Source organism: Amblyraja radiata, chromosome 22 (genome assembly GCF_010909765.2).
Source record: "Amblyraja radiata isolate CabotCenter1 chromosome 22, sAmbRad1.1.pri, whole genome shotgun sequence".
Classification (NCBI taxonomy): Eukaryota; Metazoa; Chordata; class Chondrichthyes; order Rajiformes; family Rajidae; genus Amblyraja; species Amblyraja radiata.
The window spans coordinates 38,758,290-38,872,374 of record NC_045977.1 but is presented as its reverse complement, the minus strand read 5'-3'; the positions used below and the strand labels follow the sequence as shown (position 1 = coordinate 38,872,374).

At 41.8% G+C, this 114,085-nt stretch overlaps 5 protein-coding genes across 6 annotated transcripts in view; 1 reads left to right on the top strand and 4 right to left on the bottom strand.

The window, feature by feature from the left end:
- Positions 1-7,544: 7,544 nt before the first annotated feature.
- Positions 7,545-8,537, bottom strand: LOC116985448 (UDP-glucuronosyltransferase 1-1-like). Its single transcript, XM_033040238.1, has one exon. It carries the CDS (start codon positions 8,535-8,537, stop codon positions 7,545-7,547), a length of 993 nt encoding a protein of 330 aa, XP_032896129.1.
- Positions 8,538-8,595: 58 nt separating this feature from the next.
- Positions 8,596-9,174, bottom strand: LOC116985447 (UDP-glucuronosyltransferase 2B13-like). The gene has a single exon (XM_033040237.1). The coding sequence runs from the start codon at positions 9,172-9,174 to the stop codon at positions 8,596-8,598; it is 579 nt and encodes a 192-aa protein (XP_032896128.1).
- A 7,513-nt stretch (positions 9,175-16,687) lies between these two features.
- LOC116985446 (urotensin-2 receptor-like) lies at positions 16,688-17,731 on the top strand. The gene has a single exon (XM_033040236.1). It carries the CDS (start codon positions 16,688-16,690, stop codon positions 17,729-17,731), a length of 1,044 nt encoding a protein of 347 aa, XP_032896127.1.
- Positions 17,732-24,734: 7,003 nt separating this feature from the next.
- smurf1 (SMAD specific E3 ubiquitin protein ligase 1) lies at positions 24,735-95,759 on the bottom strand. Of its 2 annotated transcripts, none has more exons than XM_033041108.1 (18): positions 95,491-95,759; positions 55,257-55,295; positions 53,405-53,513; positions 51,643-51,776; positions 48,233-48,298; positions 47,644-47,728; positions 46,622-46,860; positions 43,801-43,885; positions 43,562-43,708; positions 40,566-40,770; positions 40,330-40,433; positions 39,096-39,210; positions 36,858-37,036; positions 36,329-36,466; positions 34,713-34,833; positions 33,426-33,627; positions 32,438-32,522; positions 24,735-31,750 (listed from the first exon to the last, which is right to left on the bottom strand). In XM_033041108.1, the coding sequence occupies exons 1-18, from the start codon at positions 95,657-95,659 to the stop codon at positions 31,651-31,653; spliced, it is 2,322 nt and encodes a 773-aa protein (XP_032896999.1). In that variant the 5' UTR covers positions 95,660-95,759; the 3' UTR covers positions 24,735-31,650. The 2 variants fall into 2 exon arrangements, with proteins under 2 accessions (XP_032896999.1, XP_032897000.1); XM_033041109.1 differs by having other exon boundaries at positions 32,438-32,513.
- Positions 95,760-104,223: 8,464 nt separating this feature from the next.
- The window catches only part of LOC116985965 (importin subunit alpha-5-like), a 16,272-nt gene continuing 6,410 nt past the window's right edge, over positions 104,224-114,085 (bottom strand). Inside the window, exons 4-10 of the mRNA XM_033041107.1 lie at positions 113,314-113,582; positions 113,138-113,220; positions 111,002-111,265; positions 108,596-108,829; positions 107,829-108,011; positions 105,862-106,011; positions 104,224-104,376 (exon numbers count right to left, since the gene is read on the bottom strand). Of these exons, the coding sequence (XP_032896998.1) occupies positions 104,284-104,376; positions 105,862-106,011; positions 107,829-108,011; positions 108,596-108,829; positions 111,002-111,265; positions 113,138-113,220; positions 113,314-113,582 (1,276 nt within the window). The 3' untranslated portion in view covers positions 104,224-104,283. The remainder of the gene's footprint in view (positions 104,377-105,861; positions 106,012-107,828; positions 108,012-108,595; positions 108,830-111,001; positions 111,266-113,137; positions 113,221-113,313; positions 113,583-114,085) is intronic.

Genomic DNA, 114,085 nt, shown 5'->3' with positions numbered 1-114,085 from the left:
TCCGATTGGACATATGTGAACATTGGGCATTGTGACATCACACAATGGAACGTTCACCATTGGCTGGGGCTCCTGCAAAGGCATAGTAGGGCTCCGCAAAGGCATGTAAATGCATCCATTCTGATTGGACATCTGTGAGCATTGGGCATTGTGACATCACACGATGGAACGTTCATCAGGGGCTGGTGCTGGTGCTGCTTCTATGGGTGAGAAGCCAGTTTAGTTTTGAAATATTTGGGGGGGGGGGGGATTTGATTAAAAACGTGTACTTTAACACGACGAAATGTAATGAGGAGCGGATACTTAGAAAGAAAAGTGAAATCTCTACCGAAATGGAAAAGATGTCGGCGATTCTGTGTCTGGTTTCGGAGTTGCAGGGAATCAAAGGAAGAAATGCAGTCGACAGCCGTCCATGTAAATGGATCCATTCCGATTGGACATCTGCGAGTATTGGGCATTGTGACATCACACGATGGAACGAATCAAAAGGCAGAAAGGCAGCCGGACGGCAGCCGGACGGATGGCACGAGAGTTTTATATATTAACTAGACCAAGTTGGGTCTGTTTCCCCAACGGCGTTTGCGGTGGGGGGGGGGGGGGGGGGGCTGCGGCGGCATCACACTCACATTAACCACCCCCCAAACACACAGGTGGGGGAGGGGGTTGGGAAGAGGGGAGAGGAGGAGGAGGAAACGGGACAGATTTGGAAGGGAAAGGAGAGCGGGGTAGGGGGTGAGAGAGGGGGATGGGGAGAGAGATGTGGGGGAGGGGGGGATGGGGAGGTAGGGGAGGAGGGAGCGAGGGGGACAGAGTTGGGGGGAGAGAGGGGTAAAGAGTGGGGAGGGAGAGTGGAGGGGGAAGGGGGAGAGAAGTGGAAGAGTGGCGAGGGGGGAGGAGAGGGGTAGGGGGAGTGATGGAAGAGGGACAGAGGGGTAGGGGGAAAGGGTGGGGGGGGGAGAGGGGATGGAGGGGGAGAGTGAGGGGTGGGGCAGGGAGATGGAGATGGGTGGGGTAAGGGGGAGTGGTGGAAGAGGTACAGAGGGATAGGGGAAGGGGCGGGGGAAGAGAGGTAAGGGGGTGGGGTAGAGAGGGAAAGGGGGGGGGAGAGAGGGAAGGGTGGTGAGAGAGGGAATGGGGGTAGGGGAAGAACGGGATGGGGGTGGGGGAGGAGGGGAGGAGAGGGTTGAGGAGGAGGGAGAGCAGAGAGGGGTGGCGGAGGGGGAGGAGAGAGGGATGGGGTGGGGAGAGAGAGGTGTGGGGGAGGGGCAGAGGGAAGGGAGGAGAGAGATGGGGTAGAGGGGTGGGGGAGAGGGAAGGTGAGTGGGAGAGGGATGGGAGGGGGAGGAGAGGGAGAGGGGTGAAGAGAGGGAGAGGGAGGAGAGAGGGATGGGGAGGGGAGAGATGTGGGGGGGAGGGAGAGGAGGAGGGTAGGGGGTAGGGAGGAGGAAGAGTGTGGAGGAGGTGGAAGAGTGTGGAGGGAGGGGGAGAGGGTGGGGGGAGAGGGGGGAAAGAATGGGGAGGGATAGTGGGAGGGGGGGTGAGGTGGAAGAGTGGGTAGGGTCAGAGGGGTAGGGGGAAGGGGTGGGGGTGAGAGGGGAGGGAGGGGGAAGGGAGGGGGAGAGAGAGGGTGGGGGAGGGAGAGGGGTAGGTTGAGGGAGAGAAGTGGAAGAGTGGGGAGGGAGGGTAGGGGGAGTGGTGGAAGAGGGACAGAGGGGTAGGGGGAAGGGGGCGGGGGGAGAGGGAAGGGGTTGGGGTAGAGAATGAAGAGGGATGGGTGGGAGAGGGAGAGGGGTGAAGAGAGGGAAACATAGAAATTAAGTGCAGGAGTAGGCCATTCGGCCCTACGAGCCTGCACCACCATTCAATATGATCATGGCTGATCATCCAACTCAGTATCCTGTACCTGCCTTCTCTCCATACCCCCTGATCCCTTTAGCCACAAGGGCCACATCTAACTCCCTCTTAAATATAGCCAATGAACTGGCCTCAACTACCTTCTGTGCCAGTGAATTCCAGAGATTCACCACTCTCTGTGTGAAAAATGTTTTTCTCATCTCGGTCCTAAAAGATTTACCCCTTATCCTTAAACTGTGACCCCTTGTTCTGGACTTCCCCAACATCTGGAACAATCTTCCTGCATCTAGCCTGTCCAACCCCTTAAGAATTTTGTAAGTCTATAAGCTACCCCTCAATCTTCTAAATCTAGCGAGTACAAGCCGAGTCTATCCAGTCTTTCTTCATATGAAAGTCCTGACATCCAGGAATCAGTCTGGTGAACCTTCTCTGAACGTTCACCAGGGGCTGGGGCTGGGGCTGATTCTATGGGTGAGAAGCCAGTATTTTTTGAAATAATGGGGGGGGGGGGGGGGGGGGGGGGGGCTGCGCCGGCAACTAGACCAAGTGCAGACCCATTGGGTCTGTTTCCCCAACGGCGTTTGCGGGGGGGGGGGGGGGGGCTGCGGCGGCATCACACTCACATTAACCACCCCCCAAACACACAGGTGGGGGAGGGGGTGAGAAGAGGGGAGGGAGGGGAGAGGAGGAGGAGGAAACGGGACAGATTTGGGAGAGAAAGGAGAGCGGGGTAGGGGGTGAGAGAGGGGGATGGGGAGAGAGATGTGGGGGAGGGGGGATGGGGAGGGAGGGGAAGAGGGAGGGAGGGGGAGAGGGGTGGGGGGAGAGAAGGGAAAGAGTGTGGAGGGAGAGTGGAGGGGGTGGGGGGAGAGAAGTGGTAGAGTGGGGAGGGAGGAGGAGAGGGGTAGGGGGAGTGATGGAAGACGGACAGAGGGATAGGGCGAAGGGGGCGGGGGGAGAGAGGGAAGGGGGTGGGGGAGAGAGGGATGGGAGAGGGGTGAGGAGAGGGAGGGGGGAGGAGAGAAGGGGGAGAGAAGTGGAAGAGGAGGGAGGGAGGGAGGGAGGGAGGGAGGGAGGGAGGGAGGGAGGGAGGGAGGGAGGGAGGGAGGGAGGGAGGGAGGGAGGGGTAGAGGGGGAGCGGGAGTGGTGGAAGAGGGACGGGGGAGTGGTGGAAGAGGAACAGAGGGGTAAGAGGAAGGGGTGGGGGAGAGAGGGAAAGGGAGGGGAAGAGAGAGGGGTGGGGGAGGGAGAGGGGTGGGGTAAGGGAAGAGAAGTGGAAGAGTGGGGAGGGAGGGGTAGGGGGGGTGGTGGAAGAGGGACAGAGGGGTAGGGGAAGGGGCGGGGGGAGAGAGGGAAGGGGGTGGGGTAGAGAGGGAAGGGGGGTGGGGGACAGAGGGATGGGTGGGAGAGGGAGAGGGGTGAGAGAGGGAAACATAGCAACATAGAAATTAAGTGCAGGAGTAGGCCATTCGGCCCTTTGAGCCTGCACCACCATTCAATATGATCATGGCTGATCATCCAACTCAGTATCCTGTACCTGCCTTCTCTCCATACCCCCTGATCCCTTTAGCCACAAGGGCCACATCTAACTCCCTCTTAAGTTCCGATTGGACATATGTGAACATTGGGCATTGTGACATCACACAATGGAACGTTCACCATGGGCTGGGGCTCCTGCAAAGGCATATGTAAATGAATCCAGGGGCTGGGGCTGGTGCTGCTTCTATGGGTGAGAAGCCAGTTTATTTTTGAAACATTGGGGGGGGGGGGGGGGGGGGTGTGGATTTGATTAGAAACGTGTACTTAAACACGACGAAATGTAATAAGGAGCGGATACTTAGAAAGAAAAGTGAAATCTCCACCGAAATGGAAAAGATGTCGGCGATTCTGCGTCTGGTTTCGGATCTGCAGTGAATCAAAGGAAGTAATGCAGCCGGCAGCCGTCCATGTAAATGGATCCATTCCGATTGGGCATCTGCGAACATTGGGCATTGTGATTGGACATCTGCGAGCATTGGGCATTGTGACATCACACGATGGAAACGAATCAAAAGGCAGAAAGGCAGCCGGACGGACGGCAGGCGACAGGCACAGACTTTTATATAATATAGATAGATAGATAGACAGACAGACAGACAGACAGACAGACAGACAGACAGACAGACAGACAGACAGACAGACAGACAGACAGACAGACAGACAGACAGACAGACAGACAGACAGACAGAGAGGGAGAGAGGGAGGGAGGGAGGGAGGGAGGGAGGGAGGGGGGAGGGAGGGAGGGAGGGAGGGAGGGATGGATGGATGGATGGATGGATGGATGGATGGATGGATGGATGGATGGATGGATGGATGGATGGATGGATGGATGGATGGATAGATAGATAGATAGATAGATAGATAGATAGATAGATAGATAGATAGATAGATAGAGATAGATAGATAGATAGGTAGGTAGATAGATAGATAGATAGATAGATAGATAGATAGATAGATAGATAGATAGATAGATAGATAGATAGATAGATAGATAGATAGATAGATAGATAGATAGATAGATGTACCTTCGATATTCCAGCATCTGCAGTTCCCTTTTGAACACCCGCTGAGTTCCTCCAGCAATTTTGTGTACGATAGATAGATAGATAGATAGATAGATAGATAGATAGATAGATAGATAGATAGATAGATAGATAGATAGATAGATAGATAGATAGATAGATAGATAGATAGATAGATGTACCTTCGATATTCCAGCATCTGCAGTTCCCTTTTGAACACCCGCTGAGTTCCTCCAGCAATTTTGTGTAAGATAGATAGATAGATAGATAGATAGATAGATAGATAGATAGATAGATAGATAGATAGATAGATAGATAGATAGATAGATAGATAGATAGATAGATAGATAGATAGATAGATAGATAGATAGATAGATAGATAGATAGATAGATAGATAGATAGATAGATAGATGTCCCATATAGGACAATGACATTCTTACTTGCTGCAGCCCCACAGAATATGTAAACATAGTACATAGCGGGAGGGAAAAAAAAGTTGAGTGTGTGTATATACACTGAACTTGGTTACACTGGCGGGTGTTCATGGGAGCAACGTGAACCAGCCGAGTGACACAAGGTCCGTTGCGCCCCCCAGTGGCCCTCTGCTGTCACCGGTACATCAGTGGAGCACAGACTTGACCCTGTGTCAGTGGGCTGGGCTCACGGTGCGTTCCTGCACACGCGACCTCCTCCTTGCAAAATAGCCCGAACGTCTGCAAATGTCAAATGTCAGTGTGTAGAAAGGAACTGCAGGTGCCGGTTTAAACCGGAGATGAACACAACGTGGTGGGGAGTTACTCAGCGGGTCAGACAGCATCTATGGAGAAACAGCATGGGTGACGTTTCGAGACAGGTGCCGTCTTCAGATTGAAAGTAGAGGGGAGGGAACTGGAGGTAAGAAAAGGCAGGAACAAAGCAGGGCCGGGCGGCAACAGATGACCAAGGAAGGATGGAGCCCACAACGGCCGATTGTTGGCTGGGGAAGAGATGACTAAGGAAGGGTGGAGCCCACAACGGCTGATTGTTGGCTGGGGAAGAGATGACTAAGGAAGGGTGGAGCCCACAACGGCTGATTGTTGGCTGGGGAAGAGATGACCAAGGAAGGGTGGAGCCCTCTGCGTGAAGGACCAACAAGGGACCATTGTGACCACACGTTATTTGTAGTTTCGATATCAGAATATTTCAATCTTCCCTTGAACGTTAATTGCTTTATCCCGGTCATTACTAATTATAAACACGATCCCGAATTATATTTGTGCATAGTTTCTCTTTACAGTGTGGGAGGAAACAATGGGCCGGAAATCCGGCGTTTCCACATCTGATTGCCAGCATTTCCCCGTGCAGCTGTGGGAAAGGCCAGGGTTCCCTCACAAGGATGAGCTCACACGGAATTCCCAACTCGCTGACAGACCCTTGCCGCTGTCATTGCAACGTCGGGTTCCCCCCGGCGAGGAGCCAGCCTCCTCCTGCAGCTTTGCACCAATCTTGATGCAACATCTGCCGGCTGGGCTTATGACGGGGAAATATTTAAGGTGCTTTTAGGTGACGCTGGAAAGGTTTAATATGAATCTGAGGGTTACTTTTTCACACAAAGGTTGGTGGATGTATGGAACAAGCTGCCAGAGGAAGTAGTTGAGGCAGGGACTATTGTAACGTTTAAGCTACAATTAGACAGGATAGGAAATAATTTGAGGGAAGGTACACAAAATTGCTGGAGAAACTCAGCGGGTGCAGCAGCATCTATGGAGCGAAGGAAATAGGCGACGTTTCGGGCCGAAACCCTTCTTCAGACTGTTGCTCCATAGATGCTGCTGCACCCGCTGAGTTTCTCCAGCAATTTTGTGTACCTTCGATCTTGCAGCATCTGCAGTTCCTTCTTGAAGAATTTGAGGGATATGGGCCCAACGCAGGCAAGTGAGACAAGTGTAGATGGGACATGTTGGTTGGTGTGGGCATGTTGGGCCGAAGGGCCTGTTTCCACGCTGTATGACTCTATGACTCCATCACTATCACTCTAAGATTCTATGACTGACTAACCCTATGATTCTATCACTCGATGACTATCACTCTAGGACTATGATCCCATGACTCCATCACTCAACCACTCTGTGACTCTATGACCATGACTCTGACTCGACCACTCAATCATCTATCACTCTTAAGACTGCATCTGATAACACGAGGCACAGGTTCAGCAAGTCATCTCAGTAGCGCAAAGAGGGGCAGGTGTAAGGGAGAGAGGTCAAAAAACAATAGTTCCTTCAAATCTTTTCAATGTATTGAATTTTTTATTTTTTTGTTTTTATGGCATTTCTGCATTCATTTTTAATTTATTTTTAGTAAATCTTCATGATGCATTTGACCACCAATTCAGCCCGTGGTCCGGCTTCACCGGCAAACGAAGAACACTGGAGCAAAATAGAAAGTGCTGGAGTAACTCAGCGGCTCAGGCGGCGTCTGTGGAGGGAGGGGGCGGGCGACGTTTCCAGGCGGGACGCGTCCCGATGCTGCAGGAGCAGGTCTGGGTCAGAACACGGTGAGACAACAGCAGAACAACGGGGATCATGGAGGGGGGGGGGGGGGGGGGTGAGTGAGAGAGGGTCTCACAGAACTCTCACCGGAATTAGGAAGAAAACCGCACAAGGAACCGCAGATGCAGGTTTACAAATAAAAAAACACAAAGTGCTGGAGTAACTCAGCGGGACAGGCAGCATCTGTGTAGACTATGGGTAGGTAACGTTATGGATCGAGACCTTTCTTCCGCCCCTTCTTCAAAGTAGGCATACCTTGAGGATATTCGGCAATGGGGCATAAAACGAAGCCCCAAAGAACTGCAGAAGCTGAAATCTTGTAAGCTGAAGTTACTCAGCGGGTCAAGCAGCATCTATGATGAACGAGGATAGGTGAAGTTTCGTTTCGGGGGCCCTTCTTCAGACTACAGACACAAAGAACTGCAGATAAAAAAGACACAACGTGCTAGAACAGGCATTTAGAACATGGATGGGTAACGTTACGGGGCGGGACCTTTCTTCAGGCCGCTTCTTCTAAACAGAGGATGATGGTCAAGAGATGGGTGTGAGGAGGTGCGAGAGTGTCCGAATGATCAATAGACCGACTGTCACGGACAATCAATCTACTTTCTTCAATTTAGCCCTTGTCCTTCTTCCAACTGAATGCATTTTGACAAGTAAAAATATCAGCAATTTACACGCCAGATAAAGGGCAAGCGTCGACACAGCAACGAGGATGGCGATGACATCCAGCAGGTAGTACTGATAGAAGGGCAGCTCATTGCCCGCGGCTCCCAAATGAGCGGCGCCTCGGTGCCTAATGGTGTATTCAATCCAGAAGACCGCCAGCGCTTTGGGTTCCAGAGGGACATCCCGGTGCAAGGCGGATATTCGCTTCATGTTCTCCCCGTAGGAAGGGGTCTCGATGACAGTCTTCACCGCCTGGAAGATCACATCGCTTGTTAAATGAGCCAAGTCCAACATGACCGCCGCCCCTCGCGTTTTGAGGCGCAGAAGGTTGTCGTACTGATCGCCCAAAACTGGGATGCCGACCAGAGGGACGCCGTGATACATGGCCTCATAGAGCCCGTTCTCCCCACCGTGGGTGATGAAGGCTCTGGTCTTCGGGTGACTCAGCAGATCGTTTTGAGGAAGCCAACTCATCACCTTGGTGTTATTCCCTAAGGTGGATGGCGCGTCTCCAACCAAGCGCCAGACCACTCTCTGGGGCAGGCGGGCCAGTCCCGCCGCCAATTCAGTCGCCAGTTCTGGTGGGTAGATGCTCACCACACTTCCCAATGAGAAGATCACGACCCCTTGGTCGCCAGAACCGTCCATGAACCGCTGCAGTTCAGCAGAGAGCGGGCGGCCCGCGCTACACTGAACACCCCCGATGTAAACCAGGTTTGGCATGGTGGGCCGGGGATAATCAAAGACAAAGTCAACCTTCATCAGGACCATGTCAGCCTTGGCATAAAGTTCTTCCACCGTGATGTCGCTGTCCAGGTAACGCCGACACAGCTCGTTATAGGCGGGGTAAATGTAGAAGTAACTTGTGAATCTGGACATCCCATAAATTAACACGTTCTTCATCCTCTCCCACACCGACATCCTGTCCGACAAGCGGGAATTTACCACGGGCACGAAGGAAAGTGGCGACGGAGCCAAGTTAAAGTGGAGATCCCCGGGCAATCATCCACCTGCCAAAGAACACCAGCGGCGTGCCCAGTACCTGTGCCAACATGGCCCCGGCCGCATGGTAAGGGTCGGCTAAAGTCAGGTCAAACCCTGCTCCCTTCAGTCGCTGCAACAGTGCGCGGTCGTCAAACAACGCGCGGATGGCCGGGATGGTCACCTCATTGTTAAAGAGGAGTGAGGCATACATGCTGCGGGCGGCAGCAAGGCTGGAGAGGAAGCCGTCTTCCACGTAGAGCGAGTTGAAGACAATGTCACGGATTTCGCTCGCGTTCCGCGCTCTGTGCGGCTCAGCTGCCGGCACCAGGATAGTTTCCAGCGTGAAATCCTCGGATGTTGTTTCCAACCCCCGCGAGTCGTTGCTCCTCAGCACCGTCACCTGGTGCCCGCTCGCCACCAGTTCCAGGAGCAGGGTCTTCATGATGATCCAGTGGCTCCAGTCGGCGGGCACGGCCAGGATCTTGGCCGCTTCTGAGCCGCGATTCCCCGCAGAGGAGAAGAGCGCGGCGCCCAGCAGGAGCGCCAGCAACGCAGCCCTGCATCTCACTGACATTCTTCCACCCTGTGGGACTGTCCACCGTGGCGCCGTGAGAGCTCGCTTTGATGCTGAGATTTGTCTTGCACAATCCCCACTTCAGATGGACACAGAGTGCTGGAGTAACTCAGCGAGTCAGGCAGCATCTCTGGAGAACAAGGGTGGGCGACCTTTCGGGTCGAGACCCTTCTTCAGACTGGTTGTAGCAGCGAGAAGGAAAGTGGACAAGGTTTGAGGCAGAACCAAGCGTGGGGGTCATGTCGACATCGGTGATTGGCGGTTTTGACAGGCAGATTATTGGAACCAAGCCCAGAGATAAGAACTGGAGATGTGGTAGGGTTGGAGTGTAAACCTAGAGGGCGGAAAGTAGCATATGGGGGGGGGGGGGGGGGGGGGGGGGGTGGTGGTGGGGAGAAATATGTGGCAGTTCAGTTGGAGCACGGGGGAATGAAGCGGAGGGGAGGGAGCGTTTTGTGTGTATGAGTGGGGGAGCGGGGGGTATTCTGTAGAGTTGACCTAAAATTGGAATATTCAATGTTCCTACCATTGGGTTGTGCTAGATGCTGAGTTCTTCCAACACTTTGTGGCCTTTTATATAAAGCAGTGTCAGCAGTTCCTCGTTTCTCTCCATGATCCTGACTACGGGTGCTGTCTGTACGGAGTTTGTACGTTCTCCCCGTGACCTGCGTGGACTTTCTCCGGATGCTCCCGTTTCCTTCCACAGTCCAAAGACGTGCAGGTTTACAGGTAACTTGGGTCGTTGTAAATTGGGATTTTTTTTCTCCACTACCCAAGCATGTAGATGGTATATGGATAGCGAGCTTTATTGGTGTCAAGGATTACAAAGTGTCGAGGGTTATTATATAAAGAGTAGACGTTGTTTCCTCTTCAATGCAGATATGCGGGGCAAGTATTTCACACGAGCATAGTGTGGGCCTGGAATGCCTTGCCTTGGTGGTGATGGAGGCAGATACAACAGTGATATTTAAGTGGCTTTTAGATAGGCACATGAACATGCGGGGGGAATAGATCCTGTACAGGCAGACGAGTTCAGTTTAGCTTGGCATCATGTTCGGCACAAACATTGTGGGCCGAAGGGCCCGTTCCTGTGTTGCGCTGTTCTGTATAGAAAGAAAGAACAGCAGATGCTGCTTTATACCAAAGATAGACACAGGTGCTAGAGTATCTCGGCAGGCCAGGCAGCATCTCTGGAGAAAAAGGGTAGGTGAGACAGTCTGAAGAAGGGTCCGGACCCAAAACGTCACCCATCCTTACTCTCCAGAGATGCTACCTGATCCTCTGAGTTACTCCAGCACTTTGTGTCTATCCACTGTATTGTTCTATGTTCCTATACCTTGTAGATGCCGGAGATGCCATGGAATGCCAGGGGGTGACTCAGGTGCCAAAGGGTACCATCCCCTAACCTGTTCTTTGGCACCATTCTGTGTGGCTGTTTGAGTTCCTGGTCAAGGGCGACCACTTGCCAATGCTACAAGCCACTTATCTAACGACCTCTGATATAGCCACGAATGTCTTCACTCTCTGAGAAGCTGCAAATATGCTGAGCATTCTGTAATTAGAGTATGTCCAGGCTTCTACCTTAAAATGGAATTAAGATTACTGATGAAACAGCTGGAATAATCGGATCTAGAACTCTGAACACTGTGAGGAACATGGGGGGGGGCAATGTTCACAGCGTTCAGGCGATTGGCCATCTATCAAAACTTATTTTTCTCCAAGTTGACTTTAATCACGTTTTCCTTTTTCCCGCCTGTTTCCCGGTGATTGTTACCTTTCTTATACTCCTTTGGTCACACCTGGCCAAATGTGTTCTTGGTTCCAACAGTTGTCACATTTGCCTCTCTCCTGGAATTTGACTGCTGTGTCCATCTTGGCTCAAATGAGGTCAAATTGTCTTAGCGCCCCCAGTCTGAGCATTGGCGAGAAGGTTTGTTTCAAATGAGCAAATGGTCCTGGATAGCATGGTAAACAGCACCTTGCGTCCATCAGCTGATGACTGAAGTATACCGCTGAGCTTTTACCTTCTAAGTTGTGACAGTAACTGTGTTTGTAACTAGATACATCACGTTGTTAGGACCACAGCCAGACATGTTCAGGGTGCATAGTCTTTGCTGTAACCAATACACTCTGCCATTTCATGATATCATGTGAATAGAATGGGCTGATTTACCTGCCAGTTACCTGCTGTTGACGATTATGCACCTCAATTGACCAAGCCCTGGAAATCACTCCCTGAAACAACTCACCCTTCTCACCCTGGCCACAAACTCTTTGAATCACTTCCCTCTGGAAGGCGACTCCGGATTGTCAAAGCTGCCACAGCCAGACATAAAAACAGTTTTTTTCCACGAGTCAATAACCAAAAATCTGTAGCCTTCTTTTGCTCTGGTATTTTATTTAATTCATATGTTTAATCAATAATGTTTTATTATTAATGTTTAATGTTTTATGTGTCATTCCTAACTGTCACGTGTGTCGTTGTCACTTGCGGGCGGAGCACCAAGGCAAATTTCTTGTATGTGAATACTTGGCCAATAAATTTATTCATTCATTTGTTCACCTCCCTCTTCTTCAGACAGTCTAACATTTTTGAATTCTCCCATTTTAAGGAACACCTCCCTCCCCCGTCTCACTTCCACTTGTCCTCCTCGGTACCCCCCACCCCAGTTGTGGAACTCATTGCCACAGTAGGCTGCGGAGGCCAAGTCAGTGATATTTCTAAAGTGGAGATTGATAGATTCTTGATTAGGAACGCTGTAAAGGGTTATGGAGATAAGGCAGGAGAATGAGGTTGAGAGGGAAAGGTAGACCAGCCATTGGTGAATGGCGGAGTAGACTTGGTGGGGTAATGGCCGAATTCTGCTCCTATAACATGAACTTATGAGCAAGAATATCTCCAGCAGAGAGTGATCTAGAAAGCTTTAAGGTAAGGAAGTGTAAAGGAAACATGTGGGGCAAGTTTATTTTGAAAAGGAGAGTGGGGGTGCCTAGAACGCGCTGCTAGGGGGATAGATTAGTTTAGTTTAGTTTAGTTTGGTTTGGTGCAGTGTGCTGGAAGCATACAATAGTGGCATGGATATGCAGGGTATGGAGGGACATGGATCACAAGCAGGCAGAAGAGATTAGTTGAGCTTGACATTATGTTCGGCACAGACATTGCGTTCCTGTGCTATACTACTCTATGTTCTACGTTCTAACCAATAATACTCGTCACCACTTACATAGTTTCTCTTTCTTCATCCACGGAGAAATACTTTCCACTTCGTTGTCAATGTTAATTACGACAAAATATAGTTTTCCGTTTAAAAAAACAATGATCTTTTCCCTCCAGTTGTCCAAGCCACAGCCCTGTTCAAAGTGCTAATGATGAAGCAATATCCAGCACAGATCCATTGTACTGCACAGAAACATGTTCAGCATCCAAACCCTGGATCTCTGCATCAATCAGTCTCTTCTCCAGTTGTCCAAGTGTCCTATCCTGCAGACCCATTTTCTACATGGTGTCCCCTTGTAATTAACACAAGGGAACTTTCCTTATGCAACAGGTTCTTGCTCACAGCGTGCTTTTCCAAGATCAGACTTTTGAGAGACATTAAAGTTGCAAGTTAAGCACCCACATGTGGCGACTCTCTGACTGCTGTTCCAGAAGAGTAATATATTGTACTCATAGATTGACACAAAATGCTGGAGTAACTCAGAGGCAGCATTTCTGGAGAGAAGGCATGGGTGACGCTTCGGGTCGAGACCCTTCTTCAGACGTCTCGACCCGAAACCTCACCCATTCCTTTTCTCCATAGATGCTGCCTGCCCCCCTGTTGCTCCAGCTTTTTGTGTCTGGATTTGACCGGATAGCATGCAGGCCAAGCTTTTCACTATACCTCGATATACATAACAATAAATAAATTAAACTAAATAGTCCAGTTGCTGAATTAGGGAACTAAACCACTTAAGATATACTTTGCAGGTTGACAAGCAGAAAACAAGCTGTCTTGTGAGAACAGTTTCCATGTACCCCCCTGCAGTTATCAGCTAACATTGTCTCTTAAGAACAGTTTGTCAGTTTCACCGCTGGCCTCCATTGACCTGTGATCACCTCTATTGACACTTGTGCATTGATACTCCATTAGAGAATGTACCACGCAGCCTTTTGTATATTTAACTTTCAGTAACAAAAAAAACATAACTGCTAAAATGACCTTTATTTTTTTATAAACTCATGCAGGAAAAATAATTTTGTTGCTGCAAGTCTGAAACTCTCTAGCACCCAACCAACTTTTGCTCGTTTTTGACACTTGTTTTTTTATGATGCGATTTTCTATAACGCAAGGTTTCTTGGAATGAAACCATAGAGTTATATCAAAACTACTTGTACTTCACCAGCCGATGTAGCAATGCGCGAGGGCAGAGGATCCAAGTTACAAAGAAGAGGTCCGCGTGCATCACACATATAATGTCTCCCAGCAGAGGGGGAATTCCTATTGCAATATCACTGCATCGTTAACCATTCTTCTGCCTTTTGCGCAGGAACTCTGAATTTGTGATCTACTTGGTGATCTTTTTTAATTTCTTACGTTCATAACTGATAGGGGCAGAATTAGACCATTCGACCCATCAAGTTTACTCCGCCATTCAATCGTGGCTAATCTATCTTTCATTTCTTACCCCATTTCTCCTGACTTCTCCCCACAACCCCTGGCACCCGTATTAATCAAGAATCCGTCTATCTCTGCCTTAAAAGTATCCATTTGGCCTCCACAGCCGTCTGCAGCTAAGAATTCCACAGATTCACCACCTGACTTTATTGACCTGTTGCATCTTCTTCTCAAAACCAAAAATATGTTGATGTTAATATTGATGTCGGGCTTATTGTTTTAATATCTATTTATTGCGTGTAACGAAAGAATGTAAGTCAATAGACAATAGACAATAGATGCAGGAGTAGGCCATTCGGCCCTTTGAGCCAGCACCGCCATTCAATGTGATCATGGCTGATCATCCCCAATCAGTACCCCGTTCCTGCCTTCTCCCCATATCCCCTGACTCCGCTATTTTTAAGAGCCTTATCTAGCTCTCGCTTGAAACTATCCAGACAACCGGCCTCCACCGCCCTCTGAGGCAGAGAGTTCCACAGACTCACAACTCTCTGTGAGAAAAAGTGTTTCCTTGTCTCCGTTCTAAATGGCTTACACCTTATTCTTAAACTGTGGCCCCTGGTTCTGGACTCCTCCAACACCGGGAACATGTTTCTTGCCTCTAGCGTATCCAAACCCTTAACAATCTTATATGTTTCAATAAGATTCCCTCTCATCCTTCTAAACTCCAGAGTGTACAAGTCATATGTTTAATGGAGTATTGTTGTGTATATAACAATAGAAGTGATCGTTTGCCAATTTGTCACTGGGAAGGCGAACTTTACCTTCCTACTTTACCTTAATTTATCTTTAAAAATCTTAATTTATAACAACATAGGAGGTGGCCATTCAAAATTCATCTTGTCAATTGACCTTTCCACCAGAATCAAAAAATTAAAAAATTTAAAATAACACACACAATATTCACCAGCAGGAAGGTCTGGTGATTTTGATTAAACCATGTCGGTGGGTATGTGAGAAGATTCGGCACTTCCATGTAAAACCATACCGACAACTGCAGTGTAGAGGAAGGAACTGCAGATGCAGGTTAACACCGAAGATAAACACAACATGCTGGAGTAACTCAGCGGGTCCGGCGGCATCTGGACCTGGAGAAAAGGTGACGTTTCGGATAGAGACCCTTCATCAGATCCAGTTTTCCCCCTCCCAGTAACAGCACCAGTAGCAGCGCCGTTACTGCCAAAGGCGGCGACCCCGCACCTCTAATATTTCACATCCTGCTTCGCTCACGGATCAAGTAAGTAAACAAATTGGGGCTTTTATTTGTTTACACTTAGAGTTCAATTATTGTTTCACAAGCAAAAATGTTACCAACTGCCCCGAGCGCCACATCTCAGCGCTCCCCTACCAGACTCGCACATTGCCCGGGCTGCTACCTCCACGCCCACAATACCCTTCCATTGCCGCGGGAACCACAGGGGAGAGCACAGTGGAGAGCGCGGGTGTGCAGCGAGCCCCCGTTAAAGGAAAGACTTGCCCCCCTCCCCCACCCATAGAGGTTTCAAGTTAGATGCTAAACTTCAGATGAAGGGTCTACCGTCTATGTACCTTCACGAGGTGTTCACGGTGTGAGTGCCGGACGGTGGGAGCTGTGGAACACTGGACTGACTGCCAGTGCCAAGACTGTGAGCGGAGGCGGGGGACACATAAATCTCCCATACACTTTCCCACGGCTGCTGCCTCCAGCGACATCGAATCTGAAACACGTGTCCCGTCTACTACTGTTATTGGGTAACATCTGGGCAAAGGCACTGAGCCAAACTACCCAACTGCACCCAGCGGAAAGATCATTATCATTTTTCCTTTAAAAAAAAAGGGGGCGGCACAGTGGTGCAGTTGTAGAGTTGCTGCCTCTAGGATCGAACAGCGCCAGAGACCCGGGTTCGATCCTAACTCCGGGTGCTGTCTCTGCACGGAGATTGTGCGTTCTCCCCGTCACCTGCGTGGGTTTTCTCCGGGTGCTCCGGTTTCCTCCCACACCCCAAAGACGTGCAGGGTTGTCGGTTAATTTGGCTTTCATAAAATTATAAATTGTCCCTAGTGTGTTGGATAATGTGAGTGCGCCGTTAGTGTGTGATCGTTGGTCGGAGCGGCCTCGGTGGGTCAAATGGCCTGTTTCCAGGACAGTGTCTAAGAACAGGGATCTGATTCAACAGGCTTCTCGTCTAGTTTGCCTCTAACCTCGTCGTCCTTTCCGCACTCAAAGACCACTGAGGAATTGACACCAAGTTGCGGGCGACAGTCGCTCTTGAAACGATACATCGCTGCATCGGAGAGTTCACTTCAAAACTTTAAGTTATTCAACGTCCGCACTTTGTCGAATTCGAGAGGGGAGCCATTTCAGTGTTATAACTCATCCGTGGACGGAAGAAACCACTGTCGAAATATCTTCAACAGTCCAAATCATTTGTTGGAACAAGTATATTTATTCGTTCGAATCCACCTCTTCTTTGGTTGGGAATTTTTTTTTTTAAGAGAGATCTCAACTCTAAACGTTGTCTGTCCATTCCCTCCACAGATGCTGCCTGACCCGCTGAGTTACTCCGGCACTTAGCGCTTTGCTCAAGATTCCAGCATCTGCGGCTTTGGGTGTCTCCTCTTATTTGATTAACGACGCATTGAGCAGAAGACATAATGCGGACATTATGTTAATATGGAGCAAACTGCAAGTAAGAATGACATTGTTCTGTTTGGGACCTATGACAATAAAAAAAACTCTCTTGACTCACTCTTGATTAATATATATCACCTGGGTAGTATTATTGATCTGATTTGCCTGCGTAGAAATAATCTTTGTTAACAATATTGTAGGTGAATTGATGCAAAAGCGTTTGGTTTAGAAGGAACGGCATTTGGATATGGAGGTGGCAGGTGTTGGCACTCAGAGTAACTTGTCCACCATTGGAAACTTTTCCTCTTCAGCCCCAGGGCCAGTGAATGAGAAACTGATGACAATGTTGCTGGGGACCATTCTGAGCGCCATGTGTTTGATGGGAGTTATAGGCAATATCTACGTCCTGGTGGTGATGAATTTGTCCATGAGGTTCACTGGCTCCATGTACACCTACATAGTAAACTTGGCTTTGGCCGACCTCCTCTACCTCACCACCATCCCATTTGTGGTGTGCACCTACTTTGCGAAGGACTGGTACTTTGGAGAACTTGGCTGTAGATTCCTGCTCAGCTTGGACTTCCTGACTATGCACGCCAGCATCTTCATATTGACTGTCATGAGCATTGAGAGATACTTAGCAGTGGTGAAACCCCTGACGACGTATAGGAAAAACAACGGCTACAGGAGGGTCATCATTAGTGTGGTATGGCTGGTTTCCATTCTCCTTGCCCTTCCTACGATGATAATGACCGATCTCAGAGAATTTGCCAAGAACGGGACAATAAAACGCATGTGCGGCTCCACATGGCCAAAACATACTTACAGAATCTATCTGACTGTGCTTTTTAATACTTGTATACTGACTCCAGGGATATTAATTGGATTCTTATACATAAAGTTAGCTCGTACTTACTGGACATCCCAAAGCAGGAAGGAAGTGACAAAGGCACCGAAGCTGAAAATCCTCTATATGATTTTTGGGATTGTCCTAATATATGGCATCTGTTACTTGCCTTTTTGGGTATGGCAATTGTTTCATCTCTACTTCATTGAATCTGCAACTATTTCTCCCACCACAGTCGCCATCGTTAATTTGTTTGTGACTTGCCTGGCATACTGCAACAGCTGCATCAATCCTTTCCTCTACACCTTACTGACAAAAAATTACAAAGAGTATCTGAGGAACCGAAAGGCAAAGTTCTCCAAAAGGAAATGCCACAGGGTTTTGTCCCAAAGATCAACGTCTTCTGGACATCATCCGTGCACAGAGAGTCTATCGTACAGTTAAAACCAGCTACAGTTAAGTACGTGAGTATAACAGATATGGAATTTATCTATAAATTTATTTTCCTTTACCCATGGACCACAGTCATCAATAATTCTGTTCCTCCTATTTGCTAAACACAAAGTGCATGGGTCAGGCAGCATCTCTGGAGGGAATCGACTGACAATGTTTCAGGCCGGGACACATCTTCAGAGTGAAGATTCCAGCATCTATAGCTCCTTGTGTTTCCATGCCCATTTGCAACCCTTTCAGAGACGACATCTTGTGTCATGACTTGACCCATTTAGATCAGTTAAAAAAGATCGTTTTGATCATCTTCCTTTTCTCCAAAAATGCCGCCCGACCCGCTGCATTTGTGTCCAGCATTTTGTGCCTATCTTCGATCATCTTGGCATGTTGGCCAGTCATTCATATTAGTTTTTCAGCTTCCTTCCCTTAATGTAAAATGATTAAAATAATTTGTTTCCTAATAAGGTTCAATTTAAAGAGAACAGGAATCTAGGAAGAGAGTCATTCATTTAAAATACAAAAAAACAATTTTTACAAATGTTTGGACTGGTTTAAAAATCTGCTTTGACTTAAAAGCTCTAAAGTACCTTTCATTTATTGAAAATAAACAAATCTTTTGAAATGTATTCAAAAATATTGCTTATTTTGATGAGACATCTCACTGCTTAATAGTTTTTTTAAAATAGTAACAAAACCACCTCTGCATTATTTACACAAATTGAAATGAAAGCATCAGAAACCAAAACACGTATTATTTTATTGAATAGCTAAAAGCACGAGAATGGTGTTTAATATAGAGCAGAAACATAATCAGTGACTCTCCAGGAGAGACCTTTCATCCGACCAGGAGGAGAGTAGAAGGATTATGAGGTGAGGATGGTTTAAAGGAAGAAAATGCCATTAAGGAAATTCTCTTGAAAATTGTTGAGAGAGAAAGATAGGTCAGATTCGATGGGCCAAACGGCTTAATTCTACTGCTATGACTCATGAGCTTCTTTGTGAGATAATTTGGTCTTTCTAAAGTAGAGAAGACCATGCATGAACAGTTGACAGAATTACAAGCAGTCTTCAGTTTCACATGAGCTGTGTGTTTGGGCTCTGCAGAGGGGAGAGAGGAAAGGACAGGCATTGTACCTCCTACACTCACACACACAGGCAGGTATCACTGGAAGAGCAGCGTTGTTGGGAATGATTGGATCACAGGTTTGTGGAGGGAAGTAGGTCCATGGGAATCTGGAGAGGAGGGAAATGTGTTTAGTCATGATGATGGTGGCAAAGTGGCAGGCTTGAGATATTGAATAAGGCTTGTGAAATGGAAATTGGATGAGAGGTATGCTCATAAAGGTGCTGAATGGGAGGATGAGAGGTGTTCATGTGTCAATAAATGATGGCCTTGCCAGTGATGCATCATCTGATGATTATTTTTTAGTTGAATGCATTCCTTTGTGCATTAGTTGCATTGATTATAGCATCAATTGAATGTCTAACATTATAAGATGTGGGATGATGTGCGGGGCAAGATTCTTTTAAACACAGAGTGGTGGGTGTCCAGAACGCCCTCCCATGGTGACGTTGGAGGCAGCATAGTGGTATTTAAGGATACCATAGTGGTATTTAAGAGGCTATTAGATACAGTAGATGTGTGGATATGCAGTGAATGGAGGGATATGGATCATTTGCAGGCAGAGATTATTTTAACACGGCATCATGTTCAGCTCAGACATGGTGTTCCTGAGCTGCACTGTTCTGTGTTCGATGTACAGCGTGAATATGGAAACACAACTCCTTTGGCAGATGAGTTGGCAAACAGCTTTTGAGATACAATAAGCAAAATAAAATCTTCAAGGAAATATGGGGTTTTGGTATGATGCATATTGTTGTAATCTGGCATATGCGGTTTAAAAAGGAAGCAGTTCAAGTAATAATTTTTAACAGGAAACTGGATGTTTACTTGATAGAAGATATTTGGCAGGGTTATGGGAAAAGAGCAAGAGGATCATGACTAATTGCACAGCGCTTTGTGGGATGGGCACAAACGTGATGGATCAGTGACCTCCTAATGATGTAGGAATCTATAGTTACCCTTTTCTCAAATACAAAATCTGTGGGCCCAGTGACATTTTGGTTCTCATAGAAATATTGGCATGAGTTTCCCATGACTTGCCATCCTGGATATTAAATGGGCCATAACATCAGTTTCTTTCTGCAGTTGTACAGAGCCCTAGTGAGACCACATCTGGAGTATTGTGTGTAGTTTTGGTCCCCTAACTTGTGGAAGGACATTCTTGCTATTGAGGGAGTGCAGCGTAGGTTTACAAGGTTAATTCCCGGGATGGCGGGACTGTCATATGCTGAGAGAATGAAGCAGCTGGGCTTGTACACTCTGGAGTTTAGAAGGATGAGAGGATATCTTATTGAAACATATAAGATTGTTAAGGGTTTCGACACGCTGGAGGCAGGAAACAGGTTCCCGATGTTGGGGGAGTCCAGAACCAGGGGCCACAGTTTAAGAATAAGGGATAAGCCATTTAGAACAGAGACGAGGAAACACTTTTTCTCACAGAGAGTTGTGAGTCTGTGGAATTCTCTGCCTCAGAGTGCGGTGGAGGCAGGTTCTCTAGATGCTTTCAAGAGAGAGCTGGATAGGGTTCTTAAAGATAGCGGAGTCAGGGGATATGGGGAAAAGGCAGGAAGGGGGTACTGATTGGGGATGATCAGCCATGAGCACATTGAATGGCAGTGCTGGCTCGAAGGGCGAATGGCCTACTCCTGCACCTATTGTCTATTAATGGCTATTGATTTAACTGTCAATGGGAATGTGGGATTAATTATAAAACACGTCTTGAATAAAACATGTCAAGGTTTTTCCACTCAAAGTCCAGGCCCATTGCTGTCAGGTGTCCAGGGGATATAGTAGGGATGCTGCTGGTGCCTGCCTTCTCTATCCGAATTATCCCAATTCCAGAATTATTAAGGTGGAAATTGCAGAGAAAATTTACAAAGACATTGGCAGGACTTGAGGGTCTGAGCTACAGGGAGAGGTTGGGCAGGTTAGGACTTTATTTCTTGGAGTGCAGGAGGCTGAGGGGTGATCTTAGAGAGGTGTGTAAGAGGGAAATAGATTGTGTAGATGCATAATGTATTTCACCTGGGTAAAGGAATCAAGAACTAGGGCGACAGGTTTAAGCTGAGAGGGGATTTAATACGAACTTGTGAGGTGACTTTTTCCACAGTAAGAATGATGGTTATATGGTATGAGCTGCCAGAGGAGGTTGTCATGGCAGGTACAATAACAATATTTCAAAGACATTTGGTCAGGAACATAGATAGGAAGGGTTTTGTGGGATATGGGCCTCATGCAGGCAGGCAAGATTAGTGTAGAAGGGGCATCTTGGTTGGCATGGGTGAGTTGAGCCGAAGGTACTGCTTCTGTTTCATATGACTAATTTGGTATGAAACTGATGCCACTGAAAATAATAATGAGCTCCTGGTTTTATCTTAGTTAGATCAAATATATTAAACTATATACAATACTCCATTGTTACAAAGGAAGAGAGGCTTCTCAGGATATGATTGAGTGGAAAAATAGTTGTTTTTGGTGACGTCCAAGACTAATTCATAACATGATTGAGGTTTTCATTTAATTATTTGAGACCTTGGGGATAGGACACAAAATCCCCCAGTATTAATGGATACCGCAGGAGAATGAGACCTTACTGTGCACCACAATTGGGAAAATCACTAGGCACTGGGAAATGAAGTAAACAACATTAGTATTCCTGGCACTAGATCATCTCAAATTTATAACATGAGATTTCTGGTCCCAAGAAATCCAACAAGAAAAAGGTCAGGGAAGAAGGGTCTCAACCCGAAACGTCACCCATTTCTTCTCTCCAGAGATGCTGCCTGACCCGCTGAGTTACTCCAGCATTTTGTGTCTAAGGTCAGCGAAGCTTCAGTGCTAGACTCCCGAAAATCCAATTTTACTTCTGCAAACCCTAATCAAAGTTGACCTTCTACTGTACTTGTTTGGGCCGATATATAGTTGGGAGTATGAGTATTTACATTTTATTTACAAAACCTTAACAATGAAAACTTGAAATAGCACTAATCTTAGATGATCTCAGGTTGATACGTGCTCGGTATATTTTCTAACTAAAGAAAAAAAAAAAGTTTAACAAGGGACAATTCTGGCATGATTTGGAATGATTTATAAAAGTGAAGGATCACTCACTGTGTCATTATGTTCGGATTAATCTCACCAGCCATTGTGATCTTTGCTTCTGCATGGTCAGAGTTTGCGGGCACTGGAGTCTACAATAACATGACATCTGAACTTCTGGACTCAAATCCCTGACTGATGAAGATCAGCATGCCAAACACCTCCTTCACCATCCTGTCAAGTCAATTTTTATTCCATGGATGAGGGGCTTTAGTTGCCTGGATAGACTGGAGAAGTTGGAATCATTCTCTTTAGAACTGAAAAGGTCAATAGGGGATCTGAAAAAAACCTTAAAATTACAAAGAGCAGCTGAACGGATGGAGTAGGCTCCTATTGACCAAAGGGTGAGGAGTGAAAGTGATTGGCAAAACAACTCATTGTGATATGAGATGATATTTCTACTTTATTGTGCCCCTGGGGTATGGGCAGGGTCTGCAAATGTTTGCTGAGGGTTGTAGTAGAGGCAGATTCAGTTGTTTCATTCAAGAAGGAACTGACTAAATAGTAGAAACGATAAATAAAACACCATGCAAAGAGGGATACTGGAATTTGCAAGAAGCTTGCAACAGTCACTGATTGTACATGTTTTAGCTTGAACCAGTGTAATCTGATTTGCTCACAAATTGAGCTGATCAAGAATCAAATGTACTGACAATGGAACAATTAAATTCTTACTTGCAGCAGCATATCAGGACTGTAAACACGATACTCAGACATATAATAAACAAGAATTCAATAAATCAGACATATTGGTGCAGACACATTGGACTGAGTAGCCTCTTTCCATACTATAACCTTCCTGTTATGTTGATAATTGTGATAATTCTTATTGCAATTGCACCATTTAACACTGTGGACCCTCATAAAGTCCCAGGAACCATCAGCAGTACGTGCCCAGCCTATGAAACACCACAGCGACTTACATCCCATGTTCACATATAGCATACATTCCCATGATTTTCAGATATCTTATTTCCTGGAACCAAGATAGCTTTGAATTAAAACCACATGTAATGCTACTCACTGTGAGAATTACATCTTGCACGTCAATATGCCATTGGAATTATAAACTATTCTAAAAGAAAAAAAAGATGAGAAAATAAATTATCTGCCTAATTCAGTTAACTTTGCCTATTATTAAAAAATAAAGTAGCCTATTGGTGATACTCTGAACAATTAGTATTGATACCGTGATCATTTTTATCTTATTAATGGATATTCAAATTACAAATATTCCTTTATTAACAATGTTATCAATTTAGGTAATTATTCACCTAACTTCTATCTTGAAGTATTTTGGAGAGATCTTTTATGCTGTTGGAAAATGAATTAAAGGGCTTCATAAGCGTTGAATCAATCTCTCTGATGGGCTTATTTTAACTACAGAAGTCTTGTCTTCCAGTATTCTTGAATTATTGGGACCTTGGTGGACTGACACATTCACTGGATTATTCATAACCCAATCCACTTAAAAAAAATAAATGTTACATCGTAGTATAATACAATTTCCAGTGAACCCTGCAAGTTTGATGAAAGCATGGATCCACCGAGTTTAGAAAAAGTGGGACAATGGTGAACTGGTCCAGTTTATAGGGAGCTAAGGAAACATCCCAGTTTTCAAAATGCCGAAACAGTATCAAATGATCGGTAGTGAAGGAGCCCATGCAATGAATGGTCAGCAATTCTGTGAGTTGTGGCATCGAGTCAGAATTGGGAAAGAAGAGAGTGAAACCCAATGATTCTCCATCGATCAAATACATTATTATTTTTTAGCTTCAGAGATTAAGGCGATACAAGAGATTCTAATGATTTCAGGATTAATACTCAAACAATATCAAACAATGTCTATAGACACAAAAAGCTGGAATTACTCAGCAGGACAGGCAGCACCTCTAGAGAGAAGGATTGGGTAACGTTTCGGGTCGAGGCCCTTCTTCACTGTCGCTGGGATTGTTACAGTTACAGATTCATGACATCTTTCAGCCCTCTTGCTTTCCCATGGAAAGCATAAAAGGAAATTTCTTTAAGAAACAGGTAGGTATATTTTAAGACACATAAAGAAAAAGTGCCAAAAGTAACACTGCAATTATTGGTGGGAATGCATCCAATGATGCAGTTTAAGGTACTTTACTGAAATGTGAAGTTGTTAATCACACTATTCTTCGTTTTACTGCACTCATCAGGATTAACAGACAAAAACAAATCAATTGCTGGAATGTACTATAATGATATTGTGTTAAACAGTTTCCATACACTAAAGTTGTAATGTAAAAAGCTCTAAATATTTGCACATAAATGCTTTTTTTTTGTTTTTCATCTTTAAATGATTTTCACTCTCCCATTATGACCTGGAGAATCAAGCAGGAAACCTTCTTGACAAAAAAATAATTTTAGGATTTCCTAATGCAGTTTAGTCAAAAACCGCACTTTAAAATTACACTTTAAAAATGTAATTGCAATAACATTAATAAACAAGTCAATTTACACCCCAACCTTTTACAAAGTATAATCTTAAATCATATAATGTAGTCTGATATGGTTGAATGAGAATTCTATATTCGACAGTATATTAGATATGATCCTAGGTAGCACAAAGAAAGAGGGCTCTTGAAGTACATGTCCATGTTTAGCAAGAGGTTTGTTGTAGTGAATAATATATTTAAACTTAAAACTTGATTTTGTATTTTTTACTTCATTCTAAGACATGCTTTATTGTGTTCTGTTGATGTTCAAAAGTATTAAGATCGAACCAAGAAATTCAAATCAGCACAGATATTTAAAGTTCAAATTTTATTGCATGTAACAAAAATGAATGTGGCCTTGAGTCCAACATCTACTCAACTACCAGCCATCAAATTCAGTCCATACCTCATTCAATACCATCAATAATAAAAAATACCTCGATTCACAGTTAAAACAAAGATTTTATACACTGTTCACGACAAAACTGGTGCTAAAAGACTTTAGCAGCAACAATGAAAAAGTTAATACAGCAATAAATTTTCCTCAGATTAGTTACTAGTTAATAAATATGTGTCAAAACAATTTAATTTGCAAAAGTAAGTTTATTACAGAAAATAAAAAGGACAGATCTCTTACATAAAAGACTTGGTGTGTTTCAAGAAAGGAGCAAAGCAGCTTTGAACCTTTTGACTATTACAGAGCTTTCACCTTCAGGAGTGCTATCTTTAAAAAAATTATTCCAGAAAAGCCCACAAAAGTCAGTGTAGAACCTCTAACTCTCATGGGTAACTTCTCTTTATCAGACGATCTTGGTGTAGATATTAACAAACGGCAAGAAAGCTACACAACTGCAAGTTATATTGGAAATGGCACTTTTTTGTTCAATATTACAAGGGAAAAGTGAAATAAGGGTTGGCTAAAATTGCATCATCCAATATTTATTAAGCTATGATTATTGCAGTTATATTTCTGTCATTATATAAATTTAGGAGACACGTTAGAAAACTCTAGGGTTATTATATATTATACAGTAGTTTTCCTTAATCTGGAATTATATAGGCAAAAATTACTAGATTAATACAGTGAGATGCTGTTGTTATTTGCAATGCTACTGCATTGCATTGGCCAACCAAAGAATTAAAAATAGCTTCAAAATAGATGTTAGCATCAATGGACTTTCACCATTGCTTACTTGCATCACACCACTACCTGTCAGGTCCAGTGGCAAACAATTAATCTACCAATATATGTGTGAGTGATTTACTTGGTCATTGACTGAGCCCACGGACATAGGGTTCTTGCAGAACATAAATCACTCAAAGAAAGGAATTGAAAAGATATTAGGAATCCACAGGTGTAAATGAATGTCCCATCTCCTCAGTTTAGTGATCTTTTACTTGAAATCTGAATTTGGTCCTCTCCCCTCATTTCCTCTTTTAGCTCCACATATACCATCATTTCACAGAAATAATCATCTAAATAGTCAGGCCGCTACTATTTCGAGAGGTCAAAAAGCAAGCGGTTATTTCAAATGGTGTTACACGCATTCAAGTCTTACCCCATTCTTCCCTGCCTATCGTTTGCATGTCCTCATAATTTACACTAATCAATGCACTGCAGGAAATTTACGTCATTAAAGAAAAAACAAGCCCAAATTTAATCAACGGCAGCACTGTTAAATGCTAATTTGGTGGGGTCAGTAGATCTTCCCCAAAATAATTTCTTCGCAGAAATGCAAGAATGGCAGAGAGGGGAGTATATCCCAAGTATTTCTACAGCACTTCAATAATTTTAAGGGCAGACACACCATCAGCTGAGGTAAATTAATTATGTTTTACTTCCAGTACTCCATCAATAAAGCCGACCCTTTAAACTATCACTGGGACAAAAGTGTGGACATGCAATAAGTGCCCCAAAATACTGCAATACGCATGAAGCTGGCAACATTCACTGATCGTACATATTTTAGCTTCAACCAGTGCAGTCCGATTCAATTCTCAATTAAGATTTGCACGGCAATCATATCTGTCTTCCTTAATGAAGCAACAAATTTAGAGCATCAGAGAACGAAGAAAGAGCTATGGCTATTCATTTATAGACAGACTTTACCACATCTTGCTGAGTGATTTTTTTACTCCCTTCAGTTCCAGTGAGTACATATCACAGATAGGAGCAGAAGAAAACAAAACATACTTGATTCTCCTATTCCTCTCCCACCCTAACCTGGAGAATGATTTCACTATTTGAAAACACAATAACCTCTGTAATGCGTTATACAAAGACTAAACATTAGATATGGTTCTGCAATGATTGAGAAAATATGCTCTGTAAATTTTTCCAAACAATCCCCAGATTTTGAAAATCAGCAACTAATAATCTCAATTTTTATATTAATTTGTCAGCACTGATACTGGCAACAGCAGCATTACAGTCACACCAGAATTGAAGAACTTCATCCAAAACAGCAACAAATCGGAGTTCAACGAGCAAGATATTTCTATTGCAACAGAGGAATAGTTAGCATCTATGAACCTCCTCTCCTCGTTCTATTTACCATCTATGTCCCAATTCATCCAATGCATCCATTTGTGCAAAATTTTGGCCTGGTAAAAAGTCTGTAAATGTCTTCTAACCATTTAAGCATTTCTTTCCATTCTAAGTGACTGACAAAATGAGAACTGCATCAGCATAAATTCAGTTTATAAGATTTAAGTTCATTCCTCTGGGCTAAGCCAGAAGAGTGAATTTTAAAATAGAAATATTCCACACCAAATCTTTCCTATCAAACAATAGCATCAGGTTTCCAATATACTCATTTAACACACATAAATTTACTGCTTGGAAAAACTGACCTTATGTATGTTCTGATAATCTCAGACTTCTCCTTAGATGCTGCCTGAACTGCTGTGTGCTTCCATTTTTGCTATTATACTGGTGGGACAAACTAGCTGTTGTACTTCCTACAATTGTGGCAAGACCTCAAATATACTGAATTGGCTGCATTTGGGGCACACGCGATTGTGAAATGTGCTATCGAAATGGAAGTTCGACCTGAACACTTTGTTGATTTACATCCAAGGTTTATAAATTTCAATTTAGATAGGCTGGTGTTCTTTTGCCATAGGATTAGATGGAAACAAATCCAGGGGGGAAAAAAAACCCTGAACATACTTCTTTGTAAATATGGTCTTCAATTATCCTCCCATTTTCTAACAGAGATGGTTCTGAAAGGTGCATAGATTTCATAACCTACCCAAACTACTTTGTTCTACAATGCAATTAATCCATTAAAAAAATTAAGTGGAAACACATTGTATCTTATATGTAAAATCAATATATTAAAATGTTTTCTGCCTTTATGATCTTGTTGCATTTATATTTGTCATTCAGTTAAGAATTTGTGTACTGGTGATGTCTTTACTATTTATTTCATTCCGCTTACATGTTTTTACTCTATTTGCTAAATTTTGTAAGGTGTCCTTGAGACTCTTGAAAGGCACCCATAAAATAAATTTATTATTATTATTAGTTAGTTAGAAATCAATGATTAAAAACATTTCCCCCCCTTCTCAATGCCCAACTTTACCACCAAATGTTTCTCTGTAGCCAATTGCTATTTAGTTGTAGAATTCCAAACTAATTTCCCCTTCTCTGCCAGTTATGTACATAATAGTAACCTGCATTTTAATAACTGTTAATTTGAAGTACTGCAATTATATCTTACTTTTGGAACATTGGACAATTAGTGTTTAACGTTAAAGTGCTATAAGATTAAATGTTCAACTCTTTCCTCATCACTGTGGCTTCTGAGAGTAACTTGCCTGACCAGCTAATATTGACCGAACAAAGTATCACCATCCTGGATTCATCTTATGCTGCAGAATTATAATTTTACTTTACAATGTAAAGGCTGTTTTGAATATTTGTATTATGTTTCACAAAATATTTCAGAATTATAATCCTTGAATTCTGTTCTCTTTTGAAACTGCTGATTTTTCTTCTAAAACTTGCAACAAATAAGTTCCTGCAGTCACTTTGTTTTTTTCTGTTGTCCTTGGCTTAGTCCTTTATGGGATTGGGAAAGAAAAGTCATTGTGGCGTCTGTGTTCCAAATTTAGAACATCAGAGAAAGAAAGAGCTGAAAGTTTTTTTCAGAACTTTCTTTCTATCTTACTGCATAACGTCCAGAACGCCTGTGCGCGCAAGTTTTAAAACTGTAACGTCCGTGCATTTGCAAGATACAATATCCTAAAACTGCAAGGAAATGCATGGTTTTGCATTTTTACACAACAAAATTGACATTACAATTGAAACTGCGCAGAAATCTCAGCTGCTGGAATGCGGTGACATAAAAGTAGCATTTAGTCTGTTTAATCCCATAGAATTAAAACGTTTTCCAAAGTTAGTGGTAAAAGCAACAATATTCTTTGCAGCACAACTTTGAAACCAGTAAATGCCAATTTCACATTATCCAAATATTTCTTAAGTAATCAAGTGACCAAGTTAAAAAAAAACCCTAACATTCAGTATCAATTTCAAAATTCAATTTGAAAACCACGATTTGAATTTGAGCTCTGATTTGAAACGCTTCCTTTATCGTCAAACGCACGTCTTTTGCTTTGGGATTTTGTACGGAAGGGAATCTTACTGGCAACATGCAACTTAACACGCCCAATTTGGAAAATTAATTTTAGTGATCAGTGATCATCTGTACATCAAACAATCAGGTACCTACTGAGTTAAAGGGTTATATAAAGAAAATTAATCAATTTGCAAAGAACACAGTAACCACTCATGACATTATTTCATGGTGCTGCTAATTCAAGCAAAAAGGCAGAGAATTGTTCTAGATATCTCTCTAGGATTTACTAGAGTTAGCAGTAAAAAATTCATAACGTGTACTTTATAAATTTAGTGTCAGGTTACGTCAATGTAATAGTTACAAAAAATAATAATCAAGGAATAATATTTGGAAAGGACTTTAAATTATATCATGGACCCATAAATTAGGGAGAACTTTAGATATAAAAACTGCTTAAATACAGTGCATTAATAAATGTAGAAGTAAATCTCTCTGATGTCCAATAGCACGAGACAACATATTGTTGACAAGCACTCAACTTTTACATGCAATCAGCACTGAAATATTATGAAATTGTAATTCTTTTGTCATATCAGTGAAATTGAAATCCCCTTTCTAGGCTATAAAATATAACTCTCCCCAAACCTTCTCCACACACTTTGCCAAACTGTAGTATCCGAGACTGAGATTTCAGTTCTGCTTCAATAATATTGAAAATAAAATCCAATGTTTTAGACAAAGAAATTGATTTCTATGCTACATTGATTAAAGATTTGAATTGGTTGGTCACTGTGTAAAATCAATGAGTGCAATATGCTTTTAATTTTTTCTTGAATTTATGCAACATTTATTAGGTTCAGTGAGACTGCAATGAGTTGAAAGCTGTGATTTTTGTAGAACACAGGGATTTTGTTTAATCCCAGATTATAAAATAAAAATTGTTTCTTCAAAATGAATCTTTTGAGCAGGTGTCTAAACTTTTCAGTAGTGATCAACAGCGACATAGAAAAAGCACTAATAAGTAGACTTGATTTTGCTCAAATCCTTAACATGGACTTAAAACAGACATGATATTGGTCACAATTCCTTTAGTTACCCGACGTAAAAATGAATTCATTTCTACGAGTGTTTACACCATTGTTGTTATCAAACTATTTTGATTTATAGCCACACAATATTAGCTTGAAAACTACACAATTTAAGATCATCAAATACAAGAAAAGGAATAAATGTCTCATTTGAAAAGGGGCGGAAGAACATGGAATTCAATGTATGGTTTAACAATGTATGGTTCATACACGGCTCCCGTTTAAAGTTCCAGAGTCTTCCTTAATGTTGACGGCACTAACACAGTTTAAATATTTCCTTTTTTGCTTATTCATGTCTTCAGAAGCCTTCATGATCTTAATTAAAAATAACCTCAATTCAGCATCCCGAAACAAAAAGGCAAAAACTTTTCAGCAAATTGTTAAAATATGGATGTAAATAGCATGATAATAAAATTTCATAACTTAATATGCTTAGTCTCTTGGAATGGTCTTGCCCATAAATTGTCATGTAAACCAGTTTCACACTTGGCACATTTCTCTAGTTTTCTTGAGATTGGGTGCTTCACGGATGTCTGCTATTATAGGTTCCCAGCTAAGGGAAAGGTGGCAAGGGAACAAGGAGATTCAGAGACAAACCCGATTTACAGCAAAGTAAGACTGAGGAGGAAGAAAAAAAAATCACCTCAGCAGCAATGTCTGTCAATTGTCCTCCATTAACTCTTTCAACGCTGGACTCCGAATGGATCAGTCTTTGAGTACTGAAAGACACTTTCATGTTTCTATACATTCAGCTCATATTTTTAAATTAATTCTGTAAAAATTGATGTTTGTTTTATGTGCATTGTGAAGTGGAATTCAAGGAATAAATAGAGAATACCTTACCTCAAGCTGTTCGTAAAACGAACATTTGAGCATGATTACAATGTTAATTTTAGAGCCAAAACATGACTGCAGTATTAAAGGATTCATCACAATAGAACAAGTTTTTTTGTAAATATTCCTAAAAAGTTACCTATCATATTGTTGAGGAATACAATTCTTTTAACAAAATATAGATAAAAATAATCTGATTTGATCAAAACGCACCAAGTATAGTTACTGTCTGCGCTGAAAGAGTTGATAAAAAAGGAATACTCAAGCTAGAAAATTACCTATTTCTAGTTTAGCATCCAGTATTTTTAAACGTCAGTTTCAGCTTTTGGAAGAATGAAACGTTTCCGTTGGACCATTTTTATGAGGGTGAATGGTTAAAAGAATATAAGGAAGTGAAATGTGCAAGGATCTGTCATCGTTCACTGTGCAAAGTTTTTGAAATAAAGTTTCAAGCACACAACTTAAAAATGTATGATACAACTGAAACAGGTCCATTTTTCTGTCTGTCAGTATCTTCTTTACTTGAGCTCCCCGGTTTCCTCTTTTCGAAATCCTGCTGCCTTTCAGTTTCTGAGCGATCAGCGTCTTTACATCATTCGTAAGTTATAGCACCCGTGTGAGTGAATTGTTAGTTCTCTCAGTTACACAGTGCGCCACTCATTCTGATGCTTGCAGAAATTCCTTTCCGTAGTGTTCCTAACAGCTTCAAAAGGACTGGCGTACTTCACTCCACTGCAAAGCCACATGTCTCTTCCACTGCTGTCAACAATTTCTCATAAAGCTTTTCGTAAGACTCATAAGGAGGGATGTCTATACGATTAAAACTGAGCAGAGAGAGAACAAGTAAACACAGATGTTAATGAAAAAGGAACTGCAGATGTTGGTTTATACCAAAATGGTAGAGTAACTCATCTGGTCAGGGAGCATCTCTGGAGGAAATGGACAGGTAATGTTTAGGGCTGGGACCCTTCTTCATTCTGACCTGAAACATCTCCTATCTATTCTCTCCAGAGATGCTGCGTGACCCACTGAGATAGACACACAATGCTGAACTATGTTAAACACAGTATTGGTCACAGTTGATTTAATTTATCTTCAATTCATTATGTATTTCTGGAAGGCAATTGGGACTGAAAACAGGCACTGAAAACAAAATCCACTGAATTATCATTCTGTAGTAATTTGACTGAAATAATGTTACAAAATAAATTGATAAAACAAGGTTTATGGGCAGCATGCCAAGTCAAAAATTTGCAAGTCAAGCAATTCATTATGGCCTCCCAATTAATATTTTCCACTTCATACAACCCTAAAGGAATCTTCGAAGAGATTACAAATAGATTTCCAAAGCATTCTATTAATAACATATTGAGCATGTTAGATAAACAGGCAATGCACTTTATACAATTAATTAACTGGCAGAATGCCAGAATTTGTAAACTGCGGTCTTGAGGGTTTCCATATTTGACAATAGAGTGAATGCTCTCCGTTTTTCTAAAAGTAAAACTTACCATGTATGTGCTTTGGGAAGGTTTTCTGTGTTGGCATCAATCAAATGGATGGTGAAAAGCCTTGGGCCTGCAGCACCTGTAGAACCTTACAAGTACAAAATCTAGTTAAACCATACAGCAAGTATAAAACACCTTAACGTTTAACTTCTAAGAGACTATCAATGGGAACATGCAAAGCAATTGAATCACTTCAAAAGTTATCCACACTGCATCTATTGAAATGAAAAATACTGAAGTGAATATATAATGTGGAAGTAGATTACAATGAAAACAATGATCATTTTATTTCTTCACAAATACCATAAAAAGTAATAAACAAAGATGATGGTATTGATGACCAACGCAAACACAAATACTGCAGGATACTATAGGGTAGACAGTCAAAACCTCTTTCCCGGATGGAAATATTAAATAGTAGAGAACATAGCTTTAAGGTGAGAATGGCAAAGTTTAAAGGAGAAGTGCCGATCAAGTTGTCTTTTACACAGAGGGTGGTGAGTGCATGGAACACACTGTTGGGGGCAGTGGGGAGGTAGATATGTTAGTGGCATTTAAGAGTTGGTCTTGGCATCATATTCAGTACAGACAGTGTGGGCCGAAGGGACTGTTTCTGTGCTGTACTGTTTTATGTTCAATCTATTTTTGGCAGGTAGCCCAATATCAATAGTACAAAATGCCCAGTGCCCAGACTATGGGAACATTGTGGGGGAAGAAATATATGATATTCCAAATCAGTGGTGAGTGTTGCTAAGCTGCTCCACACTGCTTAAGCAAATCAGTTTTCATTTTAATCATTTTATCTTTGTTTTCGCGAATCAATATCTCATTAGTAACATTGGGATTGCAGCAAATGCAAATAATGGCCCAAAATAATGAAACAATTTTCACAAATCTTTATAGTTCAGAGTTTATAATGGAAATGCCTTCCACCTACACAGCAATATATAAACAACCCATTTTAGTAAAGTATGATCCATCTGATAGCCACCTTGTAGTGCCTTGAATCCCTGCAGAGGTACTCTGGAAGAACCAGTTACAAACTGAAGTAGTCGTGCTCTTCGCTCCTCATCAAACATCTCCACCGTTTGCCAGAACCACTTCACAATGTTGCTGTCAGACGTGCAATGCTTTAAACGTGTGTTAGCTTTCCAGTCCTTTATGTCAATCTTCCCCAACCCACCAATAATAAGCTACAGGAAAGAAAAACAATCAGATGCAGAGATTCTACCAACATAGATGGTTATCCATGTTTCAAAAATGATTACCAATGCTACTACATACAAACATATATGCACAAATTGTTAACAAATCTTAGTTGACATAACTACTTCAAATGTATCAGCACTGAGATATTTTTTTTAATTATGTAAATAAAATAAAAACTACAAATATTGTAATCATGGACAGTCTTTCCATCGAGTGGATGGCAAAAAAAGCTTTTCACTGTACCTCAGTACACATGACAATAAACTAAAGAGAAACAGACAATGTAGGAAACACTCAGAACTAGCCAGGACTAGAAACAAAAGAAATACAAGTTAGTTTTCTGTTGGAAAAGAGGAAAGAAATTTGAAAAGTGACATGTATTTCTCTTTTTTCCAGTTCCAGTCCGGGTCCAAAACATGAACTGCTTTTCTGTCCCCAAATATTACTTGACCTGTTGAGGGTTTCCAACATATCAGTTCCTAATTATGTTAACCTGCCACAGTATTTTAAAACTGTCAGTGCTTTGGTTGAATCTAGGCAGTTTTGAAGTGCATGGTGTTTGGAATTATATATTTAAACGGCAAAGAACTTTTAAAAGCGGTGCCGAGAAACTATGAACGACGAGGAAGGAGCATCTTGAATATTAAATTTGCCAAGCAAGTTCACAATATTCAGTGTGCAAATAACTGGCTATCCAATTTAATTGGTGAGATGAAATTGAGCGAGTATTAGAAGTAGAGGGAATCATATGGATGCTATGGGAATATGTGCAGATTTTTCTAGTTCATTGCTAACATTCTTTATCCATTCTTTACTGGCTTCCAGGCCTTGTATCTTCTCAACATCTACCCGAATACTCCAATCTTACAGAACTTTCCTGTGTTCTCCAGCTTTTACAATGGAAATGGAAAGTAAAACTAATCATAATTTTTTTTGGTTTCTGCACTATTAATCACAAAAAAGTAGCAGGCTGATTAAAAAGAAGAGGGATGGCGGTTGGGAACAATTAAACAGTTTGGTCACCAATTAAATGTAGTTACATCTTCATTCATTTGAAAAAATTTGTTACCTCAATTTCTTTCTGATCAAAAGGTTTAAGGAGATGCTGTGGAATAAGCTCATTAAATCCCTTCTGCAGAGCCAGAAACTGTGCCTCAATTCCTCTCATAAATCTCCAGTTCACGTAAAGCCTGAAACAATGCAAGATGGGTTATGTAATATACAATTACTTCAAAAATGAACATTCAAAATTTAAACTTACAAACATTTTGGATTAACTTGATCATTCCGATGTAAATTACAAAATGTGTGTCAAATGTTCATGTTAAGAGCTCAACACACTGATCAGTTAAATACTGGGTAAATGATAAAGGAAATAAATTACAATAAAGCAGAAAGAAGGCCAAGCCAAGTCACAAATAACTGCATCATTTTCAAAGAGCTGTGTTTAGGGAAAATAAAGGCGAAAAATGTGATAGGATTGTATGTGTCAACTATATACAGGACGTTGTTTCACATAAATAACTAACTGCGTACGAGGTGTCAGTAGGCTTAGAAAAATGACTTCATTGTGAAAACCCCATTAACAAGCACATGTGGAAAATAGCGGTAGACAGTCAGAACCTTTATCCCCACTGGAAACATCAAACACGAGAGGGCTTTAAGGTAGGAGGGTCAACATTTTTAATGAGATGTGTGGGGTATGTTTCTTTTAACTCAGACAGTGGTGGGTATCTGAAATGCACGGCAAGGAATAGTGGTGGATGCAGATACAATAGTGGCATTAAGGAGACTTTTGGATTGGCTCATGGACGTGCAAGGAATGGCGAGATAAGGAACTGAAGGAAATTAGTTTAACTTGGCAGCATGTTCAACACGGATACTGTGGGCTGAAGGGCCTGTTCCTGTACTGTACTCTGATACATGCACTCTATGTATGTACTTATTACAAATCATTTTTACTTCTACAGCAAATTATAATTTGCATTTACTGTATTTGCAGAACTAAATAAATGCTGAGCTGTGTCAGCCTGGTCACCATTTAAAGCAAAATTATTGCTTGTTGGGAAATTGATGGCTTGAGATGCAAAAATTCCTTGATAATGCATTCTGGAAATGATAAGTCAATTAGGCTTATGTGCAATCTAAGATAGATGCAAAATGCTGGAGTAGCTCAGCAGGTCGGGCAGCATCTTTGGAGAAAATGAATAGGTGAAATTTCTGGCCGGAATCCTTCTTCAGACTGATGTGCAATCTAGATAGAGAGATAGACAAATTAAGTTGATGTGGAATCTACTAGTGTTAGTATTTGTATGATAATGGGAAACATTTTTTTCCAGGTAAAATGTTCCTCAATCTATTAAAATACGTGACTTTGGTGCCTTCCCTCACAGTGGGAAACTTTGATTCTGCTGTGTGGGGATGTTTTTATGTTGAATTCTATCGTGTATTGTGTTCTTTATTTTTATTGTATGGCTGTATGGTAATCTCATTTCACTGTGCCATCTGGCACATGTGACAAATAAATGCATCTTGTATCTTGTATTTCAAAAAACTAGGGATGAAAAAGGTCATAATGAACTTGCTTGAGCTGAGAATGTAGAGTATATTTTTAAAAATCTGCATTAATGATCAATGCAACAAAACTTTCAATCACAGCCAGCAACGTGAAAATAAACGCTTTACCTAACATATTCTCGCTTATTCTCTTCTGTTACAGGAACATTTCTGCCATTTGGTTTCAGCTCTTGTTGAATAATCCGACCAAAACAGTTATGTTCTACACAAAACGTGTGATCAAGCACTGGCGTAATATCATTTTCACTGTAATAAAAAAAGGGTTATTAAATTAGTTGGATGGATGTTGCTCATTGCATTCTAAAATATAAAGTGCACCTTTGTACATATACCATGTTCAAAACAATAAATTAATTTATTTTACATGTTCAAAGGTGTCATGTTTTACTAGTACATAGTTATTAACATATGTATCTTCTGTCTCATGGTAATTAAAATTGAATATAAATATAAATAATTAGAACATTTTACACAATATATTCTTTAAAAGAAACCAGAAAATCTATAATCTGAATTATAATTTGTATTTCAAGAAACATGAATAATTGTTTCAACTGTATCCTCTTTTAGCCAGGACGTTAATTGAGAGGAAAAAGTCAGAATTCTGTTGTAATATAACTCCGTTAATTCAACTCACAGGATCCAAACCAAGCTCTTGTGCAATTCTGGGTCCACAGTTTCCAAGTCTGATAACTGGATAGGTTTTCCTAACAGCTGCTTATAAAACGGTAATGTGAAACCACCGTTAATGTAGTGTCCATGGAATACAGCCAGTCCCATTATCCGGCCCACAAAATGGAAATATGACAAGTGCTCCTGTAGAAACAAAAACAGTCACTGGCTCAAGTAAAGAGTATAACACTGCCATCCGATAGCTGACAAACAGCACCAGAAACCTTCACACAATCTTCCCAATATCATGCTCTTTATTTATGTAACATTAACACAAGTGAATATTAAATCAAAACCAGAGTATATTAACCCGATACAACCAAACAAAGTGTTTTCTGTCATCGCCATACAGCATGGAAACAAACCCTTTTAGCTCAACTCGTCCACGCCAACCAGGATCCCCCTCAACGCTAGTCCAATTTGTCCGCATTGGCTTATAGACCTCTAATCCTTTTCTATCCATGTAGCTCTCCAAGTATCTTTTAAATGCTGTTATAGTACTTGCCTCAACTACTTCCTCTGGCAGCCCATTCCATGGACCTACTACCCTCTGAGTAAAAGAGTTCCTATGGTGAGAGTTGCCTCCTCTCACCATAAATCCTATGTCCTCTGGTTTTTGATGCCCCTACCCTCGGTAAACTACTCTCTGCATTAACCCAATCTATTCCACTCATGAAGTTATACACCTCTATATATCATCCCTCAGCCTCCTATGTTCCAAAGTCCTAGGCTGCCCTACCTCTCCCTGTAGCTCAGGCCCTCTGGTCTTGACAATACCCTTGTAGAATGCGCTCACCAAAGTCCAAAATATATTAAGTATGCGATCATCACCAGGTAAGGCCATGTTTTAAAGTGCAACAATGTAAAGTGAATTATGTGGTATTGTTGCCTTTACAGACAAGACAATTGACTTGAAGCAAGATGCAACATTTATAACCATATAACAATTACAGCACGGAAACAGGCCATCTCGGCCCTTCTAGTCCGTGCCGAACACAGAAGCAGGACCACTATTACCAGCAGCCAAACAGTTGCTGTTTTTTTTTTTAACGGAGGCAGATTCTTGACCAGCCACAGACTTACAAATGCAAAGCACTAATAACATGTTTTGTTTAATATATTTAGCCACTTTACATGACAAGTCAACCCGAAATAAAATTAACGATATCAATTTCAAGTATATTTGTGTATAGTCAGTAATGAAATGGATGTTTTCAGAAAGTGGCTTTGGGGTAAGAACCTATTTATGGTAATGCTGTCCTTATTGCTAACAGATGAGAGAAATGAATCCATTTCATCAGCAAATATATTACCATGTTAAAAATGCCTAGATGAATTTGCTCAAAACTCAATCTAAAATGAAAAAGACTGCCGAGATTATCATATCCAAAGCAGCTTTATCCCAAAGAGAAAGTTGCATAAAAAGAGTTTAAAGATTTTGAAATCTTACAGCTAGCTGCATTGGAAAGGTTGCATGATGCACTTTCTAAATCATTAAAGTCAAACTCTGAAAGGCAATGTGAACCAAATGTACAAATTTATGGTCACATTATATCAAACTTATATAATGCTTTATAAATGCCAGAAATGTGAAGCCAATTCTTCAACTTGGCATTAAAAAACAATTATATAAATTAAACAGAAACAAAATCCCACACAAAAAGGGGTATAATATTAAGGAAGTGAATAAAAGAAAAGTAAAATCTGCAGAAGATGCACAATTTCCTGTTTGGAATTATACACCTAGTAAAATAAAAAGCTTAGAGAATGAAGGATAAACATTAAATACATTTAATTGAGCAGTGGTTGAAATATTTACATGATTTCACTATGAAATATTGAAGTAGCTTTAATGGGAAAACCCAATGTCCAGAAACCAAATAATTATAAAACAACCTTCTAAAAACCTCTCCTAACACACAAACTTTTATTTGAGGCGGAGAAAGATGGTCATACTTCAACGAGCAAATAATCTTAAGGAATATTAATAAATATATCCCATAATTATATTTGCGCATTTTTCTCCAGTTTAACTTTTAAGCTCCGGCTCTTTTTATCAGGTGGTGGGGGGGGAGAAGACAACGTCATGGGTAAAGAGAATGCTCCATGTGACAAGTCCTTGCTCATCACGTAGAACACTGTCAAAACAAATTCTTATTAATTTACAATAATTCCAACTCTCACTGTGGCCGCAAATACTCACAGGATTGACTGCGGAATCTGGATTGATCTGTAGTGTGTAGATATTATCAGTTGAATATTGAAATAGCCCATAGTAAGGATTCAACATCTCATGACAGAGCAAATACAACCACTCCCTAGAAAGCAAGCAAACACAATTATTAACAATTGGAACTTTAAAATGAATAAATAGGGTATTTATGCCCTCAGCTTTCTATTTAGTCACAATTGCAATTCTATTATTTTGACCCCAATTTCTGACTTGTTATGGACATTAGTTTCATACTCATGTTTATTAAATAAGTACTTACTTTCTTTTTAAATACCACCATTGACTTTGCACTTAGGTCAGTTTACCCACATTTACAGCCTTGTAAAGCATATTTTTCCTGTATCTACTTAAACCACATGAGATTTTTTCTATTACAAATCTCAAATTGTGGAGTACAGAGGCAAATAAATAAATGATTGGTCTTTGTCCCAAACATTACAGAGGGCACTGTAGATGTATTCAAGAGAGAGTTAGATATAACTCTTACAGCTAACAGAATCAAGGGATATTGGGAGAAAGCAGGAACAGGGTACTGCTTCTGGATGATCAGTCATGACCATATTGAATGGCAATGCTGGCTTGTAGGGCCGAATGGCGTATTTCTGCACCTATTTTCTATGTTTGTATGTTTCTCCTGTGTTATTTAATCTGATTCCATGGCAATATTCTTCAATTTTTTCCCCTATAAATTTAATTAATATTCCCTTCACTCTTTCAGCTTGAGCTGTTTGTGATCCGTTTGTTTGAGGATGATTAATACAATGTTCACTGATGGATCCTGATCTGACTGTCATAATTCTCAAGTTTCTGTTCATTTATATTTATTTCAACTTTTTAAATGTAACAGCACATGGCCTGGTTTTATAGAAATATTTCTCTGCCACTGCTCAAATTGCAAACCCTTGTCTTCGCTCAGTTCACCCAGGCTACATGTTCTTTGTGTGTGCCGAGAAACCCTAAGATCTTGCTAGAATATGGCACAGGGTCTACATGCTTAGTGGGATTGTTTCTTTAACTGGATATTCTGGCATTGTTGCGATGAATTCTGACGGACGTATGAATTTTAGCGACATCAACTGATTCCAGAAGTACATCTTTCATTTTAGAATAACAGAATGTTGTTAAGGTCATCCACTGCAAACGATGCGATGTTGCAAGTATATTAAATCCTTCCTCAGTAATATGACTTACTGAAAAATCTTACCTGGCTACTCCACCGTAATCCAAACCCTCTTCACTTCTAAATTTAACCATTAAACGCTTCTTCAAGTCCTTTGGTCTCATTTTCATTACTTGACGGTATGATTCCTATTTCATACAAACTGATGATGAGTCTCCATACATACACAATATACATTTTACTAAAATGTTGCTTATAAATGCACTCTAAGGCTCTCTGGAAATTTGTACTAATGAAGAGTGCTTGGAATGTGAAGTTACCTCAAAGATCTCATCCCGGGAGACTTCAATACGACAATGCCCTGCTTGTGGTTGTTGCAAAGCAAGCTCATGCCTCAGGACTTTCAACTTCTGCACCAGATCTCGCTCACATCGTGGGACAGACCACTCTCCCTCTCCTTCTTCCACTGGTACCTCAGGTGGTGCAGGCAAGGTCTGATTTGATTCCTTCAACTGACTGGGATTACTGCAAGAAAACATCAAAAGATTACCACATTTATATATGGTTTGAAGAATATAATGGCCTGATGTGCATTTTTAACAATGGTGTGAAGGCTGGTGACATTTAAGGAATTGATGGTGAGTAAAACTGTAGAGGTAAAGGCATTAACCTGGGACTAAAAATATATAAAAATGGTTTAAAAAAACAAACTAGGATCAGTGGCAGGCCAATGAGATAGCCACAAATGCAGGTCACTAAAAAGTAATCAGTACAAAAACAATAACGCTAATAAAAGCTTTTATTTTAGAATGAGAATGCTAAAATAAAAATATGGAAATGTGTTCCATTTCAGCTACACCGAGCCAAAGTTACATTGGATTTGGAGCATTGTACACAATTATGGACATGGCATTTCAGAAATAATTTAATTCCAAAAGGAATGTAGTATTTCAACTAAAGTTTACATTTAGGTTAGATTACAAGAAGAGTTGACATAAATTAGATTTATATTACTGGGAAAAAGCACATTAAACCTGGGGCTTCTTGATGTGAGGAAGCAGCTCTACCAGCTGTGACACTGTGATGCCCTTCTCAACTATTTAACTTTCCAAAGCAGATAATTTACATTACATTTATCTCACACAAGATGGCATCAGAGAGTGGTGACATTTTACGTTCAACATTTTACGTGAAGTTACTCTTGGGGTATTTATAATTACTGTATGTATTCTGTTTAATCTGTGAGCATCACGAGAACAAAGAATTCCACTGCATCCTAGTAACTAAACTCAAATTTCATTAAGATACATTCAGCAGTGTGAAGAAGTGGCCCCAACCTGAAACATCCACTATCCATGTTCTCCAGAGATGCTGGCCACAGGGGTACTCCAGCACTTTGTGTCTTTATTTGCTTTCCTTGTTTCGACATACAGTGATATATCGGGACATGTAACTGGGCATGTCATTGGCCACCTCAGTTTCATAATCATTCTTAAATCTGCTTCCAACTCTTGAATTTATTAGCTAATAAAAATGTGGAATAATATAGCATGACGCTTTGCAAAAATTCAAATTCCCTTGCAAATGATGCTGGTCAGGTGTCAGGAAACTGACAATCACCTTCGATTACCTTCGACTACCATCGATTATCTACGGATAATATGATGACCTACTACGACTAACTTCGACTAAACCCATTTATCAATTTTTTCCATGGCAACCTTTTTTTACTCGTGGACATTTTTCAGCATGTTGAAAAATACGCCGCGACCTAGCTGAGGCCTCGAGTACGCGGGGACTACTCTCAAGCATGAAGGAGAGTTACAAAGACCTCCTAGGACCTCATGTCGACCATGCTGCGAGTACGAGTCGAGGGCAAACTCTTCTAAACTCGCCAATTAGGTCGCCACAGTGGGACAGCCCCTAAACTCTTCTAAACTCGCCAATTAGGTCGCCACAGTGGGACAGCCCCTTTACAATGTCCAACATAGAAAGGCAGAACACAGGAACAGATGCTTCAGCCCACCATGTGCCAAGATAATTTAATCTCATCTGCCTACACATGAGCCATAACGTTCTATTCCCCGCATGTGCCTTTCCAAAAGCATCTTAAGAGCCACTCGTTCTCTTGCATGCCCTGGAAGAAATACTTGTGGAATTAAACAGCAGACTGGTCTTTACCCTGCTCCTGAAACAAACCATATTTTACATCACTCATAGATAGGTGCAACTACATTGACTTGTACAACTATATTTATATTCTAGAACTCCATGCAACAATATCCTGATAAGATGGGAGCCACCAACCCCAAAAGTGATCATCCTCAAATAGAAAACCTGGTGATGTAATATTCACTTCTTCAAATCAAAAGAAGCTTATATATTTATGATGTAATTGCAATCTTATTAACGTAACTGAAAATCAATGTCTCTAATTCTCAGGCGGTGCTGGCTCGAAGGGCCGAATGGCCTCCTCCTGCACCTATTTTCTAATCAGGAACCTGCTGTCCACAAGTGTGCTGATCCCAGAAGGGTCTAAAACTTTGTAGAAACATGAACATCTACAACATATTTTGATAATGCAGTAGAGACAACTGCAAAGGCTCATTTCAAGTGTGCTGTCCAACGTCTCGGGGACCAAAACAATTCAGTGGTACTGCATTTGACTGCAAACGATGTTGTATTTAGGAAGGCCAAACAGTCATCTACAACAGATACGTATAAATCCATGAAAATCCCCACAAACCTAAACAAAAAATTTGGAAGCATGGAACATTCATTATTACAGCTTGTTTGAGATAATATCTGCGTGCCACAGTCTTTCTTAGCGATTGTTTTTTTTGTTTTAATAGGTAAAAAGAAATTGGAATTGAAACTTCCAACTCAGAAAAAACATTTATTTTACCTTCATTGATAAACGTTATGCCAATAATAAATGGCAACGAAGCAGATTTTAAGTTTTGTTGTCTGAAGGTTAGATGCCAGTTTTAAAACCCACACCGACTGCTGACCAACACGATTTGGCCATGGGATGTCGTGGTCACTGACGGTGATGAGGAAACCAGGAAAGAGCGGAAATGGATCGAAAAACACAGCACGTGTGATCATGTTGAAGAAAATTATAATTCTATCAAAGTTGTTCAATCAGAGGGTCAGGCAGCATCCCTGGACAACGATTCTGCTCAGGGTCCTTCTTCAATGTTTGAAGGGTCTAAGTAAAACTGGAAATAATTACCTAACCCAAATGAAACAAAATCTGAACACTGCAAGACGTAGGCATTCTGAAGGACGGTGAATTGCGATTTGAACTATTTACCTCATTATATGGTGCAGTCTGGGATCTGTGAACTGTGTTGTCCGGTTGTTATGATCTACAAAATATATTCTTCCTGACACTGTACTTCTGACTTCCCACCCGGAAGGCAAAGGACCAAGCTCATCATAGTTAAAATTTGTAAGATCTCTGCAAAAATAAATCATCAAATTAGAATTAGTCAAATTATCTATACAGCAAGAACTTTTCTCATGGAATTCTATTAGATTTTGTCAATTAACCTTGGTATTCGAGGATCATGCCAAGTACTGACTCCAGTCTGTGTGTGCAGGAAGTAAATCTGTCCCTGTACCGTTGTTCGCTGCTCTGAAAACAAATAGACAACGATTTAAGTTTCTTAAAAATATCCTGTCATGTCACCTGCTTTTCAATGAATACATCCTGCTCAAATATGCAGTTCAAACCCACATAAGATCAACATGTTTTGCCAACCCCATCATTTTAACATTTGTAGTAAAAGTTAGTTTACAAGTTTGCTGATAGAGCAAGGCTTTGAGTAGAGATGACACCAGACTAATTGATTACAATTCAGTGTGAAGTTACAGCCTGTTTTTCTTTCTTAATTAAAGATCTACCTAGATGATAGAAGAGTTGCCACACTCCAGCTCATGCTCAACAGCATCACACCATGATCCCATCCAAATTCATCCCCAAACTCCTGGACCAAGGAGTCAATATCTCCCTCTGCCACTGGATCCTGACTTTGACCCATAAACCATAATCATCAAGGTTGGGTGACAAACCCTCCCACGCAACAATTCTCAACACTGGTGCCCTACAAGTATGAATTGTCAGGCCCTCACTATAATCCCTATACACTCACGACTGTGTGGCCAAGTTCTGTTCAAACTCCATCAACGTTTGCAGATGTTAGTATTGTGAACAATACTTTGTTCAGATTTTGAACAATCATGAGATGGAATACAAGGAAGAGATAGAGAGGTTTGTAATATGGTGTCAAGACAACAACCTCTCCCTCAGAAGGGTCCCAACCCGAAACCTCATCTATCCATTCCCCCCACGGATGCTGCCTGATCTGCTGAGATACACCAGCACTGTGTTTTTCCTCAAAGTTTCAGCATCTGTAGCTCCTTGCATGTCCAATCTCACCCTCAATGTCAGCAAGATGAAGGAGCTCATTAATGACTTCAGAAAGTGTGGTGGAGTACATGCCCCAATCCGCATCAATAGTGCCGATGTGGAAATGATCGAGAGCTTCAAGTTCTTAGGTGTAAATATCACCAACAAGAATGTTGGAAACATTATTACTCTGTGCCCAACTTTCCTTGCACTTTTACTGCATAGTTAAATGCAACATCTCTAACAATTACATTGACACAGCTGCATGCATATTACATGCAACATTTTACGCACAGTAATCATTTTATGAAGTTCTATTATCAGTTTCAAAAATGTATTCTCATTGAAACCGACAATATATTTTGTATATTTTTGAAGGTTTTTAAAAGAATCAGTGTGTCACAAAAAGTGAAAGGATTTTCATATAAGCATATTCATTAATATGTTGTACTTAATGAGCTTGAATGAAAAGTAAGATGAAAGTTTCATACTTCAAGGAAGTTATGTGGATTTAGCATTGGTAGCACTGATTTCTGCTTTTCTAGACCCATTTTTACTTTTCAGTATATATTCAGAGATCAGCAGGAAATTGGGTGTAGATTTTGGCAAGATGGGAAAAATTCCAGGTGAAGTTTCCAAATTGAGATCCCATAGGAAATTCCAACTTTTTTCCTCCTAAGTATTAAAAAAAAGTTCAGACCTCAAAAGCAGTCAAAATGTGTGAGTACACAAATGTACACAGAGTACATAAATGTTACTAAAAGGGCATCATTTAAAACAGTTAAAACTGTTTGCCACAAAATAAAATGTTTTATTTTAATACAACTTAGGGTGACAAATAGATGAGAAAAAGGGAGAAGATAAAAATTGATACTTGGATAACAATCAAGGTGACCATTTGGAAAATAAGCCATTGGTGTGTTCTCTGGTTTTGACTGAATATGGGTAAATAAGAATGAAACCAAACTATTTTGGAACTAAGGCAGAGGTGGAGACCCTACTGAAGAAATTCAAGTAAAAAGTTCTAGACATAAAAAGAAAATGGAAAAGTTCTGGTTTAATTGTATGGTCGCCTCTGATCCAGAATTTACTGTCAAAAAGCAGCTGGCAGTTGGCTCATGGCAGTGCATCACCATAACGTGCCAGTGTAACTCAGCGGGTCAGGCAGCATTTGTGAATTTATTTTTACAGAAAGAGGCAGGCGCCCAGAATGTGCTGCAAGGGGCGGTGATGGAAGCAGATACACGAGTGGTGTTTAACATGGAGAGATATAGGAATGGAGGGATATAGTTCACCTGCAAGAAGAAAGGATGAGATGGCATTATATTTGGCATTTGCATCATTAGCCATAGGGCTTGTCTCTGTGCTGTACTGTTTGACGTTCCAGTCATTAGGCTGGAAGACTGATGAACTCTGAATCACTGTGGAGGAAGGGATCAGTGGACAGGTGTATCCAGAATGGTTGCTCAAGTCGTGCAAAGGGATGGGCGATTCGGAGTTCACTTATTCTCGTGGAACTTGACACTACAATGGATTACATTATTCTTGCAAATAAATTTTGTAGGTTAATTGGCTTCTGTAAATTGCCCCGAGTGTGTAGGATGTGAAATTGGGATAACATAGAACTAGTGTACAGGTGATCATTGATCGGCGCAGGCTTGGTGGGCCGAAGTGCCTGTTTCCATGCTGTTTCTCTAAACTAAACTCACAAGCAGCGATCTTTACCAAACGCACAACGAAAGTAAATGTCATTTAAGCAAAATAAAACTCTGTCCAAAATAAACTGACAACGTTTTAAGTCCAAAAACAGAAATCTGTGCAGTTTTCTTAAGGAGTCCATCTGTGCCACTGTCTAGTGTATTTCTAAGGGACAATTAAATATTGATAATCAGTGGGTAGCCACTGGATATCGGTATTTTTCTTTGGTATATATTTTTTAAAGTACTACTGAATCCAAGTTACCGTATCCCTCTGGTAGCACAGGAGACTGATGTCCATGAGGTCGGCTCTGTGGCGTGTGCATTTGAACTCGAACACCAAAGTTACGGATTCGCTGAGCCTGCAGTCTCTGTTCCTGGTTTGGAGACTCTATCAACTGGCAATTCCCTCCACCCGCAGCACCAGTTATGTCTGGATATGGGACTGTGTCTTCCATTATACAGCTTAGCGGCCTTCCAGGTCCAGAATCTTCAAAAAGTGGCCTGACAATAAAATAATGTAGCATCACTGAAGTGGCACAGAAGTTATTTAGAAATTGGCATTCTTGTTAAAATATGGATACAGTAACCAAATACAAATGTGCTTAGATTTTTAAAGTAAAACCGGTCGACCACGGCCATCAATCACACTACATTTGCAGCTCGTTCCTTTTATTATCCAACTAAAAGTGAGGATTAGATAAACAGAACAGAGATAAAAATAATACAGCACAGGACCAGGCCCTTCAGGCCACAATGTCAGTGCCGAACGTGATGTCAGGTTAAAATAATCTCTTCTGCCCAGCGTGATCCATGTCCCTCCATTCGCTGCATATCCATGTGCCTATCTAAAAGCCTCTTAAATGCCACTCTGCTTCCATCACCATCCATGACAGCACATTCCAGGTGCTTTGAGTGGTCTATTTTTCTCACAAATCTCAGTACAAAAAATATTATCCAGGTATCTTCCCGTATAAAAGTGTTCATACTATATGTTGTAATAAATAATTATGCTGCTTAATGGTTCACTGTATATTTGCTGCAACATACTGTGTAAAATACTTTTTTTTGATTACTATTGGACATGATGATTTAGGGGAAAGATAAAGTTAACTCATATTTAAGCTTTTGTTCAGTCTGGTTACTTTTGTTAAGAGAGCAATGCTGAAAATTGAACTTAATTAGCTGCTTTAATTCTTCCATTGGGCTGGGCCCAAGACATTGTGACTTAATTGCACACAAAATGTTTTCCAAGCAATAATTCCAAGAGAAAGGGTCACAACTCACCCCTCAGGTAGATCATTATCTAGTATTCCTCTGCAATCGACAACAGGACCACCAGTTCCTATTCGATCTCGAGTTTGTAAACTTACTAGAAAAGAAAACCACAACATTCAGGTATTGCATTATATTTAAGTTATGCAATTGAAAGTCTCCAAATAGCCTCGGGACTTGGAGCCACATCCTAATGTTCATGGGTGGGTAATTTTCCTATGGTTTCATGATAAAGTGAGGCATAACCCATACTCTGAGATGGATTCCTGCAGTATTTCCTACCCCTCAGAAGGGGCGAATTGAACCTGATAACTACAACATTTCGGGCATATTCCTTTTACTAATATTTAGAATGAAGTTCAACACCGGAAATACTTAAAGATAGATATGAGAGACAGAGAAAGTGATAGTCAATTTAATCATAAAGATGTTGCGCCTCTGAAGACTTTCAGATTCATGAACTAGGAAGAAATACAACCTGCACAATCGATACGAAAAGGTTAATGAGATACTCAATATATAGTTCACCACCCAATTTACACAGAACGTATTCTACAAATACTTTTTTCAGTAAACATGCCACTGTAACTTGAATATTTACCAACTATTTGTCCTCGTATTGTATCGCCGTCTGTGGGATTGAGCTTGCATAGATCCAACCGCTGATCTGGCAAAAAAGGATGCAATATTACCCGAACTGAGTAAACACATCAAACCAGTGAAACAAACCCAACAATCTTATTCCTTTATGCAGTGCAAGCGACTACTTAATATATTTTGCATCACATTTAGCTGTGACATTATTTCAAATATACGAGATCCAAGCCAATTGAGTGAATTCCTGAAGCCAAGTAGCTCATTATAGGCTCTGAGGATGGCTTGTATTCAACCCATCCCTGCTCCCTGCAAATCCCATAACCATCCCCTCTCCACCATTTCAATGACCATCAGGAAAGGTGTATTTCTACCTTGACCGATATGAATATTATCCTGCAAGTACCCAACACAAAATATTACACAAGTGATATTTTTGACTATAAGATCATAACTGGTAGGAGTAGAAGTAGGCCATTCGGCCCATCAAGTCTACTCCGCCACTCAATCATGGCTGATCTATCTCTCCTTCCTAACCCCATTCTCCTGCCTTCTCCCCATAACCTCTGACACCCGAACTAATCAAGAATCTATCTATCTCTGCCTTAAATATATCCACTGATTTTGCCTCCGCAGCCTGCTGTGGCAAAGATTTCCACAGATTCACCACCCTCTGACTAAAGAAATTCCTCCTCATCTCCTTCCTAAAATAACCTCCTTTAATTCTGAGGCTATGACCTCTAGTCCTAGACTCTCCCACTAGTGGAAACATCCTCTCCACATCCACTCTATCCAAGCCTTTCATTATTCTGTACTTTCAATGAGGTCCCCCTCATTCTTCTAAACTCCAGCGAATAAGGGCCCAGTGTCATCAAACGCTGATCATATGTTAACCTACTCATTCCTGGAATCATTCTTGTAAACCTCCACTGGACCCTCTCCAGAACCAGCACATCCTTCCTCAGATATGGTGCCCAAAATTGCTCACAATATTCCAAATGTGGCCTCAGCTTTACATCCCTGTTTTTGTATATTAACCCTCTTGAAATAGATGCTTGCATTGAGTTTATTTTCTTTACTACCGATTCGACTTGCAGATTAACTGATTAACAGGGAACCCTGCACCAAGTCCCTTTGCACCTCCGATTTCTGGATTCTCTCCCCATTTAGAAAATAATCTACACCTTTATTCCTACGATCAAAATGCATGACTCCACACTTTGGTACACCATATTTCATCTGCCACTGCCCATTCACCCAACCTATCCAAGTCCTGCAGAGTCCCTGCTTTCTCTACACTACCTGTCCCTCCACCTATTTTCGTATCATCCGCAAACTTGGCCACAAAGTCTTCAATCCCCTCATCCAAACCATTAATATACAACGTGAAGAGCAGCGGAGCCAGCACTGAGCCCTGTGGAACACCACTAATCACTGGCAGACTACCAGAAAAAGCCCCCCTTATTGCCACTCTTTTCTTTCTGCCGTCCAGCCAATCTGATATCCTTGCTAGTATCTGCCGTTTGATACCATGGGCTCTCATCGTCCTTAGCAGCCTCCCATGTGGTACCTTATCAAATGCTTTCTGAAAATCTAGGTATACTACAGACTCCCCTTTGTCTGTCCTGCTATTTACTTCTTAAAAGAATTCCAGCACATTTGTCAGGCAAGACAAAGCCATGCCGCCTACGGCCTATTTTATCATGAACTTCGGAGGACTCCATAACCTCATCCTTTATAATGGACACTAAAATCTTACCAGCCATCCTATAGTTCCCACTTTTTAAAATAAAAATTGCACTATTTTATAAAAACATCATCGTAAGTTGCCTTCTCCATAACACTTTGGATAGAAATGGTACCTTGTAAAAAATCAAATCTCTTGCAGTGAACCCATCAACAAAAACACATGCAGTTAAATACAAAAAGTGTACTTTTTCATGTTTTCCTCCAGAATCAGAGATGCTAATATCCCAGAGGCCCGAGAATAAGGGCCATTTTGGCAGGAAGACAAGTCAAGAGTTGAGTCAAGAGTGTTTAATTGTCATATGCACTGAAATAAAACAATGGAATTCTTTCTTGCAGCTGCAAAACAGACTATTTCAGACTCTTTTTCATTGCTTGGTTAGTAAGTGAAAACCTAAAAAGGATATTTATGGTGCATTTTCTCAACAATTCTTTTCATCAAGGGGCTGACCTGTCATTAGTATAGAGTTGGCAGCTCCAAATTCCTTTCAGAAGTCAGAATAGCATGTCATCAAATATTCTTAAACTTTCACAGTTGCACTGTAGAAAGTAGTCTGAATGGTTGTTTATGGTTTGGTACAGTAATTCCAATGCACATGAATGCAAGAGGTTGCAGATAATGGCAGACTAAGCCCAATTAATGACAGACACTGCTTTCCCCACCATCAAAAGCACCTACATGAGGCACTGACTCGAGAAGGCATCATCTATCGTCAACAATCCCCGCCATTGGGCCATGCCGTCTTCTCGCTGCTACCATGAGGCAGGAGGCACAGAGGCTGTGGTTCCACGTGAGATTTGACCTTATCAGTATCTTATCTGATTGTAACAATTCCCTATTCCTAACTTCCAACCCTCGTGCAATGATGGCCATTATGTGATCTGCCTTCCGCACACATACCCCAAAAACAAATTTCTTGGAGTGAGAAGGCTACCAGTTCAAATTCTACTTGAGAATCTTAAATATATAACTGAGGTGACACTTTAGCACAATTGAGCATGCTGTGTGTTGGAGACACCATCTCTTAGTTTGATGTAGTAGATGGGAAAGGTACTCTTGAATTTTTTTTTGAAGAGGAACATTGTTTTAATTTCCTTCCATTGTTTAACTCTTAATACCACAAACAAGTCTTTAATCTTACCATTGCTCAACTGTCTTAGCTGTTCAGAGATTTGTTGCCATTTTTATCCATGTCACAATAGTGATTGGCTTTTTAATAAATTAATGGGATACTATTCTTTCTTTCAAAGAAATATCACAACGTGGGTCGCATTCATAAAACATTTAGAAGCAAGAGAAAACAAGCATTCTAAGCCAATAAATTTTGGAAAGGTGGCCTCCTCTTCTCATGATCACAAAGTTAGAAAACTAACATTACTTTGGATCAACTGAATATGTTCTCGCAAATATCAGACTGTTCTGTACTACAAAGTTTGAAAAGTGAACAGGAAGCTGCTGGCTGTACATTTTAGCATGAGGAATGCATTGTATGCTAGCAATGACATATCCTTCAGTAGAATACAAATATGAATCCGACGACGAGAGTAGACAGTGACAAGCAGAGATTCATCCTCGGTTATAGCCGCCTTCCACCATTACAACTGAATAATCAATCCTTCCATAGACATTAGCTTTTCTGCTAAAATAAAATCAAGAAACAGACTACATACAGCCAGTATCCTTTAGTCTACTGATGGCATTTGATAGCAGCCGAACACAACCCAGGAAGCCAGCTCCCTGTTTCTTATGTATTTTCTTGTGATTCCATATGCTTATAGTAATTGAGTCTGCTTTTCCAATGTACCTGAAATGGAAGAAATTAATCGTTATTAGAAAATAACACGAGAATATCTCCCAAAATCTCCAACTGGGCAATTGATTAACATTTTACAATCTATTTGGTGCTGCGGGAGGAGGTTAAACTAATTTGCCAAGAGAACATGCATAAGGAGAAAACAGTAATGAAATCGGCACAAACAATCAAGAAGCAAGTGGCTTTAATGAATAAACAGTTTTTCAGAAATAAGAGGGATCAGATTAGGAAAAGGATGTTCGATGTAAGATTCCAGCATCTGCAGTTCCTTGTGTCTATCCTTTTCTTAATCTGATCTCTCGTCACCTATCCATCCAGAGTCCTCCAGAGATTATGCCTGACTTTATTTCAGGTTGATTTTGTTTGTGGATTTATTTTGCCAATCTCAGCTGTTGGACGCTGTTGCGAGTTTAGGCACAAAGTGCTGGAGTAACTCAGCGGGTCAGGCATAATCTCTGGAGGACTCTGGATGGATAGGTGACGTTTTGCATTGGGACCCTTCTCAGGACTTAGGAACCCTTCTAGGAAAAGAGCAGGTAGACTAAATTGGATTGAAGTACAAGTTTAAAAAAATCAAGATGACCCCTCAAGTCTGCACTGCTCTACACATTGTTTGCCTGATCTCCATTAACCCTCAAATCTTTACCATCCAAGAAATGATCAATTTCAGATTTGAATATAATCAACTGCCAAGTATCCACAGTCTTCTAAACGAGAATTTAAAAGATTAAGAAATATCTCATCTCAAACCTGTTTATGCATGCTGACTTTCTCACAAACCGACACCCCCAAAACTCCTGTGACCTAGTGGTTCATTTTTAAGAGGAAGAAGAGATGCCATAACCGTAAAGGCAGAAAGCCAACATAGGTGGCAGAGAAGAGAATACACAACATAAGAGCACAAATTTATGGTCAAGATTATTCAAAATTGCCCACAATATTCCTGACTTTAAAACCAAGGGAGTAATCCAAACGAGTTGGTTCCCATCTACACTATCGCTTTCCAAAAAATATCAGGAAGAACATCGTCGTATGACAACTACAAGAGATTCACTAAAATAGTTGCCAAAAATGAAGGGTTTTAGTCATGTTGACATTTAGGAGAAAATGGCATTGTTCTTCGGAGAGAGAATACCAAGACCAAATTCCCAATCATGATGGTTTCAGCAAGTAAATAATGAGAAATACCTTCCAATGACAGAGAGGTCAGCAACCAGAGGTTAGAGGATAGTTAAGGTAAATAAATATTGAGGCAGAGATGAAATGAGCAAGAAAGAATTTGCAGGAATAACGATCCAGAAAATATTGAAAGCACGGCAGAAGCAGATACAATAATAAATTTGAAATAGAACTGGATAAATAACATAAAGAGAAAAGGGGGTAATTAGTTATTTCAAATGCATTGATTGAATGGACACATTGTTCAGGACTTCCAAGTTGAATGAACATTTGCAGAAGTTCCAAATGTACAGATACAAATCCTAATTTCCTGTAAATTCGAGAATATGAAATAGTTAAACTGCACTAATTTAGATGTCCTTTAAAGTGTAACGAATTTGTCTCAAAAAATCCATTGAACTTCAGAAATAAAATGGTAGCTCAGATTAAATTATACTCACAAGTCATAGTGTTGGTTCCATTTTGGATCAAGTGTGTTTTTTACTGTGTCTGTCGAATGACATTGCCCAGAGCCATCAACAATAATTTTAGCAAAAGGGTCAGGTGATCCTATGCAAGGCAAAACAAACCTTCATTGATATCTGAACAAATTCCTTTTCAGATTTAAAAAAATTATCAAGCAATACTTTAAAATATTTCAAACGTTATTCCTGACTGAAATCCATGAAAGATGATCTTGAGAAATAATATGAATTATATTTCAATATCACAAACTCCTAATAAAATATTATAACTGTTATCTCTTAATGCTCAGAGAACTGCAGATGGTGTTTTTTTTAACAATAAAAAGACAGTGTTAAAGTTAATCAGCGGGCAAGGCAGCAATTCTGAAGAATATGAAGTCTGAAGAAGGATCACAATAAAAATTGAGCCAAACGCAGTGTATAGAGTAATTCAGCGGGACAGGCAGCAACTCACTTTAGAAGAGACTCGACCCGAAATGTCACGCATTCCCTTCCGTTTGTTCATTTGTTGTTTAGTTTATTGCCATGTGTACCGAGGTACAGTAAAAAGCTTTTGTTGCATGTTTTCCAGTCAACAGAATGGCAATACATGATGACAATCGAGCCATTTACAGATTCTCCACAGATGCTGCCTGACCTGTTGAGTTACTGCAGCGCTACCTTTTTATATCTCTTAAATACTTAATTGATAAATCAATAGATTTGCTTAAAGTGTTGAAAGGTTTTGAGATAAATGAAAAGAGAACATTTCCACATGTGGGGAGGTATATCAATGTAGGCCATATTATAAGTAAGAAAGTAAGTCAGAAATCAAGTTGGGAACTCAGAAGAAACTTCATTGACATAAACAATAGCCTGACTGTGGGATTTGCTTCCGCAAAGTGGTTGAAACTAACAGTGCATTTAAATGCTAAAATGTATTTAAGGGAAGATTCGACAAGCATGTGAGAGAAAAGGGAATAGTGAACTATGCCTCTGAATTTGGATGAGAAAATAAAGGAGGATGCGTAAATGGAGCATAAATGCCAGCATGGCCTGATGAGTCAAATAGCCTTGTTCTGCACCATCTAGGCAAATACATCTGACACCAGTCATAATACAGTTGAATTGGATGCACCTGACCTCGTTGAGAGGTGTTCACTGGATTTATCTCAGTTGCTCAGTGATCTTTGAAAGTCATTAGCATCTACACTAGAACAGATCTCTGGGATTGCATTACGAGTATTAAATCCAATATCAAGGAACACTGAAGCCACGCTCGTCAGAAGCCTTTCCCATGGCTGCCACATTCATGTGACATATGAAAGGTGTAACATTTTTCAAAGCCAGCATTGGTGCTGTGCCATTAGATACCAGTAACCATGCAATGCATAAATAATTCAAGAATTATTTTAGCCCCATAATTCTGTTCTACTACTAAATATGACTGCAACTGATTTTTTCCCTTAATGGTATTTCCTGCACTAACAATTCCTTCAATACCCAAAGAATCTGTCTTGCGTGTACACAGCAATGGAGCCACTATGTTCATCGCAAATAGTATTGATGTGAACTTAATTTGATTTGAAACATTAATCTTTAAGCATACTACTCTTAGATAAGAATTTTGCATAAGACCTAAGCAGAATATACCAGATTTGGAACAATGGTTCAATTTGTAAAAAAAAGTAACGATTGACATTTTAATTTACAATACAGAACTGAGTAATAATCTTTCCCCAGCTGTTGGTGGGCGCAAAATTATTATGGCCCTACTGTTTCCAGAATGGAGCAATCAAGCTTCTGTTCCTCAGAAATAAAATTATAGACACCAAAGTTTAATACTTACTGAAGAAATCTTTCTTTGCCAAATTTTTCGCGCACAACACTGAAAAACAAAAATATAGGATTTAGTTTCATATACTTCCTCTGAACACTCTCCCCTTTCTTAAAACATATGTCTCACAGACACCAACAACTTCACAATCCCTTTCTGATTAATTCATTTTCTATTAATCTGAACAATACATGACGTGGTTGTTATGAACAATATTTAAGTTAACACCAATTTAATTTAGTCATTCTGGACTTGCAGAAAATAATATGGTTCCACAGGAAACTGTACATGTGCTTAAAATTGGAGGTAATCTTATAATATGGGTTTTAATTATTATGGAAGCAGGAGACAGAGAATGGCAATGAGAAGCCTCATCGCTGGCCGGATGTGATCAGAGATTTGTACTGGGGGCTCAGTTTCTCACCATAATAGCTTTGCAGAGAAATCTAGTTGTGTATTTAAGATTCCAGATGTCTTTTGTGTTTTTGGGGTTGGAGCAGACTTAATTTTAATCAGATTTAATTTTAATAGAGAAAAAGCTATTTCAACAATCTTCACTGGTGCAACACAACCGAATGACTGAAATATGCTCGCACTGCAGAACTGCATTTTACCTCCTGGTGTCACTAACTAACTACTCAAAGCATTAAAAAATAAGAACTAAAAGGCACAAGGCATTTAAACTGATATATGCAAATTAAACTGAATATACATTACAAGAATGGGTCACTTCAAAAAATTAAAACAGTAGGGCGATTCATTGTTAAATGCTGTGTAACCAACTAATTCAGAACACTACAAAAAGTAATTGTTTGTTGACGGGAGTGGCATGCACAACATTTACCGATATCAGCTCAAGGCTATATTGCTCTCATTTTAACAATGCTAATCCAAATGCAACATTGTGAATAAATCAGAAAGTCATTTTCCAAGTCCTCAATACTAGAATCCATAAAATGTAATTACAAAGACACAAGGAACTGCAGATGCTGGAATCTTGATCAAAACACTAAATGCTGGAGGAACTCAGAGGATCAGGTAGAATCTATGAAGAGCACACAGAGTAGACAGCCAACATTTCGGATCAGGATCCTTCATTGGTCTTAAGAAGTGTCCCAACTCAAAATGTTGTCTCTGCCCATTCCTTCACAAATCAAATTTCGGACTGTGCTACATGTTTTTTTATATACCAACATTTCAAGAAAACTTCATATCATAGTGGTTTGGTATATCCTTCAGCCATGAAATGTACTGTGAAAATGTAAATTATTTTGTACGTTTATAAAAATTAAATTCTCAGATGATTGTATTTTTACTTAAAAGAAAGCCATTAGCAGTCAATAAGTGGAATTTTGGCATTAAAACAGGACATTTTACAAATACATCTGCATGGGATTTCATGCAGTGCTGTAAAACACATATGTAAGCATTAAATAAATACAAAATTTCACTTAGTTGTGATCTTTACCATCTCTCTCATTTATTACAGAAATAACATATTTACACAGTGCCTTTTATGGGATGTCCCAAATTGCTTTAAAATTACTTTTTTAATGTTGGGACTATTATTCTATATGAAAGACGATGGCCTATTTGGACAGTGCACTAATGTGATTATCCTCAAAATAATCTGTCCTAAAGATTAATAATTGCCCTATAAACCTCTTTGCCTTAAAATAGAGATCCAAAACAGGGCCTTAGTTTAAAAGTTCTCATTTCTGAAAGACATCACCTCCCGTGGTGCCTCACAAGCTCCTCTGCACTGAATAAGCAGTATGCATTGTACTCACTTTTCAGGAGTTATACAAACATAAAGAGTTGTATCTAGGCAACTGAATAGTCACTTCTGCAAGGTCGCTACTATTCAAAGAAATTCGATGCTGGACATCTGAAATAAAAGTAAAGATGACCCTTCTCTACCTGAAACATTAACTCTGTTTATCTTCCAGCAGATGCAACCTGACCCGCTATGTATTTCCAGAATTTTATGTTTTTAATCAATGATATTCAGCGTGATATTGTAATGGATGAATCCTGTCTGGGTGCCAAAGAATCAGTACTTCTCTGCAGTCAAATCATTTAATTTGGTGTCTCATTTTTCATGGATTATGGGAAAAATTATGAAATCCAAGATTATGCAGTGGTTATTAATTAAAATAATTATTTTTACACCTTGTATTCTACTTTGAACGCATTTTTGGTTGATAACTTCACACTTGTCAACATTGAAACCCATTCCTTCCCATTCAACCAATAACATTCCTATGTAAATTAATGCATTCAATACACTGCTTTTAAGAACTATCTTCGCATTATTAGCAACTTAGGAAATCTGGCTCTCTATACCATATACCGAGTCATTAATAAATAGTGAATAGTCGAGACGTCAGAGATGTCACTGGTCACATTTGGGGATTTTGAGCACCTGCAGGATGTCACTGGTTATGTCTTACTATTTTGAACATCTGCCAATATCTCCATTTGCCTCCTGCATCTCAGTAATCACCCAATAGATGCCAAGTGTTAACTGTAAATAGCAGCCTCTTACAGAGGAAATCAATACAACAGTAACTTCTTTGTACTGTACTGCAGTCATCCCTTCAAAAAAAATAACTTGAAATTGGCAGTCACAATAATATTAATTCAGCCACTTCCTAATTACCCAAGAACTCAATTCTGAATTGGCTGTGTATACTGCCGATGCAATAATTAGCCAGAGTGGGAATGAATAAGAAATTCCTATGTCAATCAAGTTTAGTGGCCACGTTGCTCTCAGAGATTAACATAGAATTTATTTAGAGAATTTGTATCAAACAAAACGCTGCATATGCAATTATTTTGTCCTAGAGAAATCGCATTGTTTTATTGGGAGAGGGTGCTACTACTGCACTTCCTTCACCGTGAAAAACATTTCTCTCCATGTTTCCCTTTTCACCTTTCTAAAGAATTTCTTGGAAATTGAAAGATCAAAATCAGAGTACAGGCATTTGTATTATTCCTATCTTCTACTCTTTTAAAAGTTGCAGAACAAAATCATCTGCTCCACTTTTCCAGTTCAATTATTTTTGTTGTTGCCATTGCTTTTGACACACCCTGGCACCCAAATGAACATTAGCTTCAGATGTTCAGATCAAATGGCAGTACACTATAGCAGAGGAGGAAGTGGTCAAGAGAAAGACTCCATAATTCCACAAATAAATATATTGCTGCAAGTGCAATGGTTACAACTAAATACAGAATAGCAGATGTAAAAAAGACCACATAATATTCCACCTCTGTTCAACAATTAAATCAGAGGAATAATGGGCCTGTCTCACTTAGGCGATTTTTCAGGCAACTGCCAGCGACTGTCAAGTTGCCGGCAGTCGCCTGAAAAACCAGCAACTGGAACGGCGACTGTGAGAATGGAACGCACACACACACACACACTCAAGTCGCCAGCATTCGCCTGAAAGCCCGGCAACTGTCAGAGTGGAACACACACACACACACACACACACACACACAAATCGCTTCCTTCACCAGCCAGTTATGCAGGCGGGGGACAGGACAAGCGGGTGGAGCGCTGTCCGAGTGAAATTCACACGGTGCAAAGTCATGGTGATACAGACACACACCGCGATGAACAGGAAGGTTGGCGCTGTAATTAAGATGGTGAAAGCACAGTGTACGATAAGTCCTTTAAAAGAGGGGGGGGAAGGAGGGAGAAGGAGTGGAGACAACTTTTAAGAAGCCAGAGATTCACGGCTGTGAAACTCGGCGGACATTAACATTACCGTCGGTTATCCTTGGTTCTGAAAACTACTGCTTACGTTTTTTTTCCCCAATGAGCCAATGAAATTCACCGGTCAGCACCAACTACAACCTACAAGAACCTACGAGAACCTTCGACCTCCTGGCAACCCACTAGGACCTCCTGGCGACCCACCTACGGCACGAGAATTTTCTCTACTCTCCTTGGCGGCTTCATTCTGGTCACCACTAATTTTTCAATGTTGAAAAAGTTGCGGCGCCCATAATGAGGCCGCGACTAGTTCCCAGAATGCGGGAACTCCTCACGACCATGAAGGCGACTCCCCAGCAACCATCTGCGAACACGTGGCAACCGCAGAGTCTCCTGTAGTCGCCTGAAAAGTCGCCTAAGTGGGACAGGCCCATAAAACTCATAATGGCCCTGGTGTGATCGAGGAATACCAGCAGCAGTACCAGTAGAAATGTTAGCACTTTAGGCAATATCACGAATTTAAGAGTTCATAACTGGAGCCATGTTTAGGATAAGTAAGGATTTCTGAAACCGTACAACATTCATAAACTGTAAACTCTAACTCTAACTTGGACTGATAGTCCGAAAGAATTAAGTCAGAGCCTTTTTTGAAAAAGCAGTTGATTTGAAAATGAAGGTGGGTTTCATGGATAAAATAAACCCATGAAGTCATGAGGAGAGACAAGAGAAACCCGAATGGAGTGGGGAGGTTGCTGGAGAATATTGGACTTTGTGAGCCAGGTACAGTAAGTAGGGAGGCAGGAAACACAGCTGTGAAGATGTTTTCAATCTTAATGTCTCAGAGGAATAGAAATAAGTGGTTGGCAAAAAAAGCCCAGTCGTCACCATTCTCTTAAAATAATCGTGGAGATATAAAAAGTTATGATGCAAGTCCTTAAGAATGATGATTTAGACATAACTGACAAACAGTTAGTTTGACATGTTTACGTCTGCATCTGAGAATCAGGATAGAATCAGGAAGAAATTTTCAAGGTGAGGACAGCTGATGGCTAATTTAACTTTGTGACGATTGAAGCACGGCCAAACTCAAAAGGGCAAGAGTAATTCAAACTAGCATTTAAGGTTAAGCGTAATCACTTTTATCTGTCACATTAAGTTAATATATGTTAATAATCAATGGTTATCAATACCGAGACAGATTTTGGCAACATTATCCAATTTTAGTGTTGAGTAGACAGACTGGATAGCAATGAGGTTTGTCATGAACATACTCCTAGAATGTACCCTGCTGAGGATTAGCATCTATTCCACAAGACTGAAGAGTATTAAGGTTCCTTCTGAATTAGACTGTTACTTTATTCTCCACTACAAAAATCAGCATTTCTGCTGCGTACTTACATGAAGTTTCTGACGAAAATATGTTAAATAAGTTAAAAATTTCTCACTCTGTAATATACGTTTAATGCAGACAGTCGATTGCACAAATATGCTTCCTATTTGTTAACAGTCAGAAGCAGCTTAGGTCCAGACTACACTTCAGATACCTCTGCATTTTAAAATGTAACCTTTGCCTTAGCCTTTCATCCCAGTATTCCTCTCAGCTGCCATGTCCATTTTCTTTTCTGCATCGCCTTAAATGTGTTAAATTCCCTTTTTATCTCCTGAACAAGCAAGATTTTATGTAACATCCATATCCTTACATAACTACTGGATGCCATTATTTTGAACTTAGTTTATGCTTTCACATCTGCCTTCATTAAAATTCCAATGCATAAATAAGAGCTTAACAGAATTAAAAATTAAATTGCCAGTTAAGAAATTACCTTTTCTGACCAAATTGGTGTTCAATGCTTCTATTTAAATATTCAGCTGATTATTGGTGTTCAGGCTGAACAATCCTAAACTGAATGCACTTTATGCATTTGGTGTAGTTTATTTGTTACAAATATTGTCTTTATAGTTTTTTAATAGTTCTTTGCATTCTGTCATCTCCTTTGAAATAAATGTATTAAGTTCGACAATTATTAAAACAATTTTATATGGCAATGTCAAGATGTATACGATGTGTTTAATTCCACGCCAATCCTTAATGCACAGACCTGTTGTTTTGTAGGAGTGAAAATACCCAAAGGGATTTGGTGCCCTTGCTATTCAATTTATGTGCTCTAGTCATACAAAAGAAACTGAGGGGTAATGGAAAAGAAAGGATAAGAATAGAAGATGATGCTTTTTCTTTAAATTACAATTAATTAGCTTTAAAATTCAATCTAAAGTCATTTAGCTGCTTTTTGTGACAATGTGGTCAATACAATCAAAACAATAGGACATTAAAATTTTATGTACCTCTAAAATGGGGAGAAATAGTGAGAGCGACTGCTTAATTTATTGTTCTGCAGGTTTTTTTCTTGCTTCATTTTAAAAGCAAACAACATGCATTTGAGAGAAAATAATAGAAAAGAGAGTCGGAAGGGGCGTTATCCAAGCATGATGGTGTTCTTAGCCCCTTCACACGCACTCTTGGATGAACAAGGTGGAAATGGGTGAAGATCTACAGACAAGACTAAATACAGGTTTTGGCTGAATTTGATTATATGAAGGCCATGAACAGCTGGTTAAAAGGGTGGCTTGTGGATAAATGGTAGGGCCAGATACTATGATTTGATCCAAGAAATTGGGGAAAGCCGTGTAGCTTAATTGTAGCTGTAGCCATTAGGGGCTTCTTTGTCTACAGCATCATATGATAGCAACCACAGTCTCACACAGAAAAAATAGTGAAGCAGACAGAAAGAGAAAAAAGAAAGATGCAGTAAAGAGAATTAACGAGGGAGAATCCAGATCGGAGACATGAAAAATGTAATACAAAACATAGAGACAAAAGGATCACCTAATTCTCCAAATTTCTATGTGCAAAATGACATGTCATTTATCAAAATTAAACTGGCGTTCTGAGACAAGAGCAACAAAGAGAGAATTATCCCTGGATACTTTAAAATGATGAATAAAAAGACATTGGGCAAGAAGCAAGAAATTAATTTAACGACCAGCATCCAAAGCCAATTTCAAAAATTTGTTTGCAAAATGTGAACTGATGAAAACACAAGGCAAAATTAGTTAGGAAACCTCAGTAAGCAGATACAGATCAGTGACCAAAAGCAAAACAAAACCAATGTGACAAAAGATTAACATCTGTACCACATGCTGTGGACATCCAAATGTTTCTCCAACTCCTCTGACAATCTTACTGGAAGCAGTGAAAGTTGAGGGAGCACAAGGACATCTTCTGTGGACATTTCAAAATGAAGACAATGTGAGTGGAACATGTATATGGGAAAGATTAAAATGTAACATCAAGATGTCAAACATTGAAGTTTAATAATAATAATAATGGATGGGATTTATATAGCGCCTTTCTAATACTCAAGGCGCTTTACATCGCATTATTCATTCACTCCTCAGTCACACTCGGTGGTGGTAAGCTACTTCTGTAGCCACAGCTGCCCTGGGGCAGACTGACGGAAGCGTGGCTGCCAATCTGCGCCTACGGCCCCTCCGACCACCACCAATCACTCACACACATTCACACACAGTCAAAGGTGGGTGAATTGCCTTGCCCAAGGACACAACAACAGTATGCACTCCAAGCGGGATTCGAACCGGCTACCTTCCGGTCGCCAGCCGAACACTTAGCCCATTGTGCCATCTGTCGTCCCAAGTTTGCTTTTATTTGCACTTTCTCCTCAACTACCAGGTTCACAGTGGGAAACTGGTGGAACTGAGCTCGACAAAGCAGCCCAAACTTAAGTGTTCTGTGGGTTACATTTTGTTATAGAAAAAGTACTAAATAATGCTCACAAGAATACAGTCCAAAACAATTAGTTTGCATTTATTTTCAAACTGATGTTAAATATATAGATAATTAAAAAATTGAAACGATTACATTTTCCAATTAAAGCTGCAAACTATATTTGAGCGTCAAATTTAGACCACCAGGGAAATAATTACAATGACCTTTATTATAAGCTGCAGCCAGACGTTACCATAGAAATAATATTCCAAAGCAATAATACAGGCTCTATTTTGAAATGGAGCGAATGGCATTAAAAAAAAAAAATAAGAGCAGGAAATGCTATTCCAGCCCCTCGAACCTGCATGAATAGAATCAAGGATGATATGTCACCTGAAACAACTATTTTCTTGCTTTGAATTTTTCTTTGAATGCAATCAACGGTCCTCTCAGGTGCACAATACCAAATATGAGGTTTTTTAAAAACTGATTTCAGCCCTACATAGCTTAGTTCTTAATGTGCCATTCAGTTTCACAGATGTACCACAGTGAATCTAGCCTCACTTCAACAATGGAATCCCAAGTTCAAGTTGGAGAAACCTTCTGTATATGTCATTGTCTAGGTAAACAGACTTCCCATGTGGCCTAGGATGCATATTTCAGTTGGCTGAACAGCTCTACCTTGTCTCGCTCTGAAAAGATAAGTGGGAGAACAGGACTGATGGGCAGCATAGACCCAATAGCCTCCTCCTGTATCATAAGAAATGACAAATCCATGATAGAAATTTGGCAGAAACTTTTTACAGGTATTTGCCATCTGCCAACATCCCAATGCAACATCACATATTTAAATCTATGCCAATATTCAGTTGTTCCCACCAATGCACCCACAATTACCCCCCACCTCACAGAAGCTGTCTTGCTTAACAAGTTCCACACTTTGAGGGCTTTTATACTCAAAGAACACTTTCAAATATCATATTGATATACATTTGACCTTCAAAATTAAAATTATTTAATAAGTGCTAGTCAATTATTAAGACATAACAATAACATAACCAGTTCACCATAATGGAAAGTAAAGTTTTTAGGTAATACGCAGCTTTTAATGGACAAGCACAATTAAGTCAAGATATTTTGCATTTTTCTATGTGCATTTATGTGTATAGTGCATTTATATACGCACTGGTTTTGTAACACAGGTAAGATAATAGTGTAGGCAATGGAACTTTTGAGGTACAGGAAATGCAAAATAATTTTATGCTGAGATTCATAAATATCAATAGTTTTAACTTGCACGTAAACTGGTGGATGTTAATTTGTGTTTATTGTGTGTTTTGTTGTTTATTATTACATGTATGGCTGCAGGCAACGACATTTCGTTCAGACCGAAAGGTCTGAATGACAAATAAAGGATCTAAGTCTAAGTCTAAGTTAATGGGTAGAGGAAAATCTTAAGCAGAATGATTTCCAGAACAGGAGGTGTAGCCAAATGGGACAGCATTAAAAGCTGAACATACAAGAGAACATGTGCAGAGGACAATTAAGTAAAGGCAAGTGTGAACAGTTTCAATTTAGTTTATTATCACATGTACCAAGGTATAGTGAAAAGCGTTTGTTGTGTGCTATCCAGTCAGCAGAATGTTTATAGAGTACTATGTTTACATATCTGTTGTGCTGCTGCAAGTAAGAATTTCATTGTTCCATTTCGGAACATATGACAACAAAACACTTTTGACGACTCTCTTGACTCTTGAACTTATCTAAAGCAAAATCAAGGAGCACAGAGACTGAAAAATTGAAGGCTTTTAAAACAGATGCTTTCTTAAAATTGCTTGTAGGTGAATATTAAAAGTCACAATCTCAGCTACTTGTGTTGCTGAACACTTAAGCAATTACACCAGACGTTTTACACTGGTGGGGAAAGCAAAGGTTCCAAAATCATATGCAGCTGGTGGGATAGTACATGATATCATATACAGCTGGTGGTATAGTACAGTGCGTCCTGCTTCAGTCCATGGTGAACGATACCTACCCACATTGGCAACTTGATGCCGGAAATCAGATCCTGATCAACAAGACCCTTCTTACTGAAAACCAAAGTATCACTCCCAGAAAGGTTTAAGCAGAGTGCTGGGACTTGTCCAGGCCCAGCAGCCATCAAAAGGCATTGAATGTATGTGAATATCTCAACATTCACATTTTGAAAAATATCTCAAAGGTGTTAAATCAAACAATTTACAGAAGAATTCAAATATAAACAACTGAAAACGTGATTAGAAACACTAACGCTACCAAGTTAGTACAGGTGACAGCAAGGCAAGAGAATGGGGTTAGGAGGGAGAGATAGATCAGCCATGATTGAATGGCGGAGCAGACCTGATGGGCCAAATGGCCTAACTATGCTCCTATCACTTATGACCTTTTGGATGATTATGTGTTTACTTAATTATCTCACTTTGGGCTATTTCTCAGCATTGAATATATATTGCAGTTTAATCTACAACAAGTCTAACTTGATAAAGACTCTGCCCCATAATTGCCCAACAAGTGACAAGAATATTTTGGGTAAAATAAAGTACCTCAAATTTTAACCTTCCATTTGATATTCTAGTCAAGTTTAAATCCAGCCAGTGTTATTCAACGGGCAAATGAATAACAATGCTATCCACTACATCGATTTTCTTCAGAAATGGCCACATTATCAACTCGAATATTTGCAACTTACACCAAACCTAACAAGTGTTTACTTTTAACACCAATCCTATCTGTTTTATGTCAGAAATAAATGTTTTAAAATTCCAACCTAGAACAATCCAAAAATATACATCAAATATTTAAATTAAACACTTCAATAACTTAACAATCCAACTTTAAAACAGTGTCTTAATTACAGCAAGACAAGACAATGCAAACTCACTATGTATATATGACTACGATTTATACTTTCTTGTAAGGCAAAGCTGAAAAATTTAGATTCCAATTTTTTAACATCATACATTACTGCTGGATCGGATGTGTTGCTGAATGATATTTAATTGTTAAATATTTGTTGCACTGATCAAGTACAGAGGCACAATTCATCACAACTTGATGATTTTTGTCCATTTTTTCCTGATCTAGCATTTATAAAAAAAGTTAATTCAAATGCAACATACATTTTCCAAAAATGAATGCAAGATAACAAAAGGGTATGGATTAAGGCTCCCTCATTTTAACAGCCGCATCAACCTGCAATAATCAGAAATTTGATATTCCTTACTAACCCAATCTTCATTTTTCAAGCTACTTCATTGTCATTCCTCCAAACTGTTCTAACAAACCATGATTTAACAAATGAAGGTCACCCTGAGCTCATGAAAGCTGACAGGATCTTTATTTTATAAATATTGCAATTTACCAATTACCTTTCAACAGCTTCCCCAATTTGTCTGTTGATTTATCAGTTGAAAACTTTTATCTCATTGAAGTCAAATCCTTTATCACTTCAGTTATAATGTTGGTTCAATCACATACCTTGGAGACTTAATTTTTGTCCCTCAAACACCATGATTATCACAGTTCTCAAGCTGTTCCATTACCATTTGTGATTCATTAGTTAAAGCTATGAATATCAACTCCTCCTTTGTTCATAGTAATACTCGAGTGCAGGGGGCAGTGACAGTCCACAAAGGTCTGGGACTGAAGACTCAATTCAAATGTTTCACTGCTTTGCTCCCCCTTTTCCACGTGTGAGAAACAGAGTAATGAGCCAAAGTAAGTGAAGCCATAAAATGAGAAAATGTGATATGAAATATGAATAGCTTTGCACCGTACTACTGACTTTTACCTTTCCCACCACCTGCAAAAGCATCAGGTTGTTCATGACAGCTGTGCTTCACCTGACACAGGGGTGGGGAACCAGCGGCCTTCTTGGCCATTAAGTGCGGCCTTTTGAATGAATCCAAATTTTGTAGAACAAATCCTTTTATTTTTATTTAAATGTTTTTGTTCATCTTTTATTATTTTTATTTTTATCTTAAAATGAACATATTTAAAATACCAAAGCGTAAAAGAAGATTCAACAAAATACGTGCTTTTCAACTACGTATTGCTGCGAATCTACATTCTCCTACCTAACCCAAATCAAGACGGCCTGAAGGTCACAACTGAATGGATACCCATCAAGAAGATCAGCTGAAACTGCGTACCTCCATGTTGCAACCAAATATTCAAATGCTTTCCCACAAAAAAGCAGTCACAACAAAGTCATTAAAAGATTAGTTAACTTTAGAATTAACAAAATGTTTTCATTTTCTTGAAGTTAGTACATAGTAGTTAGATTTTTACAAAATAATGTACATTTTGAAGCATATTTAATTGAAGTTTCTTGGATGCGGCCTTATTAGATTACAGCCAACTTAATGCGGCATTCCAACATGAAAAGGTTCCCCACCCCTGACCTGTTACCCGATGGTCAGGGCAGAAACGTTTCAAAGCCATTTATTCCAATGGAGGGGAACACCCATATGGGAGAAGGGCATGGATAATTTGCAATCCTTCGTTAATTCAACATTGACAATCAGCAAAGCCCGGAGGCAAGACTGTCAAAATTTCACCTGGTTCTCACACAGGATCATGGCATCAGGCATGGCTCCGCCATTAAGTAGGGTTTTGCCCACTTGGATCTGGCTGCCCTTTTTTTGAGAAAATTGGCATCAGCGCATTTAAAAAAGGCAGACTTGTTGGTCCATATGTAAGCAGCAGGAATATGAAGACTGCTCTTGGCATGAGGTTGTGGATCATTAACATGGTAGCTTTGGAAGTCCTTAAAAACGTCTGTACAAACATTTCTAAAATTGAATACCTATCCTGAAGTTGCATTTTTAAAAATTCTCTTGGTCAGTTTCTATGACAAACATTATAGCTTTGCCAAGTTAAAATAGAATTGAGCTACTGTTACATTACAAGATCCTAAATTTGGCACGCTCCGGTTTCTACAAGATGTCTTTCTCAAATGTTTCAGTGATTCAGTTAAAATAACTTTCACAGGTGTGTAGTAGCAAGTTCAGTTCTGTTATTTGAAAGTTCGCCCACCACATTTTTTATATGCTAATTAAAGAGTGTTATTTCAGCTAATCATGCTGAGAAAAAATTGAGAATCACAGTAATGATTTTCTCATTCTTCTTTGCTTCTCCCACTCAAATTAACTAAGTAATTAAGAGCATAAAGCATTTCAAGCAGCATATTAGCGGTATATTAGCAATTTGAAAGGTATCACTGGGATTAGTGACATAATTTTATTTTCAGTAAAAGTTTATTAAAGAAAGTAGGGAATTGTTTGCCATTTCCACCTCATTTTGCATAAAAATATAAATTTGAAAATCAATTAGGCTTAGATAAATCAATACTCTCATTAACTTTCCCTAAGGGATTATATTATTGAAGAGAAGCAGTTCTTGTGATGGTTGTACCAGCCACGATGCACAACCGCCTCCTCTAAATTGTTTAGTTATAATGCCACCATTAACCTTCATGACAGGCACATTTTTTTGTAAAAAAAACAATCCTTTTAGTCAGCATGTGAAGGAAGCAATCTAAATTGACTATGAAGCTGTGTTTATTCTATGCATTCTTCTTTGTTCTATGCAAAAATCAAACAATATTTTTGTTAACCACAATTCAACGTCGCAGTTGTATGAATTCAGCTGGCAAATATAGTGAGAAAAGAAATTGTATTTGTAGGGCCATAGTAAGTATGACTTACTTGGTACATTTCAAATTACTCCATTAGAAAGCAAGCTCCATGCTTATGAGAACATCTATTCACATTATCACATACTATTTACTATATAGAAACTGGTCACTCTGCCCAACACGTTTAAGAATGCATATACTGCAAACAAACTCTTTCACTTCACATTATAAAACACTGTCCAGGAGTAGATACATCCCTTCAGCCTACCTAATTTGGACAATATAATCAATGCTGCCTTGACGGATAGGGGCCAGTCTGCATTTGGGGGCAGGGGCATAGTTTAGGAGATAAAGTTAAACAGACCTAACAAATTCAGGTGGTCCTAATTACTCATATCATAAGAATGACCAGCAGCTCTTGAAACAATTAACATTGAAGAATAAACTATATACTTAAGGGGATGTAGAAGAAAAATGTATGGGCTCCCTGTCTCAAAACAGTACACTGATAGTGAAGTACTGGTGAAGCATTCATGTTCACATTTTGGTAAAATGGCTGCATATTTACACACATTCCTACAAACTGATAAAAAATACATCTATTGATGCTCCTGAACACATCATCAGTGATGTAACCTGGGTTCATTGGGTGTTTCGGGCCCTTCAACATCAGACACCCTCGCCCAGGTGACCCAGCCGTGGTTGATCAGACCACAACTTGTGTTCAGGTGGCATTCGCTCCTCCCCATGGACCTCCTCTCCTAATCCAGAGCCATCTCGAGGCCTTCTCCGCTGCCTCTGTGGTGTTCTTGATGGCTCTTCTCCTCTCTATTCCCTTGATGCCCAGTGCACAGGGCATCAAGGCTTTGTAGAGTGATTGCCCTGCAAAACCTCTGCAGCGAACCTCGATGGGCATACACCTTGCCTTCCAGCCCTGCTTACACAGTCTATGACCTGCTCTTCGTACTTGGTCATCTTCCTCTCGTGGGCCTCCTCCAGATGGTCCTCCCACGGCACTGTCAGTTTCAACAAGACGATGTTTTTGGTCGCCTCCAAGACCAGGAGGATATCTGGCCTCAGGGTGGTCGTGGCAATGTGCTGTGGGAACGTCAGCTGTTTCACCAGGTCGACAGAAAGCTGCCAGTCCTGCGCAGTCGCCAGGATTCCTGGCTGATTCCTGGCTGCTGTGATTCTTGGCAGCTGCACTCTGGCCTTCACGAAGGTGATCACCTGGGTGGTGTGCCGTGCTCGTTTGCAGCTGCTGATTCCCATGCTGTTGCTTCTAGCACCTTGTCGACGCCCTCGTCGAACTGATGTCAGACTGCCATCTTGCAGGCCTGTGGCCATATGACTCGAACCTTCTTCAGAGGTCTGTTCTGAGTTGCGCCACTTGGAGGCTTCGGGCTCTATGGTGTGCTTCCGGGCCCGGCTCCTCCTGCGTCTCACCAGGTAAAATACCTGTGCGATGTGACACTCCCTTTCCCTCCAAACACTTCATCCAGGCCGCGGCTGTTCTTGCAGACCTTTCCACATCTGCATTTGATACTCATTGTCGGTTGTCCATTGCCATTAGTCGTTTGCCTTTGATACGTCAAATTGGGGTGCTCATCCTCCCCCCCTCTCGGGCACCCTGGGGGTATTTTTCCATGTGTTTTTCTGTAGCGTGATTTGGGTCTCCTCCTCTCAGAGGATGCAGTTTACCGGTCTCTCCGAGCTGTCCACCGTCTCTCCAGTCATCACCACCCTATTCTTGGTTGTCAACCAGTCTATTCCTGGTTGCCACTGGTTTCGCCAGCACAGTAATTGATAAAAAATACACCTATTGATGCGTAATGAGCAGATATCATAATGAGCAGATAATCGATCTTAGTGATGTTGATTGAGAGATATCGGTCATGATAAGAGATTTCTCTCCTGTTCTTCTCTAAAGGTTCATGGGATCTTCGTTTAACCGGTCGTAATTTGCAAAGTTAATGAGTATCACACAAGAGCGTCACATAGGTCTGCAAAAAATAGGAGTGTTGATAAAGCAAGATTAATAACCAGATAGACCTGCCGGACCAAGTGGGCTAGTTCTGTGCGATGTTGTTATGTAAACTTAATCTCCAAGTGTCAACATAGTCTTCCATTGCTCTCGGACTCATTCACCTTGCCGTGTAACAGCATAAACACTACTTATTTTCAGCAATTAAAGTTGATTTTCAAAATGTTGCCATTCCCAAAACGATCCTATCAATTAGGACAAGCCTTTATTGCTGGATGCTCAGTCACATCGCAAGAATAATTTGAGGTGTTTAAAAACATGAGCGGTATAGATAGGGTAGACAGGAGAAAACCTTTCCCCATATCAGAGGTGGATAAAACTAAAGGACGTAGAGTTAGGGTGAAGTACAAAATATTAAGAGGGGAAACATTTTTCATCCAGTTGTTAACAAAATATATAAGGCTACAACAGGACTTTGGCTTTGATGGGTGGGTAAGATTGGAGACCTGTTGACTTTTGGGACAAAACTCAGACGTCAGATACTTCATGTCTACAGTTCCTGCCTGTTTCTCCCATACAAATTTAACTTGATTATACATTATGTTTCACCAACACTCCCCACCCTATAAACAGTAATCCAAGATAATATTTCAGACATTTCAGCTTCCAAACTTTTATAAATCCCAAACTGTTAAGATTTATTAGATTATGGTATTTATTATTTATCTCATCTCCCCATATTCTTCTCATTTCAGCTACCCGATTAAGGGATACCAACTCTTCCCTTCCCACTTATGACAATGCTCTCTTCCAAAATATTCTCTCATCTCAGCTCGCAATGCCTATATATTGATTAAAAAAAACCGAGGATGCAGAGCAAGAACTTTCATTTTCATTTCTTCCAATTCGACTTTTCAAGTAGAAGGGAAGAGTAAATAAACTATAAACCAGCTGGCCTAAAATTGGTAGCACAGAAAATGACACTCATTAAGGACAGTGAGGTGAGGATGGAAATCAACACTTACAAGTATAAATATTACTCAAAAAAATTGACAAATGTTATTCATTTGTTAGTTACTTCTGAGCGTGTGCTGGATGAAGAATTTCATCGCATAATGTACCATTATACAAAATCAGGTCTCTTAGAAATGGAGGCAATACAGCTTAGAAATTGGTTGATGAAAACACAAAGAAGAATTAATGGGTCATTTTTGTCACATTGTAACTTGTGGGTTTAATGATTGGATTTTGATTGTTTATGATTTACGGTAAATGTTCAAATGACAGGACAAAATGTAACACAAAGTTTCGCATTGATACAAAGCTAGCTGGGAAAATAAGCAGGGAGGAGAATGGCATAAAGCAAAGATGTGGGGGAGGTGTGGTAATGGTGAAGCAAGGGGTAAGGTGGCAGGGTAATAGAGGCTGTTCATTACATGGCCGCAACAATCTCCCGCTGTTCTTTCTGATCACTATGCGGCATACAGCTTCGCAATTCACTGCAGGCAGCCTTTCCTTATTCCAAAAAATGACATATAATAGGGTACATGAATTTCTCTGCATTTATTGTACCAGCAATTCAATGCAGTCTCTTACAATTCAAGTAGATAGCCTTGCAACTTCACTAATTGTTCCCTTTAAGAAGCATCAGTTAGAATAGGGTTATTCAGCTGCAACCCCACAGCCAGTCCATATCAGCCATGTTGATGAGATAATACAGCCGTTAGTGCTTGATGTCCTGTACCATAAGGCGTGGCTAGCAACCTTAGCCATAAATCAGACATTTGAGCCATATGTTAGGTACATCATGCTCATTGAGCAAGTTACAACCTGTCTATTCGGAAGCTCTGCCCAAGAGTGGATGCTACAAAGTTTCACTGGAATGATTCTTGGAAAGGCATTCTAATCCTATGAATTGAAAGGAAACAGGCAGTTCATATTCCCTAGAATTTCAAAGAATGGGAGGTGATTTCATGAAAACACTCAAAACCAGATTTTGCATCTGCAACAAGAGAGAAACTGACAGGTCATTGCAACATATTGCCAAACTGGGAAATGAGAAATTGCTGTTGGAAATTCCCCATCTTGACAATGGTTATGCCATTTGGCAACCTTTCCCAGCATACCTTACTCAGTATCAGTGATCTGAAGGGAGCTATTTGGTGCAATTGTTATCCTGTAAACATATTGACAGTCTAAACACATTTTAATACCATAGTAATAAAGTCTGCCTAACAAACTCACTGGCCCTGAGGGACTCATGTTGTCGACCTCCCTGTGGTGAGCCCCGACAACTGACCTCAGTCAGGTGAACGACAACAAACAGAGACAGCAGTAGCACCGCAGCTTGGCACCAATGCGCCCTATTTAGGGCGGGCACCTACGGATGTCGAACAGGATGGCATCACCCTGCTGCAGACTTCTGCTGCCTCAAATGCAAGAAGAAGACTGGCCCTGAAATAAAAACTACTTTTTAAGATATTTCTAAATGCAACATGTTTAAGAGAGAGTTACTTTTTGGGCACAAGGTGAAATACTGTGTATTCTAATGTTCATTTCACAAACTAAAAAAACAGTTAAATCTGTTTTATTCATTCCAAGGTTTGTAATCTTGGAGAATGTTTAACACAAGTTGCTATTCTAGCCATTTTGACATTCAAAGTTGACAGATTTCAGAGGGACCTAATAAAAAGAAACCAACATAGACTAAGAGAAACTCCATGCACTGACGTCATTAGATCTCCAAGGGCAGCCTTTTATGAGGTCAACCACATTCACCATTACTTCACTTACACTTCCAAGATTCTTCTCAAGCTTGATATGGTAGGAGATGGAGGATTATATATATAACTCAGCAGGACATGCAGCATCTCTGGAGAGAAGGAATGGGTGACAATAGACAATAGGTGTAGGGCATTTGGACCTTCAAGCCAGCACCGCCATTCAATGTGATCATGGCTGATCATCCGCAATCAGTACCCCGTTCCTGCCTTCTCCCCATATCCTCAGACTCTGCTATCTTCAAGAGCCCTATCTAGTTCTCTCTTGAAAGTGTTCATAGAACCGGCCACCACCGCCCTCTGAGGCAGAGAATTCCACAGACTCACAACTCTATGTGTGAAAAAGTGTTTCCGCATCTCTGTTCTAAATGGCTTACCCTTATTCTTAAACTGTGGCCCCTGGTTCTAGACTGCCCCAACATCGGGTATACAAGCCCAGCCGCTCCATTCTCTCAGCATATGAGTGTCCCACCATCCAGGGAATTAACCTTGTGAACCTACGCTGCATTCCCTCAATAGCAAGAATGTCCTTCCTCAAATTTGGAGACCAAAACTGCACTCAATACTCCAGGTGTGGTCTCACTAGGGCCCTGTACAACTGAGAAGGACGTCTTTGCTCATATACTCAACTCCTCTTGTTATGAAGGCCAACATGCCATTCGCTTTCTTCACTGCCTTTTCGGGTCGAGACGCTTCTTCAGACTGATGTCAGGGGAGTGGGCAGGACGGAGATAGAATGTAATCGGAAACAGTGGTGGGAGAACTGGGAAAGGGAAGGGATGGAGAGAGGGAAAGCAAGGGCTATTTGAAATTAGAAAAGTCAATGTTCACACCGCTGGGGTGTAAGGTACCCAAGCGAAATATGGGGTCCTGTTCCTCCAATTTGCACTGGGCCTCAATCTGACAATGGAGGAGGCCCAGAACAGAAAGGTCAGATTGGGAATGGGAGGAGGAGTTAAAGTGCTGAGCAACCGGTATTATATATATACACGAGACCAAGCGCAGACCCGCTGGGTCTGGTCCCTCAAAGTGGGGGGGGGGGGGGGGCTGTGGCTTCACATGCACACTAACCACCTCCCACACACACAGCGGGGGGAGGGGGAGAGGGATGGGGTTGAGGGGGGGGGGGGTAGGGGGAGACAGGGTGGGGAGAGGGGAGGGAGGGGAGAGAGGGAGAGGGAGAGGAGGGGGAAAGGGCCCGTTCCCCCAACGCAACCCATTACCACAACTCACCCGTTCGCACCAAAGCAACCCTTTCCCCCAACATAATATTCCATCTCTCACCCATAGCCCCTCACTGCGCAGGCGTGGTTGATGGGTTCCCGTTGTAATGCCAGAGATCCCCGTTGTGACGCGAGTCACGGCAACCCTCCCCAACTGCGCCTCGCCATCGCTTCTTCCTACCCCTATCCTCCTCCATTCCCCCTCATCCCCAGCATTTCCTCCCCGTCATCTTCACCCTCCCACTTCTTTCCCCTCTCCTCCCCACTCCCTCCCTCACCTCTCCTCCTCACTCCCTCCCTCACCTCTCCCTCCCTCTCCTTTCCATTACCCTCAGTCACTCCATCCGTCCCTCCATAACTCCTCTCCCCTCCCTACCGCCCTCAGAGGGAGAGGAACATCTCCCTGCTCCCCCACGTAGCCGACGGGTTCCCGTTTTGACGCTAGAGATCCCCGCTGTGACGCTAGTCACAGCAACCCTCACCCAACTGCGCAGGCGCGTGAGGTGGAAGCTGCTGTGTTTCTTTAAACGTAAATGAGATCCCATTGTGATGTAATTGTGGGGTGGAACACTGCTCACGGGCAGTTTATTTACATGAACTCCCATTGTGAAGTCATACACTGCTAACTGCCAGTGCAGATGGAAGAATTTTTTCTCAAAGTGGGGTTTTGTAACGTTTAAAATGTGAATAACTTGTAAAATATACCGTTGGGCTCCGTTCCCCCAACACAATATTCCACCAAACAGCGCAGTCCGGCTGACGGATTCCCATTGTGACGTGAGTCACAGCAACCCTCACCCAACTGCGCAGGCACGGCCGACAAGTGGGAGCGCGACTGTGACGTTTTTAAAGTTTAAAATGTCAATAACATATAAAATTTAAGATCAATGTGAACGCATCTCACTCTCCCTCTTCAAATCCCTATTCCCCTCCTCCATTATCCTCCCTCCCCATCCTCCACCAACCCTCCTTTGCTTCCTCTGCTCACCCCTCCCTACCCCTCTCCTCTCCCTCTATCCCCCTGCTCCCCCACTCCTCACCTCCCCCTATCCCACTCCCTACACTGAAAATCGTGATGTTTGTTTTAAAAATGAAACCTCCCCACAAGAATTTGATTAAAACTGATATTTTTTGAAAATCGCAATTTTTAACGTAAATGAGATTTGTGATCCCATTGTGACGTAATTGTGACATCGTAAAACTGTGACATCGTACGCGGCTAGCGAGCAGGGCATTGAAAAATGATTTTTGGAAGTGTTTTTTGTCAAATTTAAAACGTGAATAACACCAATCCGAACAAAACTTGCCACAGCACACACCAGGACAACGATGAGTAAGGTGGGCCAAAAATTGTTGCGCTATCTTGTACCGTTTTGGGGATCACACAAGCACGCACAGAAACAAACAAGATGAGAGGTTTGGTAATATTATATATATATACAGTGGCTTGCAAAAGTTTTCATACCCCTTGAACTTTTCCACATTTTGTCACGTTACAACCACAAACGTAAATGTATTTTATTGGGATTTTATGTGATAGACCAACACAAAGTGGCGCATAATTGTGAAGTGGAAGGAAAATGATACATGGCTTTTAATTTTTTTTACATTTTTACATTTCATATATATATATGTGTGTGTGTGTGTGTGTGTGTGTGTGTATATATATATATACACATACACACACACACTTTTAAAACTCTGTGTGTGTGTGTACGGCATTTTGCCTTTGATTTGTTACTCCGCGAAAACCAGATGCAAAAATGACGAATTTTTTACCATTTCGCTAGCGATTTTACTTTTACATTCGCACCTCCACTCCTTGGTCAATTATTTCCTCAGATCATGAGTGAAATTGATCACAAAACTCAAACAAAACTCAATTTCTAAAATCTAAACGGCTCTTACCAGCTGCTGACTTCACAATGCCCTCATGCCGACCAATCCAAGCCGCTTCTCTCACTCTCTTCATTTGGTAGCACGGCTCCCCTCCACTACCACCCCCCCCCCCCTGCTCCAAGTACGCTCGCGCCACGCCTCCTGCATCTGGACTCCTACGCCCGCCCGCCCGCTTCAACCCCCCGCTCGCTCAGAGCTGCCCACGCGCTCAGCTGCCGCCCAGCTCTCCTCCACTTTCCCCCCCCCCCCTCCCCGGCCCTGCTCAGTCACGCTGGCGGAAGCCATAGATCGGCTTTTTCTCCGCTGCTTTTCGCCGTCCTCGCTGGCGGCCCACAGGCTTACTCGGGATCACGCCCACCCGCCCACTCCACCCTCCCCCCCCCCCCGTCCCCGAACACGGGGTCTGAAGCACCGAGGATGCGAGGCCATGGAGCTGAGGCTCACTGAGGCCGACGGCTGCTGGGCGGCCCTACCCCTCTCCTCCCTCCCTTCTTAATATAATATCAATGGGGGTGGTTAGTGTGTGTGTGTGTGAGGGGTGGTGTGTGTGTGTGTGTGTGTGTGTGTGCGTGTGCGTGTGTGTGTGTGTGTTAGAGGTTGGTTAGTGTGTGTGTGTGTGACGCCTCAGGCCGCTCCCTCCCCTCGCAGCTGCGCGTTGCGGGAACAGACCCAACGGGTCTGCACTTGGTCTAGTAAAATATATATATATAGGTCTTATACATACACTTTTGAAAGAACAAAATTGCTGTATCAGTGCTATGGGAAAAAAATTTGACTAGGAAAATATTTTTTGGCCTTTCTTCTCCGCCAGTTGACCAAACCAAAACTTAAATTACTCATTTGCTATATTTATGATGTTTATGAATAGAGATCAAGCATTTCTACAGGTTAGGCTGAGATTTGGCAGGATTCAGCATGTAGCAGACAAAACTGCCTTGCCTTGAATGCAAGGCAGCTTTGACTGCTACATGCTGAATCCTGCCAAATCATAACTCATAAACCCGCAGGCTGCAGAGAAGGAAAATAACATTCATAATGGGCATGTAATTCAGAGTTCAGCAACCTGGATTTAATTTTGACCCCGGTGATGCCTCTGGAGTTTGCACATTCTCTCTGTGATTTCTCTGCGTCCTCCAGCTTCTTTCCCCATCCTAAAATGTGTTAGTTAGTAGGGTAATTGAGTTCTATAAAATGCCCCAGTGCAGGTGAGTGCGTGCAAGAATCAGGGTTAATGGGCACATGAGAGAGAATAGGCTACATAGAGTCATAAAGTGATACAGTGTGGAAACAGGCCCTTTGGTCCAAATTGCCCACATCAGCCAACATGTCCCAGCTACCCTAGTCTCACCTGCCCGCATTTGGTCCATATCCCTCCAAACCTATGCTGCCCATGTACCTGTCTAACTGTTTCTTAAATGTTGGGATAGTCCCTTCCTCAACCAATTCCTTTGACTGATTGTTCCATACATCCACCACCCTTTGTGTGAAAAGGTTACCCCTCAGATTCCTAATAAGTTTTTTCTGTTTCACCTTAAACCAATGTCCTCTCGTCCTCAATTCACCGCAAGAGACTCTGCGCATCTAAGATACAGGAAAATAAACTGTGGAACAGAACAGATGAGGTCTGCCCTGAATGTCAGCAATGACAAAATTAACAATTGGCCTCTTCTTTTGTCATAAAGAAATAAGAAAATTTGCCGTTTCATTTTGGAAATCCTACGCTGTCCAACAAGATTCTGGTATATTATGCACACTAAAAGAATAAAGACAACATGGAAAGGTCTGAGGCTGTGTCACAGTGCAAAGCTGCAATAAAGTACCAGAGAGACTGCCAAATGCATTTATTTCAGAACAATACAATAGAATGGCGTGACTGTCATATGTTGATAGAATGGAGCGGCTGGGCTTGTATACTCTGGAATTTAGAAGGATGAGAGGGCATTTTATTGAAACATTTAAGATTATTAAGGGATTGGACACGTTAGGGGCAGGAAAGATGTTCCCGATGTTGGGGGAGTCCAGAACCAGGGGCCACAGTTTAAGAATAAGGGGTAAGCCATTTAGAACGGAGATGAGGAAAAACCTTTTTACCCAAAGAGTTGTGAACCTGTGGAATTCTCTGCCTCAGAAGGCAGTGTAGGCCAATTCTCTGGATGCTTTCAAGAGAGTTAGATAGAGCTCTTAAGGATAGCGGAGTCAGGGGATATGGTGAGAAGGCACAAACGGGGTCCTGAATGTGGATGATCAGCCATGATCACAGTGAATGGCGGTGCTAGCTCGAAGGGCCGAATGGCCTACTCTTGCACCTATTGTCTATTGTCTAAATCCAGTGATTTGGAGGCCACAAATTTGCAGAAAACCTTTAATGTGTCACAAGAGACAACAAAAAGGATATCAATTGATTGTTATGGTGACACATTGGATTAAAAACTGAAAACTCCAGTTCTGATTAAGCTGTATCTTAGCAGTGTTGTCCAAAATAATTCAAAGTGATTATAACACTAGAGCGCAGAAACAAATGACCTAATCAAAACAAAATGCACAATCGCTTTCATCGGATAAATTTACTTCTGATAAATCTTACACCACTGGCTACACTGTTCGGCCAAAAGAAGAACAAGCGACAACATTTTACTGCCAGTGTTCTCTCCAGTTGATTGAAATCGGTTACTCAAACAAATGCATCCAAACCAACCAAGCAGATTACATAACACTGGACAAAACAAATGTTGTATTTTGCTAACAGACTCTGCTTTAACATCACCACATATTGCAGAAAATTAATCTAGTATCACAACATGTGATTAACTGAGTAGAGTATTTTTGGCACTGGTAACTTTCACCATGACGATGGATGGGGTCATCAAGGCCAACATTCAGTTGATTGAACGGAGGGATCAAGAATGAATCCATCAGGGAGAAGAAGAAGCCTTTGTTTAAGATCCTGTCCAAGACTGGATTGCTGAGGATATCATTAAAATGGCAAAGATAAAAGTAAGGGAGTATAATCTTAAAGTAGGAATTGTATCACTCAACAATGGCTGTGTCACAATGTGGTCATGTCACAGTGTGCAGAAAGGAACTGCAGATATTGGTATATACAGGAGATAGATACAAAGTGCTGGAGTAACTCAGTGGGTCAGACAGCATCTCTGGAGAAAAGGGAAAAAGAGGAAACCTTTTACCCGAAGAGGGACGAAAAAACAAAACTTAAGACAATAGGGTAAAGTATTGATACCTCTGAAGGTAGGTCAACCAAGTCTGAGGCAGGAGAGAAAATAGAATTAAACAATTAGATTCAGTGGAGGAAAGATTAAAATAGGATCAACTGAGTCAATAGACAATAGGAGTAGGCCATTCGGCCCTTTGATAAAACAATGGCATGGACTGCATGGGCCAAATAACCAGAATACTTAAGTTAAGATGGAGACTGAAGTAACTATGGATGAAGGATCACTTAGCAAAAAGATCACAGAAGATAGTGGAATGCTGATAAATCAACCAACTAATCAAATATTGATGATTTGACATCTGACCGTTGTTTTAAAGTTTAGTTCAGAGATATAGCATGGAAACAGGCTCTTCGGTCCACCGAGTCACGCTGACCAGCAATCCCCGCACACTAACAATATCCTACACACACTAGGGACAATTTAAATTTTTTATCGCCAAATAGCCTACAATGCTGTATGTCTTTGAAGTGGAGGGGGAAACTGGAGATTCCAGAGACAACCCAGGTCACGGGGAAAACTCCATACAGACAGCTCCCGTAGTCAGGATCGAAGCTGGAGCTGTAAGACAGCAACTCTACCTTTGCTCCACTGTGCCACCCCAATGAGATGGTTCCTTGAAATTCGCCAGGTTATATTAAACTTACTGGGTTCATCTATAAAACTGTGTAATCTAAAACAATTAATTACAATTATTTGGGTGCATAATTAGGAATAACACGCAAAAACATGCCAGTCCAGCACCAAAGTCCCAAGCATGCCCAATGAAAGGAAATAGATGCTTGAAGAAAAATATAGTCAAGTTTATTATCATATGCACAATTATGTTGAGGTACAGGTACAATGATGCTTGTTTGCAACGACATCACAGCCACCTAGACTCACGCAACATTCAAAATTGCACATAAAATTCTGAAAGACATTCAAAAGAAAGAAGACTGCATAAAAATACAGTCAGGAAAAAAGTAATAAAGTCCACGGTAGTGCAAGAGGTGGTCCATCGTGTTCTATTGTCAAGGTAGAATTATGGTTGCGGGGGTTGGTTTAAGAACCTGATACTTGTAGGAATGTAACTTCCCAATCTGGCGGTGTACATCCTCAGGCCTCTGTACCTCCTACCCGAAGGTAGCAATGAAGGGAGTGGGGGAATGACACTACCGTTAAAGTAGATAGCGTGGTCAGTTGATGGAAAAGAAAAGATGAGAAAGACACGCAAACAGGTTTGGCATTGCCAATCAAGCCAAAAAAGCTTCATTGGGATATGAAACCACAAATCAACACAGCCAATCCAATTTTATTCTCAGAAACATCTGGGTTGCCCAGCATGCATTACAAGAGCGCAAGCACGAAGAAAACCTTGTTTTCCCAAAGGCATTAAGACATGTGAAGCCAAATTCAGCCTCTCATTTCAGATTAGACTGATGCAGTAACAATGGTGCCACTGTGGTCCTTACAGTTCATTGCCTACAAGCAGAAAGCTAGATTACAGTTTTTTAAAAACAAAGGCCAAAGAGGAAAGGTACCAGAAACCGAGTAGCACACTAACTTGGTCATTCCCTCTTAAAGAATTAGAAAGGAACCAATAAATGTTGTGACATTGCAATTTAAGACTGCAGGACTTGATGAGCTACTGGATAAATTTATGCAAAAAGAATCAGCTTGGATCTTGGTAGATGGCCCAGATTTGTATGGCAGCAAGTCTCCAGCACAAACAATTAATTATTAATTGAACCCGGTGCACTGCTTGTGTAACTGCTACCAAAATAACACTTCCCATTGAAATTCAAGTTTAAATACACAAATGACCAAGCACTAATTTAGATCAGATAAGAAGAATTATAAATCCTTAATGTTACACAATGAGGTAATGATTTTTTGTTGAAAAGCTATAGAGCATTAAAACAGGCCCTACTCCCCAACTCATCCAGCTTTTCCTGCAATTTTATTTTCCCCTGATAAATTGCTAAATTTCTGACCAATTTAGTGTAGATAGACTGAAGAGAGGAACTTGCAGTGGATCAAAACTAAAGCAGCAATCAAAATTAGGCTCAAGAGTTCTGCAAGCAATCCATGATTGAAACATTAAATTTGCTTAAAATCTTAAGTAGGAATCGAATGTAAATACAGTGAAGCAATTCAAGTGGCTTACACTTATCTGTTATTTTACTTCCAATTGCAGATTTCAGATTCTTCTTTATAGAAATAGGAATTGGTTCAGAAATCAAAATAAAATTAAAGAATGTTAGATTTTCAGTGGGGGACGAGGGGAGAGTTATCATAGCAGTAATCCACTAGGCTCTGAAGAATTTAGGCAACAAGTGCAGGAATATTTCTTAGTTTAGTTTAGAGATACAGCGTAGAAACAGACCCTTCGCCCCACCGAGTCCACACCAAATAGCGATCCCAGCACATTAACCCTATCCTACACACACTAGGGACAGTTTAAAATTTATACCAAGCCAATTAACCTACAAAACTATATTTCTTTGGTGTGTGGGAGGAAACCGAAGATCTCGGAGAAAACCAATGCGGTCACGAGGAGAACGTACAGACTCTGTACAGACAGCACCCAGAGTCGGAATCGAACCCAGGTCTCTGGCGCTGTAAGCACTGTAAGACATCAAGTCTACCGCTGCACCACCGTGCCGTTATAACGTTAGCCGTTTAAACTTAATTCTTGTTAAGTTAAAGCAAAGGGAACTTTTTATCCCTTTAAGTTTGTTCCAGCAATTAGCAACGATGGCTGTTCTGCACCTCAAGTGTTTTTTGCCCGCTCTGTGCCATACCACTTGATCTCTATCCTATCCAAGAAATCCCCGTCAATAAAGTTACAATTGTCATAGCATTTGTATGCCAAAGTATTTCCAAAGAATATTTCCACAAACTTGTCATGTGATAATTATATCTGATGTAAATTATATATTTGAGACTATGCTGCTATAATTTTCACCCTTGGGAATGTAAAGTGCTTTGTTCACATTTTATACCGTTTTCATTAATACAGATCAAGACTCAAATAATTTCTGAATGGAGTGGAACAATGGTGTTTGCTTGAAAATAAGCTATTTACAGTCACTTTTTGGGATCCAAATCTTGATATAACCATATAATATAACCATATAACAATTACAGCACGGAAACAGGCCATCTCGACCCCTCTAGTCCGTGCCGAACACATAATCTCCCCTAGTCCCATATACCTGCGCTCAGACCATAACCCTCCATTCCTTTCCCATCTTGGGTTTAGTAAGACAGTATTTATTGCCCATCTCCAGATGTGCGGTACTTTAGAATATTTTACAAGAGCAAAATGAAGCAAAACTTTAACCAAAGGAAAAGGCATTAAACAAAAGCTGACCATAAAATGGACTGTATGGAATATCTTAAAGGAGATGAGGGAATAAAATTAGGTAGAGAATTTGAAAGTTTAGCACCTAGACAGTACATCTGATCAAATAATTAAATGAATGAATGAATGAATGAATGAATGAATGAATGAATGAATGAATGAATGAATAAGCTTATTGGCCAAGTATTCATACATGTAATTTGCCTTGGTGCTCCGCCCGCAAGTGAAAACATGACATACAGTGACAGTTAGGAATGACATAAAATATTAAACATTAATAATAAAACATTATCGATTAAACATGTGAATTAAATAATACCAGAACAGAAGGAGGCTACAGATTTTTGGTTATTGAGTAGCACTACTACTCGTGGAAAAAAGCTGTTTTTATGTCTGACTGTGGCAGCTTTGACAGTCCGGAGTCGCCTTCCAGAGGGAAGCGATTCATAGAGTTTGTGGCCAGGGTGAGAGGGGCTAGAGATGATCTTACCCGCTCGCTTCCTGGCCCTTGCAGTGTACAGTTCGTCAATGGAGGGAAGGTTGCAGCCAATAACCTTCTCAGCTGATCGGACGATTCGCTGCAGCCTCCAGGTGTCGTGCATGGTGGCTGAGCCAAACCAGATCATGATGGAGAAAGTATGGAAAGACTCTACGACGCCCATATAGAATTGGACCATCATTGCTGTGGAAGATTGTGCTTCCTCAGCTACCGCAGGAAGTACATCCTCTGTTGTGCCTTTTTGACTGTGGAGTCGATGGTGCCCCCCCCCCCCCCCCCTCCATTTATGGTCCTTGGAGATTATGGTTCCCAAGAACTTAAAAGCCTCCACAGATGTGAGTGTGGTGTTGTTGATCGTGAGTGGGGTGAGGGGAGGGGAAGCTCTCCTAAAGACTACAATCAATTCCACTGTCGTAAGAGCATTGAGCTCCAGATGGTATCAGGACGCCAGCTGTGTCACTTCCTGTCTGTATGCAGATTCCTCCCCATCCTGGATCAGTCCAATCAGGGTTGTGTCATCTGCAAACTTGAGAAGCTTGACAGAGGAATCAGTGGAGGTGCAGTCATTGGTGTAGAGAGAGTAGAGGAGTGGGGAAGAGTACACAGCCTTGCAGTGCTCCTATGCTGAGGGTCTGCGGGTCCAAGATGTGCTTTCCCAGCCTCACATGTTGCTATCTATCTGTCAGGAAGCTGATGATTCACTGACAGAGGGGTTCAGGCACAGTCAATTTGGAAAGTTTGGAGTGTAGTTGCTCTGGCACAGTGGTGTTGAATGCTGAGCTAATTTCAACAAACAAAATCCTCGCATAGGTCCCCTGGCAGTCTTGGTGCTGGAGGATGAAGTGCAGGCCCAGGTTGTCAGCGTCATCCACAGATCTATTGGCCCGATATGCAAACTGCAGAGGTTCTAGCAGGGGGTTCATGATATTTTTCAGCTTGGCCAGCACAAGCCTTTCAAGGATCTTCATGACTACAGAGGTCAGTGCGAGACAAATAATCCTTGCCTTTTTGGGTACAGGGACAACAGTGGAGACTTTGAAGCAGGCAGGAACAGTACAGGTTTGCAGGGACTGGTTGAAAATGCCTGTGTAGACCGGTGCCAGTTGTTCGGCACAGAGCTTGAGAGTAGAGGGGGAAACATTGTTTGGTCCTGGAGTATGCGAGATGTCAAAAATGGTATGCGAGATGTCAAAAATTATAAAAACCAGATCTCTGAGGATTATAGGATTGGCAGAGATTACAAAATTAAGTGACAATGTGATAGGTGGTAAAGAAATCATAACAATTGCAGGTATTAGAAAACAGAAAATGCTGGAAACACTCAGTAGGTCAGGCAACGTTTGTGGTAGGTGAAACAAGAGTTAATGCTTCAGGCAGTGGCTCTTTTTCAGCAGCAAGCCACAGACGGATCTGAACACAATTGTTTTTTAGGTTGAGAAATGAATGAGACCTGGAGTCCAAAGAGCCATATATCCCAGAGTATTGATTTATCTAGAGCTCAATGTGGGACATGTACAGTCCAAACACAGACAGATTCAGAATTGGGTGTTAACTGTTTACATGTGAAACATGATAGGCTTTTAAATTATGTTATCAAGGAAAAACATGCATATAATAATGGAGGTGCCAGGTATGGATCCCTGGTAGACTTCAGGGAAACAGCAAGGGAGTGGGAAGGGAAAACAAGACATACAATTTTCCAGCAAGAACTGGATAAGGAGGAATGGAACGAAACAAGAAAAATCCCACTCAGCTGAACAGTGAAGCAACACTACAAGGAAATTATGATCAACTGTGCATTGGCTGCAAATAGAACAATAAAGTAACATTTCATGGGAAGTCAGTTCTGACTTTGTTCTGGGCCTTTCAGGTGCCACAAAATTTCAGCACAAGCCACATCAGCATGGATCATTTACAAGAAAATGAAAATAAAAAAATTAGATGCTGAAAATCTAAGATTAAAATGCTGGAAATACTCCATATATTGGGCCACATTTGTTGCAAGAGATACAGAGTTAACGTTTCAGTCGAAGACCCTTCATCAGATGTCAGACATTAAATATCTGACAAAGGTCTTAGAACTCAAGGAATATCTATTTTTCTTATCACAGATTGACTATTTCCCGCACTTTTTGATTTTATCTTGGATCATTTAAAAGTCTCCAAGAACATAGAAACTGAGAAGGAACTGACTGGAATAAAGGTGGAAGAACAGAAGAGCACAAAATGACACATTCAAGATCACAAGATCTTAGGGAGAGGAGAATGTAGCAAAGACAACTAATGATTTAAGTTTTTGAAATAAAGAAGCCTCATTGCTGGTGGCAAGGATGGAGAAGATAGTAGAAACTAGCAGAAACAAATGATTCATGGCAAGAATGTCAAACATTATCTTCATACTGCAGAGCAGTGAATGGTTCCAGCAATGGCAAGGAAGGCCCATGAGTGCTCGATGTGATTTGGCTTAGCGTTTTGCATCAAGATAAAACTAAAAGTAGTTTTAGCTTGATCCACCAGCACTATTAGGCCCTCCATGCCACAGTATAATTTCATAACTTTAAAATCATGCCATCCTAACCATACTAAATGAAAAGCTCTAGCCATTCCGTAACAATATACTGAAACTATTACTGTACAAAATTAGATTAATCCAAGTCATTCTCAATTGAAGACACTCGTTTAGAATAAGAAGGGCAGGGAGGAAGAAAAATTAAGTACTTGAACTTGTATTTGCAGCCCCATCTTGGCTTGACATTGAAAAAAGTTGACAAAGGAATATTATGCTGCTCAACTTATTTTGTATTTCCTCATTCCTCCTTTTTAATCTTTGTCGAAATTGCACAGTCCGACTACATGATTTTTAGATCCAATTACCCAACACCCACAAAAACATTTTTTCCAATACTCGGGATATATTCAAGAGACAGTAATTGAGAGCATGAACAAATAGATATTTATACTCTCTCTTCCCTATCCCATGATGCTAAGACCAACTAAGACAAATTCCTGACCAGTATATATATATATAAACAAAGGCTCTCTGCTTTGATGGCTTTGGACTGCATAGCAATGAAACACAATGGTGTAGTTCAAAATCAAAAACTACTGAAGATTATTATTCAATTTTGTTAAATATGAAGAATATTTCCAAAGGCTAATTATTTAGAAGAAAACAAGGCCTTTGTTTTACTGAATTTAACTCTCTGAACTGACTGTAGCCTGTGTGAACTGAACAGAAGACAAAATACAAGATTTCATTTTATTCACAGTGAAAGCAAACTTGATCAAAGGTAAGGTGGTCACAAAATGCTGGAGTAAGTCAGCAGGTGAGGCAGCATCTCTGGAGGAAAGGAATGGGCGACGTTTCGGGTAGAGACCCTTCTTCAGACTGATGTCAGGGGAGGGGACGGGACAAAGATAGAATGTAGGCAGAGACAGTAAGGCTAGTGGGTGAATTGTGAAGGGAAAAGGGATGGAGAGAGTAAGCAAGGGCTATCTGAACCTCCAATTTGCGCTGGGACTCACTCTGACAATGGAGGAGGCCAGGACAGAAAGATCAGATTAGGAATGGGAAGAGGGTTGAAGTGCTGAGCCACTGGGAGAACAGGTAGGTTAAGACGGACTGAGTGGAGGTGTTCAGCGAAACGATTGCTACTTTGATCGCTGGTGGATCACCAGCTTCCTGACAGACAGGAAGCAGCATGTGAGGCTGGGAAAGCACATCTCGGACACACAAACGCTCAGTATAGCAGCACTGCAAGGCTGCGTACTCTCTCCTCTCCTCTACTCTCTCTCTACCAACGACTGCACCTTCACAGACACTTCTGTCAAGCTTCTCAAGTTTTCGGACGACACAAGTCTGATTGGACTGATCCAGGATGGGGAGGAATCTGCCTACAGACAGGAAGTGTCACAGCTGGCGTCCTGGTGCCATTGCAACAACCTAGAGCTCAATGCTCTTAAGACAGTGGAATTGATTGTGGACTTTAGGAGAGCTCCCCTTCCCCTCACCCCACTCACCATCAACAACACCACAGTCACATCTGTGGAGTCTTTTAAGTTCCTGGGAACCATCATCTCCAAGGACCTTAAGTGGGGGTGGCTACCATCGACTCCATAGTCAAAAAAGCACAACAGAGGATGTACTTCCTACGGCAGCTGAGGAAGCACAATCTGCCACAGGCAATGATGGTCCAATTCTACACGGCCATCGTAGAGTCTGTTCTCGCCTTCTCCATCATGGTTTGGTTTGGCTCAGCCATCAAGCACGACACCTGGAGGCTGCAGCGAATCGTCCGATCAGCTGAGAAGGTTATTGGCTGCAACCTTCCCTCCATTGATGAACTGTACACTGCAAGGGCCAGGAAGCGAGCGGGCAAGATCATCTCTGACCCCTCTCACCCTGGCCACAAACTCTATGACTCGCTTCCCTCTGGAAGGCGACTCCGGACTGTCAAAGCTGCCACAGCCAGACATAAAAACTGTTTTTATTCACGAGTAGTTGCTCTACTCAACAGCTAAAAATCTGTAGCCTCCCTTTGATCTGGTATTTTGTTGGTTCACATGCTTGATCAATTGTGTTTTATCATTAATGGTTTATTATTATTAATGTTTAGTGTTTTCTGAGTCATTCGTAACTGTCACTGTTGTTACTTGTGGGCGGAGCACCAAGGCAAATTCCTTGTATGTGAATACTTGACAATAAACTTACTTACTTACTTGTCTGCATTGAACAAAGTTAAAGCAGAAACTGCAATTTACAAACAGAGAGAAGCTTGAACAGCAAAGAATTCCACCACTAAAGATGACAATCCGTAATCAAATGCATTGTTTTCAAACTACAATCAAATCAAACAAAAAACATACCTTCAATGTGTAAAGCACTTAATTTTCCTTGCAACAATTGCTTTTAAAGTCATCTGGTCTAAAAACATGTGTTGGCTGATTGTAAAACTAACATAGATGTTATTGACTCACAAGAAATTGCAGATGCTGGAATCATGCGAAGAACACAAAGCTCTGGATTAACTCAGCAGGCCAGGCAACATTTTTAGAAGACACGGATAGGTCTGGACCTTTCTTCAGACATTTTTCATCAATGTTACTGACATTCACAAACTAGTTGGTGCTGATAAACAGGTGCTAATAAATAATTGCCCATGGCTAGCATTCCGAGCTACACAAAGATCGACCTAAAGAAAGATTGATCTGGAGCGGGCTCTCGGAAAGCCATTCAGACGGGTATAAGGTGGAATATACAAGCGCAAGAAGTTCAGAAAACAAAGATGCTGAAGAACTGAATGAAAGGAACACCAATATAGATGAAAATGACACAGCAACCCTGTGAAATTACGACAATGCTGCATGTATGCTTACCACAGGTTGTCAATTAGCTGCATGTAAGTTTGCCACAGGCTAACTTATTAGAAGTCAATCTTCTACCAAGCATTTATTAACTCCTCAAAACCCATCCACTTTTTAAACACATAAGGAGAAATTAAGCAATGTGGGATATTTCAATTTTTTGTGTTCAAGTACAACTAATAAGTTCTATGCCACATGATTGTGGCTTTCAAAACCAAACAATGCATTCTAACAACATTATCAAACCACGTTCAGCACTATCTTGATTACTATAGCCTTCTAAATCATTTTTATTCTGTTCACTACTCCTACAATAATGAAGCAGTCTGCAACAATTTACAGTAATATCTGGTCAATGAGCTAGGTATGATATAATTTCAATGCCAAGTAACTGTTTTGAGGCAAGCTCTCTTCGCTGCTTGGAAATCCCACGGAGCTCCTCCAACCATTAGTATATCCAGCAGTTAGTTTTTTGCTCCAGATTTCAGCATCTGCAATCTTTTGTGTCTTCCCCCTGCGTTTAACAGCATGACCATGGCAGAGTCTCCTATGATCAAAATCCTAGGTGTCAATTTTACACTAACACCCGAGATGCAGAATGAATGCAGATTAGCGACTCAGCAGAGATTAGCAATTTACCTTTGACCTCAGAACCAGCTAACCACCAAAATATTTGGTCAGCAATGTCCCATAACTCGCCAGGTGCCAGTTTGGTCAAGCAACAGCCAAGGAAATTAAAACAATTCTAAACACCCATGTTCATTTGGCTCAATAGGCAAGCAATTCAACACTGACAGTACAAAGTATAACATAACCACTATCTACTGGGTGCTTGAAACATTAAGGTCATTTTGTTATCTTTCCTACCCTAGTGTGAGGAAGGTTACTTCGTACAAACTTAATTGAGTATTTCTGAGATGGCGAGAAAGATGATTGATGAGGGTCGGTCAGTAGATGATGTGTACATGACTTTAGTGAAACAACAAAGTCCTTCATTGAACTGGTTCAGAAATTAATCACATGGGAACCATGGTGAGTTGGTAAGTTGAATTCAAAATTGGCTTGTTCATAGAAGACATAAGGTAGTGGTGTAGCGGCGTATTCTGACAGTTGTGTTCTGCAAGGATCAGTGCTGAGAGCTCTTATTTGGAACATTGATAAATGAATTGGATGCAAATGTAAATGGAACAAACAGAAATTTTACAGATGACACAAAAGTAGGTGGAATTCCAGATAGTGAGGAACGTTGTCAAAGGATATAGCAGAATATAAATCAGTTGGAAGACTGAAGTAGAGGTGGGGAAATGGCACTTAGAATTTAATCCAGACGAGGTCAAATGCAAGAGGAACCTACACAGTAACCTTCGGAGCATTGATGTAGAGGGAATTGGGGGGGGGGGGGGAGGGAAAGCCATAGTTGCCTGAAAGTTGCATTTAATTTGCATCGCTGATTGCAGGAAGGTTTATTTGATGGTGATAATTACAAATGAGTGAGATACAGTATATTCAGTTCAGTACTCCCGTAATCCAATGCCAAGTACAGACTCACTGATTTGTATGTATTTTTTTGAACTACAATACGGTGAACACATTTCCAATTCCATTAAAATAAATCACACATCCCATTTAAAAACGACTCCAAAACTAACCAATTTAAAATGTAACAAAACCATAATTAACGTATTTTCATCTGCCAGCAGAATTTGTGTGACATTCTACACACATTAAAAACAAACAGAAACAATGAAAGCTCAATATATTTGATAGATGACAAAATGTTCAACACTTAAGACTCGATATATTTGACAGAAGTGAATTTACCGACTTTATAGCTGGAGGACTAAATAACTACTATATTTGAGCAAAAGAAAATATAAACTGCTGGAGGAACTCAGCAGGTCAGGCAGCATCTGTAGAGGGAACTGTACAAGATAGCATTCCATGGTTCAAGTCTCGTTTCCAAGTGTGGAGAAGGGTCCCGACACAAAAAGTTACATGTCCATTTCCCTCCATAGATGCTGCCTGACAAGCTGAGTTCCTCCAGCACTTTGTTTGGATCAAGCCTCATATCAATATGCAATACACCTGCAAGGCTGCACATTTGTGAGATGGATATTTCCCCATTCCTTCCACAGATGATGCCTGACCCACTGAAACCCTCCAGCACTTTGTGATTCCAACATCTGCAATTCTTTGTGTCTTCATTTCCCCATCACTGCTTGCTGATCAATACACTTGAAATGCTACAGATTTCCTCAAATGCAGAAAACTCGATATACAATTGTGATATGCCTCCAGTGAGATAGGCACTTCCCCATCAATATAGGCACATGGAACAGCAGATGCTGGTTTATAAACATAGGCACAAAGTGCTGGAGTAACCGTGGGATGGGCAGCAATTCTGGAGAACATGAACAGGTGACATTTCAGCTCGTGACTGATCTGAAGAAGGCTCCCAACGCAAAACATCACCTATCCATTTTCTCTTAGACATGCTGCCTGACTCGGTAAGTTTTTCCAGCACGTTGGGTCATATTTCCCAGTTAATGCTTGCTAAGTAATACACGTACATTTCTCAATCTCAGAAAGCTTGATATAAAAATATGATAAGCCACTCAGCGAGAAGACTTGTCCATCAATGTTTGGTGAGCTATACACTTGCATTTCCCAAACGCATTAAGCTCAGTATACAAGTATGATAAGCATCCAGTAAGATGGAACTTCCCAGACAATGTTTGATGAACATTACAGCTACATTTCTCAATCACAGTAAACTTGGCATACAAATATGGTAAGCCACCAAGCAAAAGGGTTCTGACCCAAAACGTCACCCATCTGTCTGAAGAAGGGTCACGTTTCATTTATCTCCAGAGATGCTGCCAGACCAACTGAGTTACTCTAGCACTTTGTGTCTATCTTTCAAATAAACTAGCATCTGCAGTTCTTTGTTTTTACTTCCCCCTCAATGCTTGGTGACCAATTCCAGTGCACTTTCCAATCGCAGTTAAAATGGTATACAATTATGATAGTAAGATAGACCCAGTAAGATCGACACTTCCCCAACAATGTGTAGAAAGGAACTTTGAGTTGCTGGTTTACATCAACGATAGATACAAAATGCTGGAGTAACTCAGCGGGTCAGGCAGCATCTCTGGAGAAAAGGAGTATGGCGTATAATGTTTGGGACAAAGAACCACCATTTATTTATTTGCCTCTGTACGCCACAACTTGAGATTTGTAATTTAAAAAAATCACATGTGGTTAAAGTGCACATTGTCAGATTTTATTAAAGGGTATTTTGATACATTTTGGTTTCACCATGTAGAAATTAATGCTGCTTTTATATATTGTGCCCCCATTTCAGGGCACCATAATGTTTGGGACACATGGCTTCACAGGTGTTTGTAATTGCTCAGGTATTTAATTGCCTCCTTAATGCAGGTACAAGAGAGCTCTCAGCACCTAGTCTTTCTTCCAGTCTTTCCATCACCTTTGGAAACTTTTGTTGCTGTTTATTATCAACATGAGGACCAACGTTGTGCCAATGAAAGTCAAAGAAGCTATTATGAGACTGAGAAACAAGAATAAACTGTTAGAGACATCAGCTAAACCTTAGGCTTACCAAAACTAACTGTTTGGAACATCATTAAGAAGAAAGAGAGCACTGGTGAGCTTACTAATAATCGCAAAGGGACTGGCAGGCCAAGGAAAACCTCCACAGCTGATGACAGAAGAATTCTCTCCATAATAAAGAAAACACCCCAAACAACTGTCCAACAGATCAGAAACATTCTTCAGGAGTCAGGTGTGGATTTGTCAATGACCACTCTCCGCAGAAGACTTCATGAACAGAAATACAGAGGCTACACTGCAAGATACAAACCACTGGTTAGCCGCAAAAATAGGATGGCCGGGTTACAGTTTGCCAAGATGTTCTTAAAAGAGCAACCACAGTTCTGGAAAAAGGTCTTGTGGACAGATGAGACGAAGATTAACTTATATCAGAGTGATGGCAAGAGATACATTTATGGAGGAGAGAAGGAACTGCCCAAGATCTAAAGCATACCACATCATCTGTGAAACATGCTGGTGGGGATGTCATGGCCTGGGCATGTATGGCTGCTGAAGGCACTGACTCACTTATCTTCATTGATGATACAACTGCTAATGTTAGTAGCATAATGAATTCTGAAATGTTTCGACACATTCCATATGCTCAAGTTCAAACAAATGCCTCAAAACTCATTGGCCGGCGGTTCATTCTACAGCAAGACAATGATTCCAAACATACTGCTAAAACAACAAAGGAGTTTTTCTAAGCTAAAATATGGTCAATTCTTGAGTGGCCAAGTCAATCACCCGATCTGAACCCAATTGAGCATGCCTTTTATATGCTGAAAAGAAAACTGAAGGGGACTAGCTCCCAAAACAAGCATAATCTAAAGATGGCTGCAATGCAAGCCTGGTAGAGCATCATCAGTGAAGACATCTAGCAACTGGTGATGTCGATGAATCGCAAACTTCAAGCGGTCATTGCATGCAAAGGATATGCAACAAAATACTAAACATGACTACTTTCATTTACATGACATTACTGAGACCCAAACATTATGGTGTCCTGAAATGGGGAGACTATGTATAGGGAGGTTGCACGGCAGTCAAGGTCACGACCCGTGACCCATACTGTTGCCACGCAACGCCTTCAGGAGTACAAGCGGTGAATGTCAGATAAGCACTTACTAGGGCTGCCAGTGCAGCGGGCCCGTCTTTTGTCCCAACATCTGTCCCCGATGTGTGGGTCGGGGGTGGGTGAATCACCCGGTGTGGGTGTCGGGAGGTGAATCATCCCGTGTGTGGGTCGGGGTCCGGGGGTCTGAATCACCCTGGTGTCGGAGTCGGGTGCCAGTGCAGCGCAGGTCAGTGACTCTGGGTGGGCGGAGGGACCAGACTGTCCCCAATTCTGCTGCAGCTGACAGGGACGTTGCAGGGTTTATGGCCTCGTGTGTCCGCTGCCCGGAGTCGCGACCCCGCTCCACTCGGGCCCGTGTGTGGGCACTGCCGATCCACAGCCCGTCACAGCACGGCTGCACAGGGGGAGACGGGGCAGAGGGCGGCCATGGCTGGACAGCGGTGACCACGGGGGAGAGTGGGGGCTGTCCCGAGGGATGAGCTCCTTCGGCCATTTACACCTTGGTGCTCGGGTTCAGACCACTCAGTTACCCTCCAGCCCCGGGCGGCTGTGGGCGGGGGCTTGCCCTCAATCCACTGGCACGCTGCTCTTTCGCAAGTCAGTGAGCAGCAGTGATTTTGGTAATTTCTCTCATGGTTACCCCTAGTTCATCAATTTTTACAGCGCAAAAATTGACAATTTTCCCGGTTTTTAACAGGTAAGAACGTACGTGTTGTGTGTGTTACTAGTGTATGCCGATAGCTGCCTTGTACTCCAGAAGGATTGAGCTACTCTGTGTGTCACGCCCTTTGACCTGATGACCTTACGTGCAACCTCCCTATAAACACTGCTGTAATTTCTACATGGTGAAACCAAAATATATAAAAATGGCTTTATTAAAATCTGACTGCACTTTAACCACATGTGATTTTTTTTTCTATTACACATCTCAAATTGTGGAGTACAGAGGAAAATAAATAAATGATAGGTCTTTGTCCCAAACATTATGGAGGCCACGGCAGGTGACGTTTCGGGTGTACTCCTTTACTCCAGAGATGCTGCCTGGCCCGCTGAGTTACTCCAACATTTTGTGTCTAAACTGCCCCAAGAATGCTTGTGTCAGTGATACGCTTGCATTTCCCAATCGCAGTTAACTTGGTATGCGATTGTGATAAGCCTAACAGTAAGATAGACACTTTCCCACCGATGTTTGATGAACAAAACACCTGTATTCCCCAATCGCAGTTATTAACTTGATATACGATTATAATAAGCTTCCCAGTAAGATAGACACTTCCTCAACAACGTTTGGGTAATACACTCGCATTTCCAAATTGCAGTAAACTTGGCAGACAATTGACAGACACTTCCTCGACAATGTTTGGTGAACAAAACACTTGCATTCCCCAATCGCAGTGAACTTGGTATACATACAATTATGATAAGCCTCCCAGTAAAATAGACACTTCCTCAACAATAGACACAAAATGTTGGAGTAACTCAGCGAGACAGGCAGCATCTCTGGAGAGAAGGGTCTCGACCAAAAACGTCACCCATTCCTTCTATCCAGAGACTCTGAGTTACTCCAGGAATTTGTGTCTGTCTTCGGTTTAAACCAGCATCTACAGATCCTTCCTTCACACTTCCTCAACAATGCTTGAACAAAACACAATTGCAATCCCCAATCGCAGTGAACTTGGAATACGTATATGATAAGTCTCGCAGTAAGGTAGACACTACCACAACAATACTCGGGCGAGCAATACACCCTCATTCCCCAATCTGCAGTGAACTTGGCAGACAATTAATGATGAGAAGCCTGCACTGTGGTGGACACTTGCCCATCAATGGCTGACTGTATGAGGAAGCGGCGGCGCGCCTGCGCGGAGGGCGGCCGGGCGACGGGGCTGGCACCGAGCGCACACAATCAAATAACCGCCTCAAAACACACACTTTCCCCTCAGCAACTCCATCCTCCCCACTCCGCCGACCCTCCCTTCGACGGCCCACCCCAGAAACGGCGGAAACTACCGTTGGAATTCGAACTAACTGAACTTCTTTTACCTGTCAGCCGGATTTTAATGCTTGACCCGTTCCGTCGAGCTCCGGGGTTCGACATTACTTGTAAAATGCCCCCTTTTTTCCCCCCCAGCAACGAGCCGCTCCTCTTCCTGCGCGCCGTGTTAAAATAGAATGTCTTTATCGACGAATGAGAAAAGATAGATTTACACATATATATAAGTAGATATATATATATATATATATCCGTGAGGGAGCGGAGCGCGGGCCCAACGCTCGCAGCGCTGGCGCGAGACACAAGTCACGGCGGCTGCAGCAGGCAGGCAGGCAGGCAGCGCGCGCGCGCCCCCCCCGTACGCTGCGCGCTGACGTCGCCGACCGTGCGCGCGCGCGCGCGTCCTCCACGCCCCGGCTGAGAGGACGGCCCCCCCGCCGCGCGCTGACGTCGACGTCCGTCCGTGCGCGCGCGCCCCCTCCCCGTGCCCCGCCCGAGGACGTGCGCTCCCTCCCCCCCCCCCCGCTGCGCGATGACGTCGCCGTCCGTGCGCGCGCGCCCCCCCCCCGCGCCAGCCTCTCTTGCTTCATCCTGGTGGATTGAGTCAATCGGGTTCTATTGTGACATAGAAACATGGGAAATAGGTGCAGGAGTAGAGGCCATTCGGCCCTTCGAGCCTGCACCGCCATTCAATATGATCATGACTGATCATCCAACTCAGTATCCTGTACCTGCCTTCTCTTCATACCCCCTGATCCCTTTAGCCACAAGGGCCACATCTAACTCCCTCTTAAATATAGCCAATGAACTGGCCTCAACTACCTTCTGCGGCAGAGAATTCCACAGATTCACCACTCTCTGTGTGAAAAAAGTTTTCCTCATCCCGGTCCTAAAAGATTTCCCCCTTATCCTTAAACTGTGACCCCTTGTTCTGGACTTCCCCAACATCGGGAACAATCTTCCTGCATCTAGCCTGTCCAACCCCTTAAGAATTTTGTACGTTTCTATAAGATCCCCCCTCAATCTTCTAAATTCTAGCGAGTACAAGCCGAGTCTATCCAGTCTTTCTTCATATGGAATTCTTACTTGAAGCAGCAGCACCACAACACACACAATTATGGGTTTTTTCGTGAATGCAACTAAATACAATGCTAATAAATGTATGTATAAGCCGCTGAGAATGTAAGAGGAATTTTGCACAGTTCTCATTTTGTATGTATTTTTAAAATCCTGAATAAAGTTTATTTTGATTTTTAAAAAACAGGTTTGTCAACACAGTACTCAATGGATAATAAACAAACGGAAAAAGTTCAATAAATAAAATATATGGTGCATAAACAAGAGCATTTTATTGTCATGAAATTCTACTTGCAGCAGCATCAGAGCAAGATTGTCTACACTGTACAGAATGAATAATATAATAAACAAACAAAATATTCAATATTTTTTTAAATATAGTGCAACGAGTGTATTTTATTCTCATATAAAATTCTTACTTGCAGCAGCAGCAGCAGCAGCAGCATAACAAATTTGAAAACAGCACTCAATAGGCAATGTAATAAACAAATGGTTCAATAGATTAAAAAACAATATAGGGCAAATTTGAGTATTTTATTGTCATGTGAAATTCTTACTTGCAGCAGCATGCAAAAAACAAAACAAGACCCAAGTCTAAAAGTAGAAACAGGGAACTGCAGATGCTGGTTTACACAAAAGGACACAAAATGTTGGAGTAACTTCGCGGGTCAGGCACCGCTTCTTTGAAGAACGTGGATACTTGGCGTTTTGGGTCAGGACCCTTCTTCAGACTCAAAGCTCAAAATCCCTTGAGCAACCCAGAGTTTATTTGGAGTTTATAGTGTTCAAACAGACTTGATGGGCCGAATGGCCGAATTCTGCCCGTATGTCTTCTGATCTTATGATCAACAATGCACCATAGCTGCAGTATACAGGAATGGGACAATACAGTATGATTACTCATCTTTAGACCACACCTTCCAAACCCACAATTTTCAGCAGCATAGGCAAGGGCAGCAGATCCACAGGAACACCACTGCCTACAGGTTGCCTTCATAATTACAAACAATGCCAATAACGATAAATCCTGCAACTCTCAGACCAATAGCATTTGGAGACATCCTCACCAGAAGAACTTGTAAGAGCTGCCCGTCAATAGCTGACAACACCCTGGCCTTTGCCAGTAGCAACAACATTCTGAAAATGACCAAGTACCTTTGAAGTGCAGCCACAGTTGTAATGTATAAAACATGCCAACCAAACCATGTACAAGATGCATGATCAGACGTGCAGTGGTGATCAGATGTGTGCTTTTGGGTGTTGACTCAGTGATAAATATTGACCAGGAGATGGGAAAAGACAGCAGATCAATAGTTCCAAGAAAACTTTTACATCCAAATAAAAGGACAGGCAAGGGTTCAGTTTAGTATCTCATCCAAAACAACATATTTAACAGTGGTGGCCAAGAAAACATATCTCATACACTGTTGGGACTTGATCCGTTCACTCAGCTTTGTGTGAGCCAAAATTCAGACAATAAAATACTGCAGCTTGAATCCTGGAACTAAACACAAACTGAACCGCTGCTTTCAGTTTTGTTTAATTTAGAAATAGGCTGTGCAGCCCACCGAGTCTGCACCGACCACAATTACCCCTACACTGGTTCTATCCAACAGACTAGGGACAATTTATAGAAGCTAATTAACAGACAAACCTGTACGTCTTTGGAGTGTGGGAGGAAACCGGATCACCAGGAGAAAACCCACATGGACAGAGGGAGAACGTACAAACTCTGTACAGGCAGCACCAGTAGTTAGGATAGAACACAGGTCTCTGCCGATGTAAGGCAGCAACCCTACTACTGTGCCACCCCTAACATGCAGCTCACAGAAGCTCATTGAACACGATGCTGAGAGGTATAACATTAAATACAACAAATATGGCGGACCAATTGAATAACTACTTTGGTTCCGTCTTCACTAAGGAAGACATAAATAATCTGCCGGAAATAGCAGGGGACCGCGGGTCAAAGGAGTTGGAGGAATTGAGTGAAATCCAGGTTAGCCGGGAAGTGGTGTTGGGTAAATTGAATGGATTAAAGGCCGATAAATCCCCAGGGCCAGATAGGCTGCATCCCAGAGTACTTAAGGAAGTAGCTCCAGAAATAGTGGATGCATTAGTAATAATCTTTCAAAACTCTTTAGATTCTGGAGTAGTTCCTGAGGATTGGCGGGTAGCAAACGTAACCCCGCTTTTTAAGAAGGGAGGGAGAGAGAAAACGGGGAATTACAGACCAGTTAGTCTAACATCGGTAGTGGGGAAACTGCTGGAGTCAGTTATTAAAGATGGGATAGCAGCACATTTGGAAAGTGGTGAAATCATTGGACAAAGTCAGCATGGATTTACAAAAGGTAAATCATGTGAGACGAATCTCATAGAATTTTTCGAGGATGTAACTAGTAGCGTGGATAGGGGAGAACCAGTGGATGTGGTGTATCTGGACTTCCAGAAGGCTTTCGACAAGGTCCCACATAAGAGATTAGTATACAAACTTAAAGCACACGGCATTGGGGGTTCAGTATTGATGTGGATAGAGAACTGGCTGGCAAACAGGAAGCAAAGAGTAGGAGTAAACGGGCCCTTTTCACAATGGCAGGCAGTGACTAGTGGGGTACCGCAAGGCTCAGTGCTGGGACCCCAGCTATTTACAATATATATTAATGATCTGGATGAGGGAATTGAAGGCAATATCTCCAAGTTTGCGGATGACACTAAGCTGGGGGGCAGTGTTAGCTGTGAGGAGAATGCTAGGAGACTGCAAGGTGACTTGGATAGGCTGGGTGAGTGGGCAAATGTTTGGCAGATGCAGTATAATGTGGATAAATGTGAGGTTATCCATTTTGGTGGCAAAAACAGGAAAGCAGACTATTATCTAAATGGTGGCCGACTAGGAAAAGGGGAGATGCAGCGAGACCTGGGTGTCATGGTACACCAGTCATTGAAAGTAGGCATGCAGGTGCAGCAGGCAGTGAAGAAACCGAATGGTATGTTAGCTTTCATAGCAAAAGGATTTGAGTATAGGAGCAGGGAGGTTCTGCTGCAGTTGTACAGGGTCTTGGTGAGACCACACCTGGAGTATTGCGTACAGTTTTGGTCTCCAAATCTGAGGAAGGACATTATTGCCCTAGAGGGAGTGCAGAGAAGGTTCACCAGACTGATTCATGGGATGTCAGGACTGTCTTATGAAGAAAGACTGGATAGACTTGGTTTATACTCTCTAGAATTTAGGAGATTGAGAGGGGATCTTATAGAAACTTATAAAATTCTTAAGGGGTTGGACAGGCTAGATGCAGGAAGATTGCTCCCGATGTTGGGGAAGTCCAGGACAAGGGGTCACAGCTTAAGGATAAAGGGGAAATCCTTTAAAACCGAGATGAGAAGAACTTTTTTCACACAGAGAGTGGTGAATCTCTGGAACTCTCTGCCACAGAGGGTAGTCGAGGCCAGTTCATTGGCTATAACAGTAGAATTGTGCAAGGATTGTAGTGCATAAAGAATATACCTACAGTAAGTGCAATAACTGAATGAAGTGCAGTTAAAATTAAAGTACATGGAATTCTCTGCCACAGAGGGCAGTGGAGGACAATTCACTGAATGTTTTCAAGAGAGAGTTAGATTTAGCTCTTTGGGCTAATGGAATCAAGGGATATGGGGTAAAAGCAGGAATGCGGTACTGATTTTAGAAGATCAACCATGATCATATTGAATGGCGGTGCTGGCGCGAAGGACCAAAAGGCCTACTCCTGCACCTATTATTCTATGTTTCTACACAGCAGCTTCTCTGAGACTGCGGTGTGAAAGAGGTGATTGGTTCAGTTTTCTGGGAGCAGGGGGAAGAAGCCTTTCTTAAGTGTAGATTTCCTTGCATTCGATCTCCAGTAACTTCTCTCGGAAGATGGAAAGAGAAAAAGGAATGGCCAGGTTGGCAGGCATCATCAACGACACTTCCAGCCTTCCCGATGCAACGCACCGTGACGATGGACTAGATGGAAGGAAGTGCCGAGCCTACGATGGACCGGGCTGTGTTCACTGCTCTCTGCAGGTTCAGGCGGTCAACCCAGAGGAATTATCACCCTAGTCTGAGATGCATCCCATCAGAAAACTTTTTATGGTGTATCTGTAGAAGTTTGAGAGAATCCTTACAGACTTGGTGAATCTTCTCAGATCCAAGAAAGTAAATACGCTAGTGTGCAGGAAGGAACTGCAGATGCTGGTTTGCACGTAAGTTAGACACAAAATGCTGGTGTAACTCAGCAGGACAGGCAGTAACCCTGGAGAGAAGAAGGGTCTCGACCCGAAACATCACCCATTCCTTCTCTCCAGTGATGCTGCCAGGCCTGCCGAGTTACTCCAGCATTTTGTGTCTATCATACACTAATGCTCTCTTGATCACTGGATTAATGTGAAAGGACACGGTTTTCTTGCTGGTGATCTGGAGGCCACGGAATCTGAAGCCGTGGGTCATCGCCACAACAACGGCGTTGATAAGGGCAGGGTTGTATTCACCACCCCTCCCCCACCCCACCCACTTCTTTTGGTCAACAACCAACTCTTTCATCTTGTAAGAGTATTATCAATAGGACAAAATAAAGAATGCATGGAATTAAAGATCTTTGTTTCATCTTCACCACAAAGCACAAAAAAATGAGAAATATTTAGAAAATCAAGGCACAGTTGAAAATTTAAAAAAAACAGACAGAAAGAAAATAAAAAAGGCTCTGTGTGATAAGTTTGTCAGGAATGTTTGAGTTGCTCACTGACCACTGCTGAACAAATGCATAGACAACACATCACAATAGCTTGTCTTTGATGCTTTTGTTTTGAGGTCTCCCAGCAATTTTAATTCATTTTCACAGCAAAAAATATATCGTAAGAAATGCAATGAGCAAAATATCTACAATGAGGCGGGGCGGCACAGCGGTAGCTCTGCTGCCTTACAGCGCTGGAGTTCCAGGTTCAATTCTGATTAGGGGTTGCCGTCTGCATGAAGTTTGTACATTCTCCCTGTGATCGCATTGGGTTTTTTTCCTGGCGCTCCAGTTTCCTCCCACACTCGAAGTTTGTAGGTTAATTGGCTTCAGTAAAAATTGTAAATGGTCCTTGGTGTGTAGGACTAGTTACCGCTAGTCGACACTCCGTTTTCCCAGCTTGGTGCTGCTCCAATATGAGAGTAGGATCTCATGCAGGAAGAACCATTGTCATTTATCTGCGACACTGAACAATCATTCCCTCCAGCAATGGTGTACTGCAGCAGCAACGCATGCCCCATGTATAAAAGGCATTGGAGCTCATTGTCTGGGTTACTCCAACAGCTCCTTCCAGTCTGCATCCTTTACCACAATCTATTGCAACACATTACGTGTCTATTGGCATGTATTAATAAATGCACAATGATACCTCAAAATGCAGGCTCTCCACCTAAATCACCCATCACTATTACCAGTGATCATCTGCAATGCTGTCTCGGAGGACGAGAATTAACAGTATTGTGAATGTGCCTTCAGAGAGGAGGTTCAGCCACCATCACACAAGGGCAGGTAGCAATGGGGAAAGTTGGTCTTCATCGTCAATGACACCACAACATGAAAAACCACTTGTTTTATAATAGTCAATTAGAGCTTCATCCAAATTTTCAGATGATACACAAAAGGTATAAGCCAGCAAAAGCAAAACTTATTCTACAATTATTGGGTGAGAGGGGATCTCATTGAAACATATAAGATTGTTAAGGGTTTGGACACGCTAGAGGCAGGAAACATGTTCCCGATGTTGGGGGAGTCCAGAACCAGGGGCCATAGTTTAAGAATAAGGAGTAAGCCATTTGGAACGGAGACGAGGAAACACTTTTTCTCACAGAGTGTTGAGTGTGTGGAATTCTCTGCCTCAGAGGGCGGAGGAGGCAGGTTCTCTGGATGCTTTCAAGAGAGCTAGATAGAGCTCTTAAAAATAGCAGAGTCAGGGGATATGGGGAGAAGGCAGGAACGGGGTACTGATTGGGGATGATCAGCCATGATCACATTGAATGGCGGTGCTGGCTCGAAGGGCCGAATGGTCTACTCCTGCACCTATTGTCTATTGATGTGGAGAGGATGTTTCCACTAGTGGGAGAGTTTAGGGCTGGGGTCATAGCCTCAGAATTAAAGGGCATTCTTTTGAGAAGGGGAGATTTCTTTAAAAGGGTGGTGGATCTGTGCAATTCTGTGCCACAGAAGGCTGTGGAGGCCAAGTCAGTGGATATTTTTAAGGCAGAGGTAGATTATTAGTACAGGTGTCAGAGGTTATGGGGAGAAAGCGGGAGAATGGGGCTTGGAGGGAGAGAGATAGATCAGCCATGATTGAATGGCAAAGTAGACTTGATGGGCTGAATGGCCTAATTCCACTCCTATTCCTCAAGAAACCAGTGGGGGAAGTGCAAGGTTATTAAATGCAAGATATTTTGGCTACAAATGTAACCATTATACTTAGCTTCTCCCAGGATGATACAAGGGATATATAGTGTGGAAGGGTTGAGGATCACAAGCAAACTGAAAATCTAGAAAAGCTACCAAAAACACCGATTTCAATGGTTTATTGTAATTTGCACCTGTACAATGAAACATTTTTCTTTCAGATACAGTTCAAGCCTATCCCTGTACACAGCACAACTGCCCCAATAGGTACAGTATGCACAGAACAGCCCATTGAGTCTAAATGCAAAATATGGCATAAATAGATAGAATGATTTAATGTTTAAGAAGGAACTGCAGATTCTGGAAAATTGAAGGTAGACAAAAATGCTGGAGAAACTCAGCGGGTGCAGCAGCATCTATGGAGCGAAGGAAATAGGCAACGTTTCGGGCCAAAACCCTTCTTCAGACAGATTTAATGCATGGGTGAAATATTTAGAATTCTGTTGCTGAAGCAGAGCCGTGCCTGTAGCCCTCCCAGTCTGAAGGGTCTCGACCCAAAACATCACCCATTCCTTCTCGGCAGATATGCTGCCTGTCCAGCTGGGTTACTCTAGCCTGTTGTGTCTATCTTGTGCCTGTAGACTGTTGCTCTAGGCCTCATTTACTGGAGCATTCTGCTTTTGGGGAGCTAGGATATGCATATTAGGGGTTGCTTCAGGCATTCAGCATTGTGCCAGCTTTTTCGTGGACGTACCCTCTTGGGGCATGAAGTTTGCGGATGGAAAGTGAGACGAGGATTGAAGTGGCAAATGATGGCTTTAATGATCAAAAGGCATTGGTCACCCCCCCCCCCCCCAAAAGACAGTGCAGTGACCATAAATTTGAAGGTGGGGGGGGGGGGGGGGGTAAAAATTAAATTCAGGCAGCATCACTGGAGAACATGGGCGACATTTCACATTGGCCTTTGTCCATCCATCTCACATTCCACCTCCTTGCCCAGTTTCACCTGTTACTTGACAGGCTTGGTCCTGCCCCTCCTCTACTCTAGCACCTCCTGCACACCCCCCTCACTCCAGCATAAAACATCACCTATGTTCTCCAGAGATGCTGCCTGACTTGTTGAATTACTCAAACACTTTGTTTCCACATGTTAATCAAAGTTGCAGCAAGATGTGGACTATCAAATGGAAGATGGATAAATTCAGCTATCACCTTCTTTGACACACCTTTGTGTTGAAAGTTTACTATTTTACTGAGACCTTTAAAATAACAACCCAACTAAAAATAAGTTCTGCAAAAGAGGTTTATTTGTGAAAGTACAATATATACACCATTTTTTAATTACAAGTTACTGCACCAACTGCTTTGCTGCACATTTTAAAGATGGAATCTATCGTCGAGAACATCGTTGACTTTGAATAGCATTTCTTCATTTCCTTCTTCTGGCTCCTTGTTTGTAACTTCGTTCTCCTAGAAGAAAATCATTCAGGTTGTATTAGGTTGCTTCAGTCTTCCAATTGTAGTCTACCAGAAATATGCAGGAAAATTAACTAGTGCCTCCCTTGTCTCTCTTCCTCACCCCCCCCCCCCCCCCCCCCCCCCCCCCACCACCACCACTCCAAAAAAGAAAAAACAATGCAGACCACTCTGGACAGCAGGGACATTTCACAGTGACATGGTCTAACTGTTATGTTCTGCACATTGCAGCCTGCAGGAGTTGACCATCAGCCTGGAAGGGGAACTTGCTGTTCCGGCCCCTGCTCGTTCCCTGAAGACCAGGAGGAGGGAGCTAGCAATGACAAACATGATGGGTGGGGAGCAAGGCAGGAAGGAGAGGGTGAACTGGGGTCTGGCCTACATCACCCTCTGGGCACTTTAGCCGACATCAATCATCAATCACCCGTTCACACTAGCACCATGTTATCCCACTTTCAAAGTCAAAGTCAAATGTGTTCGTCACATGCTCCCGAAGGTGCAGTGAAATGAATTTGCTAGCAGTGATACTTTAAAAAAAAAAACACAATACACAATAGAATTGAACACAAACATCCACCACAGCATTCTTCACTGAGGTGGAAGGCAACAAAGTTCAGTCAGTCCTCCTCCTTTGTTCCTCCGTGGTCAGGCACATAAACATGGCGTAATCGCCACTACGGATGGCCGGATGTACAGGCCCTCTCGTCGTACAGGCCTTCTCATCCACGCCAGACACACGAGGGGCAATTTACAGAGGCCAATAAACCTACAAACACTTTGGGATGTGGGAGGAAACATATGCAGTTAGATTTAGCTCTTAGGGCTAAAGGAATCAAGGGATGGGGGGGGGGGGGGGGGGGGGGAAGCAGGAACAGGGTACTGCTTTTAGATGATTAGTCATGATCATATTGAATGGCGGTGCTGGCCCGAATGGTCTACTCCTGCACCTATTTTTCTATGTTTCTATGTTCTACAAGGGGAAATGTGCAAACTCCACACAGACAGCACCAGAGGAAAGGATTGAACCCAGGTCTCTGGCACTGCAAAGCAGCAACTACCAGCTGTGTTACTCAATGCAAATAAATTGATACATTCAAGACTTTAATTCAGTTATTACATTATGTTAGTGACCACAACATTAACTTTAAGCTCCTAGAAGATTAATTATTCAAGTACCAAGAGTTTGGTTTATGTCAGTCTTCAAATTAGATTCTATAGATAAAAAGTGTTGTTTAATTTTGAATTGACGTGTATTGGCATAATTGTTGAAGCAAAAGGACTGCAATGGACTTACAAAGGTAATGCTCATTTACTTTTTGGCAAACAAATTAAAATAGTAATTCCTTCCCCTCGTCAGTAGCAGGTTCGAAGGAGAGCCATGAATCCAAATATTCCTCAATTCACAGTAACAGATGCCAGTGTAGGTTTGAAAGGAAAAAGCATTTGGTAGCAGAAGCAAGGTCACCCGTGAGTGCTTACCTCGTCATAGAAATACTTCTCAATTAGCTTTAATGAGGTTTGATACACCATGCTGTTGGAATGGAACTGAAGAGCCTCAATTTTCTCCAAGCCATTAAATTCCTCTATTATTAAACATAATTTATCTGTCTCGCCCAACTGCTCAGCAGCCTGTAACACACACACACACACACACACAGATATACGATTAGTTCATGGCTTTAGTGTACAGTTGCTGCTAATTGCAGGCCATGCTACTCACACCAAGATGCCCTTCTCTTTGGGCTGATGCAGTGACAGGTTCTGTCGAATGGTGAGAATACAAATCTACTGTGACATACACTAGGAAAGAGGGGGAGAGCACTTTACAGAAAATATTAACATGCAAAGTCTTCACATCCTGTAAATAATCCCTATATAAAGGAGTTATGATTGAAGTTGATACATTAAACCTAAATGCAAGTTTTAATACAATTCCCAAACTTGAAAGAAATCTGAAACTATAGAATGGAAGTTGGCCTGGTGACCATAGAGACGCTGATACTTGGAGGTAATTAGTCCCACATTAATGTTCCCTTTAATTTTACTGTTCCTCTGAACAGTAATCTCCCATCTCCAAAATACTCTTCACCAGCTTCAACCAACGCCTTTGGTCATCTACTAATGGGCAAGTTCCATAAAGCTCGAGTTGGTCCTACACGGGTTGATGCCATGCATGGGTTCCATGGACTAGAACCACCTGCTGGGCAGAGCAAGACCGTCGTCCAGCGGTGGGTGAACGAGCAGTGGACAGATGGGCACATGTGAAAGCACGCACAGAGCCTGTAGGCAGCGAATGAATGGAAAGTTCTGAAGCTTTATCACCAGAGGCTTCAGCGACATGGCAGAGTGAAAAGATGCTGCCTGACCTGCTGAGCTTCTGGGCTGAAGTTCAGCAGCGGGAAGTGCTGCCAGGGCACAAAGGCGAGGAGAGGGGCGTCGCATCCAAGGAACAAGATGGCTGGAGGCCTGCAGCAGCCAGAGATCTTTCCTGGATTGGGCACAATTCACAAGAACTAGAGCCAGCGTCCTTGTGAATCTCTGACATTGCTATGTCAACATGGGACTCTACATGTCTCACTAACCTTTGCCTCTGTCTGTGCAAGAAGGAACTGCAGATGCTGGCTTACATTGAAAATAGACAAAATGCTGGAGTAACTTGGGACAGGCAGCATCTCTGGAGAGAAGAAATGGGTGTCATTTCAGGTCAAGACCCTTCAGACAGAGAGCCAGGGGAGGGGAAGTCTAGAGGTACGGAAGGGTTCTGTTTATTTCCCCACGAGTACCAAGTCCTCAACTCAATACAAAATCTGCCGGGGGGTGGGGGGGGGGCCCCAAAAACTGCCAATAAACCAGGCCTTCATTGCCCAGATCACAGCCGTAGTCTCTGGTATTCTTCTCTTTGGACAACTAGATGGCTTTCTACAAGTAGTAGGGAAATTATATAGTATAATGGGCCTGTCCCACTTGCCGATTTTTTAAGCAACTGTCATAGTCGCAGCAGGTCGCCGAAAAACCGGTGACAACCTACGTCATCCTGGCGACAACCTACGACAGCACCTACGCCAGAAGAAGTCAAGCTACGCTCATTGGTGTCAAACCCACTGTCGGCGAAGATTTTTCAACACGTTGAATATTTAGTGCCGACCAGAAAGATGCTACGCTACGACTTATTGCGCGACTGAGGAGGCGACCACCGGCAAACGTGGCGGCAAACTAGTCGCCTGTAGTTGCCTAAAACAGGCCCATTAGTGTGCAACATTCTCCGTCGATTCACTCCGTACATAACATTGTTGCAGTCCTCCACAACTGCTACATTGGTAGATACGTTTCTCCAGTAAAAGGACAAAGTCCTCATTCATGAAGTCAACCATGAACTTTTGCCTCTACCAGATTTTTTTCAGTCACAACCTTTGCTACTTTAAAGAAAAAAAAAACCATTTGCTTACAAGAAAGATATTTCCCAGAGCATCCAGGATCACAAGGGTAACTTTGGCATCTTTGATGTCGAGTAGATTAATGAGGGGTTGCAGCACTCCACACTTCACCAGGTGGACAACCTGTTCAACTGTACCTCCGTTAGTGTAGTTGGTAACAGCCCAAACTGCTTCCTTCTGAGCTTTGAAGTCGCCCTGCAAGATGAGTGGAGGGAAAAAAACATTAGCTCAAAGGGATGTTTTATCAACAAACATAAGGCCTTTGATTGTCAGTTAAAACACAACTGCATAACAGTCACTCAATGTACCATACCATAACCTTCACTAGTAATATTTCATTGGTGTCAGCAATGCTCATGTCCATGTTTAAATGTGATTGCAATGGTCAAGCCACTTGTCAACAGCTTGGTGGGATTTACTGGTTAAATGCCACCCAAAATAAGCGGTGCAAAAACCTTCTGGTGATTGTCGATGCAGCTCGGTCACAGGCACGATTTCTTACACAGATCACACAATAAATAGACAGATAAAATGCTGGAGTAACTCAGCGGGACAGGCAGCATCTCTGGAGAGAAGTAATGGGCGACGTTTTGGGATTGAGACCCTCGATTCATTGTCTCCAGAGATGCTGCCTGACCCGCTGAGTTACTCCAGCATTTTGTGTCCATCTTCAGTGAAAACCGGCATCTGCAGTTCCTTCCTGCACATTCGCTCAAATAATTCCCATTCAACAAATACAGTAACCAATTCTGTGAATGACTCACAACTGAAGTACCTACTTTTTGCAGCAGTTCAACAAGAGGAGATATAATTCCACAGGTAATCAGCTGTTGAATCTGCATTGTCTGCCCTGCAGCAATGTTGGAGATGGCCCAGGCAGCTTCCTTCTGTATACAGGTCTTGGAATGTTTCAGGAGCTTTGGCAGAACAGAGAGAACTCCAGCTTCGAGGACAGCGTCCGTTTGACTGTCAGTCCCACTCACAACATTGCCGATAGCACGGAGAGCAGGGGTCTGAAATACATGGCAAACACAAGGCACTTGTGATAAAGTGGACCAAACTGAAATGGCCAGCAATTCATGGCACAATTGGTTCAATAACCGATGTTTAAATTTGACATATTTCCAGGATACAGATACTGCAGCCCTCTGCAAAGTCTAGCTCCAAGTATGAAGGTCACATTTAGGGATCGGGACCCCGCCTGAAGACTTGGTCAGTGGGATTGGAAAGGCTCATCTGACCGTGGACCTGCTCGAAGTCTCGGATAAGGTAGGTAGCCTTCAAGGTGGGCTACAGGAGGCTATATTTAAGAGGGAGTTAGATGTGGCCCTTGTGGCTAAAGGGATCGGGGGTATGGAGAGAAGGCAGGTACAGGATACCGAGTTGGATGATCAGCCATGATCATATTGAATGGCGGTGCAGGCTCGAAGGGCCGAATGGCCTACTCCTGCACCTATTTTCTATGTTTCTATCCCTGGGGTACAAAGACGGCTGGGCAAGGAGAGGAGCGTGAAGTTGGTTCATGGGAACTGCTCCAGTACATAGACATAGTCGCTGGCCGGCTGGGCTGGGAATAATGGCAGTGCTTGCATGTGTCATTTCACTGTGCAGTGGCAAATAAACCACTATTGATCTATTGCTAATTTTAAAAAGCTAATAATGACCCGATGAGTTGCAGGTGAAGCAAAAGCCAATCTCCCTCCTCAAAGCACCTGTAAAGTAAATGTCTTGCAACATGTAGCTGCTGTACACACATCCTGCAGAAGATCTCCCCATCAATAAAGACTTGTACATTCACAATATCCTCAAATCAGATAAAGCTACAAAGCTGGATCTCCCTTTTGCCAAAATTGCTATTTCATTTGGCATACCATGTCATCCATGCATGCCAAAAAACAGGAATTTTAATATCTTATCTTATTTTCTCTGCTCTAGTTTAGTTTATCGTCATGTGTCTAGAGGTACAGTGACAAGCTTTTTTTGCATGCTATCCAGTCAGTGGAAAGACAATACACGAGTTAGAGCTCTAGGGGCTAGTGGAGTCAAGGGATATGGGGAGAAGGCAGGCACGGGTTATTGATAGGGGACGATCAGCCATGATCACAATGAATGGCGGTGCTGGCTCGAAGGGCCGAAAGGCCTCCTCCTGCACATATTTTCTATGTTTCTATGATTACAATCAAGCTGTCCATAGTGCAGAGATAGAGAATAATTACTATAGAGGCAAGTAAAGTCAATGTTGCCCACATCTCAAATACTCCAAAAGATTAACAATACTCATCTTGGAATTATTCAATGAATAACTGAGTTTTTTTTCCCCCCACAGAGGGGGTGGGGGTGTGTGGGTGTGTGGAGCGAGCTGCCAGAGTGGGCACAACATTTAAAATTGACTTGGACAGGTACATGGTTAGGCAAGGTTTAGAAGGGTATGAGCAACATTGGATTAGCTTAGATGGGGCATCATGGTGGAGTTGGGTTGAAGGGCCTGTTTTGGCGTTGAATGCCTAGAGACAAAAGAATCCATTGTCGTATGAATAAGCATCTCCACCACAAACAGGTTTTCCAGCGTAGTTTTGTTAAAGCTGCTCACACAAATGGACTGCCGTTTCTCCTCATCTTTCCTTGCAATGTAATTATCGCAATAATGTAAACAAAATACTCGACATGCAGATAAGTATTCAACGCAAGATTGCTTTTTGTCATCAGCAAGATTCTGATGTCCCAGTAGGTGAATTAAAATGTGCAAATTTGGAGACTGTGCAACATCAATCAGAAGCAAATATTAATTGCTAGGCCACACAACCACCTTTGAAAGATGCCTCACCTCATAAATTAAACGGAACATGATATTTTCTTTGATTAAATTTACACAACTTATTTTGAAGTTTAATTCAACAGGACTCGCATTCCATCCAGACTCAGGTGGCCTCTGTGCAGAGTTTGCAGGTCCCCTTGGCTAAATGGTCTGGTTTCCTCCCACATCCCAAAGATATGGATTCATTGATGTCTAAATTGCCCCTAGCATGTAGAGAATGAATGTGAAAGTGAGATGACCTGGAACTAATGTGAAATGGAGATCGATGGTCAGCGTGGACTTGGGGGGAGCTGAAGGGCACGTTTCCATGCTGTATCCTTGGGGAAAAAAATTTCAATGAGAAGCAAGATAGAGCCGTCAGATTACTCACCAACACAGTCAGAAGATCACTGCCCATCAACTGAACAAGTCTTGGCAAAATACCAGTCTGAATCACCACTTCAATGCGCTCGTTCGGGCCGTCAGTGAGGTAGGACATTGCCCAACAAGCATCAGAGAGCAGTGTAGAATCACGATGATGAAGTAACTGAACCAGCATGGGCAGTATCTGGCAAACCGTCTCCAGCGGTGGGTGTGGGTTTTTGTTGCGGCACAGGTTCGACAAAGTCCACGCGATATTGCGCAAGAATCCAATCTAAAATTCAAATTTAAAATCTGATAGGTCAACACTGAAGTAGAGGTGGGCAATTTATTAGGTTTAGTAAGTTTAGGTTTGGGATGTCAGGACTTTCTTATGAAGAAAGACTGGATAGACTCGGCTTGTACTCGCTAGAATTTAGGAGATTGAGGGGGGATCTTATAGAAACTTACAAAATTCTTAAGGGGTTGGACAGGCTAGATGCAGGAAGATTGTTCCCGATGTTGGGGAAGTCCAGGACAAGGGGTCACAGCTTAAGGATAGAGGGGAAATCCTTTAGAACCGAGCTGAGAAAAACATTTTTCACACAGAGAGTGGTGAATCTCTGGAACTCTCTGCCACAGAAGGTAGTTGAGGCCAGTTCATTGTCTATATTTAAGAGGGAGTTAGATGTGGCCCTTGTGGCTAGAGGGACCAGGGGGTATGGAGAGAAGGCAGGTACGGGATACTGAGTTGGATGATCAGCCATGGTCATATTGAATGGCGGTGCAGGCTCGAAGGGCCGAATTGCCTACTCCTGCACCTATTTTCTATGTAACAAGATCAGATATAGTGGAATATTCAATGCACCAGCTGTAAACAAATTTACAAAGATATTCTAGTTGCCCCCCCCCCTTAATTGTGACGTTAATGATTGTTGCGCCACCTGGTGGCTAGGCCGCTTACTGGGCGAACCCTCGGCACTAGGTCTGGCAGAGTCACGTGACTGTGGCGGGAAGATGTAGTCATGTGGTGTGTGTGTGTGTGTGTGTGTGTGTGTGTGTGTGTGTGTGTGTGTGTGTGTGTGTGTGTGTGTGTGTGTGTGTGTGTGTGTGTGTGTGTGCGTATATGTATATAGCTAGCTCTGGGAGAACCCGCCCCAGTCGCGTGTGGGCTATTCTCTGTACAACACAATAAAGATCACTTTGTTTCACAACACGCGTCTCGCTATAACACAACCAATTTGCACAAGAGATGCAACTGGATCAAAATCAATGACAAGGGTGGAATTGTACTTGCATCAACCAGGTTCTCTACACGGGAAGGACAGGATTTAAGAGGCATCTCTAGCATTTTAAATGTAGCAATGTTTCTCAAGGCATTTCACAGCACCACTTTCAAAAATATTTGACTGAGCTACTCAAAATCAGACGTTATTCTTTTATGTTATTTTTTTTTAATATAAAGAATCTTTTGAAATTAAGCAATGGAACAAAAGGAGAACATTCTAAATCTTAAATCATTGAAAGCTGAAGGCAGAATATCAGTGAAACCGAGAGGTTCACATTCAAAGAGTCAAGATATTGCCAAAGAAAAGCAGGAAAAAAAACCTTGTGTGATCAGAGGAATATTCTCCGGATTGTTATTCATTTCAATGGTACATTGAAACAAATAACAGGGGCGGCACAGTGGTAGAGTTCCCGCCTGAGATCACCAGAGACCTGGGTGCTGTCTCTACGGAGTTCGTGCGTTCATCCCGTGACCATGTAAGTTCTACAGATGCTTCAGGTTCCTCCCACATTACAAAGATGTGCAGCTTTGTAGGTTAATTGGCTTCTGTAAATTGCCCCTAGAGTGTCGGGTACGGGTGACATACGGCACAGACTCGATGGGCCGAAGGGCCCATCTCCACGCTGTATCTCTGAACTAAGTGTCTTATGTACAGTTCCTTTTTTGCATAAAGTTCAGTAAAAATCTTACTACGTCTCAGCACATTTATACTCGGGTACAAGTGCGTGGCAATAGTGGATTACACAAAGACCGCACACGAGAATCAGCACAACCTCAGCACCATTTTTGCATCATTTCAAATTGTAACCTCAACGGTATAAACAGCAGCCTCCAACAGAATGCTAAACAGAGGAACTGCACGCGGCAGTCTAAACTTACAGAAAGGTCAGGTTTCACCAGCCCCAGAAGTGACGGGATAGCCGAACTCATAATGACAGCATCGCGATAAAGGGTACCATCACCTGAAATAAATTCGAGAGAGTTACCAGTTCCATTTCAGTGCATCAGTAGAAAGTCAACTAAAAGCAGCTGGCTGGAAACAAGCCAATTCGTACCTGCAATGTTACCCAAAGCCCACACAGCTTGCTCACTGATGTGCATGTGGGGAGAATCAAGGAGATGGACAAACGCTGGAATAGCACCTGCTTCCACCACAGCTTTGGTCTGGAGCGATGTACCAGATGAAATGTTAGTGAGTGCCCAGGCAGACTCAAACTGCAGTGATGCATCATCATCGCGGCCAAGGAATTCAACAAACTTCACGACCAGTCCCAATTCAATTATTTCATCTAGTGGAGGCTTCCATGCTCGTGACAGAACCTTCCTATCGAGAGGAAACAATGTACAAAGGATTTAGTCGCCAGAGTTTTACTCATCCTTATGTAAAGTGAATTGACAAAAGTGGACTAGGATTGCGTTTTGTCCGTTTTGGGTCGCACCAAACCTCAAGGACAAGCCTTTGGATAGAATGGCAAAGGTGGTGTACAGTCTGCTTGCCTCTACAGGTTGGGGGCATATAGTACAAGAATCAAAGTCATAGTGCAGCTGTGTAGGACTTGGTTTAGGCTGCAATTAGATTAGTTTGTGCAGTTCTGGTCGCTTTGATACAGGAAGATGGAGGCTTTGGAAAGGGCGCAGAAGATGGCTGAACGAGGGGGTATTATTTACAAGGAGAGGTTAGACAAACTTAAATTGTTTTCTCTGGAGCGTTGGAGGCCGAGGAGAGACCTGATAGAAGTATGAAGTGATGAGATGCATGGATAGGGTAGCAGTTGCAACTTTCTTGCCAAGGGTGGAACTGTCACAGAGTGCAGAGAGTAGTGGTGG

Coding starts and splice junctions, on each gene's coding strand:
- LOC116985448 (XM_033040238.1), bottom strand. CDS start 8,537: ATGTCGGTGTGGGAGAGGATGAAGAACGTGTTAATTTATGGGATGTCC.
- LOC116985447 (XM_033040237.1), bottom strand. CDS start 9,174: ATGTCAGTGAGATGCAGGGCTGCGTTGCTGGCGCTCCTGCTGGGCGCC.
- LOC116985446 (XM_033040236.1), top strand. CDS start 16,688: ATGGAGGTGGCAGGTGTTGGCACTCAGAGTAACTTGTCCACCATTGGA.
- smurf1 (XM_033041108.1), bottom strand. CDS start 95,659: ATGTGTAAATCTATCTTTTCTCATTCGTCGATAAAGACATTCTATTTT. Junction 51,777..53,404: donor TGGAACCAACACTATGACTT/GTGAGTATAATT, acceptor CTTCCATTTCAG/GTACATTGGAAAAGCAGACT. Junction 40,771..43,561: donor AGACTGCACCATATAATGAG/GTAAATAGTTCA, acceptor GTTTTCTTGCAG/TAATCCCAGTCAGTTGAAGG.